Here is a 144,179-nt window from a genome sequence, read left to right on the forward strand (position 1 = left end):
TTCTGGTGAAGCCATTGGTCTGAGCTGCACAGCTCTGTAGAACAGTCTGTCACTACACGTCAGATCTGATGGAAACTTCAGTTAGGCAGGGAGAAGTACACTCTGATGCCAGGCAAGGGTCCAGGTCTTGAGGTGCACCACTTGGGGATCAAGAGTCACTCCAGGCAGATGCCAGCAGTAGGGCTCAAGCAGGTCCAGACAGCTCGAGTTGGTGATGATCAGCTGGGCAGTTAAAGGACAGGCCTCTGAAACCTTTTTTTCCCCTTTAGCAAGCCAGCCAATTGATCCTTTGAATCACTCTGGGTAGCCTAGGATCAAGGCATGGAGGTCCAATCTTCCTTCTTTCTACAGGAAAGCAATCCTTCAAGCTGCAGGACAGTCCTGCTGGCTGCAGGGCAGTTCTCCCTCTGAATCTTCTAGAAGTCCACGAGTTTTCTTATGAGTGGTTCTTAAGGTCCTATTTTTATATCTGCTGCCATCCTTTATGTGGGAGAATTCACTGACCAACCTTCAAAAGAGGTTCTGTTCAGTTCTTCCTGTTTCCCTGACCCTGGCTCCAAAAGTCTGAGGTGACAAGAGTTGCCCTGGTGTCAGGTTCCTTCTTGTGTGCTGCAGATAGGGACCCTTGAAATGTAATGAGTGCTGGACACAGCTTCTCCCAGCCATCCTGTCAGAAAAGCCATTTCACCTCACACCAAGACTTCCTTTGTCTAACTGTCTGGAAGTCAAGACCTGGCTCTTGGACTGTACCGCAGCACCCAGATAGATAGGCAGCCCCCCTACACCTCTCAGCACCTTGAGACCCCCACGGGTGAGTAGTCATGCTATACAATAGATTGAAGCAAATACACATCCCACAACTGCAGGGCAATTCACAGTCATGTGACCCAGGACACTGGCAGAAAAGCTTAGGCAAGAAAATACACGCTTTTTAAAATTAACCTTTTCAAAACTGTAACTTAAATGTTGACATCACCATTAAAGATGATCCTAAATTACAATTCATTTGAGTTTAAATAGCATATCTCTATCTGCCCCCAATCTGGAGTTAGAATTTCATAAATAATTCTTTATTTCAGTTTAATAAACCATAAAAGAAGCAACCATACAAATCGTGAGTGTGTCATTTAGGGTTGAGAGGGCATTTCAGAAAGCAAATGTACAAATGGGAATAAAAACTTTCAAGTAGACACAATCAAGTGACATTGGCATCAAATGAGTCAAACAATTCCACACAACTCATGACTTTGGTCTCTCTAACATGATTATGGAAATAAAGTGCAAGTAAAGTGCAAGTGCATCATCGAGATTTGTGCAAATTAGTTTCCAGTTAATAGCCTGCATATTAAGCAAAAAAGAAGGGGATAATTGCCCCTAGTTTAAGAACAAAGCTCTGGCACTAGTCACAAAACATAATATAATACATAAAATACAGCCATAAAAACAATTATTAAGAGTTATAAAAGTAGCAGCATTAACTAGTCTGTGTGAGCTAGATTGATCAGCACAATCCATTCTAGCTGTTCATACCGATCAGCCCTTGTAGTTGTGCCCTCTTTCTAATTGCCCAAAAAATGCTCAGGAATTTTGCAGTGGCAGTGGCACAAGCCTAGGTCTAGCATCTGATTTTAGTATGTGTAGGGCATCTTTAGAGCTTTGAGTCCCTAATTGCCTGCACACAGGAGCTAGCCATTTGCTTCTTGGCTTAGAGTATGCTTTACTGGCAAAAGTACATGCCAGATACATTCATGTGGACATGGGCAAGAAGGACAGCCCATGGGTTGAAGTTTTTTGTTCTGCCAGGAATTGGTAAAGGCATTAATGGGTAGGCTGCCATGTCTAAACTGTGTATACAGCTTCCTATTGGCTAGCATCTTGCTAAGTAGCTTTCTAGATGAAAATTCGATTTCAGATCGGTGAAAGCATCTGCTAGGCTGCCAAGTTGACTTTTCAGAAGGTTGCTCTCTTCGACCCAAACCCAATACAGATGCTTTACTTGACTTCTTGTATATGAAGGTGGATGGCCGATAGGCTGGGTTTGCAAGCCAATACTAGACCGAAGGGCATTTACTTGTTTAATCCAGCCGATTGTATTAGCGGTGTCCAAGTAGGAGATCTCGCACAAAGTAGCTACATAGTGTGCCAGGTGAGGAGTGGAGGCCAATCTGTGCCAAAACAACAGTGGGTGGAGACTGTCTAGATCGTTGAAGAACTTAACACCCAAAACAAGCTTAAGAGGGAGGAGGGGTGTGCTTGGAGGGGAGGATATCAGGCTCCTGAGAAATTTGTTTTCCACAGCTAAGAGCTCATTGGAGGGTGCTATGCCCCACAGCTCCGCTCCATAAAGGGCAATAGTCATGGCCTTTCCGTTGTACAGTTTAAGGGCAGGGGATACGGGCTTGGTGTATGACAAACAATGCTCCCTCTTCAAAGCCCCAGTAAGCAGGGTACATTTCAAGGAGACCTTCTCTAAGTGTCTCTTCCAAGCCATTCCCTCCGATAATTTAATACCCAAGTAATCAAAGGTGCTAACTCTTTCAAGCAGGACGTTGTCCAAAAGTATGTTTCCCTTGAAAGATTTGTGCTGGTTGAACATCATTAGCTGGTTTTAGTGGTGTTTATGACCAAGCCCCTCTCATCGCAATATGCCTTAAAATGGTTTAACCCCTCCCATGCTTGTGACGGAACCGTTCCGTCACGCCCCTCAGGTGGGCTGTGCTGGTGACAGAACGGTTCCGTCATGGCCCGCTCGCCGCGCCTGCGTGGCGCTGATTTCGCATCTGCGCGGCGCGTTCTATTGAGCGTGCGGGCCGCGACGGAGCCGTTCTGTCACAAGCACAGCTCACCCGAGGGGCGTGACGGAGCGGTGCCGTCACCAGCGTGGGAGCGCCGAGCGCCACCTCCCCCCCCACCCCCTAGCACTGCAGCCGCCGCAGTGAAAGGGTTAAAAGCCGTTGGAGACCCATGGGAGCTTTGGAAATTAATAGGGTATCGTCAGCAAATAGCAGTGTAGCAATTGTTTGGTTTGCTAAAGATGGTGCGTAGGCAGGTTGGGAGCACAAAAAGTCTGCTATCTAGTTGACGTACAGGGAAAAAAGGGTTGGGGCCAATAACACATCCCTGGCAGACACCCCGTTGGATGGTGACTGGCTCAGTAAGTTGTCCCTGGTTTCCCCACCTCACCCGGGCATAGTTGCCATCATGCAGCCTAACTAATATTTCCAGGATCTCCAAAGGCATTCCCATATCCCTAAGTACCCGCCACAGTCAGTCCCTGGGCACAAAGTCGAATGCGTTTTTTAAATCAATTAAGGTGAGGTATAGGCTTCCCTTGCCCAGGACAACAACCTTCCAATATAGCATGACTAAACGAAATACTTGATCCATTGTCCCCGTCTTCTGCCGGGAATCCTGCTTGGAGTGGAGAGAGGATGTCGTTCTCATCCATCCAGTCCTTGATTTTGGCCAGGACGGAGTGTTAGAAGACCTTTTGGGCAATGGGCACAATCAAACAAGCTGATCGGGTGAAAGTTGGAGGGCATCGACCTGTCCACTTTCTTAAAGATGGGTGCTACGTCTGCCCCTTTCCACGAATCGGGGATCCTCCTCCCACCAGCTATATCATTGGTCAACATTGTAAAATAAGTAGTCCAATTATCCCTATCTCTGTGAAAAAGGTCACCTGGGATACCATCCGGGCCGGGGGCCTTCGCAGGTACAACTGCATCCAGTGAGGACAAGATTTCATCTCTAGAAAATGAAAGGGTATGCACTGGGTAGCCTATCTCCTGGAACAACTGGTTTTTATTGTAAATTCTAATGAGGGAATAGAGGTCACTAAAATGTTTGTGCCATTCTACAGTTGGCCAAGGGAAGCGATCTTTCGAAGTTTCCCTTGGTCAAGAGGGCCCTAAACTTCCCACTATCTGGGTGACGGGTGGCCTCCCCAAGATCTTCCCACCTCCTTTCTTCCCAGTCTCTCTTAGCTTTGAAATGTGCTTATTTGTATTCCTTCCTCGCTTCGCGAATATTTAATACGTACCTCGTCCCTATTTCTAATAACTAGGGACAATCTCCCTCTTGCCTCTCTACATTCCTATTAAACCATAAATTAGTGCCTAATGGTCTACGCTGCTTTGGTCCGATCTTATGGCCATGGGCAAGAAAGAAACTGGTCAGGTGGTCAAAAAAGTCTTTATGTGAGCTGCTGGAAGGGTCGTCGGACTCAGCACCCAAGATCTCTAAGTGCTTTTCTAGGTCGTTTGTAATCGATATAACCTTGGTTTCATCTGACATAACAGCAGGCCATTTGAGCTGACATTTGTTATTGGAAGGGATTACCACCTTAATACTTAACGGAATCAATCCGGCCTTCACCCTCTCGCCCCATGGATGTTTGACAGTCAATCTAAGGGATTTATGGTCACTGTCACAGGAGGGGATGAGAACCATGTCCTGTACCAAAGACCATAATGCAAGTTCTACTAGGAGATAATCTATCCTACTCGCCCCCTTTGGTACGCTAAAAGTCATCCCTCCTCCTTTGTTGGAACTCATTCTCCCATTTGCTGCTCTTAGCCTATGTTCTAAAGCAATGGCATTTAGCTGTAGTGCTGCTTTTGACCATTTATAGGGGTAAGCTCCAAAGGTGGCCCCCATCCATGCTTTATCCTACTCACTCACATCATGGGACTCTACCCAGTTTAATGGTTCAAAATCGCCACCGTCTATTAGGGAGTGACCATCCTGTCTAACTTCCAATAATTGGTCCAGGACATGCAAGGTTGGGGAGCTACCTCCTCTGGTACTTCTGACATATACGCTGAGGACGTCAATGGACTTGCCCTTGTCATTGTTTAGCCTTACCCCTAAGATGTCAGGGCTATTAGTGCCCAATTCCTTAGCACCGCAATCAAGTGAATTGTTGATTAAAATAAGCAACCCAACTGACTACTGGCCATGTTTGGATAGAATGACCTGTCCATGAAAAGTCATAAACCCAGGTGTTTCCTGAAGTAAGCAAATCTCATGGCGATTATTAAGTTTAATCCAGTGCGGTGGTCGATTTTCCCCCTTATGCCCGCCACATTCCATGACATTATCTTCAACATCCTACCAGAAGGTATTGGAAAGTAAATCTGGGAAGACAGTGAGGTATGCCCGATATTTATGTTTGTTGAAGAGTAGCCAGGTATATCTGGAATATTAGCCTGCGCACAGTCACTTAATGCAGAGACTGGAGCAATATCTAAGACTGGTTGTGCATTGCAGAGCATGCTCTCTAGCTCTGAAATGAATCCTCTCTGTGCATATAGTCTGTAAAAGGAATGTACTTATGAATTATACTAGGAGTATAATTAGGATCCTTTACCACAGGTTCAAGAAGTCAATCATTCTGGGAGAGTGATGAAATGGGTGAACCCCCAAGAAGCTGGGGTAAAGTATTGCATTGTTCCAGTGCATAAGTGATGTTTAATTTTAGCCTGATCTTTGTAGGGGTTGGGCAGTGCAATCTCAATTTCATGTCAACTAGATTCTGGACCAGTAGGTCATTCACTAAAATAAGTTCTAGGACATCAGTTGGACTATTTTTAGGGTACATCTTTTTGCCTGTACAATATCATCCCTTATTATGGATCTACATCACCTTATATACCTCAACCAGTGTATGACCTTGTTTATAATGGTTTCAGAGTTCTCGTGTTTGGAACTATTGTTATCCACTTTGTGAATGTTGGTCATGTATATTGGTTTCAACTGGGGTATGGAGTGTGTAGGATGAGCTAGTTGAGGAGGTTGAAAAGATGGAAATGGCCTGCTAAGTCCTCTACATGATCTCTGCGACATCTGCTTGGGCCATGGCCCATGCCCTGCTGGATCCGAAGGTACGCCCCTGTATTTCTCACCCAGGTCCTTCTGAGCCCTATCGTGGATAATCGATGGAGTAACTGGCGCCTTCCCACTAGAAGCAAGTTGGCCGAGCTCAAGTGTAGAACTCATAGTTGGAGCATTCTTGTCAGTTTGCTTCAAGGGGGGTAAAGCAAGTCCTGTTCTCAAGTTAGCATAATTGTGTGAGGTGGGCACAGGCGAGGAGGGCTGAGGTCTAATACATCCTTCCAGTTTGCAATAGATTTTAGACACTAGTGATGTTAAAGATTCTATGGAGCTTTTTAAGACAGCTATTTCCCTCTGCAGATCTAGATTTGAGGGTACACAATCGTTAACACCCCCTATTTCTCCCCGTTGGGGGTGTGATGTCGGTCCAGGAGCAGAAATACTAGTATACTCCAGAACATTACATGTATCTTTTGTAGCTATTGTGACATGAAGTTCAGCTAGTGGGGCGAAGCGGTTGCTCAGGGGAAGATTGACTAATATAGGGGCTCAGGGGGGCATGCATTGACTGAAGGGCATAGGGGGTCACACGAGCAAACTATGGGGGCTTCTGGGGTTTCTGGGACTGATGTTGATATTGATACTGGCTTGGTTTTATGAGGCACTTTCCCAAAGAAGGTTGGAATTTTCCCATACCCCGTGTTTTTTTACCCTATCGAGGTGGAAGCCTGGGAAGACTTCTGTGTTAATTCAAGGGTAGGGGCATCAATGAGGGCAATAGGTGACAAAAGCAACCCCTCACAATCAGCGACAATAGTCTCATTGCGGTCTAACACGTTCACCCCGAAAGTCCCTTCTCTCTCAATTTTGTGTCCTGCACTGTGAGCTCATTTCTTCGATCTCTTTATGGGCGCACCGCCCACCCCAGCCTCAATCCCCTTTCGTTTCCCCATTCCAATCGTGCAAAACAACAATCAATAAGACCGTGAATCAAGTCTGCATAGATTAAAGCACGGACGCGGACGAAAGAGAAAAAGTCAATGTTCCACAGTAACTCTGGGGTTAACAGTCCAGGACCTCAGGCTGAGGATGACAGGGGGGTGGCCAGGCACAGCCTATTCCCATGGACGGCTCTAGGCTCATGGCAGCCCTGGGCAAGGAGAATAGGTAGGGGGCCCCGGAGGAACTCAGATGCGGAGGCCAGTGAAAGGGGGGGGTCAGGGTGTTTGGAAGTGGAACAGAGCCAGAGACCGCCAAATCCCTGCCAGGGGCCACCACGCAAATATGTATCCATCTTCAGAGGATTATTATATTAAGGATATATATTGGTGTGGCGGCCCCTGGGGTTTGGCTGCCCTGTGCAGGTGCACAGCTTGCACATGCCTAAGGCCGCCCCTGCTATTCTGAGCAATGACGGGCAAGGACAGGCCCTCCCATGTGCGACCCGTGCTGCGGGCCCCCTCAGTGCTTTTTGCGCCTTCTTGCACTCCCGAAAACCCGTTGGCGGTGCAACCGGCAAGCCAGGCTGGGGAGCTAGTCCTGTTCCCTACTTGCTCCCTCGAGGAGCTTGGTGGTAGGCAGTGGCAGTGAACACGTGCTCCCCTCAAACGTGAAGGGGGCCCACAGGTCCAGGGGTGACTGGGGGCAATGACCAGCCGGTGTGGAGCCTGCAGGGCCGCGCCCGCTGTCGGTCCGCAGCAGGCTGCATGAACGCCAAGGCGTTTTTCAGGGTCTGTAGGCCTTGCTGTGTGAGCAGGGTGCACAGTTTGATTAAAAGCTGCCCAGCTATGTATAGGGCAGTCCGGTAGGCCTGTTGGTATGGGGAGGATGCCCTGAGGTTAGGATCCTGCCCCCCGAGTGCTGTTGCCGGTGAGAGGCTTGAGGATCAAGATTGGCCGGGGGATCGTATAGCACGGATGGCCTACCTAGGTCTGTAGCTGGGTCAGTTCCTGTTGTAGCACAGAGGATCCTCCACGGGGTTAGGTAAAACAGTAAGGCACTTGGCTGGGCTGCGCCCCGCCGTGTTGTACTTTTGCCTCAGCTGCTGGTCTGCGGGTGCGATGCAACGCCGAGGAGTGTCTCCCACCGACCGCACGTATAGCTGAGGTTCGATGGGGAGGGGCCGTTATCCCAGGCCCAAGTATCTGCGTCTTTATCTCACTACCCTGCTGCCGTGGCTGCTTCCAGGTAGGTGGGCTTGAACGCGGGACACCCATGGTGCATCCCGTGATGAATCCAAGGGATATTATAAATTCATGGGTCAGAGTTCCGTTTTCCTCAGGAGAATTCCGACCCGAATGATGTTGTGGCAGCAGTCGTCAGGAATGCATGAGGATGGGTGCTGTCCTGAGGCAGCAAAGGTGTCAGGTTTTCTTCATTTCCTGCCTGAGTTAGAACTTATTACATGTAATAAGGCAATCCATTGCCAGTCTACGGGAGCAATAGCCTTACAACAGTGAAAAACAAAACATGATTTTTTCACTGTCAGGACATATCAAACTTAAATACTCATGTCCTACTTTTTAAATACAATGCACCCATGAGACTTTAGGGACTACTTTAGGGGTAACGTATAAGTATTAAAAAGGGCGGTTTAGGTCTGGCAAAAGGTTTATTTTGCCAGGTCAAAATGGAAGTTTAAAACTGCACTATGGGCTGCAGTGGCAGGCATTAGACATGCTACTTGAGTGGGTGGCACAATGACTGCTGCAACACACTAATAGCATTATTTTTACAGGCCCTAGGTTCATGTAGCAGCATTTATTAGGGTCTTACAAGTAAGTTAAATGTGCCAATTAGGTATAGTCCAATTCTACCATGTTTTACGGAGAGAGCACTAGAACTTTAGCACCAGTTAGCATGGGTCAACTGCACAGAGTCCTAATGGCAACTCAAACTTTGTTCAGCAAAGTATGAGAGCAAAGGAAAAACGTTCGGGGAATACCACACCAAGGATGTCAGGTTCAATACTTGTCTTCTAGTAATCAACAGTTCTGTTTTATAAGTGACAGTGACTCACTTCTGTAAACTAGGAGAACATTTGCTATTGTTATTGTTATTATTACAGCGGAAGCATGGCTTAAAACACGATTATCTTTCTCATTAGAGAGGCTTCCATGTTTGCAAAACTCTCTACTATGAAAACATTTATATGGTGGCTGAGATATACATTCTTAATATATTCCCATACATTTTGATTTTCTTTATTGTAGTTCTAAAGCTATTCACCAAAATGCTCAGAAATTGTAGACAAAGAAATTATTAGATTCAAGGAGATTCATAACTTGGTTTATAGCTATTAGGCATAGGTTGCATAGAAAAGAAGCATTTGACTATTGGAGAGTAACTGAAGAATAGATTTCAAAGGGTAGTATTTGGGTATTAAGACTGTAGGAGGAGACGTGAAAACAAGTCAATGAAGGGGAAAGAGAGGAAAGGAGAACGTGGAAGGAAGAGCATGAAAAATGAACAATGTGTAGCTTCAGATACATTAAAGCCATGATAAATTCAATTAGGATCAGAAGATAGGGTGTGATTTCTTGTCTAGGTAGGATAAGGCTATAGGACTTTGGGTGTGTACGTTTTTAATTAGGATTGTGCCGATAAAGAACTCACTGAAGATCCCTGATTTACCACAAATTGCATGATACATAGGTAAAATTATTCCAGCAACCGTCTAACTACCCACTGATGTTCTTATCAGTGTACTTGGTAAGAGTGCAGCTTGCTTCCACTCAGAGGGATGTCTTGGGTAGAACCTCTTTGAGAAGTAATTAATGTACTTAGCTGTACAGAGCAGAATCACATAATTTACAGGTTAAGATAGGGAATGTAAAAACCTTACAAAATAGACTAGGATGTAGAGGAAAGGTTATCTCCACTTCACAAAAAACAAATTGTAATTCTTTCATGTGAATGCATTTTTGGAATGTGGTAATTGTACACTGGGTTAAGATTAGCAAGTGGAAATCCCTTGCACGAAGGAGTCAGCAAATTTATCTAGCTATGCCTGAACGGCGCTGCAACTGCAGCGACCCGAAGCCATTGTGGTGGATGGAGGCCCAAGTCTGTAAGGCAGTAAAGGGGGGTGGGAGATCAGCCCGAACCGCCTACTCACCACCACCTGCCGTGGGTGTGAACTCACACCGGTCTGTCGGATTCCGTCAGCTAGGTGCTCCCCCACTTGAGAAAGTCAGGGTGTAGGCCTATCCACTGCAGATCACAGTCACTAGCACAAGGGAGGGGGGGACGAGGGCGACCCACCTTGAAATGGCAATGCACTGACTGGGCGCCAAAGGAGCATTTGGTGAGCACCCCCCTCGAGGAGTCCAAGGAAAAATGGACATGAGCTTCCTGCGATCAGCAACACGAGGCCACCTCCAGTCCCAACCGCAGGCACAAAGCAAGGAGCATGATTGTTATGGGGCCCAGGCAAAAAGCAGATGATATGACTCACCACCAGTTGTGCGGTGACTCTACGTCCCCCAGAGACACCATGATGCGGAGACGGCCGGCACACCAGGCCCCAGGCTTTTCCTCCCGGCCGGCCGCGTCCGCTGGAACAAAAGAGATTTATGGCCCAATAATTGAATGTTTGCGAGATGTGTGTTCTGCTGAGGATCAGGGACTTGAGCGGTGACAATCTCAGTGCGATCACGTGGCAGAGTGAGGCCCACCCATCAGGCAGCAACCCCAAGGCCTCGGCACAACGCCCCAACCACGGCATTGAGTTCTGCGCGCACCCAGGACTCAGACATGAGTCCCTTTCTCACTGCACCATCAGGATTCAAGCAAGCCGGGCCGAAGACGGCTGAAATGCCAGAAACCGGTCCCCGGTAGCTTGTCTCCTTTCTGGTGAAGAATTGGCTTGGTAGTTTAGTCTGCCCTGTTCCCATGATGCCCTGGGCCAGGGACAGACTGATTTGCATATAGCCAGGTTCTGAGCTAGGATGGTGCAGTGAGATAAATAACGGTGATGGATCAAGCCCTGATCTTTGGACTGGGTAAGAGTGGTCTGCTTAATTCAGACACTCTGTTCATCACCACCCCCTTTTCTGTATCGTTTTTGGCCACTATAGGTGTGGCAGGGTATACTCAGACATGAGTCCCTTTCTCACTGCACCATCAGGATTCAAGCAAGCCGGGCCGAAGATGGCTGAAATGCCAGAAACCGGTCCCCGGTAGCTTGTCTCCTTTCTGGTGAAGAATTGGCTTGGCAGTTTAGTCTGCCCTGTTCCCATGATGCCCTGGGCCAGGGACAGACTGATTTGCATATAGCCAGGTTCTGAGCTGGGATGGTGCAGTGAGATAAATAACGGTGATGGATCAAGCCCTGATCTTTGGACTGGGTAAGAGTGCTCTGCTTAATTCAGACACTCTGTTCATCACCACCCCCTTTTCTGTATCGTTTTTGGCCACTATAGGTGTGGCAGGGTATACTCAGACATGAGTCCCTTTCTCACTGCACCATCAGGATTCAAGCAAGCCGGGCCGAAGACGGCTGAAATGCCAGAAACCGGTCCCCGGTAGCTTGTCTCCTTCCTGGTGAAGAATTGGCTTGGTAGTTTAGTCTGCCCTCTTCCCATGATGCACTGGGCCAGGGACAGACTGATTTGCATATAGCCAGGTTCTGAGCTGGGATGGTGCAGTGAGATAAATAACGGTGATGGATCAAGCCCTGATCTTTGGACTGGGTAAGAGTGGTCTGCTTAATTCAGACACTCTGCTCATCACCACCCCCTTTTCTGTATCGTTTTTGGTCACTATAGGTGTGGCAGGGTATACTCAGACATGAGTCCCTTTCTCACTGCACCATCAGGATTCAAGCAAGCCGGGCCAAAGACGGCTGAAATGCGAGAAACCGGTCCCCGGTAGCTTGTCTCCTTTCTGGTGAAGAATTGGCTTGGCAGTTTAGTCTGCCCTGTTCCCATGATGCCCTGGGCCAGGGACAGACTGATTTGCATATAGCCAGGTTCTGAGCTGGGATGGTGCAGTGAGATAAATAACGGTGATGGATCAAGCCCTGATCTTTGGACTGGGTAAGAGTGGTCTGCTTAATTCAGACACTCTGTTCATCACCACCCCCTTTTCTGTATCGTTTTTGGCCACTATAGGTGTGGCAGGGTATACTCAGACATGAGTCCCTTTCTCACTGCACCATCAGGATTCAAGCAAGCCGGGCCGAAGACGGCTGAAATGCCAGAAACCGGTCCCCGGTAGCTTGTCTCCTTCCTGGTGAAGAATTGGCTTGGTAGTTTAGTCTGCCCTCTTCCCATGATGCACTGGGCCAGGGACAGACTGATTTGCATATAGCCAGGTTCTGAGCTGGGATGGTGCAGTGAGATAAATAACGGTGATGGATCAAGCCCTGATCTTTGGACTGGGTAAGAGTGGTCTGCTTAATTCAGACACTCTGCTCATCACCACCCCCTTTTCTGTATCGTTTTTGGTCACTATAGGTGTGGCAGGGTATACTCAGACATGAGTCCCTTTCTCACTGCACCATCAGGATTCAAGCAAGCCGGGCCGAAGACGTCTGAAATGCCAGAAACCGGTCCCCGGTAGCTTGTCTCCTTTCTGGTGAAGAATTGGCTTGGTATTTTAGTCTGCCCTGTTCCCATGATGCACTGGGCCAGGGACAGACTGATTTGCATATAGCCAGGTTCTGAGCTGGGATGGTGCAGTGAGATAAATAACGGTGATGGATCAAGCCCTGATCTTTGGACTGGGTAAGAGTGGTCTGCTTAATTCAGACACTCTGTTCATCACCACCCCCTTTTCTGTATCGTTTTTGGCCACTATAGGTGTGGCAGGGTATACTCAGACATGAGTCCCTTTCTCACTGCACCATCAGGATTCAAGCAAGCCGGGCCGAAGACGGCTGAAATGCCAGAAACCGGTCCCCGGTAGCTTGTCTCCTTTCTGGTGAAGAATTGGCTTGGTAGTTTAGTCTGCCCTGTTCCCATGATGCACTGGGCCAGGGACAGACTGATTTGCATATAGCCAGGTTCTGAGCTGGGATGGTGCAGTGAGATAAATAACGGTGATGGATCAAGCCCTGATCTTTGGACTGGGTAAGAGTGGTCTGCTTAATTCAGACACTCTGTTCATCACCACCCCCTTTTCTGTATCAGGATGGAGAGGAGCGCATGCTGTACAGCAGGAGCCCCTGTGGTGGATCGGCACCTGTCCCGCCCTGCTGGAGCCTCGGACAGCAGCGAAACTGGACACGGACATCGGGCCGAGGACCCAAGGCCGCTAGAAACCAAAGCCGGTGATGGTGGCCAGGGCACACTGGTATTGAACAGATTTTACGGGAGTGGTGCAATTGAGCTCGGCTACCCTGCGGCCATCTCCCTTGGCAATAGGCCACACCCCTTCGAGTAGCCCTTTGTTGATTTTTATTAAGGGATATGTTATTTTATATTTATATACAGGTATCCCTTTTTTCAACATTTTTATTAGAGTATCATTTGCTGAGGTCAAAAACAAAAATTATGATGTATTTAGAGTTGCTATGAGCTCCTACATCAAATATACTGAGGCTACATGTTTGAGCCATATATGTTTTGTCACTTAGGTTAAATAGCTTTCTTCATGACTGAAAAGTTGTGCAAAGATCCATAATTTGTTTGTATGTGAAAATATTAATTGCGCAATCGTGACAAGGGTACATTTGCATTAATTTGTTCTATTGTGTGCATGCCTTACAATATTCTAACCTGTAGCAAAGATGTTCCTAATAGGTAAATCTGCAAAGATCAAAAGAGAGACAATGTCTGTACACCACCTATCAGCCCTGAAGAAGGCGGTCTAGACAAACATAAAAACAAGGAGATCTCCAAAGGTTCCCAAACTATTTCTAAGGGTCAGGCCTTCCTAGCCCCACTTGAACAGAACAAGAAGTTGTTCTCTGGTAAGAAGGTCTCAGTGAAAGCACCCCCTAGGTGCAATGAATGGCAACACGATGGGCAAAACAAGGGGGATGCCAAGTGTCCCAAGAGGACACAGTCCTCTACTGGTGAGCAGACACTAGGGCTGGCTAGCTTAGAGCCTGGGGAGAAGATTGTTCCAGATGGTATGGGGGTAGTGTAGAGGTTACCCTAGTGTCCCTGGTGACAGAGAGATGTGTCAAGGACTCACACGACCGCAACACCACCACCCTGCTGGACAACCTCGCAAACCTGGGACTCAAGCAGCTGGTCACCACCCCCACCCACTACACCGGACACACACTCGACCCCGTCTTCTAATCAGCAAGGACATCGCCTTCAGCCAAGCCACAGGACTCCACTGGACGGACCACAGCTGCGTCCACTTTAGCTTCAGAAGGACCACGATCCACCACCACCAGCAACAGGTTGCACGCAGAAGCTGGAACAAGATCACAGCCGACCAGCTCGTGACCTCCCTGAGCATGAACCCTCCCATCAGCGCAACGAACCCAAGCCAGGCGGCCACCAACCTCGCGAAGTGGATCAGCAACTGCGCAGACGACCTCGCCCCTCTGAAGACCCCGCCTAGCAGACCCGGTAGCAAGAAAGCCCCATGGTTCACCGACGAACTCAAGAGCTCCAAGAAGAACTGCAGAGCCCTCGAGAGAACCTGGCGCAGAGACCCAACACCGGACAACATGACTGCCCTCAAGCTCGCCACCGAAAACACCACCAACTCATCCACGCCACCAAGAAAACCGCATTCAAGGAACGACTGGACAACAACGCACACAACAGCAAGGAACTCTTCAACATCGTTAAAGAGCTCTCCAACCCCAACGCCGGAAACAACGACATCACCCCTTCGCAAGACCTCTGCAACTCCCTCGCCTCCTACTTCCACAACAAGATCGCGGACATACACAACAGCTTCAGCACTCAACCGACGCACGCCACGACCGAACCACCGCCCCCCACCACCACCCTCCGCACCTGGACCCCAATCAGCACCGAAGACACCGTCCGCACGATGAACTCCATCCACTCAGATCTCCTACCGACCCCTGCCCTCACCACGTCTTCAACAAGGCCGACGCTGTCATCGCACCCCACCTGCGGGACATCATCAACACCTCCTTCGACACCGCTACCTTCCCGGAGAGCTGGAAGCACGCCGAACTGAGCGCTCTACTAAAGAAGCCATCAGCCGGCCCCACCGACCTCAAGAACTACCGCCCCATCTCGCTGCTCCCGTTTCCTGCAAAAGTCATCGAGAAGACCGTCAACAAGCAGCTGGCCGCCTTCCTTGAGACAAACGGATCCCTCGACCTCTCGCAGTCTGGCTTCCGGGCCAACCACAGCACCGAGACCGCCCTGATCGCAGCCATCGATGACATCCGAGCACTGCTTGACAACGGAGAAACCGCAGCCCTCATCCTCCTAGACCTCTCCGCTGCCTTTGACACTGTCTGCCACCGTACACTAGTGCAGCGACTCAGCAACATCGGAATCCAGGAGAAGGCACTGGAGTCGATCATCTCCTTCCTCGCCGGAAGGACACAGAGAGTCCGCCTCCCCCGTTCAGATCTGAAGCCACTGAAGTCATCTGCGGTGTTCTTCAAGGCTCCTCGCTCAGTCCAACCCTCTTCAACGTCTACATGAGCCCCCTCGCAGACATCGCACGCCAGCACAACCTCAACATCATCTCCTACGCCGACGACACCCAGCTGATTCTCTCCCTCACCAACGACCCCGCCACCGCCAGAGCCAACCTTCACGAAGGGATGAAAGAGGTAGCCGAATGGATGAAGAACAGCCGCCTGAAACTGAACTCGGACAAGACGGAAGTCCTCATCCTGGGATCCTCACCCTCCGCCTGGGACGACTCCTGGTGGCCCCCCGCCCTAGGCAGCGCACCCAAACCAACAGACCACGCACGCCACCTGGGCTTCATCCTGGACTCCTCCTTCTCCATGACCAGACAAGTCAACGCCGTCTCCTCGTCGTGCTTCAACATCCCGCGCATGCTACGTAAGATCTTCCGGTGGATCCCCACCGAGACCAGGAAGACGGTCACCCAGGCCCTAATCACCAGCCGTCTGGACTACGGCAACTCCCTCTACGCCGGAACCACCACCAAACTCCAGAAGAGACTCCAGCAGATCCAGAACGCCTCAGCACGACTCATCCTGGACATCCCCCGTCGCAGCCACATCTCCGGACACCTGAGAGACCTGCACTGGCTCCCGGTCAACAAGAGAATCACCTTTCGACTCCTCACCCACGCACACAAAGCCCTACACAACCAAGGCCCAGGATACCTCAACAGCCGCCTCAACTTCTACGCTCCCAAACGCCAGCTTCGATCGACCGGCCACGCCCTCGCCGCCGTCCCCCGCATCCGAAGAGCCACCACAGGGAGACGGTCCTTCTCCTACCTCGCCTGCAAGACATGGGACTCCCTCCCGACCCACCTCTGCCTGACCCAGGACCACCTCGCCTTCAGGAAGCAACTCAAGACCTGGCTGTTCGAGCAGTAGTGGACCCCCCTCCCCTAGCGCCTTGAGACCCTCTGGGTGAGTAGTGCGCTATATAAATGCTTTGATTGATTGATTGACATGCTTAGTAATACCAAGAAATACAGGGAGTTGATCACCATCAATGGGCAGAGGGTGAAGGCTCTGAGAGACACTGAAACCAGTATGACAACTGTCAGATGCCATCTGTGACCTCAGAGCAGATAGTCTATAATGTAGTCCATCAGGACATTGTAGCTGACAGCCATATGACTCAATACCCAGTGGCTCTGGTAACCCTTTGAATGAAGGGTCTCAGTTTCCTTGAGGGTAGTTGTGAGTACATCCATGCCTGTGGAGTGTCTGACAATGACCTAGAACACATCATCTGAAAAGAGTTAGAGCACAGGACACACCTTGATATGTTAGGGTTGCCTGAATGGATGTACCTGACCACACAGGTCCATGGTTGCCCAAGTCAGGAGGATCTGTACACAGTAAAAATTGCCCAGGTGCCTGCCAAAAAGAGGAAGAACAAGGGGCCCAGGAAATCCACTCCTGAAACTCACGTAGTATGGGAGGAGGCTGAGTCTGAGGGTGATGCCCTGGAACCTAGAAGGGAGGACATTGCCAACCTGGGGAACCTACCTGAACTGATCAACTGGCAGAAGGGAGGGGGCCCCAACAAGGAGGAGTTCTGCAAGGTACAGATTGAGTGCCAAATTCTAGATGCCTTTGAAGCAGGCCTAGGCCTAGGCAGGTGGCAGCTGATCTAGTGGGAGAATTGTCTATTGTATAGCGGGCCTAAGATTTCCGAGCCTGGTGCCTGGTGCAATCTATGTGTTAATGGTCCCTCACTACGAAAGGGCTTTCCTACTCGAGCGGGATCATGATATGCCCCTGCAGGACATCTAGGGCAGGACATGACCTTTGAAAAGCTTTACACCCACTTTTGGTGGGTCCGAATGAGGATGACCTCAGATACATTCTGCCGGTCATTCCCAACCTGCCACACCAGTGGGTTGTCAGGATAGAAGCACAATATTCCCCTGCAGCCATGACCTGTCATAGGCACTCCCTTTCAATGGGTGGCCATCAACATTGTTGGACCTCAGGACTTCTAGACAGCCCTGGCCAACAGGTCCATCCGGGTCTTGGTGGACCATGCCACCCCGTACCCACAGGCAGCTGCGGTCCATGCAGGTAACAGCGATGGGCGATGGGGCCATGTGAGGGGGATTTCGAGGGACGATGCAAAGGGAAAATTAATTATTTATTTAATTTTTCATCATCCCTCGAAATCCGGCCCCACCTCTGATACCTGAATGGAAAGCGGCTGCCCACAGGCTATACTTCTGAGGACAATGGCTACACCTGTGGTGGCCAGGGCACTGATGGGATCTGTACCCATGTGGGGTACCTCTGAACGTGGTACAAACTTCATTTCTGCATACGTGAAGTCCAAGTGGAAGGAATGTGGGGTAGGCCATATGTTCTCCACACCAAACACCCCCAAACTAATGGACATGTTGAGAGGTTCAACAAGACCGCAAATGGCATGATCATGGGCCTGTTAGAGTCCTTGAGGCAGAAGTGAGAAGTCCTCCTGACATGCCTGTTGTTTGTATACATGGATGCACTGCAGAAGGGGACTTGATTAAGTCCCTTTGAACTTCTGTATGGGCACAATGTGAGAGGGCCTCTTTGACTGGTGAAGGAGGGCTGCGAGCCTGATGGCCCCTGACCAGAACCCATTGTGGATGAGAGCCATTAATTTTTTTGTTTTTGTGAATGCGCGGTGTCCACCAGGAGCAGATTGTCACTGTTCCCACAGTGGATGGCTGAAGTTGGGCGTGATACTTACAGTCCCCAAGGGGTGCGGTCCCTGAAGCCATAGTACAGCCTGGTAGGAGTGATGCACACCCTACCTAAAAAAATCACACAATGCTCAGCCATGGGGTAGCCTAGGCAATAATATGGCTCAGGGAAGGTGGCTAAACACCCTCTCTTCAAAGAATTAGCCACCCCTACACCTGGTGGGGGGGCTACATACGTTTTTTTTTCTAAATGTTATAGCGAAGGCATGGTGGATCCACATATCTATTATCAAATTTTTTAAAAGCGCATTTAAAAAACAACCCGACGGGGTGGACTAGGGCCCAGGGTGGCGTAATCTATGTTATTGTGAGGGAGGCATGTGGCCCCTTCCTGAGCCTTTTTGAGGCACCAGGCCCCCCATCCCCCAGGGAAATTTGTAATTTAGAGTAGAGAGGCATGCACCTCCCTTCCCTGAGGCTACCCGAAGCCCTGAGAACCCCAGCCCCTGCAGCCTACATGTTATTAAGGAGAGGGCCACATGGTCTCCCTCGCAGAGCCTTCAGCAGGCCCCAGGGACCCCATCTCCCAGGGCCAGCAGGCACATTGAGGGGAGGATGGCAGGCTGCCACTCTATGGCACTGGAGGGAGATGGCAAGGTCACAGGGCCCTTGGTGTGCCTCCTGCAGTATCCAACATTGTTTGCTGTTGGTGCCATAGGTCGGCACAGGGCACCCACATTAGGCCCCAGGAAATGGGGGCCCAGGGCCTTGGGGTTTGAGCGCACTACAAACTCTCCTTTCATATCCAGCGACGAAGCAATTACTAATAAACCAATAGAAAGTACTCCAGTTGGGTTGACATTTTATGTAAAACTGTGAACTCTTGGATAAATTCACAGGGAACGATCCATTCAGGAACAGAGGCTCAATTAACCGAAATTAAACCTCATCTGGAAACACTCACAAATATGAAGCTCCTAAATTCTTGTGCTTGGCCAAGGCAAAGACACAGCCGAATGTGTTCTCACTACAATTCCTCATTGGGAAAACAATCTAAAATCCTTGATTGAGTTGAATGCATAGTTGATTTATGTAGGAACTGTCCAAGGCAAAGACTGAAGGGTTATTTTTGTCCTGATATGAGAGAATAGCCCAGGGTTCTTCCTTTTAATTATTGCAGAGCATACAAGGGTGTCCAATCACCTACAAACTCACCTCATTTTGCCCCACCCCTTTGATGTTATGAGTATCCAACTATCTTCCTGCTGCTTTTAAGGCTGATGCACAGCTCCATTTAACAAAGGAGTCGAGTGTGTTTTCCCATCAATTTTTGTGACACGTTCTTTATGTAGAGGGATAGAAGGAAATCTAAATCAAACGAAAAAGCACTTACTTTGTTTTGAATATGAACTAGACATTCACCCAATGATGTATCACTTACTAATCAACCAAAATAGGAATTACCCCAGTATCGGATACATTTTCAAATCTGGGAACTCTTCTTCGATAAATTCACAGGCAAGGTTCCATTCTTGCACAGATGCTCAATTCACAGAAATTCTACCTGAATAAGAAGCACTTCTAAATATGAGGTTCCTACTCTGTAAAATTCAAAACCATCAAAAATTCTTCTGCTTGGCCAAGACAATGCTGAGTGTTTTCTCGCTACAATCTTTTGTTGGAAAATAATCTGAAATCCTTTATTGAGATGAAGGCATTGTTGATTTACGGGAGAGCAATCTCTATTGTAGGAGCTGCCCAAGGCAAAGACAGTGGATTTTTTCTTGTCTTCGCCTGACTTAATAGTAGAGCCCACGGTTTTCCGTTTTATTTACTACAAAGTATGCAAGGGCGCTAAGTCACCTAAAAGCTCTGCAAATTTTGTCCAGCCCTTTTGACATGAGTAGGTTGCCACTATCCTCCAGCCATTTATCAGCCTGATAAACATGTCAACTTATCAAAGTACCCGAGTGCACTTTCCTTCCAATTTTGGTGGTGTGTTCTTAATGTAGAGGAATAGAAGGAAATCTCCCCCCAACAAAGAAACATTTCATTCATCTAATTAAGCAACTTTGTTTAGTGAAGATTTAACTCTATCTCTTTTGTCTCAACTTCTTCATACAAGGATTAATGTTGTCACTGATCCCCATTTAAAGACGCTTTAGGACCAAACACACTTCCAAAATTATATGTACACAAGGTCTCTGAACACATTACCTCATGGCCCTTCACACAGCTGTAGCATGGAATATGCACTAGAAATTCACTCTACGAGGTAGCACTTACTAACCAACCAATAGAATTTACTCCATTTGCATAAACATTGTATTCAAAACTGTGGACTCTTCTTTAATATATACACAGACAAGGTTCTGTTCCATTATGACACAGATGCTCAATTAACTTATTGTGTATTTAGATCTATGTCTTAGCACTGAATTCGTACTTGTGTCCATTTTGGGTGTGAGGTGACATTTGGTGTTAAGCAATATCAATAAATGCACAATTGCTCTTCTAACGTAAATCTGCAAAATCTGACATAATTCTTAGAAAAGTCTTCATGATTACGCTACACAGAATTACATGAGTTATGACCACCCCCATTTTACAAGAAGTTGGGCCCGGAAGATGGGGTCCCCGAGGCCAGTGTTAGCTCAGGATGGGGCTGTATGCTTCCTTACCCTTTAAATGAAGTTTAGACCTGGGGCCCCCTTCCACAGGTACTGCAGCTTACCTCACTTTGCGGCGTAGGGTTGGATTTAGGTATGATAATACACTATTACTTTATGATTAAAAAAAATACCCCTAGAAATTAACTGACAAAACAAAGATTAGGGTAAGATTGTAGTTGGAATTGTTCCATTTGGCTTCAAAATTTTAAAAACGTAGACATGTACTGGAAAAAACAAAGGTTAACGTAAAGTTATAATTAGGGGAAATTTCAGAGACAAAATAATGGTTTAAATTAAAAATACACTGGAAATCACCAGTTTTAGTTATCTCCGTAACTCTTAACCTAAAGTAACTATAACTTGTGCCCCCACCATTCAGAGTTTTGTCATTTATGATGTCATTTCAAATGTTGCAGTGATGTTTTCAATAATGTTCTACAACATGTCATGAGTGATGTAATACGTCGGCAAATTAGCTGTGAAAGGGGAGGGTGCTAATTATAGTTGCTTTAGGACATGCGTTATAGTTACTGGAGAAAACTATAACTGGTAAGTTTCAGTGTAGTGTTGAAATTAAAACATGAGGTCGCTTTTTAAATGTTCCCCTAACAAAAACGTTATTTTAACCCATCTGTCTGTCTGTCTTTATACCTGTAAAAGGATCTGGAATATTTTAATTATGTTAAAAAATATAGGTATCACAGCATTTGGAAAAGTGCTCAGATGAGTGGGAACATTGACGTAGCCACAGATGACAGAAAAACAGCACAACTAATATCTTGTTAGCTTAAAATTTCAGAATGGCAATATTATTCTGTGCTTAATGCAGCTAAAACTGTTAGATCAGCTTTGGAGCTTTTAGAAAACGAAATTTATGAACAATGAGTTGCAAGCAATTTTTTTCAATTCTCATTTTAATGTTGACAGTGCTGAAAAAACCTGTTCCTTACAACGTAATTGCACATTTTGATTTTAAATATGCCATATTATGAACTAAGAAAGCGAGACCCCCATTCGGCATCAAAATGTTGTTTTTACAATATATGAGAAGTTTCAATATGCATTTCGTGAACTCGGTCAACTTTTGTATCTCTTATATCTGAAAACATTTTCTGTTTGCTCAACAAACCTTCCTTTAATTGTTTTATAATAATTTAACAGCTTTACTTGTTGTTTTGATTGCTTTGATTTCTTTGCGGATTTTCTGATTACAGCACTGAAGCTCAATTCAAAGTATAACATCCATGTAACATTCACCATATTTTACTTGAAATGTGTAGTGAGAGTAAAAAAAAATCTTGAAAGGCAGTTTCAGCCTTCTCAGGAAAAGTCCTTGACCAAAATATCAGAGGATATTAAATCGAGGAATGATCTACTGATGCAAATCATTAAATCTATTTGCATTTGCTTACTGAACCCTGTCTCAGAAATTAAACTGCATACAGTGGAAAAAGAGCTGGCTGTGCGTGGTTAAAAGCAGACATCTTACAGGATACACGCTCTATGTCATTAATTTTCCAATTCCGCTCATTAACAAGTAAAATGTTTTCACTGCTTGAAAAGTTTTAATAAATAGAAAAAAGAGCATAGCATTTCACACGTTTTAATGTAATATACCGTAGGTTTAATATGTTTTCATAAATTAAAAAAGAACAAAAACTTGTATTTACTATCGCTGTGGTATTGAATTTCCAGCTGGCCTTGCACAATGACTACGCACAGGATCTTCGGTGGCTATGCATAGGGCATTAACGTGTTTTTGGAAAGCCAAGTCCACTACAAGGTGTTCAACCTAAGGGCTGGCGCTCAAGTGAAATTTTTTTCTTCAGTATTCAGCAAAGCACAAAACCATCTTAAACGTCATTTTAGGATCTCTGAATGATTTGTGGAGGTCGTGGCTTGCAGGACACGGAAGATGGCGACGTCCGAGTGATTCTCCTCGGAGTGGCGCTTGTGCTGATAGCAGTACGGTGTCTTCTTCTACAGCTGACAGAGGAAATTTGCTTAGCAGGCATCAGAGATGTCAGAGGTAACTTGGGTTTAAGTTCACCTCTCATCATTGCGACCAGGAGTCAGAGTTTCTTTGCTGCGCGGCTCTTCTCATTCTATTTTCTATTTTGGGAGTTTTATATAGAGCAAACTTGACCATGAGGACCAGTTGCGCTACACAAGGACGCATTTTAAAAAAATGTTAGGCACAGGGAGATTATGTGATTTTGCCCAGAATCACAGGATGTTGAGTGTCATTGCCGGGTTCCTTGAAACCGGTTCCCCAGATTTGAGGTCGACTGCCCTAGCCATTAGGCCAGATTCTCTCCCATTTGTGATGCCGAAATTCTTTTCACACACCAGGCGGCATCTTTCATGAACCACGTTGGAGCATATTATCAAGAACGGCGTTAAAATTATCGCCGCTTTAGGGGCAGGAAACTGACGTTAAAGCGGCAATAATGGGCTTGATAATATGCCCTTGAGAATTCCAATAGAAGCCCATGTTCACACCAGAACATGGGCTTCTATGGGAATTCACAGGGGCATATTATCAAGCCCATTATTGCCCATTTAGCGGCAGTTTTCTGCCTCTAAAGAGGCGATTAATTTTAACACTGTTTCTTGATAATAGGCCCCTTAGTTCCCCTGTTTCCTTAGTTTGAAGGCCTGCTTGCTACAAACCTCAATCTAATACTCTCGCTTTTTCTTTTGCTACATTTTCTTCAATCTTTGTTCTTTTCTGCTCTTTGCCTCCTATTTACTACTTTGCAATGTCATTATGTATATACTAGTTGTCTTTTGGCCTATTTTGTGTATTTTGTATACGTTGTCTGGTTTATTTCGTTGTATTTTTCTTTTTTTTCCCACAAAAAATACCATAAAGGGGTCTGCAGAGCTGTTTAAGGCTCCCAGCTTGCTGAAATCAATTATCTTCTTGCTTCTCCCTCACACGTCATCATCCATCACACTTCTAACTGCTGCATTCTATAACACACTAACCACACCTTCAAAACAAAAACAATACACTTCAAATAACACACCCTACACACTAGAGCATGCTAACTATGTACGCAAGTGGTTTACTTCCTCACATAGGGTAGTATGCGCTGTATAAATGTAAAATGTAGTGTATTTATATAGCGCACTTCTACCCGGAGGCCTCATAGCGCTGTATTCATCCCGCTGTGGAACCCATCCTGGCTTTCCTGTGAAATGTCCACTCCTGGGCACCCCCAAGGTGAAGCCAGGCATCCACAGCGCTGCTGGGGCCGTTGTGGAGATTAAGCAAGCTATTGCCCAGAGTCACAGAGTGGGACCCATGATTAGACTAGGCACCGAGGCGAGAATTATCAGGTCCGGGGAAATTGAGTCCAAGAGCCGCCGAGGCGGAAATTGAACCCTTGTCCCGGGCCAGACCTCTGCATCAGGGTCTGCCGCTCTAACCATTGAGCCACGCTTCTCCACTATACAACACAACACAATACAGAGCACAGTGTGTGCCTGTTGCAATGTGTCAGCATGCTTAAATTGTTGCCTAGTATCCTAAACCCGTTGCCTGCAAGCTGATTCCACACTCTTTTTTTTTCTTTTCTTTTTTCTTTGTTGGCTGGTAGTGTGTTCCAGAGCTTGAAGGCTTGTCCTGAGCAAGCAATGCCCCCTATGAATTTCTTTTTTTTTATTTTTTATTAAGCTTTTTCCTTCTTTTTATTGAAAGAGACCTGGTATAGACAGCAATAAATAAATACATGTTATCCAATCATACAAATTATTTAAAAACTATTCAATTTGATATAAAAGATGCATGCAACATTTCTTTACACAAAAGTACAAGTACCATAATACAAATGAGAATTTCCAAGAGAGAGAGAGCAATAAAAACATAGAGCAGCAGATACTTCATAAATAGTAGATCACATTTTCCTAGTTTCAGTTCTTATTATCCTATATACAGTTAGACGTTATACTTGACCCTATATATGCGATGTTAACCAGCTAGTAACAGGACCCCAAATGGCCTGCCCCCAACCCCTCATTTTCTTACCCCTTCGGGAGTAAAGAGCAGATTCTTTGTTATAGATCCCTAAAAGTCTAGTCAGCCACATCTGGTAAGACGGTGGAACTGAATCTTGCCGGCCAGTTGCTATCAAGAGCCATAACACTGCTACACTAATGCATATAAAGGCTTCATTCTCCTTATTAAGATTCAGAGTGCTAGCCATTCCTAATAGCATCAAGGTAGGGGATAGGTAGATCTTACAACCTAGCAGCCCCTCCCAGAAATCCTCAATCTGACCCCTAATTAAAATTAATTTGTCACAATGGAAGAACATATGTAATAGACTGGCTGGACCTTCTTGGCATCTAGGTCATTTATCATCCTCTCTTTCCCCCAATTAAATAATTTGACAGGACTAAAATACAGATTAAAAATCGTTTTATAGTGTTGAGCTTTCAAGTTTGATGACCGGAATGCTCCATCGGCCAGCTGCAAAGATTTGTATATGTCAACATCAGGGTCAGACAATTTAGACACCCATGCCATCTCAAATTATTCCAGGTCATCCTGTACACTTGCCAATAATGAGCTATAGATCATTCTAAATTTTGTACCACCTTTTAGCAAATATTCTATTATGTTAATCCGGCCTCCTGGAGCAAAGCGAGGCCTAATTCCTTTAAAAAAGGCCGACATTTGTATAAACTTAAAGCTCTGACTCAAAGGGATTTCAAATTTCGGCTGTAATTCATTAAAACCGAGAAGATTATCATTTTCATATATACCACCCACTGTTTTAATCCCTTGTTGCTCCCATATTATACCCATATTATCATAGCTGAGTTGCGGAAAGATGCTGGAGTGCCTTAGAGGTGTATGATAATTAATGAGAGGAATCCCCAGCACCTTTCGTACCTGTTTCCAGACTTCCCAGAGACTGTCGATGACCTTATAGGGCATCTTCTTATAATAACGCCTAGGATTTTTCCGTAACAGGACTCCGAGCGCCTCTCTACCTAGCAGTAGCTCATAAATAGTGGGAATTTCCCGGTTAGCATAGCGGGTATCTGATATTTTTGTAGCTGGATCAAATGTTATCGCCATCTGGCTCAGGAGACAGGCCAGTTAAAACGTAATGTTAGGCATTGCCAGCCCTCCCTTTGTTGTGGAAGTAACATATATTTCAATGACCGCCTAATTTTACCATAGCCCCAAATGAAATTGATAAAAGTAGACTCGATTGATTTTGGTATTGCTTCGTCAATCAGATAGGGAATTGAACGGGAGAGCTATAATATTTTAGGGCGCATAGTCATCTTAAGTACATTTGATCTTCCTATTATAGATGGGTGTAGCACGTCTATTCTTCTAAGATCTGTATCCATTGTTTTTATCAGTGGAATAAAATGATCTTTTACAACCTCGCTCATCACAGAATTTTTCTTGACTCCCAAATAAACCGCTGAATCTTGATACCTCATATATGCTTTAAAAATATTACTTGTACAGATTATATGAGTTTTACTCTGATTTAGGAGATATCCCGAGTTGCGCCCAAACTTGTTTGCCATGTCCGCAATCTCTACCATAGCTTCCTCTGGTTTGGGGGTAATGATAGCCAAATCATCTTCATAAGCTAGTAATTTTGTTTCAGAGGCATTACTGACCACTGGTTCAACTTCTGTACATTCCAGTAAATGTCGCACTAATGGATCTATATACATGGTGAAAAGAATGGGCCAACAGGGGCATCCCTGGTGTGTCCCCCTTGAGATGGGAAATGACTCTGACAACCCGCCCATTAATTGAATCCTTGCCTTTGGACCAGTATACATTGCCTTGATTGCTCTGATGAACTTCGGGCCAAAACCTCTTCGGTTCAATATCCCTCACAGATATTCCCACGCGACGCGATCAAAGGCTTTTTCGGCATCCAGGAGGATCATGGCCATCCGGCCCCCCGTGGCAGCATGAACATGAAACAGGGAAATGGCTCACCTGATATGATGTGTAGTGCCACGGCCTGGCACAAATCCATGCTGCCACGGAGAAACCAGACCACCAATGACCCCCCAGACTCCTAGACAGAACCTCAGCATAGATCTTTGCATCTGCGTTGATGAGGGATATTGGACGGTATGAGCCCGGTTTCTCCTTAGGTTTACCTTTTTTTGGAATACGACAATATTTGTTTCCTTCCACGAATGTGGAACCTCCCCTGTGTAGATAATACCATTAAATAAATGCAGGAGTATAGGTGCAGTCTCAGTTTGCAGAGTTTTATAAACCTTTAGGGGAATGCAGTCCGGCCTAGATGCCTTACCGGATGCAAGTTCCTGCATAGCTATCAGAATCTCTTCCATATCCATCTCCCTATCCAACCTTGTACTCTCTATAGCAGCCAGCTGGGGGCCCTCATCCTTTAAAGCCCTATCAGGACTCACGCCCTGTATCTCTTCCATGTACAATTTCTGATAGAAATGTTTAAATACGTTTACGATATCTTCCGGCTTTGTAAACTCTTGAGTGCCCTCTTCGATCTTTAATATCATATTTCTGCTCGACTCCTGCCTGGTTCTTAAAGCTAAAAGTTTCCCTGCCTGCTCCCCTGTTTCATATAGACTAGCTTTATGAGTCTGATAGTCATCTGCAGCTTTCTCATCTATCAGTTTAGACAATTCCGTTTTTATAGCTAGAATCCTCTGCTGCGTCTCAGTAGCATCGTTACCCTGGACTATGTCCCGTATATGATGTTCCTCTGCACTTGCCAGTTGAATAATTTATTTCTCGTTATCCTCCCGCTCTTTTTTTCTGGTTCTAGCTGAGAAACGTATAGTTTCTCCCCTCAGGGTCGCTTTAAAAGCCTCCCATACACTGTTTCTATTGGTACTATATTGATTCATGTCGAAGTATTCTGTTGCCCATTTCCTTAGGTGTTCTACAAAAGATGGATTAGCTAGTAGCCTCTTCTCGAACGTCCACCTGGACCGACTAGTAGTAGAGATACCAGTATCAAGCTGTAGAATTATCGGGTTATGATCTCAGATGAGTTTGGGCAGCTTTTTAATCCCAACCTTATTCAATTCAGTGGAGGAAACCAGAAAGTAGTCCAATTTAGTATATTTTTTGTGGGGGCATTTCGTTGTATTTTCCATACAATTGTTTTATGTCCCTGAAATTGTCTCCAGGAATGTCAGAGGCTTAAATTCCCCTATTAAGAAGTAACATGTTTTATCATATTTATCTAAGCGTGGTGTCAGCATAGCTTTAATTCAGGAATCCCACCTTATGGAAACTGAATCTTTAAAATTAAAGAAAAGTTGGGTATGTGATGGTTTTTTTCACCATGTGACGGTAAAAGAAATGGGGTTATAAAGTTGTGTCATAAATTGGTCCACACTAGGTTTATCTCTCAAGAATCTGATGATGACGGCAGATGGTTGTCTACTAAATTGTAGATTGGGAAGCTTCCAGTTTCTTAGTTTAATTAACCCCTTCCCTGCTGCGGAAATTCCCCTGCTGTGCTGGGGGTGGGGGGGGGCGCACAGCGTCCCCATGCTCACAGTACAGTGCTCCTGTGCTCATGACGAGCTGAGCTCATCATGGCCACACCCGTTTCTTTAGAACGCTCAGCACAGCAGGGGAATTAGCCCAGCGTGAGAGCGTTCTAAAGGCCATGACGAGCTCAGCTCATCGTGAGCACAGGAGCACTGTAGCTCATGAGGAGCTGAGCTCGTCATGAGCATGCAAGGGCTTAATACACTTCTACCAATGGTGATGATCATTTTTGGTCCTGTTTAACTTAATGATTTGTAAACTATCCTGAGTATCTCTGAATTCTTTGATCAAAATACATTTTGGCTGCAATGGGTCAAATTTGGGATAATGGGAGACCCAATATCTAAAACTGCAAGACACTATTAGGAAAGATAGACCGAAGTTGAATCAATCAGCAGAATAAAACAAAGTTGATGCTAAAAGTACTGTCAATTTGGTTAGTATAATAGACTCCTCTTAAATATAATCGTAACTATAGATGGAAATAATATTTACAATATCCTAGACCTCTTCACAGGTAATAAGAATGATGTGTTGTACAAACTAAACAAGATTAAATCATGTGAAGGGGAAGGGGAAGGGGAAAAATGTTCCATCAGTCCTGGGGGGAGTTTGCGGATGTGTGTTGGACTGCATTGGAGGATTGGGTGGTGAGTAGTGCAGTGAATGATTGGAAAGGGCTGTTCCATGTAGTTATCAAGGAACACATGCTGAGGAATTGCTTCCCAAAGTTGCGTCACCACCTGTTACAGTGTGGGTTCTCCGATCCCAGGGAACTTGCACAGGAGGCAGACCTTTGGGTGAGTTCCAGAGAGTCTGAGAGGGCATTGGGGAGTGATTCTGAAGGGAATGGTGCAGGGATCTTCTGACCCAGCGAGGCGGGAGAGGTGCAGAATAGCCCATCTAGGTCCCGGGTTAGTGAGAGGGTTGTAGGGCCTCACGTCCTATCTACAGGAAGGAGTGAGATGGGGAGGTGTCCCGAGGTACCCCATTACAGTCTCAGAGCCTGGAGAGTTCCATGAGGGAACCCCAAGTTGGGAGCCTAGGATGTCTTGATAGGCCATCCATTGAAGGGGAGCCCCTAGTGTCAGGAGAACCTGGGGCGTCTGTAATCAGAACTACAGAGGTTCGGGGGTCTGCTCAGTTGCAGGGTTTAGATCCTGGGCTGGGATGCCAGGTTCAGGGACTGCCTGACCTGGAGGGTGGGACACCTGTAGTCAGGGTCCCCACCAAGCTGACTTCCAGGGGTACTTCTCCAGGTGGGAGGGTATGGAACTCTGGAAGGGGGTGCAGAGGGAGAAAAGGCTCAGCTCTGGCACCAACTCAGCCACAGGGCTTAGACCCTGGGTTGGAAGGCCAAGGACAGGTACGGCTGACCTGGCGGGAGGGACATCTGTAAGCAGTGTCCCCCCCGAATTGTCTTCCAGGGGTACTACTCCAGTTAGGAGGGTGCAGACCTCTAGGAGGGGGTGGAGGGGGAGGGAGGAGTCGCCCCTGGCACCAGTGCAGCTTAAGGGTTTAGACCCTGGGCTGGTGGAGCAGTTGGAGGGCCACAGCCCTGGACGAGTGAGAGAGTGATGGTCTGAGGGTGCTTCGCATAGGAGGAGAGGGCAGAACCCCAGAAGGAGAGGTAGCAGGAGGAGAGCCTCGCCCCGGACAGCTGGTCAGCCTGAGGGTGTGGACCCCAGGTAGGAGAACCGGTGGCAGTTTGGAACTGCACAGAGGAGAAGGAGAGTGGTCAACGGGTACTACGGGCCTGGGGTTACTGCCCCCCACTCTGTGAGAGAGCAAGGGCCAGAGATATCTGGATGGCCTAGGGCCTGGTCCTGGCCACAACCAGCTAGAACGCACCAGTCGGGTGGCTTAGTTGGTCTAGGGAGGGAACCATCGGGTTTCAGAGTGGCAGAGAACCTGTGGGTGCCCCTGCAGTTGTGGGCCTGCATTCACGTTTTCTAGCCCCAAGCAGGGAAGCCCATCAAGGCATTGATCAGTCTACACTGGCTTTTGGCTGGGAGGGGGTTGTGTTGTACTTGGCCCTTTTTCCCCTGAATTTGTTTGCTTTTGTGGGAATCAATATGTCATGTTGATGAATCTGAAATGCCAATGTTAAATGTGATGCAATGGTATACGCACCTGTAATTCCCCCATTGTAAGAATGCACCTTGGTAAAATTTTACTTTTAAAATGGATGCCATGGCTGTGTGTCGTGCCGCCTGACTGAGGTGGATTACCAGTCTAGTTGTTCGGTTCTCAGCCATCCCAGCTTGTGGAGGGAAACCTCGCACCCAGGGTGCTCTACCCCTCCCCCCTGAGCCAGTCAGGACCGGTTTCCCCAGATGCTTCTAGAAGCTTCTGGCACTGTCTGGTAGGTGGAGTGAGGGGTGTATAAATAGAGGGGCTGTGACACCATGGGCTCAGTCAGAGCGTGGACCTGAATGTGAGGGGACCTACTGCCAGGAGGTACCGCCACATGGGCCTGTGTGCTGGCCCCTGTGCCCAACTGTAACCCCTCTGCTGTCTACAGGGCTAGTGAGAGCCCTGCTGCTGGAGTAAAGGCTGCTGTATCAGGCGGAGTGCCACGTTACAGAGGAGGATGGTTTCTAGGACCTGCAGCCCTGTTCTGATGAGTGCCCACTGACTGCTGATCTTGCACAGTAGTGTCTGCTGCTCTGCTACCTAGCACCTGGAAAAGAAGAGTGCTATATATGTGCTACCCAAGAGAAGAAAGGAGTGCTAAACTGGACTGGTCTGTGCTTCCCTGTCTGCTATATAGCTCTTGGTGAGGGTGGCGCTCTCTATGGATTGCCCAGGAGGTGAGGAGCTGACCCCTGCAGCGCTGCTAGAACGCTATATTCCCCTAGCTTGAAGTGCCTGTACTCCCTTCTTGTACCCCTGCCCAAAGATAGAGCTTTTTGGCGAAATGCAGCATTTATTTGCCTCCATCTTTTTAGTTCTTATTTACTTTTCGCAGCTGAAAAGTAAATAAGAACTAAAAAGATGGAGGCAAATAAATGCCGCATTTCGCCAAAAAGCTCTACACCATACGGTGCAGCGTCCACAGCACTCATGGAACTACAGTTCCCAGAAGCACGAACACGGCGGAAGTTGAATTCAAATTTCTGATTTCCCGGGCGCAAGAACACACAGATTGTTTCTTGCAGACCCCAACACAGAGGACTGTCCGCGGATTCATTCGAAGGTATGTTCAAACTCCGGGATTGCTACGTGAAGCACACAAGTCCAATCCCTGCAGCACGCACTGTGATCTACACGCGCTTAACGCGCACCTCCATTCTTTCGTTCACAGGCCTGTGACTTAATTCATTTAACAACCGTTTCACACGAACACTTCACTTCAAGATACTCCACGAGTACGCCTTACAAGTAAGCAACACGGCACTCGCCAGTAAATAAACAATTGTGCACCCATCCAAGAAATGTCTTTCATGCTCATTAAGTTTACCCTTTGTCTCAACAGATAATTTGTGTGCCCCCCGCCGTTGTGCATGTACGTACAACCTTGGCTTCAAACTCAAGACTGGCAGAGTAGTATGTTATTAGATGACGGTAGGTTGATCTTCTGTTTCAATCAATTTGTCTTTTTAGTGGGCCAACGTCCGGGAGTCCATTTATATATGAGTTCTCAAACAAGGTAGGAAGCGAAGGCGCGCTTAGGCGACTAGCTCACCATTTCGCAGACATGTTCCCCTTTTTTCTGATTCAGCCCTCATTTTCTTCTCCTTCAGCTATAAGGTCCTGATGAGAACCCCATAAATGTTTAAGGGTTTGAAATGCGTAGACCATTTTACCTCACCATAAGACCATCAAATTCTAATTATTCTTTTGTTGTAAATTATGAAAATAGGCTGATTCGTGTCTTTCAGAACCTTTGTCTATGGTGCTTTTCTCTTTGTTCTTTTCCCCATTTATTTGCATCCAAAGAACTAATTTGTGACAATACAAATGTACATATAGTTGTGAGTGTGTGTTGTGTATTAGAGAATGAGTGATGAGTGGAAATGTTGATCAACTTGGTATGTTAGGATGTTTTTTTACTTAAGTGTCTTTAATTATTGTGTTATCAATGTTTGTTTTAATAAAATGTCATTTTTATGAATAGTGGTCCTTGTATTGTTTGTGTTCGTAATTTTGATGAATTTTTGGTAAACTTTGAACCAACTAATTCTCTTAAAAAAAATGTATTTCAGAAATAAAAAAGATTTAATCCATGAACTGTGTCACTGCCCCGCACTTAGTTTAACTCTTTGCGCGTAGGAAACTTCTTTCAAATAGAAATTGCAGTACTGGCTTTCTGGTTGTTTAGTTGTATTGATGAGACTTGGCCTTACTGTGGGAAGCCCACACCCAGTGTTGTTTTTTCGTCTGGAAATTACAGCGGGAGCCTACCCCACTTTAGTGATGCCACTGTGTGTGTGTGCTGTATGTTATAATTAAAAACCCAGCGGAGCCCACCCCGCGGGTTTATTGTCACACCAGCAGGAGCCTTTCCCACACTTTAATCTGGCAGGTAATCACCGCCTCCGGCCCGGGAGAATCTTGCCAGAGAGCACTGAGGGTCACCGCGGGCAGCCTTGCCTGGAGGTGGGTGTGACTTAGACGTCACCAGGAGCAGACCGGGAAGGGAATCCAGGCAGGAGCCCACCCCGCAGTAGACGATGGCCGACGGAAGTCTGCACTCCAGCGGGGCTCCCATGCCTTGAGCAGAGCCCTACACATCTGCCCATTGAAACTCCAAGCCCAAGAAGGGGCCCGGGTGAAGTCAAGAAAGGCGTTGCTGTAGCAGGCCTCCTAGGAGCCAAGGGTAGCCCTGTGTGCTGTGCAGAGACTCGGAGCAGCAGAAGAAGAGCCTGCTTGTTCCATGGGAGAGCAGAGGTGGAAGGACTTACTGAGACTTTTGTCTACCTTCAGTGCTTCCAGCAGCTTTCCCTTAGGTGACATCTCGGTCTCCCTGTTGAACCAAGTAGGCTGGATTATAGGAGTCCCTCATTAGGTTGCTACACCAAGAGGGGTACTTGTAATTCACAGCCCCTTCACACATTAGTAGCAGGTCCATTTTTCTGACACTAGGTGCCGACAAGTGGACCTCTAGGTAATAACCTCCCCTTTGGTCTTAAAGAATGCTGCTTACTCTTCGGAGACACTTTAGCAGAAACATGTTGACCCTTTGTAACACGGTGAAGGGAGATTATTGTCCCATATCCCCGACCACTTCTTTTAACCACCATACCTTTGATCCCTGAATAAACTTAGAATATGGACTAGGGTAATGGTTTTTAATACACTTTTCACTCCCCCCATGGCCATCACTTAGATTTAGAAGTGCATCCCTGCCTCCAGGTGTATGCTCGCCCTCTATCAAACCACGTTTTTAGAGGGCGAGGACAGCCGATGATGAAGCATGGCACTGGGCGGTGTGTGAGGCCAGTCCGTAACTTTTTATGAGATGTCCCCATTGGCAAAGCATCTCCCCCTAACTCTGTAGATACCAATAGGAACACAGTCTAGGTGCAGTCTTCTTTTGTGGATTCACAGTGCAAGAGTGCCTACATAGCGTGCAGGAATGTTTTTTGTGCAGGATACCTTCCTGCACAAGAACAATCCTTAGAGGAGCATTCCCTGTGTACATATGCAACAGAATGAAACACACATGGAAAGAGGAAATAACAAAGAAAAATTCAGATATTTCTCCTTGTTACGCCAAGGTTGGTTAGGTGCCCTATTTTGGTGAAAACCCAGATTTATAGACTTTACTGAATCTGGCCATGCGTCAAAATCCATGTGTGGATGCACAGGAACAGGTTTTGTGGTCCTGGACACATTGTAGTCTCCTGATGGGTTTGACCAAAATACTTGTTTAGATGGTTTTTTATTAATACAGCATGGACATGGGACAGTGCAAGGGAAGTTGCAGTCAAGCCAGGAATGCCTCTAAAGAGGGAGGAGATGTGTTTGAAAATATTCTTGATGACCCCATCAGACTGGGAAAGTTGGCCAGGATAAAATGTAGACACTAGATTAGGCACTTGTAAATTGACTCATGTTGTTTCCCATGCATGATTTTGAAATATTGTATGCAAGAAAAAGTGGTTAATGCAACTGAAGAATAAATGCAGTACTGTGGGTGTAGCAGTGTTTTGTGAGCTATCCAATATGGATTAAAAGTAGCAAAAAGGAAATTTGAATTCTGAATAATTCAGATTGCAATGATAATTGCACAGTGCATGGTCTCATGTTATCATTATTCCAATATATATTAAGAGTAATATCAATACCTATATTTTATTTTCACAAGAATATTAGAACTGTCCCCATTGCACGAAAGACAGATCCATGCTCTAGAAATCAAATGCATTGAGCTAGAGAGAGGCAGATGTCACTCTGAGGCACCGTGAATGTCAATCAAATGTCCCATTGTTAAAATACTAGTTTGATGTTCAACAATAATTGGCAGTTTTTATACAGCTATTTCCTAAGAATCTTCAAGTGCATAATTTTAAAATGTGTCATGTCTAACTGTCTAAAGCATACAAACCTGTGCAAAATGTAATTCAAAATTAAAATATTTTCGAAGTGAAGCGTTTGCTATTTGCTTCAAAGAGCAACAGCATAAGCTATCTATATATGTATATATTTATAAATAGATAGATAGATAGATAGATAGATAGATAGATAGATAGATAGATAGATAGATAGATAGATAGATGCAAGACATGGATACACACACACACGCGCAAATACACACACACACACAAAACACACAAACACATACACACACACACATATCAATATATCTTCACAGATACGGCAAAGAATAAACTCAAGTTATAGTTAGGTGAAAATGACAGATATAACCTCATGTCTTCCCTGGTGAAGACCTCTCATCTCACATCACTCATGACATGTTCTATATCATCATTGATGACAAAAGTGCTGACATGCAAACTTGTATCTTATTGATTGCCCACAAGAGGTCGGCTAGCTGTAAAAGTACAACCTACAAGGCAAACGTTTTATGTAGTGGGCATTTACTCTAAGAGTCCTTTATTGTCTGGAGGGAGTGGTCTCTGCATGAAAAGTTGTGCATTGAAATGAAGACTGTACTCTCCAGCTCGCTGCCCAAACATGTGTGCTTTATTGCGCGGAATAAGTCCACTGTCGACTCAAAAGAGCACGTGGTAGGATGCTCCAAACTCAGGGTTCATTTAATGAAACAAGCAAAGGAAATGAGAGCAGATCCCGGATTTCTGGAAGGTACTCTTCGGTTGTTGCCTTCTGTCTGCTCCTGGCGTATACCGTCTCCGGGCAGCTCAAAACAAAGAAAACAAGCACTATTGTTAGTGCAATACACGGGGTCCACAATAAATTGGGGAAAGGTGTAAGGAACAATGCACTGCCATTGGTAAACAATGGGGCAATCCGGCACCAGGGGGAAAGGGAGGGAAGGTCGCGGAGTATATGCCCAGCTGGTCTAGAGAACTCACGGACGCGGCGTCAGGCGATGTATCCCAGCTACCACTGATGTCGCGACCTCCTCCCAACACCCGGGTCTCCACAAGCGGCTACGCACCTGCTGAAGCCACGACCCTCCTGGGCCGTGGCAGGGCGCTACGTCCCCCTCCTTACAAATGTTGGCCTTCTTCGGAAGACGTGCGTCCTCCATTCTGCTCCTCCGATCAGCCACTGGTCCTCCAGCATCTTCACAGGCTTGACTGGAAGCGTCTTCACCCTTCCGGTATTGGACACTCCCTCCTGCGTCTTCCAGGCAGATATCGCTCTTGTCCTCCTGCTCGTCCTGCCTCCAAGGTGTGTGTCTCGAAACTTCTGGCATTTCATTAAAGGGCCAGCTGAAGTTTTGCACCGTCTCCTTACTGTTCACAGAACCCAGTGGCTTGGGGGAAAAAAGAAAGCGCTCAGTGGAATTGCCTCGAGTCTCGGGCTTGGGAGCTTAGCACCTGACACATCCCCCCCCCAGAGTCTTCCCGTTCGGGGATGAGGGGACATCTAGACAGAAAGTCAGCATTGGCGTTTAGGGACCCCTTTCGGTGGAGGATGTCAAAAGCAAAAGGCTGGAGGGAAAGGAACCATCTTATGACACGGGGATTATTACCCTTGATCCTACACATCCACACAAGGGGGGCATGGTCTGTGTAGAGGGTGAAACGTCGACCCTCCAGATAGTACCTTAATTTCTCAATGGCCCATTTGATGGCGAGACACTCTTTTTGGATGATTGGGTAGTGTTCTTCTCGAGAGAAGAGTCTCCGGCTGATGAAAAGAATGGGACGTTTGAGGCTGTCATCCGCGAGGTGGGACAAGACAGCTCAGATACCAACGTCCGAGGCATCGGTCTGGAGAATAAAAGGATGACTGTGATCAGGGGAAACAAGTACAGGTCCTTGGGTAATAGCCTCTTCCAATTGACGAAACACCATCAAAACAGCCTCCGTGGGGTGAGAAAGCAAGTGGCTGGGGGTTCCCTTTTAGAGCAAATTGGTTAGGGGTTGGCTATTTCTGCATAGTGGGGAACTAACCTCCTATAGTAGCCTAGGAGACCCAAGAAGGCCCTAACTTCTTTTTTTGTGGTGGGAAAAGGGATCTGAGTGATGGCTTTGACTTTTTCTTGTTGGGGTTCGATACAGCCATTGCCTAACAAATAACCCAGATACCTGCCTTTTGAGGACCCCATCCTGGACTTGCGGGACTTGATATGTAGTCCTGCTTGCTCTAACGCCAAGCAAACCTGTTGACAATGGAATAAATGCTCCTCCCAGGAAGAGCTAAAGATGACAATATCATCTAATTAGGCTGAAGAAAAGGCTCTGAGGGGTTGTAGGACTTTGTTCATTAAACGTTGGAAGGTGGGCTGGGCACCATGAAGCCCAAAAGGTAAGACAGTAAATTCAAAGAGACCTTCTGGGGTAGTTAAGGCTGTCTTCTCCTGGTCACATTGGCGTAAGGGCACCTGCCAATAACCTTTTGTTAGGTCGAGGGTAGATATGTACTGGGCATCTCCCAACCGTTCTATAAGTTCATCTACCCGTGGTAGGGGGTAAGCATCTAGCTTGGTGATGGAGTTGACTTGTCGGAAGTCATTACAAAATCTATTACTACCATCGGGTTTTAGTACAAGTACTATAGGGGAGGACCAGTTACTGTGGGAATGTCAAATTACTCCCATTTCCAACATGTTCTTTATTTCTGTGGAGACAGCTTCTCTTTGCCCTGCGAGTATGCAATAAGGTCTTAACCGTATTTTGCGACCAGGGAGGGTCTCTATGCAGTGTTCGACTCAAGAGGTATGCCCCAGGAGATCTGAAAAGAGTGGCGCAAATGGTTCCAAAACAGTTAACAGGGAATCCTGTTGTTCTGTTGTCAGAGCCTCATTTACCACCAGATGCTCCAGGGTGGACGGCTTCGAGTCTTGGGGTAGAGCCAGATGGGAAGAGGAGGGGGGAGGACCTATCTACTTCTTTAGAAGATTTATATGATAGGTTTGGGTACGACTTGGGGTAACCTGCAGCCAATAGGATGTGTTTCCTATGGTCTCTACTACCCTGTAGGGCCCCTTCCACTTGTTCTTGGCCTTACTGATAGCTGTTGGTAACAACACTAGGGCCCAGTCACCTATCTTGAGGGTTCTCCATTTTTTTCCTTTGTAATATTGTTGTTTTTGCTGGTGTTGGGCCCTTTCTAGGTTTTAACAAGAAGAGTGGATAGGACTCGCACTGCCGGGTAGATCAGAATGTAGTCTGAAATGTTATGAATCTCTGTCTGATCCGCACAGCGTGGAGAATAACAAGAACTATTACTAGGCTACCCCAGCATGGGGGAAGGCTCCTCTGCGCACTGCTTTAATAGACTGAGCAGTCTTGTTCACTAATGCTGTACAATAAAGATTGTTGAATTCAAAAAAAAATTTGATTCCAGTGTCTTTTATGTTCAACTCATTATCTTCATGGTTGTTTTCAAAAGTTCATTTCAGAGTTAACATCACAATGTCGTTATCGCCAATGAATAATCCTCCCTGTAACTCATTCCCAATGCATTTCGGGCTCTATGGGAGCCCTTCGTCAGGGGAACACTCTACAAGTAAAGAAACATATGTCTGTAAGTAAATACGTCCACGTGACTCTAAAGATGTTGTGAGCGTTAATCATGCGGTGAATACATGCTGCAATGTCATGCGCTGTGTGTAAATTGTTAAAAAATAAATAGGTGTGTTAGATTAGATCAATCCGCTAGTGCGCGTGCTGAAGAAACATATACCTCTGAAATTAATCGGCAAAATCATGTGTATGCTCTTTCGTCGGTCAAGTGAATAATAACGTTAATGTGTTGAAGCACTAAGGCTCCCATGCGTGTCTGGACCGGTGATCAAATTAAACTCAGCAGGTGTTCGTATCATTATGAAGCCGAGTTATATAACTCTCAAAACAACGTAATATAGTGCAGGTTCACTCACTTTACTTGCGGTCTATTCAATGGTAAACCTGGAATGATACCATAGAAGGAGGGTACCGTTACTGATGTTAAGATGTTTAAATAACAGTGCAAAAGTCACAGGTCCTGAGTGCAGGTACTTACTCGTATGTGCGATAACGTCGTTAAGTGTAAGCTCTTCCGCGTAAACCGTGGCTGAAACTGACGAGTGTGGGGCGTGCTGGTTAAACCGGCTAGTTAATGATGCTAAACATAAAAAATGGTGTGAATTCTCGGCCGTCTGCATGTAGTCGCCATCTTGGAGTGGTTAATGTGCTATAGAATGTGATTAATATATAACGCTCAGAGTGCTTAGGTGAATGTGTGCATTTGATGAAAATAGAAATCAGATGTGAAACATACTCTTAATCCAAAGTGAATCTGTAAATGAAAATTGTGCAGATTATGCAACATGATTACTGACAAATATTACAAATTACAACATTAAAAAACATTTCTTATTATAGGTAACATAGGAATTCCATCCTATCATTCAACCCGTTAGGTTGCATCGTGGCCATGTATCGGATCCAAAAGTTCTCTCTTTTCAAAAGTGTGTTTTTATTGTTCCTGGTGGGTTTGATCTGTTCCAGAATGAGAAATTTCAACTGAGCCACGGTGTGATTTTTTTCCAAGAAGTGCGTTGCAACAGTGGATTTGTATTTTTAGTCCGAATGTTACTCTTGTGCTCCAGAATGCGCACACAAATCTTCCTTTCTGTGTGACTTATGTAGCATGAACCACAGGGACATTTCATCATGTATATAACATTGGATGAATTGCATGTGGTGTTGACCTTCAGTTTGATTTTGTATCCTTTCATAGGATGATAAGTGGAATTCCCGGGGATGATATTATGACGGTTACTGCAATTGTAACATGGCATGAGGCCCTTGTATGTCACAGATGCTTGTGGATCACTGGGTCTGGTGAGGATCTCTTTCAAGTTACGTCCCCTGGTATAGGCAAAGATCGTCTGTTGGGCGAATGCGCCTTGGAAATCAGGTTCAGTGCTCAAAAGTGGCCAGTGCTTAGAAATGATTTTCCTGAATTTATTGCTCATGACGGTGTATTTAGACACAACCACCATGCGTGTATATTCTGCTTTGGGTTTAACTTGGAGTAAATCTTTGCGATTAATCTGCTTACATCTGGCTGCCGCTTTGTCTAGTGTCTCTTGTGGGTATCCACGATCTTTAAACCTGTCAAGCATGTATTTCAACTCTTGTTCACTCTCTGTGTTGGTGGAAACTATGCGCTTGACCCTCAATAGTTGCGAAAAGGGTAAATTTTGTTTGAGTCCTTGTCGATGAAAACTGTTGTAATGCAAAATCGAGTTGCGATCTGTAGGTTTTCGGAAAATGGTAGTGGATATTTTGCCGTCTTGTCTGTGGATTTCTACATCCAGGAAGTGTATGCTGTTGTTGTCATAGCTCCTGGTAAATTGAATTCGGTCATTGATTTTGTTCCAGCTGTTGAGGAATTGAAGAAGAGCCGAGCTGGTGCCCGACCATAGTATAAAAATGTCAGGTTTATCGATGACATTTTTATACTGTCATTCATTCATGCCATTCATTCCTATGGGCCTCCAGGCCCATAGGAATGAATGGCAATTACCGAATCGGTAAATACTGATTCGGTAATTACCGAAACTTACCGATTCTGTAATTTTTTAGGAAAAATTACCTACTTCCCATTTGCCTGTTTTTAATTACCGAATCGGCATGATTTGGTATTTGAGAATCGGTAATCTGGGATTACCTACATCTGGCCCTAGATCTCCCAGTGCCCTGTGTGTCCTCATGTAACCTAGCTGGTGCTATGTAAAGCGCTCTGATACCCGATTCGGTTCGAGTCAAGTTCGAGCTATATAAAACTCTGCAAAAAAAAAACGTTGGGTGGGATAGGGTAAGGCTTCTATAAATTGTTCTAAATATATAGTGTGCATAACCTGTTCCTTAGTGTTTACTTCAGGTTTCAACCATTTGTCTGCCTCTATTTTCAGTTTGAAGTACAGGGTTTTTGCAGTATCCCCGGGAGCTCCCTTCTCTTTACGAAATCTAATCCTGTAGGTTTCAGCATCTAACTCAAGATGGTCAAGGATGGTTGCTTTAACTTCTTCATAAGGGGTAACACCGGCTGGATTAGCAAACTGGTAGGCGGCCCGGGCGTCGCCTGTTAATAAGGGCGCAAGGAAGAGCGTCCATTTTGCCACAGGCCAACCCGAAGCCCTTGCCGCCCTCTCAAAATTCAATAAGAATGCATCCGGGTCTTATCCTGCTACATATTTCTGTAGTGCAACAGTAGGAACAGAGGCCATTGAGCTACTCGTTTTCTGTCCAGTAGTAGAATGGGCTGCTTCCTCTCCAATGCGTAATATTGCGTCCATCTGTCCCTTCATGAGGTCTTTAAACCTTTCCCTATCCGCCTAGGCCGAGGTGAGTTGTCTTTCCACCACCCACTCCAGTTTCCTTTGGCCCTCGACCATGTGTTGTATCAGATTTTCCATTTTCGGCTCCCAATGGAATCCTGGAACCAGGCAGAAACACCACTTGTCTGCGTTTGCCAATAAGACCCAAAAGAGCACGTGGTAGGATGCTTCAAACTCAGGGTTTATTTAATGAAACAAGCAAAGGAAATAAGGGTAGATCCCGGATTTCTGAAAGGTACTCTTCGGTTGTTGCCTTCCCTCTGTCTGCTCCTGGCGTATACCGTCTCCGGACAGCTCGAAACAAAGAAAACAAGCACTATTGTTAGTGCAATACTCGGGGTCCACAATAAATTGGGGAAAGGTGTGAGGAACAATGCACCGCCATTGGTAAACAGTGTGGAATAGGGCAATCCATCACCAGGGGTAGGGCAGGGAAAGCAGCGGAGTATACGCCCAGCGGGTCTAGAGAACTCACAGACGTGGCGTCGGGTGATGTATCCCAGCTACCGCTGATGTCGGCGCACCCACCTCACACCCAGGTCCCCACAAGCGGTCACGCCCCCCTGTGCCATGGCAGAGTGCTACGTCCTCCTCACAAACGTTGGCCTTTTTCGGTAGGCGAGTGTCTTCCGTTCCGCTCCTCCGATCAGCCACGGGTCCTCCGGCGTCTTCATGGACTTGACTGGAAGCGTCTTCTCCCTTCCAGTATTGGACACTCCCTCCTGCATCCTCCAGGCAGATATCGCTCTCGCCCTCCAGTTTGTCCTGCCTCCAGAGCCTGGAACCCGGTGGCTGTGGGGGAAAAAAGAGAGCGCTCGGTGGAATTGCCTCAAGTCTCGGGCTTGGAGGCTTGGCACCCAACATCGATTTTTGGCAAATTTGTTGGCACTGGGTGAAGGCTGTGTGTAGTGGGCCTTCACCGGCTAATGGGCCTTGGGTGTGTAGTTGACACTCCATTGAGTGGGGCTGCACAGGGTAACAACTGCAGGTGTAAACTGCAATAGGTACCTTCCCACCGGTGTGTGGTTGATTGCAAATGAGACGTCAGCTTCCCACAAAAGATTCAGTACAGGACAAAGGCTGGGTGCAGTGGGAGCTCAGCCACCTGATGGGGTTTGTGTGTCTGGATGGAGTGGGTTCTCCATGAAAATTTGTTGACAGGGCTAAGATCACAGGCTTGCCCACTCATGTGTGGTTGATTGCACACATGAGCTCAGCCAGCCAAAAATGGTTCAGTACAGGGCAAAGGCTCTGCTTTGAAGGATCTTGGGTCACCTAACTCTTTCAGTGCTCGGCCGTCCCCCCATGCTTAGGTTTTTTTTGGGCTATTTGGAGTAGTTTGTGCTTAGGCCCCATAAAGTTTTGTCCATATAAGGTATCCCACCAAATGTGCGTCCTTTTTTCCAACATCCTTAGGGTTCTAATGGTAACTTGGATTTGTGGATTCTCCTGGAGGGGACTGAGAATTAGCCAAAATTCAAAAGACCCCCTTGCAAAACCAGGTTGTTTTGTGATTGATCATTTTGATGCCGGCACAATACATTTTGGCCCCTTCCCTGTCATGGGCAATTGCCCACCCACACAAGTAAGGTACCATTTGTATCAGAAGACCTTGGGGAAATGCTAGGTGGTAGTAAATTTGTGCAACCCCCAGTGATCCCATATCTTTTCCACACAGAAATGTGAGGAAATTGTGATTTTATGACAAATATTTGAGGTTTTCATGGATTGTGGATAAAAAAACATTGAGGGATCCGCACAAGCCACACCTCCCTGGACTTCACTGGCTGTCTAGTTTGAACTGTCTGGTTTTGGTAGGTTTCCCAACATGGTCTCGGAGCCCGGGACAAAAAAACGTAGATGACCCCTTTGCAAAACCAGGCTGTTATGTGATTGATAATTTTGATAATAATAATAATAATACAGTATTTTGTAAAGTGCGTGCAGCTACCTCAACCGGAGGCGTCCCGGCGCTATGCGAGCAGCAGAGTATAGCGGTAAATGGTGCTGATTCGTCAAACATTATGGGTGAAGAGCCAGGTCTTCGGTAGCTTCCTGAAACCCGTTTCTGATGTTGCCGACTGTATACCAGGCGGCAGAGTATTCCACAGCTTTGCTGTGCTGGCCAAGAAGGTTCTGCCTCCCAAACGCACCCTTCTAACTCGCGGAACGCGTAGCTGAAGCAAGGAGTTGGAGCATAGGAAACTTGCCTGAGAGTACATAGAGAGTCGAACTTTTAAATAATTGGGGCAGGTCCCATGTAGGGCTCTGAAGACCAAGGTTAGAGCCTTGTATTTTATTCTGCTTGCCATCGAGAACCTGTGCATCGCGCGCAAATGCGGAGAGACATGCTGTTTATATGGGATATGTTTTATCAGCCTCGCAGCCGCATTTTGCCCAGTTTGCAACCGTTGGATCAGGTATTTAGGAATGCCCAGGTAGAGGCCATTTGCATAATCCAGCCTTAAGGTGACCGTAGCATGGATTACTATTTTTCGGCATTCCTCTGGTAGAAGCAGATGAAACTTTCGCAGATTCCTCAATTTGCTTAAACACCCTCCTACAACCTCATGGAGGTGGGGAAAGAAAGACAGACTGTCATCCCATTTCACCCCCAAATTTTTGCCTTTGTGCTGGGGAGAGGCGCGGGACCCATCTCAGATGGCCACCATAGCTCAGAGGAGTGATAGGTACCTTTCCCAAAAAATGATCACCTCCGCTTTGCCCGCGTTCAATTTTAATTTATTCGTGTTCATCCAGCTGGCTACATCACAAAGGCACCCCTTGAATTTAGTGGACGCTGCCTCCGACACCTCTGAGTACGGGAAGATAAGCTGGGTGTCGTCGGCATACGAAATTGCTGTGACTCCCCAGTTTGCAATCAGAGTAAAAAGTGGGGCTAGATAGATATTAAAGAGCAGCGGGCTGAGTGCCGATCCTTGTGGAACCCCACAGCGCAGTCGCTTAGGTTTGGAGGAAAAATAACCCAGTGCCACCCTCTGTGATCTATTAGACAGATAAGAGTGTAGCCACCCAAGAGCTTTATCCTGAAGGCCAATCGCCTCCAGCCTGCCGTGGTCGACCGTATCAAAAGCGGCCTATAGATACAGGAGCACATACATAGAAGATGCCCCTGAATCTAGCGACCACCTAACTGACTCTGCCACCTCGATCAGAGCAGTCTCGGCACTAAAGCCGGACCTAAAACCCGATTGGGTTTCGTGAAGGATCTTATTATCCTCTGTGAACCTTTTTAGTTGACGCTGAATCAGTTTTTCCATCATTTTGCCTGGTGCAGCCAATAAAGAGATTGGGCGTAGACTGCTGAGATCCTCAGGATCCCTGTTGGATTTTTTTTCAGAGGAAGGAGTGTAGCGTGTTTCCAACTATCAGGGAACACCCCCGCGGAAATGGACATATTCCAAATATGCCAAAGAGTGTGCCCGATTGAATCCGCCATTTGATGCCTCCACAATACATTTGGAGCCCTTTCCTGTTGCAGTCACTTGGCCTACTTACGTAATTGAGGTAGCATTTTTATTGGGAGACCTAGGGGAATTCCGGGTGAAGGTCATGCAGCCAACCCAATGAATTGCATGGCCAAAGGCCATCTGCAGTGGGGGCTTGGCCATCCACTAGAGGTCATTGCAGGTCATCTGTATATACTACGGATACCCTGTCTTATGGTACTTTTGGGGGGAAGGCCTAGAGAGACGAAAAACAAAAATACAATTTGTTGAATAGTTTCCATGGTAATTCCGTAGTACAAAGAGCTACCCTCCCGTGATGTACTGCTGGACTGCCGCAGGGGCTGCTGACCAAATGGCACCCACATGGTGCCACAGACTGGGCACACTTTGATAAGTGAATCTTGCATGGTTCCATTGTACCATGTAAGTGGGGCTTGAGCAGCAGTACAAGGGGAGTACTTTGGTACTGGAAAACAAAATAAGAAAATAAATACATGGGGATAAAATGTTTTAGGGTATGTGGTGGTTTGGCAGCCCATGGGGGTTTAGGTATAGAGCCTAGCCTGGGGTCAAGTTGCGTGGCCAACCTACCGCTGCACACAGTCAAATGCTGTGCTCAGCATGGAAGTTGGGTGAATATGATCCCAGAAATTCACTGAAAAAAAGTAAAAGTGACTTTATATCTATGTATGGTAATACAATTTTGCTTTATGTTAAAAGAACCCTCCACATTAACTAAAAAAAACAAAGGTTAAGGTGATTTTATAGTTAAGTATGGTGATAAGATCTTAACTTGCATTAAAAACACCCACAAAAATTCTATGAAAAAAAGCTTAAAGTGGCAATATGGTTAGGTAAGGTAATAAAATGTAATCTTACATTAAAAAAACCTAGATATTTCCAGAAAAAAAACAAAGGTGAAAGCAAATTTATAGTGAGATGTTGAAATAATACAAAAACTAAAATGTAGAAAACAAACAAAAACTGAAATTCACCAATTATAGTTTGCTGAGCTATTATAACCTGTGCCCTGGCCATGCACTACTTATGAACTCACATATTACATTATTCATGACTTGTTAAATATCCTCTTAATCCCAATTTTCCATAGCCTTTGTAGTACTGACAGGCATACATTTGTCTAAGAAGAAGAACATTCAGAACAATCAGAAGGTGAAGCACAACTGTGAAATCACCCACATTAAGGGCCCGATGTAGGTAAATCTACATTTACCACTTCATAAATACCGAATCATACCGAATCGGTATTTATGAAGTGGTAAATTAGAGGGGGGGGAGATGTAGGTATTTCAGATTCGGTAAATACCGAATCTGTAAGATTCGGTATTTACCGATTCTGTAAATACCGATTCGGTATCCCCCATTGCTTCCTATGGGCCTTGAAGCCCATAGGAATCAATGGGCATTACCGAATCGGTAATTACCGATTCGGTTATTACCGATTTGTGCAAGGGTGCAGGGGGTGTCACTTTGACACCCTCTAGCACCCCCAATACTGGCTTGTGTGCCATGTGGCACACAGACATGCCCTAAGGGCATGTCTGTCTGTCACATGGCATAGGTGTGCATGCACACATGTGCATGCACACCTTGATTCGGTATTTTAACACCCAATTGGATTGGGTGTTAAAATACCGAATCTGAAGGGCCTGTGGGACTGAAAGTAGTCCCACCTACATCCCGATTTTTGAAAATCGGTAAACTTACCGATTCGGTATTTTTTCGATTCGGTAATTTTACCGAATTAGTAAAATACAGATTCGGAGAAAAAAAGGTCCCCTACATCTCAAAAGGCAAAATACCGGTCGGAAACGGCCAAATTCGTCCGTTTCCGACCGGTATTGGCCACCTACATCGGGCCCTAAGTCAATATTATGCACTTTATTTTACTGGTGAAGTGCATAAGAAATGTATTGGTTCTGTAGACATTGATAACTCCTTCAATTTATTAAACCTTGAATAGGGTTCAAAAACATATTGAGATGTGCCTGTTAAATACCTGAGCTGATATAGTATTTTAAGTGAACGACTTCACATCTATACATTAGACAATGATACGTCACACAAACCCAAGCCCTATGGACAACCCTCCTTAGGATTTAAAGGTTCCCAACACATATTCCTAAACCAACTCATGAACCAACTTACAGACTGACTCAGACTGACTCAGACACTCATGCACTCACTCACAGACTGATTCACACACTTATGCAGGCAGTTGTACACTCACTCAGATACTCTGACACCCATTCACACGCCCACTAAGACACTCAGGTACCCACACAGATACCCACTCATGTACCCACTGAGATACTTATGCACCTACTCACACACCACTTAAAGACTCAGGCACCCACTCACAGACCCACTGAGATACCCACTCAAACACTCACATACATACTCACAGACCCACTCAGACACTCACACACCTACTCATATATACAGTGAGACACTTATACAGCTACTACAATGTCAAGTCAGACACTCAAATACCCAGTCACACATTAATTAAGACACTCACACACTCATGTGCTCACTCCCACACTCACCTTCAAAGGTTACAACCAGGTTAGTTAGTAAATAGAATAAAAACACCTTAGAAATTCACCAAAGGTTGCAGGCATGTTATAGATAGGAAATATATTTTTTTTAAACTTAGAAATGTACTAAAATAACATAAATAAATTAAAGGGACATTACAGTTAGGCTCAGATTTCACTCGTACAAAACCATACAAATTCAGCAGTTATAGTTATCTCAAGTAACTATAACTTGTGCCCTATTGAAACTATATCTCGCACCCCTGCCTAGCACAGTTTTCTCATCAATATTCCCAATGCAAATATTGCAGTGATACTATCAATTATGTCATAAAAGATTGCCATTATGTAGTTAAAGTTAAGACATAGTTTCAATTTTTGTTTTTCTATTCACTTTGGAGCAGTTTGACAAATCTACATGAAATTTTCAAAATTAGTTTTCCATTCACTTCAGCTGGTGTCTGGAAAGTGTTTAGGTGATTCGTCAAGCGGGGGCCGAGGAAAAGAGGGAAGGCCCAAAATGTATTTTCCCCATTTAATTTCCCATAGGAATGTTCGACTCAACTACAGCCCAAAACGCAGAACGGAATACATCAAATTTGGCAGAAAGGTAGATCTTGGTCTAGAAAGATCTCTTTTTGTTATTGGATGTACATCTGTTCAGTAGTTTTGGAGTTATTAAAGAAAAAACTATTTATGTATATCTAGTGATGAAGAGGGTCCTTGGATCTGACAGATCTCATGGTGAGATCTGATTAGCTGCCACCAATCCAACCAAGAATTGGTGTCAGCTATCTTGGGCCGAGTCACTGGAAAAAACATTGAAAGAAAAACAAGCAGGGCAGGGTAAGAATACGCTTACCCCCTAGGACCAGTGGTGGGGTTCCACAGGGAGCCTGCCAAGGCCCCAAAACATTTGAATAAAAAAATCCAACAAATTCATGGATGTGAGGATACGCTGGAATTTGTTTTTCTTTTTAAACAGGTTCTTGGTTTTACTAGCCCATCAGGGGGAAATTCGTTTTTTATGTAATGGGGATGGGGCAACTGTAGCCCCCCTCCCAGATAGATATAATTCTTGGGGACACCCTTGCCCTGGGACCTGCTGATCTACAAAACCAAGAGTGGGGCCGTTGAGCCCCCTTCCCGGGTAGAATTTGGCCTTAGCACCCAATCCCCTGGTACTCACCGCTTTAAAAAATGGGGGGCTCATCCACTTAGGCCCAGCCTTAGAAAAATAGGGGGAGGAGCCACATTCTGCCCCAGGGACCCCATCCCCTGGAGTCCAACCATGCTTTCAATAGTGAGGGGGGTGCGTGCTCCCCCTCCTGGAGGCATTAATGACCCTGGTGACACCATCCCCTAGGGTCAGCTCCTACTATGTCCTGAAGTGTCCACCGCCGGGATATAGCCATTTCTCTGCCTGCACTGATGCAGACAGGTAAAACGGTGTTTATGCTTGCATGGCAGGAGCAATTTCAAAACTCCCACCAAGCTCAAGCAAACACTAAGTCTGCTCCCAACGGTCAGGGCATGAAAAATTGTGTATGCCATGTTTTTATGGGAGAGGACCAATGACATTCACACTGTTTAGCAGTGGTAAAGTGCACAGAGGTCTAGGGCTAAGATAAATAAGTTCCACAAAATTGAGGCGGTGAGGCAAAACATTTGGCTGTGACTCTGCACAGAGAGGGCCTGGTCCAACAAAATCACCATATTGTATCCTCACTTTTGTGCAGCATACCAACCAATGAATTATAGTTTCAAAACAGTGATTACTACAGCATTACAACAATATCTGACCCTACATAAAATTGCAGCAATGTATTATTTGACACCTAAACAAGAGTTCCTTCGTACTACAAGCCATGTTCAGGATATTATTATGTCATTCACAAGTAGTTTGGTAAACTTCATAAATAAGGTTAGGATTGAGGCTGAGAACACATTTGATACATGCATAACAACTATTGTTGTCTCTGTGAATAATGGACATTTTATAGTAGCCTTCAATCAATTTATCTTTGAGTATGATAACAGGAATTTCAATACACAATCCATGTTTGTTTAACACCTGGAAATATACAGAATTTGGTTTATTGTTATGTTTTGACAAAATTTTGACTTTTCAGCAATTTGCCTAATTTTTGGGAGTATTCCTGGGAAGCCTTTATTAACTGTAATAGATTTGCAGAGGCATCCACAAGCTTATCCATTTGCGCACATATAATTTTCTGCTTGTATATTTCAAGATGAGGAAGTAGAATGAGAAGGTGCATCTGTGCTGCATTCTATTATAAATGGGGAAATAGTACAATTGCAGGTTTTCAGTAAACAATCCCTGTCTGGAGACACATTTACTACAGTCCTTCACCATAATATGCCTAAGGAATATTTCAGCATGGGAAGCAATCTGCAAAAAGTGTTAGAATTTCAGTTCAGTTGTCTAAATACAGGCAAAAGAGATTAAGGATATCTTACTGGATCATTTGCCCTGTTTGGGCCTAGTGGGGTCAGGTATAGACTAGAGCCAGAAACCCTGCTCTATTCACATCTACTTTCATTCTTCTATGAGCCTTTCTCCCTGACATTTTTCACAGCTTCCTAATTCTAACCACCAGCATTCCACAGGATCAGTGATCAGTGATTAGTATTAACCTCTTCTGCTGGAATGGACCTGTTTGTCAGGTATACTGCGATGTATTCAGTTTTCCTTGGTTGTCAATCATTAGGGCTCTAAGGTTGACTCCAAGATACATGTACTGTATTCCTATATACCTGTTTGCTTAATACTCACACCCATAGTGTGTTAGGGGTTGTACTCTGCTACTGCTGGAAGTAATTGAAATATTTAGCACCCCGGTTGCTCAAGAGTACCTCTAGTGACTTTAATTGGGTGATACTTTCTCAATTCTCAATCAACTCCATGTAGCATACACCTGCATTGCTAAATAGGATCTCCAGAAATGTTGGACCTCTCTCATTCCTGCATGGACTTCTTAGAGCAGATTCTGGAGTGCAATCGACTCATTCACACTTAATTTTGGGGATATGTCTTGTTTTATGATACAGACCTCTCATAAAACTGATGTTTTGTACTCATATATATAACTTTCTTTATTTAACATTCTGTCTGTAACACCTCATGCTTACTTTCAGTGACATTCACTGTGACAGAGCGGGGGCTCACCTGCTCATTTTACCATACTCACCTGGGCCCATAAAACTATATACACAATGAACAGGTAAACCTACACTCAATCAACTTTTGTTTAACCATTCGGGACCTATATCATTTAACTTACCAATCCTAGTCACCGGTACCTAGAATCCTAAGGGATCAAGGGTGTTAGCATAATAGGCAATAAATAACATTTGCACTCATTGAATAACCACAGACTCTAGAAAAGTTGTATCTCTTTATCGATGTTCAAAACTTCATTATTAGGGAAACATGATCAATCAACAAGAATTATGATTAGGCAGAAAAGAGAACTTTTGTTTAATCATTTGAAACATAGGTTGGGTAGGAAAGGGAAAACAGTACAAAGACGTACCCACATATACTTTTATATTTACCTAGAATGGTTTAAAGACCAACCCTGGCCACGAGCTAGGATAAAAGGACAGAACCCCAAAGTGCAGGTGCCAGCAGGTAAGAACAGGTGCAGACCAGAATCAGGATAGGTACGGACCAAATTGAATCAGGACAGAACCACCCCAGGTTAAGACCGGCACCCACAGATTGGGTTATAGAATCTTCTGACACAGTGCTTCACCAGCACCTCTGCTCCCGATCACCTATTGAGTGCGTTGGGTCAGTGACAGGTCAGCTATTCGGACAAGTCGGACAAACTAGCTAAGCCTATCCTAGTTATACCATTTTCCAGGGCAGTATACCATACCCCAGATGTTGCAAATGTGTGAATCCCACAATTTGATTGGTCAAAAGACGAGGAGAGGTTATCACACCATATTGATATGAGGTAACTTGCATTCTATATTTAAATTATGTTCCCTCCCATAACTTTTTCCCAATGCATTTTTATTTCACCCAGCAGTGAATGTATCAATAACATACACGTTTTTAGCAAATTGTACAATTCAGATTCCTCTGGCAGGGTTAGGAGGTCATGTTCTCATAGTTTTCACAGTTCATGTCTGATGCTGGCATTGGTTCAATGCCATGGCTTCAATAGCTTGAGTTTCTTTGCGCGGGCGCAGTTCCTCCAAAGATGGAGTTCAGAAGTACATTTCAGGCCCAAATGTGATACATGCGAAAATAGAAAAAAAACAGTTTTAGAACACAGAAATAAATGAATGCACTGTATACTACTTATCTCTATACTATTCACAATATTTTATTTTAACTATAGCATTAGGGATTAGGCAGAACAAGCAGCTTAGCAAAAGCAGTGATGCAAGCTTCTTGCACATTAAGACACAGACCATCTTACTTCTAGTGCACAGAAGCAAATGTTTCCCACCAAGCGGAGTAATACGTCATGTCACATGAGTGTGACAGGTGCATGTGCAGTAGAAAAATTCTGCGTAGCAGAAGCCATTTTAATGCAAGCGGATTATAGTTAGTAAAAAAGGAAAGCTTCCCCTAGATACTAGAAATGTCATGAAATGCAATATTAATATCACGAAACATGTAAGTTAGTACATTAATATTATTTTCGAGAGGGCTAAATACAAGCAAGTCACTTTAGGTGCGTAACCTTGCTCCATCAATCCCCTCTTTGATGATATTTTATATTATCACATATTAATTCAACAGATGCCAACTTTTCACATTTCTCCCAACTCAATTTCTTCAAACTTTCTGTTATGCTTCTTTGCTTTATTCATGTGAAAGTTTTTCACTTTCTTGTACAAATGTCCATTCAACTCTTCTAATTCAAGCTCATTAATGTTTCTCTTCTTTCCTTTCGTATTTACTGTATATGTCTTTTTATGCTTGCGAGATTTGCAACAAATTATTATCCCTAAGTTCAGTAGGGCTACTCCCATCATTGGCATCAGTATTCTACCTACAAAACTTTTTCCTACATTAGAGAACCAACTACCTATAGAGGAGAGACCTTCTGTAAGTCTCTTCCATGCACTATAAACCTCCAGTGGTTTGAGTTCCTTTTCCAAATGTGTAATATTCCTTACATACCCCTTAATTTCACCGCTTTTGTCAGGTATGTAAGTGCAACAATGTTGCGCTTTCAACATTCTGCAGACTCCGCCCTCTTTTGCCAACAATGTATCAAGAGCAAGTCAATTTTGTAAAACCCTTGATCTTATCGCAACCAATTCGGTATTGATCAATAAGAATCCTCCAGCAGTGTCAGTCGATAAGCGATCCACCACTGTTGACAATTTGCAAATTCTTTGAGTATTCAGAACCACTCCCGCTGTAGGTATCAATGCACTAAATATTAGGGGTGGGCGTAGTGCGCGTAGTCGCGCTATGGGAAGCTACGCGAAGATGTTCTCGCACTACGCGAGCTTCGCAAGTGTGCGTAGTAGCTTGTCGGACCCATTTGCGAGGCATTTTTCTTGCTCGGGAGCACGTTGTACATGTTCAGGGCACTGCCTGTGTGCTCAGGGGATCGTAGCTTGCCAACTTACCCATGCGGTGGGCTATGGGCACGACTATCTTGTTTTTTCAATTGTCCCGCCCGCTCGTGTTGCCGTATTTCCTGTTTCGGGTCGCGTATAACGTGTTTGCGTTGTGCAAGTCATGTTCGGGAACTTTATCTACTTGTTCGCGACGACTCGTGCGTGTTAGCGAGAAATATCACCCAAACTTACCCACGTGTTTGTGACTGGCACGGCCATCTTGTTTTTCACTCTATGCTATGGTTCTGGGCCTAGTTTTCTATCCAGCTTTAATCTTTGCAATCTTTACTTATTTTCACAATTTTTCTCACTTTTTTTACTTATCATCTCTGTCTCTCTCTCCCTAAGTTTATATTTTGTGATTTATTTCTACTTTCACTATGTTTTTGTTACTTTTCTACTGTTTTATTTTACTGCTTTATTCACACTCCTACTTCTTCCCCCTAACTTTATTTTTTCCTTCTTTTCTTTTCTGCCTCCACCCCAGTACCATGGCCAAGGGCAGCAGTACTGGCTCCAAGGGCAAGGCGCCTGTGGCAGAATGCACCCTGCAGGGGTGCAGGCCAGACAACTTTTCGGAGAGGCAGAGGTGGCCGCCCTGGTTTTCTTCATCCAGCGCCACCTCCCCTTGACCTTGGCAGCAGGCAGCAGGACAGGTACCTTACCCAGGAGCATCACCACCGGTGGGTGAAGGTGCATCAGGCAGTCTTTCGCTGCTCAGGGATATGGCGCACCCACCGGCAGCTGGCCCACCGGTGGTCCGACATCCTGGACCGGGAGCAGAACCTGTTGGACGAGCTAGGTGTCGAGGTCGTGGGGCTTGGTGAGTAGCTAATAATATATAGCAGTATAAGTATTGTGTATAATTCTTGGACGAATAACACGATTACTGGTGCGCTTAGTTACATTGCAGATCAATTCCGTTTCAAAATCTTCTGTGATCGTATGACACAGGTGCTTCTCGGCACTTCTCTTACTCTTTTGTAACTTTGCGCTATCTTGGGCTGATTATTGATGTTAGAGTTTACTTTAGAGAACTGAAGTTAGTTAATGCTATTGGTAGATAGAGTCTAGTCCTTTCATTGTCCTTTAGTGAAATAGTGGTGGATGGATAATAGGTTTACTTAGTATTATTTCATTTTTTTACGGTCTGCGTGACGCCTCCTCTGTCACTGAATGCTTCTTACCCCAGTCCTCCATAGAACCTTTTCGTAGTTTGTTTAGTGAGTGGTAGGCTTAGCCATAGCATTGTCAGTCAGAAGCAGAACAACATATAATGCAACCAACCAACAGTTTGGTGTACGCACAAATTTATGCATGTGTCCTCCATCCATCTATGCATTTTTGCTGGCAAAAATAAAATGTAAATGCAGAAATACTGAACAATTGGCCCATCTGGAATAGGTGGTGTAGGTCAGGTGGTACTGGCTTCGTTAGTATTCTGCAATCAGAATGATTATGGAAGATTTGATTAGTCTTCATATAAGTATACGGTCCGTGAATCCTGCAAGCCAGTGGTCGTTTGGACAGGTTAATTTTATTGCAATTGTTGTTTCCTGAAATGTTTGAGCGTTTTTTTAATGATTTGATTCACAGCACTCAATGTTTCTCTCTTTCTTTATTATTTCTTACATGATCAACACCCACGGGCAAGAAGAAGGGGTCCAAGTCGGCGGGACAACCACCAGAGGAGATCTCCTCTACCGAGGATCCTCCTGCTGGCCCCAGTAAGTCCTACAGTGCTTATATTATTAACATTTATATTTCCCTAACTTTTAACGGACCTTATTTTTTCCAAACTATTAATTACGTTTCCTCCTAATTCAATTTTTAACAAAAGCTTCTTTGATCTTCATTATCTGTTTTCCAAATTTTGGATATCCCTGCCTTTTAGTTCCTTCAAACTGCCTCTGCTATGACTCTCTGTACTACTATTAGACTGTCTGTAGCTAAGCTTGCCTTGTTGGCCACTCTTTAGTTAAGGTTTTCTTTTGAATGAAGCTGTGATAGAACAATAGCTGTAGCCACTGGGTCCACTCCTGTCCTTTGCGTAGTCCTCTTTAATCTCTAGGCTTTGACAATTCCCAACAACAAAATACGCAACCAGATGTTTGTCTAGTATTTTTTGTTAGGGTAGTAGTACATACTACTACTACTGTTGTGGGTAGTCTGCACAGCCACATACAGAACTATGCACAAGAAAATAGGATGTTAGTGATGGGATGTTCGACCTTACTTACACCTCAGTCAGAGAACTCGGAACCCACAATGCACTGACCGACTAGCTATAGTGTCTCAGTCATTCGTCATCATTATGTCCCGACCCAGACATGAAGATACCCAAACCACCCACATGGACAGGCCCCAACACCACCCCAAAAAATCGAAAAACACACAAAAAACACCATAGTCCAATGCCATCCATGCCCTCAATCATGTTGAAATTCAAGACACCCCACAGAAAGACTCGGCCCATGCACCACTGAGTACCCCTGGGCATAATGGATGAAAGCATGGCAGACTGGGTGCAGGCCTATGACACAACAAAGCACACTGCCTGGCTTCAAAATGGCCCCTAGACCCCCACCCACATGGCCAGGCCCTGCCTGGACCAGGCCTCAACATGGCCCCCACCCACCTGGCCATGCCCCATGAACACCCCAAGAAATAGAAAAACACATCCAAATCACCACAATCCAATGCCATCCATGCCCTCAATGATATTTACATTCAAGACACCCCACAGAAAGACTAGGCCCATGCACCACTGAGTAACCCTGGGCATATTGGATGAAAGCAAGGCACATTGGATGCAGGCCTATGGCACAACGCACACTGCCTGGCTTCGAAATGGCCCCTTGACCCCCACCACATGGCCAGGCCCTGTCTGAACCAGTCCTCAAAATGGCCCCCACCCACATGGCCATGCCCCATCAACACCCCAAAAAAATCAAAAAACACATAAAAATCACCACAATCCAATGCCATCCATGCCCTCAATGATGTTTACATTCAAGACACCCCACAGAAAGACTAGGCCCATGCACCACTGAGTAACCATGGGCATAATGGATGAAAGCAAGGCACATTGGATGCAGGCCTATGGCACAAAGCACACTGCCTGGCTTCAAAATGGCCCCTTGACCCCCACCACATGGCCAGGCCCTGCCTGTACCAGTTTAACAAGAAAGAAAGGCTTAATGGGGTCTCTGCAAAGGACTGATCTCTAAAAGTAGAAAAGAAGAATGCATGAGAGTTAGAAAAGAGTATGCAGAACAATGGAAATGAATCCCATCAGCCCACCCATATGGCGGAGCCTCATCATCTGGGATTAGTTGTTGGGTCCTGGTACAAATGAGGAGACACACCTGATAGATTGTGTGTTTTTTCTCCAATCATCCAGGACCACCCAGGCGGATCCGACCTCCAGTGTACAGTGGGTAAGATGGTGTGAGAACTCAAAAGAAGAGTGATTTGCAGTGTAACAAAAAATATATGAGAAAAATAGTGAGATAAAATTGACTACCATGTTCTAGGGAAACTTTATTAGGAAATGAACCATGGGGTCAAGATTAAAACTGAAGTGTAAGACAGTGCAATATAATAACTGCCCTAAGAAGATGATAAAGTGCCTGTACCAGTCCTCAAAATGGCCCCCACCCACATGGCCATGCCCCATCAACACCCCAAAAAATCGAAAAACACACAAAAATCACCACAATCCAATGCCATCCATGCCCTCCATGATGTTTATATTAAAGAAACCCCACAGAAAGACTCAGTCCATGCACCACTGAGTACCCCTGGGCAAAAGGCCCCAACAACAGCCCAAAAATTGAAAAACACACAAACATCCCCACAATCCAATGCCATCCATGCCCTCCATGATGTTTACATTCATGAGACCCCACAGAAAGACTCTGTCCATGCACCACTGAGTACGCCTGGGCAAAAGGCCCCAACAACAGCCAAAAAAAAAAAAAAACACACAAAAATCACCACAATCCAATGCCATCCATGCCCTTAATCATGTTGAAATTCAAGACACTCCACAGAAAGACTCGGTTCGTGCACCACTGAGTACCCCTAGGCATAATGGATGAAAGCATGGCAGACTGGGTGCCGGCCTATGGCACAACAAAGCACACTGCCTGGCTTCAAAATGGCCCCTAGACCCACATGGCCAGGCCCTGCTTGGACCAGGCCTCAAAATGGCCCCCACCCACATGGACAGGCCACAACACCACCCCCAAAAATCTAAAAACACAAAAAAATTACCACAATCCAATGCCATCCATTCCCTCAATAATGTTTACATTCAAGACACCCCTCAGAAAGACTCAGTCAATGCACCACTGAGTACCCTTGGGCAAAAGGCCCCAACAACAGCCAAAAAATCGAAAAATACACAAAAATCACCACAATCCAATGCCATCCATGCCCTCAATGATGTTTACATTAAAGAGACCACACAGAAAGACTGAGTCCATGCACCACTGAGTACCCCTGGGCAAAAGGCCTCAACAACAGCCAAAAAATGGAAAAACACACAAAAATCACCACAATCCAATGCCATCCATGCCCTCCATGATGTTTACATTCATGAGACCCCACAGAAAGACTCAGTCCATGCACCACTGAGTACCCCTGGGCAAAAGGCCTTACCAACAGCCAAAAAATCGAAAAACACACAAATATCACCACAATCCAATGCCATCCATGCCCTTAATCATGTTGAAATTCAAGACACCCCACAGAAAGACTCGGTTCGTGCACCACTGAGTACCCCTGGGCATAATGGATGAAAGCATGGCAGACTGGGTACCGGCCTATGGCACAACAAAGCACACTGCCTGGCTTCAAAATGCCCCTAGACCCCCACCCACATGGCCAGGCCCTGCCTGGACCAGGCCTCAAAATGGCCCCCACCCACATGGACAGGCCCCAACACCACCCCCAAAAATCTAAAAACACATAAAAATCACCACAATCCAATGCCATCCATTCCCTCAATAATGTTTACATTCAAGACACCCCACAGAAAGACTCAGTCCATGCACCACTGAGTACCCCTGGGCAAAAGGCCCCAACAACAGCCAAAAAAATCGAAAAACACACAAAAATCACCACAATCCAATGCCATCCATGCCCTAAATGATGTTGAAATTCAACAAAACAGTTGTATCATGCACCCATAACTAACCCTGGTCCGACTGGATACTGTGGCTACCCACAATATACTTTATTTAATGTTCTGAAAAAGTTCCAAATTTGTAGTTGCAGCAACTGTAATGCCCCAAACAAACAACATCAACTTACTTGTGAAATTTCTAATCCAAAAGTGATCCAAAGAAAGTCAAAAAGGCCTCAAATCCAAATATCCAGCAGCATCCACAAAAAGTAATCCTTCCAGGTCAAGATACAAATCAAAGTGACCAGGACATGAACAAAGCACTGCGAGGAGCCTGCTGGACAGGAACAGGAAGTTGGAGACTGTGGGGCACTACCTTCCTCCAACCGCCCCCCAAAATGGACTCCTAGCAAAATAAAGTGCAGAAAAATGTCAAACTGAGGAGTTATTCTGATAAAAATCATCATTTTCAGAAGGTTTATGCTGCCTGCTGGTGGATTTCTTGTGCAGAATTGCAAATTTTGCAATTTCGCGAGTGCGAGATTGTTGCTGCCCGCTGCATCTACGTGTTCGCAATTGTTTACTCCCGCGATACGTGATCACGAGCCTTTATGACGTACTCGCAATGACAATCTCTCGCTGTGCAAGGTGGCGGCCGCAATGACGTAATCGCGTCGACAAACACCCGCGGGATCACGCAGCAGGATCCAAAATGGCGCAGCACACGCAAACATGGAGAAAAACAACTCTTCAAACGCTGAATGACGGTAAGTGAATGCCGCGCGCCGCAATATTGTATTTGTCAAATACGCTGCGCGCGAATTTGCAAATTTTCGGCAAATTCGCGAGAAATCGCGGATTGCGAATTTGCCGAAAATCCGCAAATTACGCGAGCGGAACGGATTTTACACTCATACTTACCTGTTACTCCCTCTGGCTTACCCTTTCTAGGTGATATAAGGCCAAAGTTTCACCAGCGTACCCCTTTGCTGTCAATCAAGCTCAGAATAACCTGTTACTCCTTCAGTGTGACCCTTTCTAGGTGATATCGCAATAAAGTTTCACTAGCAAACTCTTTGCTATCAATTATTTACACATTTATACAGAAAATCCCTAAAAAAGTGCTTCCCGTTTTACATAACCATGCACTTACTTCCACAGGCAAGCGACTTCCATTTACCACCCGCTATTCTGCCCCGGGGGGGATTCCAAAACAAACATATAACAGGTACGAACAAGTTTGGTTAATGCATAAAAATCAATATAATTTAAATGAAATTCAAAAAACCAGCTAACTACAACTAACTACCTATCTTTAACTAAATCATAACCATACTGCTGCTACCAAATTAACTGATGGAGCGGGGGCTTACCTGCATGTTTTACCATACTCACCTGGGCCCATAAAACCATATACACAATGAACAGGTAAACCTACACTCAATCAATTTTTGTTTAACCATTCGGGACCTATATTATTTGACTTACCAATCCTAGTCACCGGTACCTAGAATCCTAAGGGATCAAGGGTGTTAGCAAAATAGGCAATAAATAACATTTGCACTCATTGAATAACCACAGACTCTGGAAAAGTTTTATCTCTTTATCTATTTAAATTTTAAATGTCAATGTTCAAGCCTTCATTAATCGGGAAAAATGATCAATCAACAAGAATTATGATTAGGCAGAAAGGAGAAATGTTGTTTAAGCATTTGAAACATAGGTGGGGTAGAAAAGGGAAAACAGTACAAAGACGTACCCACATATACTTTTATAATTACCTAGAATGGTGTGAAGACGAACCCTGGCCATGGGCAGGGATAAAAGGACAGAACCCAAAAGTGCAGGTGCCAGCAGGTAAGAACAGGTGCAGACCAGAATCAGGATAGGTACGGACCAAATTGAATCAGGACAGGACCACCACAGGTTAATACCGGCACCCACAGCTAAAGTTCAAAACCCCAGTGTTGTAAACCCTCTCTGCAGCTAACGGCCAGAACCCCGATTGGATTATCAAACTCCTTCCAAAACCCTGATTGGGTTATCGAATCTTCTGACACAGTACTTCGCCAGCACCGCTGCTCCCAATCACCTATTGAGTGCGTTACGTCAGCTATTCAGACAAGTGGGACAATCTAACTTGCTAAGCTTACCCTAGTTATACCATTTTCCAGGGCAGTGTACCACCCCCAAATATTGCAAATGTGTGAATCCCACAATTTGATTGATCAACAGATGAGGAGAGGCCATCACACCATATTGATATGAGGTAACTTGCATTCCATATTTAAATTACGTTCCCTCCCATAACTTTATTTTCCCATGCACTTTTATTCCACCGGCCATGAATGTATCAATAATATATAATGTGTTAACAAATTGTACAGTTCAGGTTCCTCTGGCAGGGTTAGGAGGTCATGTTCTCACAGTCTTCACAGTTCATATCTGATGCTGGTATTGGTTCAATGCCATTGCTTCAATAGCTTGAGTTTCGTTGCGAAGGCGCAGTTCTTCCAAAGATGGAGTTCAGAAGTACATTTCAGGCCCAAATGCGATACATGCGAAAATATTATTCCCATTATTTTATTTTAACTATTGCATTAGGGATTAGGCAGAATGAGCAGCTTAGCAAAAGCAGCGATGCAAGCTTCTTGCACGTTAAGACACAGAGCAGCCATCTTAGTTCTAGTGCACAGAAGCAAAAGTTTCTCACCAAGCGGAGTAATACGTCATGTCACGTGAGTGTGACAGACGCATGCGCAATAGAAAAATCCAGCATAGCAGCAGTCATTTTAATGCAAACAGATTATAGTTAGTAAAAGCACATTGTAAACTAGATAATAGAAATGTCACGAAATTGCAATAATTATATAACAAAACATGTTAGTTAGTACATTAATATTATTTTCGAGAGGGCTGAATACAAGCAAGTCTCTTTACGTGCTTAACTGTCAAAGACTAAAGTGAATTCTTACCGCTGGATCTTGTGGAGGAGCAGAAGTCGATAGTTCCCAACTCCCTCTCAAGGTTCCCCCAGAGTTCGTTATGAAACTTAACTCTCTGAGACCCCCAAGGGGGAAGGGGAGTGGATAAAATAATAAACAAATACTGAAGAGACTGCTCTGGAACTCTTCTTCTGCTTCTCTTGTGTAGTCCGTCCTGCAGACTTCATATTCAGAGAAACCTAAATTATAGTAACAAGAAATTAATCATATTTCCTATTCTACTCTAACCTTCTATCCAATTCTACTCTTTACTTTCTTTACCTAGTTGCCCAGAGATATCGCTTCTCTTCTCTTCACGTCTTAGCAATTTTCTTATCTTCTGGTAATGAGGGAACCCTGTTAAATAAGATTATGATTTTAGTTATATTGCCCTTCCTAAACTCTAATAATTTTTTTTATTAGTATTGGTCTTACCATCTCTCATTAGTTGTTGACTGTAAATCTTCCAAGGTGCTTCCTTGTAAATAATACTATTGTCCTAATAGCCTAAGTACTAATTTTATATGTGCCTATGTGTAACCTACCCTAAGCCTGATTATATTCTAGTATATCTTAACTGAAATGCTATTCCTACTCTATGTGTGTGATTTTAGTCTAGTTTTTACTAATATATATATACATATATATGCTCCTGATATTTTTCTTTTCTCTCTCTCTCTCAGGATTCTTTGACTGGTTGGTTTGCGATCAGGTAAGTACAGTTCTTTTTACAGTTGAACTCTTGCTCAATTCATAACTGTCTTTTTAAATACATTTAAGTTTTCTGTCTTAGCAGTTCTTGGACTTATCTCTTTTCTTCTGTGCTCTCTCTCTCTTGTGTTGTTCTCGTAGATACTGCCGCTGGCGGAGGCCTCAGAGATATATTCGGGACGACTTGACTTGACAGGTAAGTAAACCTCCTTACGGGTAGCTGCGTGTGTTTGCTGATGTGCTCCGACAAACTCATACTTGTTTGAAACTCAAGTGCGCTAAGCAGCGCGACAAACTATGGCTCATTAAATATTTTTTCTTCGGGCTCTAGTATACTTAACCGGCTTCGGGGAATCTTCAGGTGAAGTGCGCAATTGCTTGGGCTTGCGCGCTTCACCTCAAATCCAAGACCTGCAGAAAGACTAGACCGCTAACCTGCATTCAGTGATGGCGGCCATTTTGGAGTTCTGAATATGACTTCGCAATCTCCAATCATTTCGAACAGGGAAAACTCGGTGGTGGTACCATTGTGATATCCATTTAAGAGCTGAAACAACATGACCGTTCTGCTTTGGGGTTCTGACAGTAACCTTACTCCATCAACTGCAGCATACTTAGAGCATGTCTCTGAATCCCTGACACAAATAGCCTCCTGTAAACACCCAGTTGTCATTGGCTATACATCTCATTTCATAGTCAGTGATCTACTTCCTTCCCAGCGCAGCTCTGCCTGGCAGCTACTGCCCCTGCAGGTCCACCGACCCTTGCTGGTTGGTGTTCGAGGCCCTCCTCCACCCGCAGGCTCCTGCCTGCACCTCATCCCTGGTGGGCTACTGGGGAGCCGCTTTGCTCTTCTTCTAGTCTGCCTTATGCCCTTTGCTTTCATCCTCTGCCGATTTCTGCCTCTTTTCCTCCTGTGCCTCAGCACTCTTTTTTCTTATTTTTCTAGTGTTCCCCCTTTTTTTATTATTTGCTCCACTCTCTCACCTCTTTCTTTACGCAGTGCCCTTGCTGCTGCTCGACACCCACAAGCCCTGCGTTTTCCTGCCTCCCAGTCACTACTTCATGGCGGTGGCTGAACAGCCGCACCGCTGGTGCACACAAGGCAAGCCCATCTGTGCCCATCCGTGCCTGTACTGCGCTCAGTGCCAGGGACCCTGGTTCTCAGACCTTCCATTGATACAACAACAGCATCCTCCTTGCCCGCAGCACAGGACGTAACACCACCAGCCACATCATGTCACAGAAGGACACACAACGACCTTTCTCCCGCTGAAACTGCAGCAGCACCCTTGCCCACCTCTGCACTCCAGCTCCTCCCATCGTCCGACTGCCCCACAGTGCACCCAACCAGCTCAGCTGCATTCCTTTCAACATGCACTCCCTCCACAAACATGCCACGGAAACCTGGGATCTCCTCGACTCCGTTTCCCCAACATTATCTTCCTCGTGGAAACCTGGACAAACCCCAGCTCTAGCCCAGACATCTCAAGCACCAACCCCAATTGTTACAAGATCACATGGAAGGACAGCACCGACCGACTAGGAGGAGGCATTACCATCATCCACAAGAACTCCCTCCACCTGGCCACCCACTCGGACAAACCAAAGATGACCATGGATCACCTCCACTTCCAGGTCCAGATCAACCCCACCACCACCCTCCATGGCACCCTTATCTATAGACTGCCTGGCCCAACCCACTGTTCACCAACACTATTGGCAACTTCATCACACCCCAGGCTCTCGCATCAATCGACTACATCCTACTAGGTGACCTCAGCTTCCACCTGGACAACCCCAATGAACAGAACACTGCATGCCTTCTGAAGAACCTCACCCACACGGGAATAAAGCAGATAGTCACCTTCCTGATCCACGTAGCAGGACGGACGCTCGACCTGGTCTTCTCCGCCAGCCAAAACATCACCTACAGTCACACCTTCAAACTCCTCTGGAACGACCATCACTGCGTTCATTTTGCCTTCACCAAACCCACCGTACACCACTGCACCCATTGCCCCCACTGCCATAACTGGAACAAGGTCAGAGAAGAACAGCACAGTGCCATCCTCAGCACAACCACACTGCCTGCATCTGCCTGTGCCAATTACTGCAGCACACAACCTCCATTGATGGCAACTGCTCTGACGTGCTGGTGCCTGGCAAGCACCACTCCAAGAAAGTCAAGTAGTTCACTGCCGCCCTGCATGGTTCCAGAGGCACCTGTAGATGGCTCAAAAAGAGATGAATAAGCAACAAAACCCCGGAAGCCCAATCAGACTTTAAAGCCACCAACTGAGCGCACCACCTCCTCCTCAACACCACAAAGAAAACAGCCCTTTAAAATAGAATCAACGCTAACACACACAACAGCAAAGAACTCTTTGCCATTGTCAAGGATTTCGCCATTTAATAAACACTGATTGATTGTTTGATTAATTTCCAAATAAACCCTCCAATGTTCCAAGTTAGATTCCAGGAGTAGCCGCCATAAACAAAGGGTAGTGGGGCGTGTGGGGTCACGTGACAGGTGTCGCACAGGGGAATGACAAATAAATAAAACATACCTTTTGCTGCCAACTGCTCAAGTGTCTTTTCTCCTTGTGCTTCCTCTCCTCTTCCTGCCTGCTGGTCCCAGCAGGCAGGAAGACAGACAGCCCCTGGGACAGACTCCCAGCCAATCCATGTGCTGCAGAGTAGCGCTGGGATTGGTCTTGGTCTAAGCATGCAGAAACAAGCATTTACAATGCAGTGGTCTCAGCATTATTAAAGGTAGAGCTATTGGCATTGCTCATTTTTTACTATAGTGGCATCTTGCGGAATGTTTGTGTATAGTGCCTCTATGTCCAAGGTCACTAGCCACTCATTATTTGCATCGAAGGATATATTTTTTATTTTGCTGATCCTATCTGTGGTGCCTTTAATATAAGCCTGTTGACTTGTCACCAAAGGTTGAATAAACTTATCAACGTATTGGCTTAATGGTTCCGTTAGGGAATTTAAGCTCCACACAATGGGTCTCATGGGAGGATCTATTACATTTGTATGAATTTTGGGCAGTCCGTATATGGCTGGTATAATAGGGGTTGCATTATTTAAGTACTTAAATTCTTCTTGATTTATTACTTTGTCTTCTAAGGCGAAATTTAACCTCGCTGTTATATGTTTACCTAAGTTTAGCCATTCTTGTCTGTTGGATACTTCATAGTGGCTCAGGTTGTTCAGAAGATCTTGAATTCTTCTCTCATAATCTTTTGTGTCCATGACAACAATGCTGCCCCCCCTTATCACCTGGTTTGATCATAATTTCTTTGCACTGTTCTAAAGCCCATAATGCCATTTTTTCCTTTTGTGTTAGGTTGTTTTTTGTCCATGTTTTTTGTGTCAGTATATCTTCCAATCCTTTTTCTACCACCTTTTCAAAAATGCCTATTTCTTTCCCTACCAACGGGCCAGTGGGCGTCCACGTGGATTTTGGTCTAAGGCCTGATTTGTTCTCTATTGTGGTTCTATCCTTATCTTCAAAATATTTGTTTAGCCTTATTTTCCTAAAAAATTGAATTTGTCTACGGGTCCTGCTATTGCAAAACCCAGTCCCTTTTCTAATAGTTTTAACTCATCTGTGTTCAGGTTCCTACTGGACAGATTATTGACTAGTGCCTTGGGCATTAGTCCCAGTTCTTTTGGCTCTGAGTCTTCATATATTTGTATTTGTATTTGTATGGGGTATTTATAAAGCGCAAACTGACACTCCGGAAGGAGCATCCTGGCGCTGAAATAGTGTACAATACGGTGGTAAAATCTAGATGGCAGCAATTACAAAACCGTCAGACAAATTGTAGATCCATGTTTTGAATTGCTTCCTGAAGACGTTCTCCTGTGCCAAGAGTCTGAGGTCTTTGGGCATGGCATTCCATGCCTTGGAAGCCAGTACGGTGAGGGTCTTACCCCCTTAGTTTTATAGTGGAATCTAGGGATGTTAATCAAGTTACCGTCTGACGACCTCAGGCATCTTGAAGGGTTATAGCGAGTGAAGTGTCTCGAAAGATATTTCGGACCTGTCTTATTAAGGGCTCTAAAAGAGGTCAGCAAGATCTTAAACAGTATCCTCTTATGTAGAGGTAGCCAATGTAGGGTCTGAAGTGCAGCTGAAGCAGAGGATCTTCTTGGTAATTTAAGTAACAATCTCGCTGCTGTGTGTTGCACACTCTGAAGTTTTTTTAGCGTGGCTTTTTTCACCCTGGCCATCAAGCCGTTACAATAATCTAAACGCGAAAATATCAGGACTACTGCCACCGTCTTTCTGGAATCAGTAGACAGGAAATCAAAGAACTTCTTAAGAGATTTAATAATGCTAAAGCAGCTTCATGCCGTATTCCTTATGTACTGATCAAAGGAGAGGGCAGAGTTAAATAAAACCCCTAAATTTCTCGCAGTTTCCACTGAGTGGGGAGGTGCAGGCGAATCCTCCGCCCACCAATCCTTAGGGCAAAAAAGGACCTCTTTACCCAGAGGTAAGATTTCTGTCTTGTTAACATTGCATTTTAGGTGGTTGTTGTCCATCCATCGGAAAAACTCAGTCAAGCAGCTCTTAAAGTTTTGCTCCGCGTTAGTGGAGTTTTTATCCATAGAAACCACTAACTGCGTATCATCGGCGTACGATGTAACAAGTATCCCGTATGACTCTATCAATGCAATGAGGGGGATCATGTAAATGTTGAACAATAAAGGGCTCAAAATAGAGCCCTGTGGGACCCCAGATGAAACCTTTTTTTCGTTGGATAAAAAAGCGCCCAAGGAGACGGTTTGGGATCTGTCAGACAGAAAAGACACTGTCCAGGCTAAGGCAACATCTGTTATGCCTATACATCTCAGCCTTTCAATCACGATTTCTTGAGAGATAGTGTTGAACGCTGCCGTGAGATCCAACAAAATCAAGACAGCGTTTCTACCCTCATCTTGCAAAATTTTTATGGAGTCAGTGCGTTTGATGAGGGCAGTTTAGGTCGAATGTCTGGATCGAAAACCTGACTGCTGAGGGTGTAAAATATTATGAGTATCGCCAACGTTTTTTTAATTCTTGGTATACCATCTGTTCGGTTATTTTGCCCAGGACAGGGAGGAGAGATATTGGTCGGAGATTGGGCAGGTCAATTGTAGATTTGTTAGGTTTTTTCATTAAAGGCTTAACAATTGCTTTTTTCCACTCAAGAGGTACCATTCCTGAGCTCAGCGAAGCATTAACTATTGCATTGATAGTGGGTTTAACTACATCAGTTATCTGATGAAGTATTGGGGGGGCACGAATCAGAGGGTGCTCCTGATTTGCAGACCAGAATGATTTTGCGAGTTTGAAGGAGAGAGGCCGGTTGGAAGGCACTCAGGGTATGAACCTTATTCTCCAGCGACCCTAGATGGCTTGAAGAGGAAGGGCGGAAAGGGGCTGGAAAATCCCTCTGTAAAAGCTCAATTTTCTTTTCGAAATAGTCAGCAATTTGATTGCAAAAAGCTGCAGATGGTGGAATTTTTGGCTGGAGAGCTTTGGGATGAGTGAAGGACTTCACGATGGAGAAGACCGTTTTTTGCTTTTGCTGTGCCTCTTTAATGGCATTGATGTAATATTCCTTTTTGGTCAATTTGATACTAGCCAGATAGGATTTCCTTTGCTGTACATAAAGAGTATTGGCTGATTGGTTATTGGTTTTTCTCCATTTCCGTTCACTCTTTCTACATAATAGATGATTTTCAGCCAGCTCCTGTGAGTACCAGGGGGCATTCGGTTTTCCCCTTATACCCTTTGTAGGGTGTCCTATAAAGGGACGTTGTTGGCCCTGGTTCTGGGGATAGAAGCTTCTCCCACTTCCTCGCCCTCTTATATTTGTATTGGGATTCGTCTTGCGTCTTTATAAAAAAGAGAAGCTCTCCCTGTTAGAGTTTGTGGTAGCCTCCTTTTTTCTACCTCCTTGATTCTCTGGCACTGACTCATTTTCAGAGTCAGTACTCGTATATGAAGTATCAGAGAAGGTGACTCCTTTTCTAGGGCCACTACATTTGTTTGTCTGCCAATTTCTTTTGTATGTGAAGTCTTCTTTTGGTTTGTCATAATAGTCTTTTTACAAATAAGGATGTGCTAATTCCGGTTTATATCTCTCCGGATCTTTTCTAAACTTGTTACTCTTTTTATTCACTAGATAGTCTTTATATCCATACAGATCTCATAGGATCTCATCTAATTTCTTTTTAGCATCTTCTAGAGATGTGTCGCCCCTCAACATTTGTTCCATTTCATCTATTTCACATTTTCCTAATATTAATGTTGCCTGGGCTGTTTCTATTATTAATAAAAGCCAATTAGCTATAAAGGTCCATGTTTCTATAAATGTATTGTTTTTAACAAAAAGGCTGGGTTCTTTTTTAACTTGCAAACCTTTGGGAATAATTCCTTTTTTGCAGTATTCTACTAGAAAATCTGCGTGCAATTCTGTTCTTATCACCTTCGTTTTCAGGTTCCATAATTCTTTACACCTTTCTTCAGCACTATCTGATAATATTACTGTATTGGTGGTTTTTGCAGGACCATTAATTACTTTGTTGGTATGGTCTTCAGAGAAACTAAATGTTTTAAATGCGTCCATATTCAAATTGGACTTGTGCACATATGAAGGCACCTCACTTGCTATCGTGAGATCGAGCCAGCACTCCCCAGTTAACAAACTGCTTATCCAAATAGAAAATTTCATGTAGGGAGGAACCCTTTTTATAGGAAAAGGGGATGGGTTTACAAAAGATAAATACAAGAGTCCCTTTTCCTTAATACGTAAGGAGAAAATCTCTACAGGTCTTGAATGAATAGTATATTAAAGTCCGGTAGGGTATAACGTGAAGTCTCACAGTAGATCAACAAATTTACAGCTATCTGATATCTAAACCTATATACATTCTCAACATTATGCAGTAAATCGCAATAAGGGCAGGAGAGCAAGGAAAATAGATTTATATTTCTCATTTTATTTATCCCACTTTTCTTTGTGTATTATTAAATCACATTTATAAAAACATCATCATATTTATTAAAAAAAATAATACATAATAAAACTATTCATGTTCTAGGGAGAAGATTTTGTTGACAGGGCCTTTCGGTGAGTGAAATCGTCACCTTCTTCAGGACACTATTTTCATTTTAAAAACAATCTAAATCAAAGAAGAATATAAAACATATATTATAGCCACAGCTGACTTGGCTCTTCAAAACAATATTTTTAATAATTATTGTGCTACTCCCAGCCTGCTGCCCTTAATTCCTTTACATCTTGTTGAATTTTCATCATCTTTATTTTGTTTGAACTATCCTGAGCATTTCTATTGACCATGTACTTTCTTACAATTAACACAACAGTATTCCTGCTTGGGGTCCCTTTCGTCATCATACATAAGCTTTGGTTACATTCACATAGAGTATATTATTCTATTGTTCTATCTATACATTCATTAACACTCTAGAGAAAAAATTCTTGTATACATTATAATGATGCTAATTCAAAAATATCTATCTAAACATGATTCATGCCTAACCTCTACTCATTATACATTTTTTCATTGTTATCTACCCAACTATTTTGGTATTTGTTGATCCATGGATTCTCTCATTACGTTACCCTAGAGTCGGGGGTGCCAACAAAATGACATACCCACAAGTGTATATCAACCTACCTGAAATGGTTTATTGATTTGGCTGTATTCAATCAGCTTGAAAAGTTGTTGCAGAATGATCAACTTAGTTTATTAAGAAGTAGTTCTGAAACATGAAGAGGATTTAAATTAGTTTGTTCACTTCCAGATATTTACCCCCTTCCTTTCCCTTATCAATTCAGTATTTGTTAAACTGTGGTAATATGCTCTCAGTTTGGTGTTAACACCTCAACTGTGGTCCTCTTACTACCGTATTTATTCATGATATTTGCCCGAAATGTTGGGCGAAACTAAACAGAGGACACTGCAAATCCATAACAGGGGGCTGGTTCTTTTCCAATTTTAATTTGTTAGCCAACTGTATATGTATCTGTCCTTTACATAACTGTACCTTAAATTAAAACTTCATCGGTATCTAGTCATTTAGACTGGTGTTTTCCAGATTTGTTTTCTCTTTCTATGATAAGGGGTATCGCTACCTATCAAAGGATGAATTTAAACACAATGAAATCTCTTTAGACTATGGGTCTAGTTTAAATCGCCCATAGTTGAATTTACTTTTAGTTTATTAGTTCTTACCTCTAAGTACCTTGTTTTTTAAATTTCCAGTATATCTTGTCATAAGGTAAGTACTGTCACTTTACTCCCTCTTCCTTTGGTAGAAAAACCTCCAACTACCAAAAGAAATTTTATGTTTAGTTTTTTTTAATTTTATGGATATAATGAATTTTATTTTTACTATAGATTTTATTTCTATCCCTCCATCCTGTCTTCTGATTTAATTAGTGGATTCTTACCTCTATATAAATGTCTAGATGTTACCAGGAGGGCCAGGTCACCCTTAGTCTCACTGCAGGGATTAAATAGATGGTATTAGTTTATCTAGGTCTAATTTCATTCTTGTTTGCTGTTTATATATTACTGCATCATCTCTCTGCTCTTACCTTTGGGGTGGAGTATCTGGACTTAAAATACAATTGTTCTTCACATTTGTTTATGATGCTTGAGTTCCTTTCATCAACCTACAATTAAACCAGGTCATCTATTACTGGAGGGTTCCCTTAGTTTAAAAACAGGTTCCTACTGGCCCTTCCCCAGTTCTCAACTTACTTGTCAAGCAATCCTGCTTGGGAGCTCTTCACTCGCTCTTCAATCGCTCGCAAATGTGTGACCTATTGCATTTACATCCACAGAGCCGCACACACAAAGCCACCCACACACACATACAGAGCCACCCACACAGAGCCACCCACACAGAGCCACCCACACAGAGCCAGCACTAGGTTGAAGGCTGTATGATGTATCAGGGTGATGGGCGAGAAGGGGGACACTCCTTGGCTAGGCATCTAAAGTAATAAAATATTATTGTCGCTCTTTGTAGGGCATTTGAGAGCAGGGTTTGGCAGTGTAATACTAGGGAGAGGGGGAAGCAGTTATCAGTCACTTAAGTAAATGTGTACTGGTGCGAACATTCACATATGAAGCCAAACGCTTGCTTTTTGTCTCTCTGGAGTCAGGCATCCTTTGTGTACACCTGGCTATCCTGAAGTCCAATCACAAGCAGTCTCCTGAAAGTCTGGAACTCGCTAGTGCAACAAAACTAAAGACAAATCTATCACCTCACACACCCCCATAGTTCTGTAGCTCTGGCTGCATTCAGCCTGTGAGGCTTACAGGAGGTGGAGAACTGTAGAATCCCAAGCCACCTTTTCGATTACGAGCTGCAAGAGAACCTAGAACATACCCAGAGAAGGAGATAGATTTAGATATTACCAATTTAGGTAATGGGCAATACAATTCACTAGCAGGTATATGGCAAGTAGATAATGGATCCCATTTAAAATACAGGTAAAACCTTTCAAGCACCAGGGGCCACATATCCACGTTATACAAACCGTTGATCCAACCCTTAGTCACACACAAAAATGAAAGTACTTATCCAGATTTTGGAGGAGGCCATAGGCAGGAGGAGACATGGTGCAGGAAATACATTGATGCTACACAGAGAACACTCCATAAAAATGACTGACCGGTATCAAACCTCAGAAAAAGTAAACCAGATCACAGAAACAGAAGTTTGCCTCTGGATACCGTTCAGCCAAAAAAAGTTCGATGTTGAAACGTAAACAAGGTTTGAAAGATGCACTGGGCTGCGCAGTTATCCAGGTGAAATGATGGCGTTGCAGGCATGCATCTATCTGGGTGTGCGTCTGTAAAACGCTGTACGGCGCTACAACAACACGAGCGCTTTGTGCAGCGCTACATAATAAATATAAGAAAATAAATGAATAATACAGTAGGTGTTTTCTTTAGATCAACAGCTCTGGCTCGAGGTATGCACCTAAGCTTACGAATAGGGTACGTTTGATTTTTTTGCATTTTTTTAGTCAGTAATGCTCGAGTTCCACTGTTTCACCCTAAAACGGAGTAGGCTTCTGTTGGGGTGAAGAGCTTTTTTTTTCTTTGTTCGGTTGTTCACCCACACTATGAACCACAAATGCGCACATCCGATTAGCAACTAGGGTGCAATTACAATGGTCCATTAGTGTGGCGATATATACAGAGTCCGTAAAAGGGCGACGCATTCAGCAGTGAACGATCATATACAACACAATAATAAGCAGTTTAAAGTTTTTTTCAGATGGCAGGCCATGCCAAATACGTGTCAAAAGTAAGATCCAAGAATGTCCCGGTATATTTAAAGGGAACATTACAGCTCAGTTATGCCGCTAGGGTAGAGTATTGCCCCGGTTTAAGCCATACATTTTAATTTACGAGGCACCCTACATGCACTTTTTCTAAGCGCCAGGAACGATCTTACACGGGACGTGTATGAATTACACAAAAACCCATTATCGAACGAGCCAGGTGCTTGGGCTCCCCTGCAAGATGGGCAGGAAATGCCGTGCACATTGGTCCGGCGGTCGATCTCGTACCCTGGACCTTCGGGACACGACCCGGGGCTTCCCTGCATTGATGCTCCTGAAGCGCCCCTGAGACAACCGGGTGTTATCGTCTTCGCCCCTGAGTCGGCCGGGCCGGGAAGGGGTCTGTGAGGGACCTTGCGCCTCCTGTACTGTAGGATGGGGTCTTGCCTCCAACGCGAGTGGTCGCTCCCCTCGCTTCCTCTCTCACCCTTCACCTGTGGTATCGTAGCGCTGACCTCAGCATCTGCCTTTCCGCTAGCGCGCACGTTTGTTTGTTTAAATTTTATCATAGCGCTGTGGCTGACTGTAGCGCTGACCTCTGCATCTGCCTTTCCGCTAGCGCGCACGTTTGTTTAAATAGTATCATAGCGCTTTGGCTGACTGTAGCGCTGACCTCTGCATCTGCCTTTCCGCTAGCGCGCACGTTTGTTTAAATATAATCATAGCGCTTTGGCTGACTGTGCATTGTTTTATATTTGCTGGGCATTACCTGTGATAATACTGGCTGCTCATTATCTGTGATTGCATTGGCTGTGTTTTACTCGAGACTGCATCACTATTTGCTCTGTCTCCGCGCTCGAACCCGCTCCCACCACAACAGTATCTGTAACATATTTTGGACCTCATAGCGCCCCATTGCTCCTTGTTGTTGTTGTTGCGGCCATTTTCCTGGTTGACCCGAGCCCTCCCTCGACCTCGCTCCCGCCTCCCAGCTGCCCCTCCCACCCACGAGAGCTACAGGCCGTCCTCACCCACACAGAGAGCTGTGACCATCTTGCCTCCAACGCGAGTGGTCGCTCCCCTCGCTTCCTCCCTCACCCTTCACCTGTGGTATCGTAGCGCTGACCTCAGCATCTGCCTTTCCGCTAGCGCGCATGTTTGTTTGTTTAAATTTAATCATAGCGCTTTGGCTGACTGTAGCGCTGACCTCTGCATCTGCCTTTCCGCTAGCGCGCACGTTTGTTTAAATATAATCATAGCGCTTTGGCTGACTGTGCATTGTTTTATATTTGCTGGGCATTACCTGTGATAATACTGGCTGCTCATTATCTGTGATTGCATTGGCTGTGTTTTACTCGAGACTGCATCACTATTTGCTCTGTCTCCGCGCTCAAACCCGCTCCCACCACAACAGTATCTGTAACATATTTTGGACCTCATAGCGCCCCATTGCTCCTTGTTGTTGTTGTTGCGGCCATTTTCCTGGTTGACCCGAGCCCTCCCTTGACCTCGCTCCCGCCTCCCAGCTGCCCCTCCCACGCTCCACCCCCTCCACTATCCATTTATGACCGATGTCCCAACGCGCAGCGTCCACGCGCTGCGGCCGCACCGAAGGTGCGCCAAAGGTAAGCCCGTCGACGCCCGTCCGCGCCTGGACCGCGCCCAGCGCCAAACCCCCTGGTTCCCGCAATGCCCAGCCCACTTGCATCACTTACAATGCCACCACCCTCCTAGACCTAAACCCCGGCCGTTCCCCCAACTGCGTCCAAGCCGCTCCTGGACACACCCATGGACCCTTCTCTTGCAACTCCTGCAAGTTCGACCGCACCAAAACCAACTCCTCATCAACTAACACCAAACAGAGATCTGACCCCAACCACCTAAAATGCATCCTGCTCAACACCCGCTCGGTCCACAGACACGCCATCGACCTCTGGAATCTACTAGACACCATTTCTCCGGACGTCGCCTTCCTAACAGAAACATGGATGAATGCCTCTTCAGCCCCAGACATCACCATTGCCATCCCGGAAGGATACAAGATCATCCGTAAGGACTGCATCAAGCAAACAGTAGGAGGCATCGCTATCGTCCATAAGAACTCCATCCGCATCTCAACCAACTCTGACGTCAACCTTGCCAGCGCCGAACACCTCCACTTCCAGATCCACACCGACCCCAAAACCACACTCAGAGGCACCCTCCTCTACCGACCCCCAGGACCCCGTGCACAATTCAGTGACGACATCATTGAATTTATCACCCCACACGCCCTCCCCTCCGAGGACTACATTCTATTGGGAGACCTCAATTTTCACCTGGAAAAGAGCAATGACAGCAGTGCCACCACCCTTTTGGACAATCTCGCCGACCTCGGACTCAAACAACTTGTCTCTACGCCCACCCACATCGCAGGTCACACACTCGACCCTATCTTCACCTCCAGCAAACATGTCTCATTCAGTCACACCACAGCTCTTCATTGGACGGACCACAGCTGTGTTCACTTTATCTACAATAAGACCACAATTTACAACCATCCTCAACCCACCCTGCGAAGAAATTGGAACAAAATCACCATCGACCAGATCTCCTCATCGCTTCTTCTAAACCCCCCGCCCACTCCTCAAACCCCGACCAAGCAGCCATTAACCTCACCCAATGGCTATCCAACAGCGCCGACATCCTAGCACCGTTGAAAAAACGTCAAATCAAACTAGGCAGCAAAAACGCATCCTGGTTCAACGATGATCTTAAGAAATCGAAGAAACTCTGTCGCTCCCTCGAGAAGACCTGGAAAAAAGACCCAAACACCAGCACCAGGGACGCCTTCAAAAACGCCACCCGCATACACCACCAACAAATCCGGTCTGCCAAGAAAGCTGCATTCAAAGACCGACTAGACAACAACGCCCACAACAGCAAGGAATTATTCAACATCGTCAAAGAATTTACAAACCCATCAGCCAACTCGAACGACATCACCCCCTCCCAAGCCCTCTGCGACTCCCTAGCGTCCTTCTTCCACAACAAAATCGCAGACATCCACAACAGCTTCGACAACCGACCCGGAGACCAACCCACCCAACCTTCTGCAGGACCTTCACCCCCCTTGAACATCCTTAACGACTGGAACCCAATCTCCACTGAGGACACCATCCGCCTGATGAACTCCATCCACTCAGGATCCCCAACTGACCCATGCCCTCACCACTGACCCATGCCCTCACCACATCTTCAACAAAGCAGACTCCATCATAGCACCTCATCTCCGAGACGTCATCAACTGCTCCCTCAACTCCGCCACCTTCCCGGAAAGCTGGAAACACGCAGAACTCAGCGCCCTTCTGAAAAAACCCACAGCTGACCCCACCGAACTCAAAAACTACCGCCCCATCTCGCTTCTTCCATTCCCGGCCAAAGTCATCGAGAAAGCTGTCAACAACCAGCTCGCCGCCTTCCTCGAAACCAACAAATCCCTCGACTCCTCACAGTCCAGATTCCAAGCCAAACACAGCACTGAGACCGCACTCATTGCTGCAACAGACGACATTCGAACTCTACTGGACAACGGAGACACAGTCGCCCTCATCCTCCTCGACCTCTCCGCTGCCTTCGACACAGTCTGTCATAGCACCCTTCTACAGCGCCTCAGACACGTCGGAATCCAAGGATAAGCACTGGAATGGATCACCTCGTTCCTCACCGGAAGAACCCAGAGAGTCCGCCTCCCACCATTCAAGTCAGAGGCCACTGAAGTCATTTGTGGCGTGCCACTCAGCCCCACCCTCTTCAACGTATACATGAGCCCCCTTGCGGCCATCGCTCGCCAACACAACCTCAACATCATCTCCTACGCTGACGACACTCAACTGATCCTCTCACTCACCAAAGACCCTAACACCGCCAAAACCAACTTACACGAAGGAATGAAAGAAGTAGCCGAGTGGATGAAGCACAGCCGTCTGAAACTGAACTCAGACAAAACAGAAGTCCTCATCTTAGGCACCTCCCCCTCCGCCTGGGATGACTCTTGGTGGCCAGAGGCCCTTGGAAAAGCACCCATCCCGACAGACCACGCACGGAACCTGGGCGTCATCCTGGACTCCTCACTCTTGATGACCAGACAAGTCAACGCCGTTTCATCATCTTGCTTCAACATTCTTCGCATGCTCAAAAAAACATTTCACTGGATCCCCACCGAAACTAGAAAAACGGTCACCCATGCGCTGGTCACGAGCCGCCTGGACTACGGAAACACCCTATAAGCCGGTACCACCGCAAAACTCCAGAAAAAACTCCAACGCATCCAGAACGCTTCAGCTAGGCTCATACTAGACATCCCGCGTAAAGATCACATCTCTGGTCACCTGAAAAACCTCCACTGGCTTCCCGTAAATAAGAGGATTACTTTCCGCCTCCTAACCCACGCACACAAAGCACTTTACAAACTTGGACCCGAATGCCTCAACACACGACTGTCCTTCTACACCCCCTCCCGTCAGCTACGATCCTCCAACCAAGCCCTTGCCACTGTACCTCGCATCAACAAAACCACCATTGGAGGTAGATCCTTCTCCTACCTGGCAGCTAAAACTTGGAACTCTCTTCCCACTCACCTTCGCCTTACTCAGAACCACCTAGCATTCAGAAAGCAACTTAAAACTTGGATATTCGACAAGTAATTCCCCACCCTTCCTCAAGCGCCTTGAGACCCTATGGGTATGTAGTGCGCTATATAAATCTCTTGACTTGACTTGACTTGACTATAGCTCCTCAAAGGTGGTGCAGCGAGCCATGCCATGTGCATGTGGGGCATCCATGGTCCGAAGAGGAGAATTGAAGGCGAGCTCTGGGGGAGGAGGGGGTCGGGTGTGATGGAGGGCGGGGGGACGCAGGGTAGAGGGGCCGCATCACTGGCCTCCAGCGCGCACACATGTGCTGTTCATGGCTCCTTCTTTGCTGTGCTTGGCGCCGGCAGCATGAGAGTGCGGGCCCCGTGGTCACTCACTCACCAGGCTCTGCCCCCTCTCCGGGGCTCTGGCGCCTTCTGTGCCCCCCTCAGTTCGTGCCCTCTCCGGGTGTCCTCTCTCTGTCCCTCACTAGGCGCTGGGTTGGTGGCAGCCTCAAGGCGCTAGAGTGAAGAGGCCTGGGCGTGCTGCAGATGTGGAGGGGTGGAGGGTGGAGGGAGGGGTACTCACTCACCAGTGCCAGACGGTCAGTGTCCCCTCTCCGGGGTTGTCCTCTCTGTGCTCCTCACTAGGCGCTGGGTCGGCTGCAGTCTCAAGGCGCTAGAGTGCAGAGTGCAGAGGTCCGGACACCAGGGCGGACCCCAGGGCGGTGGAGGCAGAGGTCCTGCAATCCACCATCCCTCTTCCGTACTCATCTCCCGGTGTCCAACCAGGGAGCACTGATAACCGCCGTAGCTCATAGCTGCTAGCATGCTTTAAGCCTTCTCTGATCAGGCACCACTGCGGGGCCTTGAGGCAGAATCGAGGCCTCAGCTCTCGCATAAAGCTCCGCCCCTCCCTCCAGAGGTCATCTCAAGCCATACATTTTAATTTACGAGGCACCCCACATGCACTTTTTCTAAGCGCCAAGAACGATCTTACACGGGACGTGTATGAATTACACGAAAATCTATTATCCAGCTAGCCAGGTGTTTGGGCTCCCCTGCAAGATGGGCAGGAAATGCTGTGCACATTGGTCCGGCGGTCGATCTCGTACCCTGGACCTTCGGGACACGCCCCCGGGCTTCCCTGCATTGATGCTCCTGAAGCGCCCCTGAGACGACTGGGTGTTATCGTCATCGCCCCTGAGCCAGCCGGGCCGGGAAGGGGTCAGGGAAGGAGCCTCCTGCACTGCTGGGTGGGGTGACTATAGCTCCTCGAAGGGGGTGCAGCGAGCCGTGCCGTGTGCATGGGGGCATCCAGGGTCCGAAGAGGAAAATTGAAGACGGGCTCTGGGGGAGGAGGGGGGTCGGGGTGATGGAGGGCGGGGGGGTCGCAGGGTAGAGGGGCCGCATCACTGGCCTCCAGCGCGCACACATGTGCTGTTCATGGCTAATTCTTTGCTGTGCAGGATGAGAGTGCGGGCCCCTCGGTCATTCGCTCACCAGGCTCTGCCCCTTCTCCGGGCTCGGGGCGCCCTCTGTGCCCCCTCAGTTTGTGCCCTCTCCAGGTGTCCTCTCTCTGCCCCTCACTAGGTGCTGGGTTAGTGGCAACCTCAAGGCGCTAGAGTACAGAGGCCTGGATGTGCTGCAGATGTGGAGGGGTGTAGGGTGGAGGGGGGTGCTCACTCACCAGTGCTGGACGGTCAGTGTCCCCTCTCCGGGGGTGTCCTTTCTTTGCTCCTCACTAGGTGCTGGGTCAGCTGCAGCCTCAAGGCGCTAGAGTGCAGAGGTCCGGACCCAAGGCGGTGGAGGCAGAGGTCCTGCAACCCACCATCCCTCTTCCGTACTCATCTCCCGATGTCCGACCAGGGAGCACAGATGACCGCCGCAGCTGCTAGCATGCTTTAAGCCTTCTCTGATCAGGCACAACTGCGGGGCCTTGAGGCAGAATCGAGGCCTCAGCTCTCTCATAACAGCTCCACCCCTCCCTCCAGAGATCATCTCAAGCCGCCGGCAGTCCACGTCATGCGGTGACCATTGTATGTGAATTGGACATGCCAGGGGGCTCAGGACTCGCATCCCTGACCTGCAAGAGTAGAGCCACTGCACCACAGAGGTGGAACCGGCGATGGCCCGACCCCGCAAACGGTTAGCCTAATAGAGGCTCACATGCAGCCCTGCACTGAAGCCCACGGCGGTCACGAGCCTGCAAGATACTGGATTAGGGCCCACATCCAACTCCTGGGGATCCCACCTCAAAATCATTGTCTGGGCAGCACAGCTTGTCCGGGGCCAGGAGGGAGAGGGTCAGGCCTTTCGGCGGGCCGGCCGGGCAACAATGGCGGCCGCAAACATCCGAAAATTTTGGATTCGGGCGTGTTTTTGGCGTTCTGAGTGACGGATGACATCACAGCTGGAAAGAACGCCAAAAACACGCCCCTGAATCCGAAAGAGACGGGCTTAATTGGAGTTATGCCCCTCTCCTCCAATGGCTGGCCTCCGTTTAGGAAGCCAGCCAATGGAGGAGAGGTGGAGGAGAGTGGCGGGTTCAAGCCCTGTCTCAAAAACATTAAATCTCCGACCAAAGACTGTGCAAGCGCAGCCTTTAGGTCCTCGACCTAAAAACGGCTTGCTCTGACCAGGGAGACTGCGGGGTTTCTCCAGCCCGGCTGCTCAATGCAGCTGAGCTGGAGAAAACCTAAGTACACATATGTGTTTTGGTCGGCCTGAGACGGCCGGCCAAAACACATATGTGCACTTAGGGAGTGGAGTATACGGCGCACTCCCCCACTCCGATACCTCAGTCCACCCCTCCCAACAGCGCTAGTTAAGAGCTGACTGGACAAATGTAAAGAACATCCTTTATTTTACAATTTCTGGCTCTAAGCAAGGCAGTGGGCGACGCTTCCCTGCCATTGCAGAGGAGCCGAAACTGTTTACATTCAGGCACGAGTTAAACACAGTAGTTGGGACTTGCCAAAGGCAGCAGAATGTACGTATTTCAAAATGTAAATTACTGGCCTCATCTTAACGGTAGTTTTTCGTGGCATCCTTGTGGATATACACGGCATGATGAACTCGGTCTATACCTCCTGTCTCCGTGTCTCCCCAATATTTGTCATCTATCGAGGGCGGGACTGGCCGTAGCGGGCACCGGGCAATCCCCCGGTGCGCCAAATGGGTGGGGGGCTGATTTTGGGCCCCTAGAGGCCGTTTTTGTTACAGGACCGTTTTTGCAGCAGTAGTCCCTGTAAAAAAATCGCCCGACAATCGGCCCCGGCAAAGAGCTCGGCGGCACCCACAACCCGGGGGGGGGGGGGGGGGGGCCAGCACTTTGCCAGGGCCGGTTTTGGTTCCCAGTCCGGACCTGCATCTATCTCCTTTCTTCCCTGTTCCCCTCACATCAATATACACCATAGCAAAGAGACACCCAACACTGACACGTCAGTCAGGAGTGAATGTTCACTGCTGGTGCGCATTCTGTATCTTTAGCGCACTCGTTTGCGTGTGAGCATGCACACTTGTACTATATTATTTCTGCGTGGTTGAGAAGTACTCACATTGCTGCTCTGCATGTTGTACCTGTTCTATTTGTGTGCTAGCAAGCAAGCGTATTTGAAAAGAAATATGCATCAAAGCAACCTGAGTTTTACTTGCTGCGTGTGTGCAGGAAAACCTTGAGTTGCTTCTGCCATCAACTGTTATATTGGTTAGGAAAGCTTCCACTTCGCCTGTATAGCGTTAGTGGTGCTTGGTCAAAACCTTTACAAGCTCAAACGATTGGCATAATCAACGGTCGTCCTACGTTAACTTTAAATTATTAAGTGAGAAAGAGACACACCGCATCATAGAGGACTTTTATATCAGTGCTGCTTTATGCAAAAAAAGGGAAATGCGTTTTCATTCTATCCAATCATCGGTGCCCTCCAAGTAATTTGGGTTCAACCACTGGCCACCCTGTTGACCAATAGAAGTGAACAGAATAGTTGGTTCCTGTCCATGCTTGATGGGCCATGGCCATAATTCAGGTGGCAGAGTGCCTCGTATTCTACAAAAGACATCATAATAGCAGAACCTATAGAAACATTCTCCTATCTCTAATTAGTATACAAGAACCATATTTTGAAATGAATGTTGTTTGGCACAGCTACAGTCAATAAAATGGTAATTCCATAATAATAAGAAACAAGCGTACCTACCTTCTGTTCATGATATGTACTGACCTCTCTTATTATAAAACTTAGCTAGATTGCAAGTTAAGTGCTTTAAGTGTGAATTATGCATGCATATTACTATTTTCCGCGTATCTTAATGGAAATGTACACATATTTCAGGAAATTATTTTTTATAAACTTCAATATAATTCTGTCATGAGCACAGTATGCATGCGTTCACAATCTGTGCAGTTTTTTTGTGTGTCTTGCATGTATTCTAAAATATAATTAATCCGTGAAACGGTAGTGTATAATTTAAGTCTGCATAATGATCTTGCTGCTAACAAAGTGTATGCAGTGGCAGAGGAGAAGCGTGGAGTTGAGAGAGAGAATGCAACGCGTCTGTAGGTGTAGGAGGCATATATTCATACATCATTAGACTGTTAAATATTATGGGTGCAGTGGAACACCATTGTTAGCCAACACAATTAAGTCCTTCTTGTCATTAATAACAAATGAGTAACGAAAGAATTTCATTGTGCAAGATTTATTGGTGGGACTATTGGGATGATTTATGGCCTAATGGGGGATAGAGCGGGCCTCACTTTAAGCTCGTGTGACTTTGAAAAAAATGTACCTCACCGCATTGGCGTTGTACGGGTCTGAAGGGCTAGGTTTATTTTAAGTCCTTACAAACAAGTCCCACAGCGAGATAATTATGAAAATACTGAAATATATTAAAAGTGATTACCCAAAAAAGCAACACCCTCCATGGTCAGATGCTAATCTAAAGTGATTGTTAAGTGCAAAATAAGCATGTCATACTTTACAAAAAAAAAACAGGAATTTACTTACCCGACCGACCACAGGGAGCAAGGATTTTCATTTTTAAAATATATTTTGATCAGTTTTTTTTATTGGAATGTGTGAAACTGACGAGATACAATGGGAGTAAATGCTGAGTGTAACATTATTAAAATCTCACAACATAACCGTATTTTTGAATGATATTGTAAATTATAAATATTTGGCCAATCCACCTATCAAATGCCAGCCTACATGAAAGAACATCGGATTTCAAAAGCACCAGAACAATGTCTGAACAACGGTTTTTCACAAAAATAAAGTAAATACATTTTGATGTGTAACAGAGAACATAAACAAAACGCCCCCATAGTTTTGAGTAACACACACAGTGTCCATGCTCGAAATATGGACTCTGCGTGGGCTCACAATTTGTTCTGAGCACTTCAAATAAAACATCAAACTGCTTGCAACACCTTCATTGGCCCACCTAAATGCGTCTTTAAGTATTACATTTGTGAAATGCTATGCGTACCAAGCCCACAATTTACACGTTTTCATTTTCCATGGAAGGTATTTATAAGTTTGGTTTTTTAAACTAACATCTAGGTCAGCTTGGAATGATATGTAAGCAATTCATTACACACATTTTGTTCTCATTCCATATTGAATGATTACAGCTAAGTCAAGCCATGAACAATGCTCCCATTACACGGGAAACCAAAGCACCCACAAATATTGGTGGCGATTTACTTACATTATTTGCAACTGTTGGTGGAACTCAATGTAACAATACAGTTGATCGACTTTAGTGTGCAAAAGCAGTGACGTTAGGCGAAGTGATGGGGCCCCCTCAGAATGTGATGAGCTGTCTCCAAGTCCTGCATACCTCACAGATATTCATTGACCTTGGGCTGAGTCGGCGCCCCCCTGGAGGATTGGAGGTCCACCTGTACAGCAGGGGTTGGCGGGACTTGTGTTATGCCCCTGTGCAAAAGGCCTGAAAGTCTCCACGAACAAAGCGCAAAAATGGCATTGGATTACCTTCCAAGTAACATGTGATATTGGCTGCAAAGGCTGTATTACATGACTAGAGGTGTGCATCTGCTTGTAGTAGTCAATCATTATCAAACTCATACCTACTAAAGTCACTCAAAGTATTGCAACCTAGCATTGTGTTGAATACAGGGGCCATATCAAAACAAAGGCAAAGGAGAGGCACATGGGTTCACCAATGTCACCGGCTTTGTCAATGCATAATATGTGAACCAACAGCAAAATGTCAAATATTAGGCAGTCTAGTCTTGGGTAGTCGATGGATTAGGCGGACACAAATGCATAAAGAGATTGTAGTTCCACATAAAATAGATCACATCCTCTGGAAATGCAAGGCTTTAATATATAATCATTACATACATGACACTAAGAATTGCAGGCTCTATGAAATAACTAATCCTCAATATGCAACTGTTAGGGATTGGATTGTTGGTTGACTGGAGTATGTGCCCAGATCAAGTAGCAGCCACAATCCTAGTCAGGGTAAGGCACAAGGAACCCCAGATTAACCTATGCTTAACCCCCTGGAAGTTTGGCACAGAGCAGTCAGGCTTTATTTAGAGCATTGTGTCAAGTATTTGTGCAACACTTCAAATATCAAAACTGTGAAATCGCTGCACAAAAATAGAGCTTAATCTAACAGATAAAACAAGACCACAATCACAAAATACAATTAGTAGAACCTGAGATATTGAAATATATTGCTTTTAGAGTAAATAGCTCCAAAAAGCCTTAAAGTGCCAACTGTGGATATCTGGTCACACTGGACCAGGACAAACTCACAAGTTCAGGCTGACCACAATGGAGCATGTGACCGCTACAAGGACCCAGTTAGGCCCGCTGAACATAGCACCTTAAATCCTGGTTTGCGAAGCGTTGTATGGATTCATGTACGGGATGCACCACACAGCCAAGATGCAGCCAGGAGCAGTTTGCAGTTCTGGTGCACCGACGTCGATGATCCCATCGACGGGGCTTTTGATGTGAAGTCCAGCATTCGGATGCGGTACACATTCAAGGCAATGCGTCAGTTCTGAAGTGCTGCAAGGCTGCAATACGGAGTCATTCATCGTCGTCAAAGGGCTGCCATCAATGACAGATAGGAGGACATGCTCACAGGATGTATTGCACTGTAGTAGTTCCAAAGGTGGGGCAGGCTGCTGCAGAGATGCAGGTCTTTGTGTGGTGTCTAATCCACATAGCAGCGAAGATGCATCGGTCCTGCACACGGTTGCGCAGCTCAGCAGAGGTGTTGTTCAGTTCCACTGGTACTACAGAGGCTGGTAGAGCACCATAATCCCACTTCCAAGAGTCCAGGATTGGGGTGGCACCACTTGGCAGTGTAGACTCACGGATGGCAGAGTCCATCTTTAATGCAAGGTTTTGTTGTTATGTTCCTAAAGCTTCAAATGAGCTGGACAGCTACCTGGCCCTTGGAGACACTCTGCGTTCTGGATTCAAGCGATACAGGTCTAGTCCTTCTCACCCAGGCAAGAAGGCCACAGGTCAGAACAGAGGCAGCCATTTCTTCAGAGCTTCAGTCTAGCAGAGTGGAGTCCTTGTAGCAGATAGCAGTCCTTCTTCCTGGCAGTATTTCCACAGGAAAAGAAGTGTACTGAAGTGGTGATGTCTTAGGTCCTTCTTTTATTCACAGTTGTGCCTTTGAAGTGGGGAGAAGCTTCTAGAAGTATGCATTTGAAGTGTACAGATGCCCTGCCTTCCCTGTCCTGGCTCCAGACTAACTACAGGGGGGTATGCAGCCCTTTATGTGAAGACAGGTCACAACCTATTCAGGTGTAAGTGAGGATGGGTACAGCTTCTCCCTCCCATTCTGCCAGTGATGGCAAATTTGGTCACACCCCAGCTCCTATTGTGTGTGGATGTCTAGGAGGAATATACAAAGCTCAACTGCCACCTACACCCAGTCATGTGACCAGAGACAGGATGCAGGCCAGGCACCAAATGGGTAAGGCAAGAAAGTGCAAACTTTATAAATATGGCATTTTCAGAATTATAATTTAAAATCCAACTTCACCATGTTAGTTTTTTTTTAATTTGGATTCCACAGACACCAAACATGAACCAGTATGAACCAGTTATCTCTTTCCATTTGGAAATTACACTTATAAAATGTAAAAAGACAGCTCCAATCTTATCCTATGGGAGAAATAGGCCTTGCAGTAGGGACAGACTATTTCACTACCAGGACATGTAAAACTTGAACTTACATGTTCAGCTTTTAAAAATACACTGCTCCATGTCCTCAAGGCCGTACAGGACCTACCTTAAGGTTGACTTATATGTCTTAAAAGGAAAGTTTGGGCCTGGTAAGAGGTCGAAATGGCAGTTTAAACTACACACACAGGCTCTGCAAGGGCAAGCCTGAGGCATTTTTAAAGGGCTACTTAAATGGGTGGAACAATCAGTGCTGTGGGCTCACTAGTGAAGAAAGGAAACACAAGGAGTTGATGGACGAAGGAATGCTCTAGTACCTGAAGTATGTCTATAACCCTCTAAAGCTTGTAGTACAGCTTGAGCCTTCTGTCATAGCTGGAACACAGGACTAGCAGTGTAACTCCAAGGGCTTGTTGGCCTCCTCATCAGAGCTTCAAGGACAGAAAAGGCTCCAACCTTCTTGAACACACCACACCTGGACCCAGCCTGAGTGAGTCATAACTGCAAGTGGTGCGTCTCCGGTCATGGGCACTTGAAGGTGATGTTAAAGGTGCCCAGATAGCCAAAATACAAAATGTAGAAACATTTTTGGCTAAACACGGTTTCAAGAACCAACAGGAGACTCGAATCAAGCTACTCGTCTATTCGTCCAAGGTAAAATGCCATTCAGCCTGACTTTGTGGCAGCTCCCATTACTTTCTTCTCCGCAGCAGCAATTGCTGTTCAGAGGTCTTTCACAGAAGGGGTGTCTAGCCTCATGGAGAGCACATTGGCTACAGCCTCTGAACTTTTAGGTGCTAGTTTTTACCTTAAACTTAAAAAATCTTAACTCTGCTTCTATTGATCAGATTTCTGTAATTTTAGTGTCAAAACATATATGAGAATTTACTTTACTTTTCTAGATTGTGTAAGATGTTCATGTATTGTGTTTTTATTTTGTTACTATATGTGTGCTCCATAAATACTTTACACATTGACTCTAAGTTAAGCCTACTGCTTTGTGCCATGCTACCATAGGGTTAAGTACAGGTTCATTTAGTGACTTTAGTGGTTAACCCTAACAGGGATTGTGACTGCTGCTGGAGCAGGCCTTAACACCTCACCCAATCAACAACTATGGGTGGCTGAAATGTTCCATTATACCCCCAGATTTGGCTGAATTTTGGCGAATCCATGTTACTTTTTAATGTGGAATTCGGGCCAAATTCCACCAATCGCTGCATGGTGGAATATTTCTCCCATGAGGCTATGGAAAGAGTGAGCTGGCAAGCGCAAGCAAGATTTGGCAACCCCTAACGCAATTTTAACAATTGTTGCTGGCAATTGCAATCAGTCGCAGTAAGAGTTCCACCATTTGATTCGATTTGCTGCAGCTCAAGTAGATTGTCTACTCGTACAGCAGCAAGATCAACTCAAATGGCCTACGTTCTTGTGCTGCGCAGGGTGCCCTTCACAATCAATTTCATTGCTGCTCAGACTACCACAACTAAATTGCAACATGAACTGCAAATTTTCCGTTTGTTGGAAGAATTCCACTAATCTCGTGGAGTTTTTCTGTGACTCTGTGGAATACTGTGGAGTGAAACATCGCAAGTTCCATCCACCCCTACAAATGACTCAATTTCTCACTCATCGCACTTCTGATGTCAAGGACAAGCAGTTGTGAAAAGACCAAGCTGGGTTCCACTAGGTCAGAGGGTGTGTTGATCCAATCTTTACTCTATGGAACACCATAGAGCAGTGCACAGAGTGGCAGAGATTTCCATACATCAACTTAATTGATTTTGACTGTATTTATAGTGACTGACACTGAAGTATATTGAGACTAATTTTCTGAAGCCTTTGCATTGTCCTTGCATCATGCAAGGCAATGCAAACAAAATGCTTAAGGAATATTTATAAAGCCATGCAAGACCTGATTTGCATGGCCTTGCATGACTTTGTAAAGAAATGTAATGCAAGGCAGCTGCCTGTGCTTGGTTATGTTACATTTCAACTTAGGAGGTAATCCATGGGTAAAGCACCAGCATTTCAATTCATCCACCAATGAGTCTTGGTGCATTCCCAGATTTACAAAGTCTCGCCAACTGTGTAAAAGTGAGGCATAATGAGGAGAAATATCTTTATTTCTCCTTGTTATTTCCTCTTTGCCATGTCACCACAGTTTGGACCACGCCATATGCAAATCAATCCTGACCCTGCTCCCACTGAGAACAATAGAGTTAACCCAGATCTCTTGACAGGGGGTGAGTTTTGAAAAGTTTCAGCAGTCCGTCCATCATCTTGTTTTGTTTGCTATCTTTGCCCTAAGTAGCCAAAGGTATGCCCAAATGTGGGTGCCTTGCTCGCTGTGCCACTGAATTCAAGCTAGCCTGACAGAAAATAATTTACTTGTGTTAATGTATGCCAAATAAGCCTAATTTACAGCATCCGAATTACAAATATGACATCCACTTATAGACGTTTTTAGCATTGGTTTGATGTGTGCTATTGATCTTTCCTATAAATGCCTTATGGGCCTTCCTGAAATACTGATAATGTGCAACTGAAATTCCAGATTACTTGACTTGTAGAATCTGCAAAGCCATTAATTCAGTAGAATCCTGGACCACCTGCAAGTCATTTCATTCCATCTTGCAAGTCAGAATGTAATTTCATATACTTAAGTTTAGATTAATTAACATGTTTACAGTCTATATTTTTTATCTCTAAAGAATATTCACAGAATATGACGTTTGGTAAACATTTAGAATTCAAATCTAGTGCTTAGGTAAATTATCATACATAAGATAGTGCCTGCGTTTGATGACAATAATGCTCTGCAGCAGTATTGGTGAAGCATGCAGCATGATGGAAGAACATGGGTAGGGAATCTTTTCAAAATTAATGTGAAGCAGGGTTTCCTAGTGTATATTTTAATTGAACACTGAAGGAAGTGGCCATTAAGTGTCACTCAGGTTACTTACAACCACTTGCTATGCCTTCCTATGAATGATGCCGGTCAGACAGTCGAGAATAGAAACAGACTTTTATTAGCAATACTCTGCAGAGGAGTCCAATCTGACCTGAACCCTAAGATGTCTGCCGAGGGACTGATCCCCCCAACAGTCTGCAACACATAATGATTCTTCCCCAAGAGCTTCCAACCGCGCCCACAATGGAAAGTTACCGGCATGGGATGAGCATGAACAAAGAAGGCACAGAGGGATGAACTACCACCTGCCAGATGTGTACATGCTATCTGTAACTCAAAGTTACCATGCTGAGCCTGAGCGCCTCCTAACGGGGAGCAGACCTACACACTCGGATAGGTATGCAAGGGCAGAATGGCCTATTTATTAGTAAGTCAGGAAGGAGCCTTGAACAGAAGAGAAAATAATAACGAAGTATAGTGTTCTGCTGAGGAAAGCAATACTAAATTATGAGGCCTAATTCGGGCACAGCCTAAGCAGCCTAATAGGGATTACGAAATACAAAATGGAGTCACACTCACTAACTGAAGCCTGCACATTACTGGGATAACTCAGTGGGTTGCATAACATGAATACAAATGGCATCTATGTAGCCACACACTGTTACCTAGTATAGCATGAAACAAGTGTATTGCAGGAATGGGATTTTCAAACCTAACAACACCTGTATAGAGAACTACCATTCCTCTTGACTACTGGACCACAAATTTCAAAATGTCACTTCTAAAACAGTATTGGCTCACAGAATATTGATGCAGCTCTCTCTTTTTCCTAAGAAAGTACAAACGTATCAGTGGTTTATTTTATTATGTGGTGAGTGGAGCTGTAGCATATTAAGGGCCTGATGTAGGTAGGCAAATACCAGTCGGTAACGGCCAAAAATCGGTAATTTCTGCCCTTACTGACCGGTATAAGAGATTCAAGATGTATGTGACCAAAACTGTACCGAATTGTTAAAAACCAGTCGGTAAAATTCCGAATCGGTATTTCACGATTCGGAAAATACCAAAATCATATTTTCCAAATCGGTAAATAAGAAATGGTAATTTACCAATTTGGAACTTACCGATTCCCTATTTACCGATTCGGAAAATGAGAAATGGTAAAAATGGCATATCGAGATGTAGAAAACACAAAAAATACCGAATTCCATGAAAATCGGTATTTAAGAGTCGGTAAATACCATGGATTGAAAGCAGGTGGAAACCAGGTAGAGGTTATAAAAGAAGGACCCAAAATGCAACACTGCAACCACAATGGCGGCTTTCTATGTCATTACAAGGCGGCAACGGATACAGGCAGCAGGAGAGAGGGTCTGGCAAAGGGAGGAGCAGGTGTATAGGCAGAGGATCACCCTCTTCCAACTGACTGAAGCTGAAATCCTGCAAAGGTACAGTCTCCACCCCAGAACCATCCTGGACTTGATCAGGGACCTCCACCCATATCTGGAACACCCAACCCCAAGAGCACACGCCATCCCACCCCACGTGCAGCTGTTGTGCTACCTACATCTTCTTGCTTCTGGGAGCTACCAGCATGTGATTGCTGCGATAGGTGGGGTGTCCCAGAGCTGCCTGTCACGTTTTTTCAGAAAATTCATTGACGCCATGATGCAGAGGATGGAACACTACATAGAGTTCCCTGACACACCTGCTGAACTAGCAAAGAAAAAAACCGATTTCTATCACCTTGCACAGTTCCCGCACATCATAGGCTGTATCAATGGGACGCACATCCCACTATGCCCACCTGCAGCAACTGAACACATATACAGAAATCTGAAGTCTACACATTCAATCAATGTGCAGGTGATCTGCAATGCTGGCAACATGATTACGGACATTGTAGCGAAATTTCCAGGGAGTACCCACGACTCCTACATATTTAAGAATAGTGGGATATACAGACGCCTTGTGGCTGGTGAATTTTGGGATGGATATCTGCTAGGTGAGTAAGTGTGTGACACCCTGATAGTCAATGCAGAAGGAACAACCATGAGTATGTGACTAAACAAAATTTAATTTTCCACCCAGGTGACAGTGCATATGCCCTGCGTTCATTTGTGCTCACACCCTACCTGAATCCAACTACAAGGAGCGAAAGGCATTGCAACGTGGCACACAGAACAACACGTTGCGTTTTGGACTACTGAAAAGCAGATTTAGGTGCCTCCATAAGAGTGGAGGTGCACAGCAGTACACGCCACTAATGTGTTGTAAAATCATTGCGACCTGCGCCATGCTGCATAATCTTGCCACCAAGGAGGGCACAGAGGTAGAACTCACATATCATGAGGACATGGATGATGGGACCGAACAAGCCAATGACAATGCAGCAGGTGCAGCGCCAGCAACAGATGAGAGACTGAGACGCGCAAAAATCACAAACAGATATTTCTAATATATTGATGATACACAGGCAGGTTTACTACTTGAAGCACTCTGTTTAATTTGCACTACCTGACTCCACATAATCAAGACCACGTGAACAAATAAAATCCACTTTTCACACTGGGTGGCCAAAGTTCACTTCACTGTGACCTGTCCTGTGTTATGGATGAAATGTCAATGTTTGCATTTAAGAATAATTCTTACGGGGTAACCCAGTATCCCTGAGAACCTGGGCAATACAGTAGTAGTTTCAACAATGGTTCTTTCGGGTATACAAACAATTGCTTAAAATCATATGCATGTCTTCAACAGTAATCAAAACATAGCTTCATTAATTAATATGCTACATTGATTATCTTTAGAGTGCAAAACCAAACACAGGAAAAGGGTCAGAGTGATTTTAATTAAACAGTTATTTTTTCTTTTCTTTTTTGTTTCCAACTGACACCTTACGTATGAGCATAAAAAGGATTTTTTACTTTCTTTCACAAAATACAAAGTACGGCGCAACAATTCAAATCAGTGTAAAAAGTGACATAACGTGAAATATTGTGACATTGTGACATATGAGTGATGGTCTATATACAAGTGAATGAATGGTTATGAAGAAGAGGGGAAAGGTTATAAAAGGCCAATTCCTATTTTTTAATACTCGTGACCAACACGCTATTTCAATTAGCTGTGGTGTGTTGGACACAGTAAGTTGGTCCTTTGGTGGTTCTGTCGACGTTTCGACCCTGTGGACACCTTATTTATGGGTCGCTAGCGGGTCTTCTTCAGGACGGGGACTGGGAAAGGATTATTGCGCCAGGTCTTCGCGGAGCGGACATCCTAATATTCTACTTTGTACGGCTGTCCTCAGCAATCTTGAATCTATTATGGATATCCTGTAGCATTAATCAGGGATATTTCTATTTGTGGGATGGCTTTTCTCTCTAATTACCACGATCGTTGTACATTACTTTCAACAATCATTAACACGTGCGTGTTTCAATATCAACGTTCGAGAGAGGCAAGGTTGCTGTCTGCCATAATTATGCCGTCTCGCACTCAATGTGGGATTTCATCAAGGTGCCATTTCCTTCGTCAATCTGGGATTCCGAAGTGGTCCGCTCGGCTGAGCAGTGTCGATTTGCATTTACACATGATGTTGTAGGAGCCACGGGGCAGGGGGCCAACTTGTGCAGTGGTGCCAGGGTCATCAGCATGTAGCCTGGTGCTCCGGCGAACATCCTGTACAGGCGTGCTGGATCCACTCCTGCTTGTGGACTCCTCCGTGTCCACGACACACGTGTCACCAGCAGTGGCTGTCTGCTGTGTCAGCAGTACCTCCATAGCAGAGGTCACACTCCCCATCCCCATGGGCAAGTCACTGCAGCAGTGCACAATATAAGTCTGCATGTTCACAGACCGGCGGCATAGCAGGGTGGTTGCAGTTGCCAGGCGGTTGATGGATTTATTCAGCTGCTTTAGTTCGTGCCTGTTCCTGCGCCTTTTTGTCTGGTCACTCTCCAGCCTGTCACAGAGGGAACCCATGCGCACACCCATGGACTCCATTCCTTTGGCCATGGACTCCATTCCTAGGGCCATGGAGCTTATCCCCCTATCAATGTTCAACATCCTGCTGTTGAGGATGCACACCTGTCTGTGCACTGCCATGATCCCTTTGGCCTGTATGCGCTGTATCCTCACCATTGTGCTTTCCAACCCGGCAAAGACCCCCTGCATGTCATGTCCCTCCTCTTGCTCACGTGACCTACGACCACGGGCACCTGCACGCCTAGATCCTGATGACCCCTGTTGGTCTGCATTCCCAGGCACTGCTGGAGTGCTAGGTGCCTGTTCCTCCACCTCTTCATCATCAGAGCTCTCCAGGATCCTGAGTGGTGGAACGTCCTGCCTCCTTGGCCTCAATTGCACAGAGGACCCTGAGCTTTGTGTTGTGGCACCTTCAGGTACTGCCGGAGTCTGTGTCTCAAACAGCAGGGGTGACAGTGGCTGTGCTGTGGTGTCTTCCTCAATTGCTGTGGGTGCCTGCTTTGTGGTAGTGTCCTCATGGACAGTGCTGGGTCCTGCTTTGTCTGTGGGCTTCTCCCTTGCAGCCGTTGCTGTTGCACTTGCCTCCCCTCCCTGCGCTGCTCTGCGCGATGACTCTCCTGTGGGAAGACATGGACAATGATCACCTGTGTGTTTCCATTGTACAAATTCACATCACACTGTTTCCTGAGCTGGAACTGCTTGTGTATGGGGAGTGTGGCATGGCTTGCAGTGTTATGTGTTGGCTGCTTTGGTGCATGTTCCTGTGACTATGACTACCATAATGCATTGCTGGTGAGTACTGACATGTGTCCTGGATTGTGCATGTGTAACACACATTGGGGAAGGACCCAAGGAATGGGTGGGGATTCATGTCCATGCATCTTACCTTTCTTTCTTGCAGCTCTGGCTTAGCTGTCAGCATTCCCAATCCCGTGTATGCTTTCAGGCTGCATTGTGGATTCCACCATCTACTCAAGTTCAGTGAAGTTTGGTGCACAGCTCTTGCCTCCACCTGTGGCTAAAGATTCTTTCCTCTGGCTGCTATCTTCTTTTTCCTGGTGATCCTCAGATCATACCACCGTTTTTTTCTGTCTTCTATTTCACGGTGTGTGATCCCAAGGGCATTAACTTTGCTCTGGATGGCCAGCCAGGTGGTTCTTTTGACTGACTCTGCCACTTGCAGGGACTGTCTCCCAAAAAGCTGGCTGTAATGCTGCACTACCTCCTCCACCAGCACCTGGAGCTCAGTTGGGCTGAATTTGATCTTCCTTTTTCTGTCCACACCATCCTTCTGGGCTTCCTGGGATTCCATGGTGATGCTCTGCTGGGCTCAGTGCAGTCTGCTCCTCTGTCTCCCCTCCAGCTCTCCAAACAGTTCTGTGGCTCTGCACCTGCATGGGCGTGGCCATCTCCAGGTACTGGGTGTGGTACTTGCCTCTGATTGGTTGATTTTACATTAGCTTTGTTGTGGGGTGTGGTGGGTGTCCCTGATTGGTTGACTGGCTCACATGTCTTCTATTCGAATTTTCGAGATCGGCTTTTACCGATTCGGTAAATACTGATTCGGTAATATCTCCCATTCATTCCTATGGGCCTGGAGGCCCATTGGGTTGAATGGGTGATACCGAATCGTTAATTACTGATTTGGATATTACCGAATTGGTATTTACAGAGTCACGATTCCGACTGTTACCAATTCGGTATTTTTTTTACCATTTTTTACCTACATATTGTTTTCCGATTTACAAATACCGATTCGGTATCAATCGGTATTTATGAACCGGTAAAATGAAATTACCTACATCGGGCCCTAAATGATTTGTTTTTAACTGTAATGGTCCAAGTAATGTGGATGATGTGGTGCAATATGCCCTTCAGAGGCAGAAGATTATCTCTTTGGCACTTGCTTTGTATAGCAAGCTTCTCTGACAGTAATGGGTGTTTCATGTATCTTCCCTAAGACAAACTTGGCCCACATTCCTGTTTTGCTAATTCTCTTTGTTAGTGCTTCGTTTGCCTTCTGTTTGACTGCTTTGTCCTCCATAGTTCTCAATGCCTCACTACTGTTCAGATTTCTGTTTAAAGACCTTCAAAGATTATTAAATGACAACAAATCATATTTGGATCATGTTGCCTAACTTACCACTGCAGCGTCAAATCAGTAGACCATCACTAATGAGGTAGACTATGCAAAGGATATGATGATGCACATTTTTATTTGTAAACAAAAATGCTTTTTTTAATAATGTGCAAAGTCCATGTTTAATTAAGTGACAATACTAAATGCAAACTTTTGTGTAGATAATCATACTCTAGTATTATAGGCCTAAACATGAAATAAAAGTTAGCCGAACTGAAAACTGTTAACTGAAAAAATGCATTAAGACTGAAAATCTTGTTTTACACATTGAATTGTTGTTTTCATGAGATGTCTTTCTCTCTTTTGTGGAGCTGTAATTTTCCAAATATTTTCTGTTAGCTACTGAACTTGTTTTGTATTAGACAAATGATAGTAAGGAAAGGTGGCAACAGGAAGAATGAGTCATGAGAAAAGCAGTCAGGTCCACAGAATATCAGTGATGTACCTTTTTAAGGTCTAGGGTCTAAAGACTATTGGCCAGTTTGGGGAAATGGGGAGTTTTCCTATTGCCAGAAGTTTAATCAAATTCTATTGGAGGACGCAGAATACAAAAAGAAAAAAATGACGCAACATAGAATACAATGTAATTACATTAATGCCTGTTTCTAGAATAGGATTCTTTGAATGGAGACTTGCCTTTGCATTTCTGATACCTTTTGTCATGAGAGGCTGCCTTACTTAGACTTTATTGATTGCCTGCTGATTTTTGAGCTGAGAATAGTTTCCAGTTTATTATGCAATGGCTTTATGCTTGTACATTGTCTGTCTCATCAGAAGCCTTTACTGGGTATGTAAATTGATACATTTTCTCTTGTTTTTCCAATTTAATTTAGATTAGGGATCTTTCCTTTATGGAACATGGTAGTTGCATTATTACAATATTACCTGTTATTTCAACAAACATTGAATTCTATTTTATAATCCAATATCAATTAATGGATTATATTACCTTTTAATGCTGGAATTTAAAAAAGAATACTTATGGGCTGATTACTTGTGCGGTGGTTTACGACCACTGCGCTCACCGTGGCGCAGCTGTGGTGGTCCACCATACACCAGATTACATCTTTAAAAATCATACCGGTGGTGGATCACCGGCTGCACCAGGGAAAAGTTGTTCGGTGGTGGTGGCGGAGCTGCGTCACAATGTAAATTGCCCAGCCGGACTTTGCCAGTCCAGCTGAGCATATTACGAGTTCCTGCACCACCATGAAAAGGCTGGCGGTGCAGGACCGAAGGGCCCTGTTGCTCTCCAGTCATGAGGATACATTCAGGGGGCACAACATGCCCCCTCCTGTCTGTATTCCCCCAAAGTTCCAGCGTGGCATGGACGTCACCGTCCATGCTGTGCTGGAACATTTCTTTGCTGTTCCCATTGCCATAAGAAAGGCAAAGGAATGTCTGCCTTAAACAAGTTCAACTTTTAATAAGGTGGGCGGTCCTTGTGCGGCTCTGGCACAGCTGTGCCAGCGGAGAGCTGACGCAACTGTGCTGAAGTCGTAATTGGGCCCTAAATTACTATACAATGAAAAGCCTAAAAGAATTGAAAATGAAACACTTTAACTTACACTAATTGTCTTCATTGACTGTACTAAAGGTCTTTAATAATTGTTGCTCTGCATTTATGTATATGATTGCTCCTTTTTTCTTCTTATCGACGAATAAAGGTCCATAGTGCAGGGGTTATTTATTCATTTCAGCCAAAGAATAAGGTACAGGAATCCCTGCTCCCTCATATGTATATGGCAGTGCTTCTTCATTTAAGAACACCTGTGTTTCCCCAGCAGCAGAAGTCCAGTAGGATGGGTCTTATGACATCTCAGCAGTTTGAAATGCAAACATCACAGATAAATGACAAGATATTTAAATTTAAACCAAACATCAACAGTCCCTACAAATTTACTTCAGAAGGTAAGGGGAACCACAACCACATCACAGAGTTGTGATCTACTATGGCCCAAAGTCGAGCTGGCCTTTGTTTGGATAGTGCCTTGGGCGAAAACAAAGTTGGTGCCCCCTCATACTGATTATGTTTAAGTGTCTTTATACTGAATAGTGGGGAAGAGTACAAGGAAAGGGAAGGGCCAATGTTAAGGAAAAAGAAAAACAAACAAAATGCTGAGAAGGGCCCCGCAGCCTTCAGGAAAAGCTTCTAAACACACTTTTATGTTAACTTAAGTTGTAGTGAGACCCCTACTGGGAGCTCCAGTGCCCCTCTGGAGGCCGGCAGCCTGGGCGTGGGCCCATCTCGCACATGCTAGTGGCCAACCCTGGCCCAAAGTTAAACAAGTTCTCCCAATGCTGATTTTCATGTGCCTAATATGACTATCATACTTCACCGATATTCTGGTCATCACTAGGAGCATGGGTGTTCGTAACATGTGAGTGAAAGTCATGCACAGGGATACAAGCATTGGTCGTCACTGTGCCAGTTATTGATGCTGCTGCCCTGAACCCCAACATTAGTTTGGGATATGCATAAAGAATATTCCCACCTCTAAATGAGCAACAGCGCATGAACCTGCTTTGGCACAAGTGCATTGTTTATCATGCCAGCAGAACTGGTTGACTTGCAAGCTGTGGTCACCTTGGCAAGTTTGACCGTTTTTGTCACGAAAGTCAACAGGTGTCACTTCGGACCTGCAGTGACCAATATTAAAGCCATTCAGTGAGGGGGACTTGCATGTCTTGCACAGCAAGGTCAGTGAGCAGGGGTTTGCTTACGAAGACAAAAAGCCAGCTGGCTGTCCTCACGGAATTCACTGATGAGTGAATGAAGTGTGCCAATGTGAGTGAATCCCACTTGATACAAGTTTTGGTTTCATTGACAAGCCCTGCAGTATTGAAGACTGCACCAAGTACAAAGTGGCAGCCAACTGCCATACTGGATGGATAGGTATTGAGCCTGTGAGCTGAAAAACCTCTTCTGCAGAACATTGGCGCCAAAGTGGCTGTTCTTGTGTTGATGGTCTCTGTGGTGGTTGTAAAAACCCTGTGCAGTCTGGTGACATCACTATGCGATACTATGCAGTGGGATGATGTCTGTGAATTCTTCTGGGGTTGCCAAGTCACACTGATTTTTAATGGATAGATGCCAATCAAGGAGGCAATATTGCTTTCATGACGCATGTCTTACTCTGCTACTTCAGATTAGGAACTCAAGATTGCCCATTTGAAAGTATCCTCCCCGTCTATTATTACGGCTTCACTCATTTCTGTGTATAATGTGCAATAAAACGTTAGCCTACCATCTTCACTAACACCCTGTGCACAAGGAACTAGGAACAGTTGCCGTTAAGGAGCACACAACTGCTATGCTATTAAGGTTGGCCATTCATTTTCATGATAACGCAAGGATACATTTGAGGACTTTCGCGAGGAGTGGAATGAGTGGGTAGGAATAAATGACTATGCATAAAGTGCACTGCAATTTTCTCATTGCTGTAATATAGTATGAAACATACTAATGAAAGGTACCTTCTTTCCAATCGGATTAATTGTTGTCAGTGTCCATGATGTTTTCTGCTGCTTTTATGTATTTTTCAAGTCAAAATCTCTACCGGATCCTTGGCGTGGAGCAATAATCCACCCAATCTACAAATCAGGTCTCCATTCATCACCAAACAACTACAGACTGATAGCTCTCTTGGATATTGAGGCCAAACATTATGCGAGCATTCTTCTGAACGAGCTGAGAGTGTGGGCGGAGGAGAAGAATCTGATACCCATGAACAAAACAGTCTTCACTGCCACATCCGGGACCATGACAAACTTATTGACATTAGCCATCATTTTTGATAAAGTTTGCTTAACATCTACGGCTGTTTTTTGCAGCTTTGTTGATTTTAAAGCCGCTTTTGACAGGGTCCCCAGGGCAGCCCTATGGGAGCTAAGGAGATGGGGATTGGGGAATCCCTCGAAAACTTCTGGAGGCAATAATTCAGTTACATTCAGGTACATGGGTTCAGGTGAAGTTGGGGTCCGGCACACATCTCTCTCGGAAAATCATGACAACTAGGGGTGTCAAACAGGGCTGTGTGCTGGCCCCACTTCTTTTTAATTTGTTTATTGCTGACTTGATGACAACTTTAGATTAAACTAATAATCACCCTCCAAAGATGGGTGGTGTTCCCATAAGTAACCTGCTTTACGATGATGACTTAGTGCTTCTCAGTGTAACACGCTTTGGTTTACAAAGGCTCCTGGTAAAACTATACAATTACACCGGTGCAAACCAGTTAGAGGTTAACCTAAAGAAAACTCAAGTGGTTACCTTTGGAAAAAAAAGAAAAGACGGGGGAGGATAGTCATATAACAACATGACCATTGCAGTAGGAAGTGTATACAAATACCTAGGGGGTCAATCTCGACTCAAGAGGCAATTTTATGAAACAGCGTAAGGAGATATCTGCCAAAGCTGTGACCCTACTGGTGACCCTCTCCAAGCTCTCAAAAATACTGTCTGGCCCAAGTCTAACTCCTCTACTAGAGGTCATGAGAGCAAAAATTGGTCCGACACTGTCATATGGTAATGAGATTTTCAGGGGTAAACTGAACACGAATTTAAACCAAAATGTGACTAAAATGGATTTAAAAAAGTCCTTTGTTTGCCCAAAAATGCCTCTGCTGCCCAGATTAGGCTAGAATTTGGTCTATTAAATTATGAAGTCTCCAGCAGCGGCACATTTCTAAATCTGTGCCACAAATTCAGACAAGCAGTCACAGGCTCAATGGAGTCACTAGTTTGGCAAGACATCTTTGTGAAAAACCCAGGGGGCACGTATTTTTAAGGTGTCCATTTAACTCTCTGCAGGTGCCCTATGGGATCTCAACCCCAGTACGACAGCATTTGAAACCATCCTTAAGAAAAGCGTCCGAATAAGTTCCCTCATCATGGAAAAAAATCACCTTGCCATACGTAGACACGCCTGGGCCATTATGAACTCGTACGGGCGTTTATCTCCTGCAACCTATCTGTCCTGCACCTACTCCTTGCACCTAAAACTCAGTTTTATGGCCATCAGACTTGGTGACTGGCAATTTTTAAAAGATCTGCCAGGCTGGCGTCGCACGTCAGATGAAATACGGGCAGGACGGCTGAAACTCTGGAGCACGCTGTTTGTCTTTGCCCAGCACTCATGGCACAACGCAGACGTAAACCGAAAGTGGAGTGGAATAGGTTGGGAATTCGGTCCTGCAGACAGGCAATCAATGCAGCATTATGCCCAGAAAACACAGCTTTAAATATCGGCCTTACATTGTTTATACGCCTTGCATACCGCAACTTTTTGCATTCTACCCTCATGTTGGGAGCAGCCTAAACCAAACTGTATCATCTGTAACTTGAAAAAAAAAGTTGTTTTATTTACTTTTGCACTTTCATGACTTGCTGCTATTGATCTGCTGTTGCTATTTTATCTGATCTCTTTTTTAACATTTGTAATTATTTATTAACGGTGGATTGGCCTATAAGTTTAATACGGTAAATCACTGTATAACAACCTCCGTATTTTTTTTTCTTCATTTTTAAAAGTTATTTTTAAATGTTACCCGGATTGTTCGATAGGGAAATGCACAATGCAATGTGGGAACTTTGTATCCACTTAAAGTTGATCATTGGTGTTAGTTTTGCCCTTACAATGTGTATTGCTGTTGGCGCTTCTTTTAAGGATGTTATTTTATATCCAAATAAAGATTATTATTAACAAGTCAAAATCGGTCAGCCATCACAATTACGATTTATTGTTTCTAGCATATTTCTCCGTTTCTTATGTGGCTTTTTTCATCTACATCAACAGCAATTCTTTGAGACTAATGGATGAAACACAATTGTCATTAAATACATTGCACAACTGGAAGAAGTCTGCCATGTATAATGGGGCTTTGAGTAGTATGTTGTATTATTTTGTACTTTACACACAAACTTCTCACTATGGTGTTATGTGCATAGAAGTATGCATGCCATTAGCATCATGAAAACTTCCCCTTATAATTTAGGTAAATATATGAATTATATTTGGGCAGTTTTATTGCACCAAAAGCAGTGTAAAATCAGTGCAAATGGAACCGTGTGCATAACATGAGGGTTCAGCTTCTTTCTGCTGCTCATATAGAGGTTCTACTTGAGCGGCATCCTCCTCGATGTGAGTCACAGGTTTCTCAACATGAGAGGTAGGGACCTGCCGCGACTACCCAGGTTAAGAAATCTTACCGGGAGGTGGTCTAGTGTACAATTTTCCTCGCTTGTGCTTGCCAGCTTGATGTTACACTGAGTTACATCTCTATAGAGTGCAGAGTGGGAAGAACTTTGCGAGCAGAGTGGAATTTTACATCCTGGTCTAATGAGGACTGCTACTCACAAAATGGTAACACAACTATGCAGAAGAAAAAAAAAGAAAAGTATCAACCAAAGTTAATTTTTCTTCCTGGGCTTTCCAAAGATATTGGAACAGACGCCTCACTCACTTATCATGACATGTATCATCATAGGCACCTATCACTTCCTGGTAGGTTAATACCACCAAGGCGGGATCAACCAGAGGAAGGTCTCTGGGAGTTCTTGGATAAATGTGATACTGGATACTGTACGGATCGAGAAAAAAGTGAGTGAGTTAAAAAATACCTCACTCTATATCCCAAAGAAAAACATTTTTATTAATAGGATATTGGGGGTACGGTTAAAAATATAAGGGTAACAAGGTTATAGTTGAGTTGTATCCCCTACAAAATGACTACACATTCATTCTCTGTGTGTGTAAGAGGCCCATAGCTCTCAATTGGATTTACGATCAATCTGGGGATCCTACCCTAATTATGGGTTGTTTAGGCATTATGCGTGTCTGGCACCTGGTGCCATCTTGTAGTCAAGCTTGTGTCAAGGTACTGACACAGTCCATAGACCTAAAGGTTCCTGCTGCTCAGATCGCAGCCGAACCTAATAAAGACTGTTCCTATTCCCATATTGCATTCTATACAAGCACTCACATACACAGTATATCAGAGTAAAAAGTTGCACTTTGCTTAAAATGTATAAATATAGGAAGTGAGACTGTGCATCTAAAACGTATTTAAAGTGACATACAAATGTTTTAGGAAGATCACATTTGCATAATCCAGACCGGTAGAAGGAAGAGGAAGTATCTTTACACTTATAGCACACATGCAAACACATTTGTGGAAGATGATCACTAAACAGCACAGGTTACCACCTACTATTGGTAAACATGACATTGTTATACCTCATTCTTTCATTGACAATAGCATTGGAATGTATTCTCTAAAAGAGAACTAATAGAGACATACCCTATGCACACACTTCAAAGGTACACAAATTATTTGGCACTAAATGTTCAAATACAATGTTCAATACAGTGCAGAGAAACCACAATAATATGTTAGTTCATGTAAATGAATAAACGAGTATTTGTATAGATTTCTTGATCTCCTTGTTTTAATCAATCACGAATTGTGAACAACCAGCCGACACGTGTTTCATCGCATCTCGCGAATCTTCAGGGCTGGAAATAATACAAAAAACAAGGGGCTATACTTGGGAATATTCCCAAGTATAGCCCCTTGTTTTTTGAAACACGTGTCGGCTGGTTGTTCACAATTCGTGATTGATTAAAACAAGGAGATCAAGAAATCTATACAAATACTCGTTTATTCATTTACATGAACTAACATATTATTGTGGTTTCTCTGCACTGTATTGAACATTGTATTTGAACATTTAGTGCCAAATAATTTGTGTACCTTTGAAGTGTGTGCATAGGGTATGTCTCTATTTGTTACGTTGGAATAGTATAGCTTGCTAACTATCCTTTGAGTGGTTATATGGTTGTCCACTCACCCAGTTGCACCACACCCCACATAGTTCTAGAAGTGCTTCCATACTGGCAGTGCGCCCTCTTCTCTGACATCTAAAAACCATTCTCTAAAAGAGAACTACTTGGAAAAACCCAGCTAGGGTGGTGTAATAAACTAGCATAATGACCTTGACCCACCAGGTAAGTCGCTCCCTCTCCACACACATCTGTCTGTGTGTCCCTGCCCCAGCTGCCGCTACTTAGGAAGTTCGAGGCCGTCCTCCACCCACAGGCTACCACCTGCGCCTCATCCCTGGTGGCCAGTGGTAGGCGGTAAGTTTGTTCATCTTCCGGCTAACTGTTTTACTGTATTGCCTGTATTTTCATTGTTGTGTCTGTGACTGCTGTTGTTTGTCTTCCCCGCTGCCTGTACGTGGTCCATGCCCATTTTCTTTCCTTGTGTACCCCTTGCTGCCCCGTGTTTCTGCCTGGTTTTCCTTCTGTACCCCTCGCTGCCCCGTGTCCCTTTGCCCGGTTTTCCCTTCTGTTCCCCTCGCTGCACCGTGCCTCTCTTCCCATTTTGCCTTCTGATTCTTTGCTGCCCTATATTTCTGTGCCCTTTTTTCCTTCTCTGCCACTCGTTTTTCATTGATTTTGCACCCTTTGCCTTCTGTGCCACTCGTTTCCCCCTCGTTTTTGTGCCCTTTTTGCCTTCTGTGCTGCTCGTTTTCCACTTATTTTTGTGCCCTTTTGCCCTTTTTCTGTGCCCTTTTTGCATTCCGTTCCACTTGCTTTCCCCTCGTTTTTGTGCCCTTTTTTCCTTCTGTTCCCTCTGTCATCCCTCACCGCCCCCGCCGCTGTGTCCCCTGCTGCCCTGCCCCCCTGACTGTCGACTGCCCATTTGCTCCCCTGCCTCCCGCCTCCCAGCTGCTCCTCCCTACCACCTCCCCATATACGCCGGCCGCTGCGCCGTGAGTAGAGCGACCCTGGACCCACCAGGTAGGTCGATCCCCCTCTGCACAGCTCTGCCTGTGTGTCCCTGCCCCAGCTGCCACTGCTGAGGAAGTTCGAGGTCCTCCTCCACTCACAGGGTACCACCTGCGCCTCATCCCTGGTGGCCTGTAGTAGGCCATAAGTTTGTTCAACTTCCTCCTTACTGTTTTACTGTATTGCTTGTATTTTCATTGTTGTGCCTGGGACTGCTATTGTCTGTCTTCCCCCGCTGCCTGTACGTGGTCCCTGCCCGTTTTCTTTCCTTCTGTACACCTCGCTGCCCCCGTGTCTCTGCCCGGTTTTCCTTCTGTACCCTTCGCTGCCCGTGTCCCTTTGCCCGGTTTTCCCTTCTGTTCCCCTCGCTGCCCGTGTCTTTCTGCCCGTTTTGCCTTCTGATTCTTAGCTGCCTCTGTATTTCTGTGCCCTTTTTGCCTTCTGTGCCACTCGTTTCCCCCTTGTTTTTAGTGCCCTTTTTGCCTTCTGTGCCACTCGTTTTCCACTGATCTTTGTGCCATTTTGTCCTATTTCTGTGCCCTTTTTGCATTCTGTTCCACTCATTATTCCCTCGTTTTTGTGCCCTTTTTTAATTCTGTTCCCTCCATCGTCCCTCACCCCCCCCACGCTGTGTCCCCTGTGGCCCCGCCACCCTGACTGCCCACTGTCCATTCGCTGCCCCCTCCTCCCACCTCCCAGCTGCTCCTACCTCCCACCTCCCCATATATGCCGGCCGGCCGCTGTGCTGCCGCGCTGTTAGCGTGCCGAAGGTGCTCCTAAGGCATGCCCGTCTGCACCGGTCCACGCCTGGACCGCACCCAGCGCCAGAACCCCTGGCCCCCGCTTCTGCCATGATGACTGCTGCCGCTACGATGCCAGCACACTCCACGCCCTCAACCCCAGACGGGCCCACACCTGCTTCAAGGCCGCCCCGAAACACACACACGGTCCCTTCACCGGCCGGAACTGCAGATACACCAGCCTCAGAACCTACGAACCACCTACCAAAAAAAACTGCACCAACCTGCGATGCATGCTACTGAACAGCTGCACCGCGCGCAGAAACGCCGTCGAGCTCTGGGACTTGCTCGACACAACATCCCCGGACGTTGCCTACCTGACAGAGACCTGATTGAACGACTCCTCCACACCGACATCACCATATCCATTCCAGATTGCTACAAGATCCCCCGCAGAGACCGCACCAATGGAGTCGGAGGAGGAATCGCCATCGTCCACAAGAACAGCATCAGGGTCTCGACTAGCACCGATGACGCGCTCCGCACCACCGAACAAATGCACTTCCAGATCCACACAGACCCCAACTCTGCACTCTGAGGCACACTCGTATACCGGACCAGCGGACCCCACCCCCAGTTCAGCGACTCCATCGCGACTTCATCAGCACGCACGCCTTGACCTCTACCAACTACATCCTCCTCGGAGACCTGAACTTTCACCTTGAGAACAACAACGACAACAACTCCACAACCCTGATCGATAACCTCGCCAACCTAGGCCTAAAGCAACTCGTCACAACACCCACCCACTCCACCAGCCACACGCTCGACCCCGTCTTCTCCTCATGCCCGCACGTCTCCGTCAGTCACACCACCGAACTCCTCTGGAGCAACCATCGCTGCATCCACTTCACCTTCCAGAAACCCACCACACACCATCGCCCCCCAAAAAAACCCAGGCGCTGCTGGAGCAAAATCATCGAAGACCAACCACATGCAAACCTCGCTTTCAGCGCACCCACCGAACCCTCCAACACCGACGACGCTGCCCACAACCTCAGACTCTGGATCAAAGACTGCGCCAACATCCTCGCCCTGCTGAAGAAACCCCCCCACAGAGACACCAGCAAGAGAGCCAGCTGGTTCACCCCAGAACTCCTAGCCTCCAAGCAAGCCTGCCGGAAACGAGAGAAGAAATGGCACAGTGAACAAACTCCTGACAACCGCGCAGCACACAAGAACGCCATCCGCAACCACCACCATCTCATCAGGGCCGCCAAGGGAACCTCGTTTAAAGACCGCCTTGACAACAACGCACACAATAGCAAGGAGCTCTTCAACATCCTGCAGGAACTCTCCAACCCCAGCTCCAACACCAACGACATCCCGCCGCCAGAAGCCATGTGCGACTCTCTCACCACCTTCTTCCACCGCAAGATAGCAGACATCAACGACAGCTTCTACACCCAGACAGACCCAACACACAGCAACACAACAGACCCTCCACTCACCATCGACCACGACCCCCTGCTAGCCTGGGCCAGCATGAGCATCGATGACACCATCAAGGCCATGAGCACAATCCACTCCGGCTCTCCTTCAGATCCCTTCTGGCACCACGTCTACAACAAAGCAAGCAGCTCAATCGCACCCCACCTGCGCAACTTCATCAATCTTTCCCCTGAAACCGGGACCTTCCCTGAGAGCTGGAAACACGCCAAGGTCAACGCCCTACTGAAAAAACCCAAGGCTGACCCAAGAGACCTCAAGAAATTCCAGCCCATCTCTCTGCTCCCCTTCCCAGCCAACATCATCGAGAAAATCATCAACAGACAGTCAACCCGATACCTTGAAGAAAACAGAATCCTGGACCCTTGCCAGTCAGGGTTCCACAGCAACCACAGCACTGAGACCACCCTCATTGCCGCCTCCGATGACATCTGGACCCTGCTGGACAATCGCGAGACCGCAGCACTCATCCTCCTAGACCTCTCTGCCGCCTTCGACACCGTCTGCCACAGCACACTACGCACATGCCTCCACGCTGCAGGGATCCGAGAAAAGGCTTTGGAATGGACCACCTTTTTCCTCTCCGGGAGAACCCAGAGCGTCTGCCTCCCCTCATTCCGGTCCGAAGCCTCCGAGATCATCTGCAACGTACCCCAGGGATCCTCCCTCAGCCCGACACTGTTCAACATTTACATGGCCCTGCTCACACACGTCACCTGACAGCATGACCTCAACTTAATCTCCTACGCCGACGGCACTCAACTGATCCTCTCCCTCACCAAGGACCCCATCACAGCCAAAGCCAACCTCCACGAAGGAATGAAGGCCGTCGCCGACTGGATGAAGACCAACCGTCTGCAGCTGAACTTGGACCAGACGGAGGGCCTCATCCTCGGCTCCAACCCTTCAGCCTGGGACGACTCCTGGTGGAAGACTACCCTGGGAACAGCCCCAACCACCCACTGACCATGCATGCAACCTGGGAATCATCCTGACTCAATGCTCTCAATGACCAAGCAGGTCAACGCAGTCTCCTCCTCCTGCTTCAACACCCACTGCATGCGCCGCAAGATCTACAGATGGATCCCGACAGATACAAGAAAGACAGTCACCCAGGCCCTCGTCAGCAGCAGACTCAACTACGGAAACACCCTCTACGTGGGAGCCCCGACCAAGCTCTTCAAATGACTGCAACGCATCCAAAACGCCTCAGCACAACTGATCCTCGACGTACCACGCCATGGCCGCATCACCCCCAAACTGAGGGACCTGCACTGGCTCCCCTTCAGCAAGAGGATATCCTTCAAGCTCCTCGTCCACGCACACAAGGCACTCCACAAGACCGGCCCAGCCTACCTCAACAGACGTCTCTCCTTCTACATCCTCAACCACCAGTTACGCTCCACCGACCTCTCACTCATCAATGTCTCGTGCATCCGAAAACAACCACCAGTGGGAGATCCTTCTCCTACCTCGCCATCAAGACATGGAACACCCTCCCACTGAGCCCAAGACCTGGATGTTCGATCAGTAGCGCCCCCCGCGCCTTGAGACCCTCGCGGGCATGTAGTGTGCTTTTGAAATGACTGATTGATTGATTGATTGATAAATAGCATTAAAATATCCAGCTATTCTCATCCATGCAGCATAACCATCTTCCTAAAAAAGATGAACATTTACAATACCTAAAGCTTGATGTTACAATTGTGTCCTATTGATTTCACCAATACTGAGGACTGAGCACAGTATAGGAATTTGGATTGTGTGTGCTACAGGAAAAGGATTGTTGCTTTTCTGTAGCATCCATTTTTCAGATGATTTTGTTAACACTCACTCCCCAGTGCTTCTCGCTGACTGAATATAAACATTGCAGTCATCTTGGAATGGCAAAACAATAACGCCTTAACCGCGGCAGCAATTCCGCCGCATTCTAAAGGGTGGGCGGGGCTGTGACGGTCAACGGTCGCTCGCAGCACCAGGGAGGGAGCACGGAATGGGTTACTAGAGTATGTAGAATACCATTCCAAGTAGGCAGCATTTTTATAATCATGAAATGAAATGAAAAGCGGTATTTGTAAAGTGCTATCTGCCACCCAGAAAGGAGCATCCTGGCACTGGTACAGAGGTAGGAGGAAGCTCTGAGGATCTTAAATGAGAGAGAGGTAAAGTTAATCTGAAAATCCAAAGATCCAAGTCTTTAGTGCCTCCGTGTATTGTGTTTCAGATTTTAACATTTAACATCATTGACACTTGGAAGTAAGTGCTGACAAACACATTAAAACAAAAAATGCAAGCGAAAATGAAGCAATACTTTTCTTTCAGTAATATCCTTTTTCCAAACACTGTTGTCAGGGCTCACTTCCCAGTGATACTAGGAATTCAGATTGTAAAATGTCCTTTATACATCCCAGTAAAGATGGAAGGATACAACAAAACAGCCTTTGGAAACATGGTGACAGCAAATTACTCCTGTGGAATGACTCAAGATCTTATGATGAGGTCAATGGCTGACGGTTTCAAAACAAAAAATGCAATGCCTAGAGGAGACTGACTCAAAGTCCTATAAAGTTTGTATGGAATAACATATGTTCGCCATGAATGGCATAATAACCATACATTTTTAAAAGAAAAAACAGTGTTTTTATGGAAATATGGAAAAAAGTGACCCCATACAAACAGCACAGATTTTAAATGCATCACACTCGGTCGAAGGGACATTCAAGTTAACTAATGTATCAGACTGTATAGTTACACTTTTTGTTTTCGACATTGGCATCACTTCTGTGACACATGGTGTAAGTACCCTTACCCTTTATTCAATGGGCACAAGGGAAGTCTATGAAAATGTACAGATGAAGTAACATTGCATACATTATTTGTATCACTTTTCTCGAAACCAGTGGCCTAACAAAAAATGTGGATGACAATAGGGAATATGCCAGGGCCTGGTGGAGGCATTACATTCACCCCCAGTGGGTGCCAGTGGGTTTACCACTAGCAGAATTATAACTGTTAAAATGACTACTAATATGTTGCAATATGGTAATGGAAATTTTACTGATCTTAATCCTGTCAGCAATGTTACTGCTCATGAGGGATTTACTGCTTTCTACCAGAAGTCATGGTTATCATTGTTCCAAAAACTTCAAATCAGGACATAATGCTGATTCTTTTTAATTTGGAATTATTGTGTGTGCTTGCATATTGTGTGCACTTACTTGTGTGTGTGTCCACATGTGTGCATGGGGCATTTTTCTGAGAGGCTTTAGTCACCTTTGCACCATGCAAAGTGGTGCATGCATTATGCAGCCTCTAAGCCATGCAAAGCCACTTTGCTTGGTTTAAATATTTGGAGTAAGGCAACGCAGCGCAAATTGCAGTATTGCCTTACTCTGTGAAAGGGGACCATTCCATGGGCATTGCAGTGGGTTTTTTCCATGCAACTCTAATGGTTATTGTTGCAGTTACAGATTTACAAGGCCTTGTAAACCTGGGAGCACCAAAATTCTACACCTCCCCCGGTGAAGAATACCGAGGGGTAATATCTTTTTCTCTCCTTGTTGTTTCCTCTTTCTACATGTCCTGTTAGGAAGAAGAAACTCCCTCTCAGGATTGTTTTTCCACAGGAAGGTGCTCCTTCCAGCACAAAAACAATCCTACATGCAATGGAGGCACCCTTGTAGCATGGTGGAAGGCTGCCAAAATGGAGCAAGAGGAAATGATAGGAATTCATCATATTGGATAAATACAGTGAATTCCTGCCTTTTCCATCTGGCGCATGGTGCAGTGAGATGGCTTGCTGTGCAGCACTGCGTCAGATTCTTGTAAATATGCCCCTAAGTGGTTGCAGTCCAAAACTTTAACTAAAAACATCATTTTTGCAATCTTCTTCTTGCCATTTGTCCAGGACAAGGTATTACAATCTGTTTGATGCACCATTATCAGGAGGTTTTACTATGACAGCTTTACATACTGAGGGGCATAGTTATGAGATGCTTGCATCATGTTTCCACCAAGCAAAGTGGTATATGTGTGATGCATGCCTCTAAGTCAGATTTATGAAGCCACACAAAGCCACTCTGAGAGGCATTGAATGGCTTTAAAAATCTGGAGTGAGGCAATGCAGCGTAATTCGCTATGTTGCTTTCATCTGTGCAAGGGAGGTGCTCCATTGGGATTGCAATGGGTGTTCCCACGAAACTCCCATGTTTTTTTACGCAGTCAGAGATTTACAAGGACTTGTAAACCTGGGAATGTGCCAAAATCTTATGCCTCCCCAGGTGAGGGGTAACGCAGAGAAAAAGCTTTATTTCTCCTCATTTTTTCCTCTTTCTACATGTGCTGCATTCTGCTGCACACAAAGAAAGAGGATAGAGCCTCTGAGGATTGTTTTTGTGCAGTGCCTCAAAAACAATCCAGCATGTAATGGAGGCACCCTTGGACCATGGTGCTGGGGTTCCTGTATTGGTGCTAGGCTGCCAAAACGATGCCAGAGCAAGGGGAAAGGACAGGAATGAGCCATTTTGAATAAATATGCTGCATTCATGCCCTTTCCCTCTGGTGCAACGTAGCTCAGCAAGGTGATATGCTGGACAGTGTTGCGTCAGAGTCTCATAAATATGTGTCAACTAGGAAAGAGAGATCCAGACAACCTTTTAAAATTTCATAACTTTATCTAGCGTCAGACATTTTATAGCCATGGCCTCCCTCCTCCTCGTTCATCTCGCCACCCCATATTTTCTCTTATCTACTTGTTTAAAATTTAAAAAATTACCTCCTGCACCCCCCGAATTCCGCGCTGCACGGACAGCACCTCAGCCTCCCCCCAGAGCAACCGGCCAGTTCAGGGCGGTCTTGCCGGCACACGGAAGGAAAACGGCGGCGGCCATTTTGGGTAGGGCTAGAGAGTATAAAAATAGACGGCTATGACTCCGCGCAGTGGGCACGCCGCATTCACGCCGGAGTCAAGCCAGAGTCCAGCCCGTCTGCGCCCGTCCGCGCACAGGCCGGGCGCAGGGCCAGGGACCCTGTGAAAAATGTCATACCCAGGCGCTATGATAGACAAGATCTGCTAGCCTTACAAACAAAGCCCTGCTGTGACTCAAATAAATTCGATCTCTCATACTGGGCAGGCCCAGTGAGCTGCCAGGCCTGTCGCCACACTTTTCTGTGGTCCCAAGTTTCGGCCTTCCCAACGCCCCAGGATAGCTTTAAAGCAGCCCTAATAAATGCCAGATCTGTACCGAAGCATGCCCAGCATATACAGGACTTATTGATAGATGACAATTTAGATTGTCTCTTCATTACGGAGACATAGCTTAAACCCTGGTGCACCCCAGATGTGGTTCACACCCTGCCCCCTGGATATGGTATACAAAGAGTAGATAGAGAGAATGAACAACGTGGTGGAGGAGTGGCCATTATAAATATGGACTCCCTCAGCTGCTCGACGATACCACTGCAAGAGCTAACAGATGCAGAAGGGATGGGTTTTATAATTAAAATTAATGACAACTTCTCCTTCTCGGGGGCTTTGATCTATCGCCCACCAGGACCCTGTGCGGGCTTCCTGAGTAACATAGGAGAGGTGCTCAGCCCATTGATACTTAGGTATTCTAATTTCACTCTGATGGGTGACATAAACATCTACCTAGAGTCCACAACCGATGCACCTGCTGCCTCCTATCGGGAAACCATGGAGGTCTTGGGCCTCACTATCCGAGACACCCTAGCCACCCATGAGGCAGGGCATACAATAGACTGCATCGCCACTAACCTAGACGCTTTGACAACTAACCCCCTTAGACCCCAAATTTGGACTGACCATATGCTGATTCCTTTTATGTTTCCTCTTATGTCCTACCGAGAAAACGATCATAAAAAGGAACACAGCTAGGTCACAAGGGATGAATGGAAAACGATACTGTCCCACCCAGAACTTATAACTATAGCCAGGAACTGTAGACCCCAGCTGGTAGTACCTGCAAATCCCATCAGTTTCAGAACATGGATGAATGATCTGAAAGGTACAGTTGGGCAGGGAAAAAACAGAACGAGGCGGGGTAGAAAGAAAACATCTGCACCCTGGTTCGATCGAGATCTCAAAGATAAACAAGGGGAGCTTAGAAGAGCTGAACGAAGCTGGCGGAAAAACTACTCTAGCCTAGAACGTAGCAAATACAAAAGGATAAAAAATGCCTATCATGCGCTAATTAAACAAGCTAAAAAAAGGTACTTCTCGTTGGCAATAGAAACAGCCAGCAGCAAACAAAAGGAAATATTTAAAATTGTAAACGGCTTTAATAAGCCTAAATGTTTAGCGCAGGATATCCCGCCCTCGCAGGCACTCTGTGACAAGATCGCAGATTTCTTTGAGGGAAAAGTACAGGGGCTGACGAAGGACTTCGAGGTCCCTATATTAGAGCCTAGAACAGAGGATGATATAGTGAAGCAAGGGGCCACGCAGTTGACAACTTTCCTTCCAGTTAGCCTGGAGGATACCAAAAGAGGAATTCTGGCAACTAAATCCGGATCCCCCTTTGACCCATGCCCAGTTAGACTCTTACACCTCATTGTGGACATCGCCAACCCAATAATAAATGCCATTGTCAACACCTCACTGTCCACAGCCAAAGTCCCCCCAGAGTGGAAACTGGCAGCGGTGAAACCACTGCAAAAAAAACAACTCCCTGACCCCACCACATTGTCGAACCTACGACCCATCTCACTACTCCCGGCCCTGTGCAAAGTCACAGAGTCAATTGTAAATAAACAACTTACTCGCTTCCTGGAAGATAGTGATGTATGGCACCCCAACCAGGCAGGTTTCAGGGTCCAACATTCCACCGAATCGGCCCTCCTGTTCACTACAGAAACTATCCGCTCAGCCCTAGACCAAGGCAAGAAGGCCGTCCTGATTTTATTAGACCTATCGGCGGCCTTCGACACGGTCTCACATGCCATCCTATTAGACCGGCTAATAACATCTGGTGTCACAGGGACAGTGCTTGAGTGGATAAGAAACTTTTTAAGTGACAGGAGGCAGGTGGTGACCCTGGGGGAATTCTGCTCCAGTGAAAAAGCGCTGTTGACGGGAGTTCCGCAGGGTTCGAGCCTGAGCCCGACCCTGTTTAATGTTTATACTGCACCCCTGATAAAACTGATATCGTCATTTGGCATAGACGCTATAGCCTATGCCGATGACACACAACTTATCCTGGTAATGGATAAGGATAACCAAGCCTGGGAGGATAAGCTCAAAGGTTGCCTAACGGCCACCTTTGAATGGATGCGTCTAAATCATCTGAAATGCAACACAGGCAAAACAGAGATCATGCCTATAGGCCCAAAAAATGAGTTCATCCCACGATTATGGTGGCCAGGAAAAGCTGAAATACCACCTCATACAACCAACTCGGCCCGTAATCTGGGGGTGCATTTTGACTCTGACCTGTCTTTTAGACAACAAGCGGCTAGAGTGGCAGGCATGTGCTTTGGGGTAATAAAGGGACTGAGAAAGTTCTTTGATCTTTTGCCCCTTGAAGCAAGGAAAACAGTTACGGTTGCACTTGTAACATCACGCATCGATTACTGCAACAGCCTCTACGCTGGTACAAATAAAGCTGTCACACTCAAACTTCAGATGGTGCAACATGCAGCTGCGAGGTTGGTTCTAAAATGGCCGAAAAGATCATCTGCAACCAAAGCCCTTAAGGCATTACATTGGCTGCCCATCACAAAAAGGGTTTTGTTCAAAGTACTCTTAATTACTTTTAGAGCTGTTCACAACCTAGGCCCATCCTATCTGAGGAAGAAATTCAGCAGATACTGTCCAACTAGAGCACTGCGTTCTTCAACGGCCAACCTGCTTACCGTCCCAAGTTTCAGACTTAAAACTCGAGGGGGCAAATCCCTGGCGGTACTGGGAGCAAAAGCATGGAATACTCTTCCCCCCCAGTTGAGATTACTGGATAAAGAAATAGACTTCCGTAAACATCTAAAAACCTGGATCTTTAATCTGCAAGATATAACTGCCAGAAGCCTAGTGTAATTCGGGTCTCGGTCAAGTAAGCATAGGAACTACCTAACACCTGGTGGTCCTTTCTGGGTGCCTAGATGCTCCTTGGAGCGATTGCCGCGCGATACAAATTGGCACTTACATTACATTACATTTGTATTACCTCACCTCTCCATCTGACCCGCACAACCCTCTCTGATTTCTAATCTGCCCCCTCTACTCCTCACAAGTCATTCACCTCTCCCTCCGACCTCCTTTCCCTCACACCTCTCCTCCTTTCTCTTTCCCCACAATTTAACACACAACTACTCTTCAACCCATCCTACCACACTATGATTCCAACTCCCTCTTCTCCACCAGTTTATAGAATCCCCCTTCCCTTCAAATGCTGTTTTCCATTTTTTATCTTGCCCCAATATTAACACACTTCTCCCCTCCTTCGCATCCCGCCACCATATCCATCCATCTATCTGCTCTCCTCAATTTGAAAATCCCTGCCCTTTCTTTCCAAATTTTATTTTTCAGTTCCTCGAAATTCATTCAATGTAACCTAAGAGATTCAGATCTCTTTGTTATTGTTCTCTGTAAATTAACCTGACACTTTCGAGTAAAGTAGAGTCAAAGAAATATCTAAAATAAACAAATAAATAAGTAAATTAATTAATAGATAAATAAATAGGCATTGTTTTTTTTTACTTCATATGACCTCCTCGGCTAAAGTAACCTCTCGGTCTGATCCACCCCTGTTGCTCGTAACTTGGGTGTCCAGTCTCAGCAGATGAACTTATGAGAGCCACCCACACCGCACATAATGAGCTGACTAAGAGGTATAATCATGGGAAATTATAAGGTAGTCTAATCAGGATCTAAATGATGTAACAGATTCCAAAATAACCCAAGATCTATTCTTACTCCGAATGTGTTAACCTTCTGATCTAAATCCCTATAATATCTCACTGAATTCCACCAAGCTCTTCATGTTGGGTGTGCCGCCTAACGTCATAACTTACAGATCTCACTCCTTGCCAAAAGGACCAAATAAAACACCAATTTATTCTGTATCCCCGTGAGGCTCAACGTCCCTTCGGGCATCAATACAGTGCCAGACAAAATAGGAGAAGGGCTTACCTCAAACTCATTGCCCAAGACGTCGGATATAGTCTTACCCATGATACCCCAGAACTCTTGAATCACGGGGCATGGAGCAAACACATGAATATCATCTGCCTTCTGGGCACCAAATCTCATACATCTTACTTCTTCGTTGCCCTTTATTTTGGAAAGTTTGAGTGGGGACCAGTATATCCTGTGGAGCGTATAAAACTGGTTTCGTCTTAGTGCAGCAGATTTAATGAATGGATAAAGTGTGTCTATAGATACTTGCCAAAGATGTTTCAGTTGTCACTCGGCAAGTAGTTCTCCCGGACCAAGTATGGATGTTCCAGCTTCCTATCTGCTGCAGCAAGGAGATGTTTATACCTCTGTGCTCCTTCCTTTATCCTTTAACTCATCTTCCTTGGAATTGTCCTCCAGAGAGAGCCGGTGTTACCTCTTACACCATGATGAAATTTGGTAAAACTTAAATATGGAGCGAGCTCCACTAGTAAGATTCCTCCAGAAATCCCAGAAAAAAGATTTGTTGCCGTCCACAATGTCCTTCCAGTGTGTGACACCCGCGTCTTTTATTGGATGGACTAGAGCCATTAAGAGACACTCTGGTGTTCCTGGGGAGATCCACACTGGTGCCCATTCACTGTAATAGGACAAACCCACACAGACCTGACAGTCTGACCACAGCTTGGCCGCCACATACAGAATCTTCAGCCGGACTTTAAAAAAAAAATTGGGAGCGCCAAATTTATACATAAAACCTACCTCATCTGAATCCAGCAGCATACCTTTAAACATGCTGCCGTTCAGAGAACTATCTGGCCTAAGAAGTAGCATCCTACAATTCTTTCATTGATATGCCCAGCAGTACATCTGAGGATCTGGCAAGCTCATACCACAGTGTGAGAGTTAACGCCTTAGTTTCTTCCAGGATAACCTGATCCCTTTACCTGCCCAGATGAATGAGGAATTCTTACCCTGTATTTTAAGTAGTTCACCCGTGTCAAATTCCAGGGGGATGTTAATAAAAAGGTAAGCATACTTAGGAAGAACACACATTTTAATCAGATTGACACGTCCATAGTGAGATAGCGGAATGTTCTGCCACCTTTTCAGAAGAATATCCACCTCCATAGAAACTCTCTCCAAGTTTATTTTGGGGATATCTTTGAGATCCTGAGTTAATATTACTCCAATATATCTTAGCTCCTTGGAGAGCCTCGCCCCTTGAGCTGCAATGTTGCAGGTCATGGTTTCTGTTTTGTCATTGTTAACCTCATAGCCAGGCAGTTTCCCAAAAACCTGAACATCCATAAATAGCAAGGATAAAGTAAAATTGACATTTGATGATAATAAAATCAAGTCCTCAGCAGACAATGCTAACTTCCTCGTGAACCCATTTGCTATGAAGGGGATGATCTTTTCATTCTGTCTCAAACTCTGGGCCAGAAGCTCAATATACAAATCAAAAAGAATGTGAAATAACAAGCACCCCTGCCTTGTACCCCGCTCTATTGTGACCACCACAGTAAGGCTGCCATTGATCAAAATCTGAGCCTGGAGGGCTATATATATTTTCTTCAGGACTTCCCTAAAGATGTCGTAAAAGCCAAACGGCTTCAAGGCCCTATTCAGGTAGTGCCAGTTGACTAGGTCGAAGGCTTTTGCTGCGTCGTCGTTAATGACGCCCTGTGCAGTTGCCAGATCAATTGAGCCAATTAGGGTATAAACCAAATCCAACATCTGCCTGCCCGGGAGGAAGCCTTTTAGATCTTCATGGAATATTGGCCCCACGATCCCACAAGGTTAGGCATTCAGTACCTCTGCAAAGACCTTATAATGACAACTTAGCAATGATATAGGCCGGTAAGACTGGCTCTGGGTTGGATCCTTCCAGGGCTTCAAAATCAGCATGATTATACCCACACTCCATAAGTCAAGAAAGGGGGAAGTGCCTCTGAGCATTTCATTAACCCCTTTACCGCGGCCCCGATTTTCTCGCAGTGCGGCACTTCCGCAAAACGGGCGGGGCCGCGTCGCCCATTGGCCGACGGCAGCACTGGGGAGGTAGTGATGCTGTCGGCCAATGGCCGACGGCAGCAAGGAAGGGGTTAAATTAAACAGTTTCAGCCAGAGAGGGAAAATTTCATTGATCATTAAAACAAAGACTTCCATTGGGATCGCTCACATCGGGTCTTGCAGCTTTCCCTTTCTTAGCTTTGTTTAGGACTGCAAGTATTTCACTCCCTGCTATATCTTGGGTGAGTTTTTTTGACTGTCCAGATTCAGCTTTGGAAGCTGTTTCCCGGCAAGCCACTGATCTATGACATCTTCCCCAACCGATAGATCCTCACGATATAAGCCTTGAAAGAATTCTATAAAAGCCTGCTCAATATACCCTTTATCCTCCATAACTAAGCTACCCACCTTAATCTTGCTAATATATTTACACAATCTATATACCCTGCTCTTCATGGCGAGACGTTTGCCACAATTCTCACCCTGGATGAAGTCCATCATTTTGCTTACCTCCCACTTCTGAAGTATGATCTCTTCAGTTTTAAGTCTGAACTTCAGCTGGAGGTCTTCAACCTTCCCCAGTAAACTTTCCTTCTCCGCACCAGAAGCATGTCTGACCTTTAAAGCTGCCTCTGCCACAGCTAGCTGCTTCTCCAAATCAGCCACTTCCCTTTTTTCAGATCTTGCCCAGCCTGCAGCAGCACCCCTTAAAGTCCTTCTCAGCGACGCCTTAAAGGCATTCCACACTATATATAAGGGAGTCGAATCCATATTATGCTGAAAAAAAATGGCTGATTCCCTCTTTATCATATCTGGGATGAAAGGCTGTAGGAGAAGTCTCCTATTCAGGGTCCATCTCGTCAAAATGAGCGCTGAGTGGAGTTCTAAGTTTAAGGCTATAGACCCATGATCAGAGAGATGGATAGGTAGATATTCTATAAACCTTACTTTTCCTAATTCCGGAAGTTCTGTAAAGATATAATCAATTCTGGAGTAAAGGCCGTTTTTCTTGCTGTAAAAATAATGTTCCCTGGCATAACCATTTTTTCCGCCAAACATCACAAAGATTAAGATTTTTTGATATTGTAGAGAGATGGGCTTTAACCTGTGGTGCCACAATCTGAGTTCTAGGAGAGGATCTATCTTGCTTATTGTTTAAAAGAACATTGAAGTCTCCACCTAATATCAAGGGGGCTTCAAAATCTCACACAATAACAGTATAGTTTTGTTATTTATTTAAAAGATTTTATCGCTTTCTGTATATTGTGTTATTTAAAAACAAATTATTATACACCTTTTTGAAAAAACAGTTTACAATTTCATGAACATCATTGTATACACATACTAATAAAAACACATTAAATCCTATTGCACCACAGTTAATTCACATCAATTTAAAAAAGAGAAAACAAATCACATTTAGGGGAGAGACAAACAGACAATTCTTATTGGTCTTTCTATTTTGCACATCTGAAACCTAATGTTCTCAAAAATCTAGACCTGGACCCTTTTATGCCTTGTCTACAGGATATATTTGGTTTCAACTGATTGTGCGATAGTGGCGTCGTCGCGTTTCGATGGCCTTTACTGGTACTCTGCCATCTTTTTCAAAACTAAATGGTTAGTCTCTCCTGCTTCTAGGCACTGGTTGGTTGCCGCTTTGAGAATTTTTTTCTGTAGATTAACATATTTGTTATGAGTATCTTGTATAGGTGTCATTTTACTTTTATCTACATGTTCTGAACACCGTTGCTATCAGAATCAGTTCATTTGTTTTGTCACAAGTAGCTGTATCTTGCAACAATTTTATTTATAATACTATCTGATAACATCATGATCATTTTTCTACAATTTGAATACAAAGCCGCTCTCCACACCATCGTATACACATATTTCTGGAGACTGCCTGTTTGACGATATTGTACAACTTATACAACTTATTTTAAACCTGTTATGGTGTCATTGTGTCGTGAATTGTTTCAGCCATCTTTTTGATAACATTACGCACATCCTTTCTGCCTGGGGTAAAGCTGTGTCTTTTCCCTCGCCTTTATATCCTGTTTTTGTGCCTGGCACTAGTTTTCCATTCCTATATATTGTCATAAAACATGAAAACTAACTATGTTGTTTTTATACTGATAAAGTATTTTTATTACTCATATTTTTACCTGGTTACATCACCCTTAGTCGTATCTGTACGGTTTCTCTCGCATCAACTTATTGATTCCTAATATGTTCCTTCTATGACAGAGAAAAATACCTTCAATTTTCTATTATATCTGTCTCATGTTGTTTTAAGACATATTTTATTGGCCTTATCTAAAATATGTCTTAAAAAAACATGAGACAGATATAATAGAAAATTGAAGGTACAGGTACGACTAAGGGTGATGTAACCAGGTAAAAATATGATGAGTAATAAAAATCCTTTATCAGTATAAAAACAACATAGTTAGTTTTCATGTTTTATGACAATATATAGGAATGGAAAACTAGTGCCAGGCACAAAAACAGGATATAAAGGCGAGGGAAAAGACACAGCTTTACCCCCAGGCAGTAAGGATGTGCGTAATGTTATCAAAAAGATGGCTGAAACAATTCACGACACAATGACACCAGGACAGGTTGAAAGTAAGTTGTATAAGTTGTAGAATATCGTCAAACAGGCAGTCTCCAGAACAATGTGTATACGATGGTGTGGAGAGCGGCTTTGTATTCAAATTGTAGAAAAATGATCAGGATGTTATCAGATAGTATTATAAATAAAATTGTTGCAAGATACAGCTACTTGGGACAAAACAAATGCACTGATTCTGATAGCAACGGTGTTCAGAACATGTAGATAAAAGTAAAATGACACCTATACAAGATATTCATAACAAATATGTTTATCTACAGAAAAAATTTCTCAAAGCGGCAACCAACCAGTGCCTAGAAGCAGGAGAGACTAACCATTTAGTTTCGAAAAAGATGGCAGAGTACCAGTAAAGGCCATCGAAACGCGTCGACGCCACTATCGCACAATCAGTTGAAACCAGATCTATCCTATAGACAAGGCATAAACGGGTCCAGGTCTAGATTTTTGAGAACATTAGGTTTCAGATGTGCAAAATAGAAAGACCAATAAGAAGTGTCTGTTTGTCTCTCCCCTAAATGTGATTTGTTTTCCCTTTTTTAAATTGATGTGAATTAACTGTGGTTCAATAGGATTTAATGTGTTTTTATTAGTATGTGTATAAAATGATGTTCATGAAGTTGTAAACTGTTTTTTTAAAAAGGTGTATATTAATTTGTTTTTAAATAACACAATATACAGAAAGCGATAACATCTTTTAAATGAATAACAAAATGATACTGTTATTGTGTGAGTGTATTATAGTATATAGAACCTATTTTTGTGTTTAGTTGACCAAAATAATTGTTATTTGCATGTAAATTCAATTGTCCACCAAGGGAAGAAACCCTTTTTCTTCACTGTTCAAAGTACCCTATTCCCCTGGTGTGCTAAGGGGTCACTCTCAAAGCATAAAACGGCTTCAAAATCTGCCAGAGCAATACAAAGATTATTTAGAGGTGTGATATCATCCTCGTTTGGGCCATAGTAATTGGCTAATGTATATTTAGCACCCTGACACCTCACCGCTGCTATTGCCCTACGTCCTCTATCATCGACCTGCGCCTTGATAATCTCCACTCCTGAATTTATTTGAAAGATTATAGCCACCCCTTTGGAGCAACATTGTTGATCAGAAACTACCATCTTATCAACCTATCTTTGCTTGTCAAACAGCGCCTTACATTCTGAATGTAAGAGGTGGGTCTCTCTCCAAGCATGAGAATCTTGGCTGAACTGTTCATAAGATATTGCAAGACCAGGCGTTGTGTTCTCTTGACTCTCAGGCCAGTCACGTTCCAACATAAAATTTCAAGGCACCCCCCCATGGCCAGATCTACCCACATTATGGTCATATTTCCACCCACAGCTGGATCTACAGGCAGTCAAGTCACATGAGGTACCTGTCACAGGTTTTTTTTCCACAAAGCTCCCCACCCACACACATGCAGTGCCAAACTCCCCACCGTCCCCAAGGGAACCCTCCCTGACCACTCATTGACAATTAAAAATTACCACTTTGAGCCGAAACCCACTAACCTCTAAAAGAAAAAAAAGAAAAGTTATCATCATCGCAAGAACTGACCTCCCTCAAAAACGTTTAAATAACACCTCAACTAGCAGAGGGTTTATTGTGTGCCAGAAAGCTATCCACTTCCTCAGGGGGATCTAAAATTGTGCATCTTGTTGGCCCACACCACTTTCAAGAAGGCAGGGAACCTTAACTGTACTTGGGCGCCAAGCTCTCTTAGGGTATCCACCCGCTTACCCAGTTATCACCTTCTATCCTCTGTAATACGGGAAATGTCTGACCATATTCTAAAAGGTTGTATCTTGTACCTGAATACTCTTAAGCTTAAGAGCAGCCCCAAGAAGTTGTTCCTTAAGAAGGTATTACTTGATATATACTAGGACTTTTCCAGGCTTTTTCTGCCCGGGGTGTAATTTAAATGGATCCCTATGAACCCGTTGAATCTCTGTTTCCCAAACAGACGCAGAGACAATATGTGGAAAAGCTTTAGTCCGTATCTCTATGACAAAGGTTTTAATATTGTCCCCTTCCAGTCCTTCTTTCAAGTCCAGAATCCTGATACTGTTCCGTCTAGAATTATTTTTGAGTCTCTCCAGTCTTTCCAAAAGGTCCCTTTCCTTTTCCTTCAACCTAGCCACTTCCTGACTTCTAACTTCAACTCCCCCACTTTGTTCTCTAGCTCCTCCATGCGGTGCGCTAGCACCAACAGATTTAACTCTAAGCTGGTACATGTATCTTGGATCTTCTTTTAGTTTATTTCTAAGGTGGAGAAACGCACCTTGATCTCTAAAGACAACTGGCTCAGCATTCCTTGTATTGGGTCCAAGCCCTGGGCAACCAAGGGGGCTACCAAGGGGGTCCCCTCTGGAGATAGATCTCTTGTCGGGTCTCCTTCCTTCTGACTGCCTCCCCCAGTTACAGAGGCTGAGTCACTCAAGGTAGAGAATCTATTTGACAAAGGGATGGCAGGATTAAGTAGCAGAGAGGCCCCTGGCATAGATACACCCTGCATAGTGGTTTCCATACCACCCTGCGGGTTCAGTTTGAAATAGGATCTTAGTGAAGGGGTCACCTTTACAGGTGCTAAGGTAGTTTTTTCTTTCTCTCCCTTGCAGGGGTGGCTTTCTCTAACTTAACTGGCAGCTTCCTGTGATTATGTGTATTCAGTGGGACCCCTAGAGGTTGACTGGAATGAGTATCTTTTTGGGTAGAAGGTTCTCTCCTGAGGAATGTACTAGATCTTAACTTGTACCTTTTACCTAGTAATGTCTCACTGCCCAGGGTCAGGTTAGTAGGGAGGAGAGGCAGCATTTTGTGTTGTATTTTTCCCCCACTATGAAGAGAGGCTAACTCCATATACCTAGAGGCCGTATCATGCCTTGACTTATCCCCCTTTAGCGCAACTCACCTGATCCCCCAGGGGCAGACTACACACCCCAGTTTGAGACCAGCCAGCACCCTGGGCTCTCACTAGGAAACAGCGTGTGCTAGATCTGCCAGAACTGACCCTTGACAAGAGGTCAGCTCAAAGACACAAGACCGTGCTCGGCGGGACTCACCAAGTGCTCCGGCAGCCCTGAGAAGCGCAAAGACTTGTCCGACGCACATCCAGAAATAAGAAACCAGGATAACCCAAAGAAAGCCCAGGCTGGCCAACGACTGAATGCAAAACTTTTCCCCTGCACTACGATGGCAGCTATCCCCCTTGCCGCGGCTCCTCTCTCTACCAGTTTTTCATGGCTCTCAGGCAGGATGGCCGACCCCCCAAGGTCGTCAGCCCACTTTTGCCACTTCGCCGCGAAAGGATTGAGTCTGTGCAACCGAGGAGCGCAGCCATGGAACTCAGAGGGGAATCGGCACCGGAGTCGCCAAACCACCTACCCGCCAAAATTCACAAAATACACTGGGCAAGGGCAAAGTAGTCTGTGGGACACAGACCGCAGCCGTTGGGGGGAGTTGAAAAGCAATGTCAACTTAAGAATATTTGGTTCCCAGTCAAAAATATGTTTTGAGCCCTCATGTAGAGCAACAATGAAGTTTATTATTATTTTTCTGCTAATTCATACATGCATGATGGCAAACAATATTGACTTAAAGCTTACATTTTCAGAAAAGGTGACATACAAACCCAACCAAAAGAATGCTTCTCACGGGCCTTCCAAAACGTATTAGGATGAGAGAAAGTCAGAGGTATAGGAAAGCAGACGGGGGAAGAAAGGGAATGATAGAGAAATGTACAGAGGTAAGATAAACAGATCAGTTTCCGGGGGAGGGAGTCTTGATAAGTTGCAGCACTGGGGAACAGCCCCATGCCTTAAAACGACTCCGACCCAAAGAGGGGCGCCGTTTTGTCTTCTGAGCCTGTCCTGTGATGGTGGTTGATATCTGGGGCCTCTGCCAGTCAGGGGCACTCAATGTCCAGGCGGAAGTCTGTGCCATTGTCTTCCGATGTGTTGCCTCCTTAAGGCCAGGCACCACGTGGGCTCCGTTCATCTTGTTCACGAGGGGAGATGATGGGTATTGGTGTTTCTCTAGTCCGGGGTGCAAGTAGGTGGTTAGGAAAGCTTACATTTCTTCCCTCTCCTGCAAACCTTCTGCGTAGTGGCTGTCCCTTAATTGCCCACTGTCCGCAAATCTCCCTGTCGCTGCTTTGCCGCAGGACTGTCTCACATTGCACTAAATTCGAGACATACACAGTAGCGGATAGGCTCTTTGGGGGAGGACTCTGGGGGTAGAGATGGGGAGAGGGTGGGGTGCATGCTCACGAGGTATGACAGCATGAGGGACTTCTCGTAACAATGACCTTAGACATGGGCAGGCGCGCTGGCACGCACTGCACTGTCCTGCGTATTCATATGATGTAAACAAATACTCTCTATTGAGTTATGATTAAATCTTGAATGAATAATGTGCAACAATAGATCGAGTCAAACGAAAAGCCATCTGTCCTGGAGCAGACTGAACCGTAAAATTAATCTTACATTGTGAACAGAGACTTCCACTGTACACCTCTCTCATTGTTAACAAGCATTGGCCGCGCGCGTGCCTCGCGCTCAAAGTTAAACCAGCACAAGTGAGTGCCTCGCGAGGCAGCAACGGGAGGGGTCCTGCGCGATTCCCTTGCGGGAGCGTGGGAGCATATGGCACCACCATATGCCGCTGCACGCTCTCGCAAGGAAATGGCCACATGTACACGCGTTGCATTGCAAGCAATGCAATGCGTGCACGTTTTTGCCCCCAAAGCTGTGGCGATGGCTACAGGTCTCTATCCTAACCAGCGCATGCGCGCTGCGTAGTCGAGACCTAAAAAGGGTGTTGTTAGCTTTTTTAGAGCTAGTAATGCAATTCAGAATTCTCTTTACTTGGCAGAATTCATTATGCAGTTTACATTAATTATTTTTAGTGTTCTGCTCACTTTCACAGTTTGACACAGAAAAGAACCGTAAGCTCCTAGGCACTCATGTGCCTTAAAAAGTCGAGTTTTTAAAATGTGTGCATTTCATGTACTTGTGTTTCAAATCAAGAATAAAAGCTGTATTAGTTAAAATATTTAATTTGACCATACTGAAAGCCAAGTTCAGCAAGGGATTTACGTCTCGTAAAGATAAGAGTGTGAAATCTTCAAAGTGTGGCGTGCTCAGTGCAGAGATTAAGCCAGAGGTGCGGAGAAGAATCTACCACAAGTGGGGCGATTCCGCCACGAGTTTACCGCACCAGTAACTTTACGAGTCCAAAGTCTCTCTGTAAATCGGGCACAAAGAATTAATTATAATAGTTCATGCAATCAATAATTCGAGCTTGGCATCGAATGGTGTTGATGCAAATCCCTTCTTTTGAGAACCCAGGGGCATATTATCAAGGGGGTTTATCTCCGCTTTTTTGGCTTTAAAAGCCAAGAAAGCGGAGATAAAATTATCTCCCTATTACCTAGCTGCCGCTAACACCAGTGTCATGTTCCAGGCCGCCGAACGCGCATACGTCGCCAAAAGATGAATAAACTACAACTCCCGGCATGCCGCGCTGACGTCGCGTTCCAACGCGAGCTGCGCGCACATGCCAGGAAATAAAGAGTGTGTTCAAATGGCGGTGGAGCGCCGATAATTCCGTTTGCGGTGGCGTTTCATGTGTCTGTGGGTGTGGAGGCGGTAAGAGGCGTCGGGCGACTCATTTTTTCCTCCATAATCGTGAGTACTCTGTTCTAGGTGAGGTGTGTGGCGTTGGTAGCTTCGATCCCACCAACACACCCACTATCTGTGGGATTTGGTCTGAGGGGCACTCAGTGCCGTGCTACGTGGAGGCTCAGTGTTTGTTGGTACTGTTACATACTGTGGTGGCTACACGTTGGTTCAGAGGGAAACGGACCCGATTATTGAGCAATGTTGAACTGAGCCTTCACTATTGTATATACTTTGGAACAACACGGATCTGAGTCTTCACTGGTGTATATAGTTGTATATAGTGTGAATACTGGAAAACTTGCACAGTGGCGATAGGACTCACCTGGAGCTGTTTTTGAGCCTCGCCATCTTAAGCCCACTCGGAAGGCTATCGGGCAGATCTTCCTAGGGCGCAAGTTTTGTCAAACCCATCATAGAGTGATATTTAACTCTGTTGTTCAAGTGGGAAGTATTCACGTGCTGTGTCGTCCGGAAGCAATTCGGAGGAGTGCAGCGTTCATTATAATTTGCTTATCTCGTTCTAACAGGAGACAGGAGGGGTATTGAAATGGTCAAACAAGGGAACTGTGTGGCTGCCCATTGAAAGAAACTTACGTGTTACATTGGGGTATGTGTAGTGCTCTATGTTTTGAGACCATAACCAGAAATCTAGTACTTGGAGAATAGGGAGTGAATCGTGTTTGTTTTTCATCCACAGTTGGGCCCAGTTCTTCACCCCACAACCGTCTCCTGTTTCCATTTGGATTAGAGCTTTGTGTATTTTTCCTTTACAGGTATTGAATGGTGATCAGTGGGGGGAGGAGGCGCTGGGTAGAGATTATATAGCACCTTGGTGTAGTATAGGGAGTTAGGGTGCTTTAATATCTTGTTCTTTGTCGTTACAGATCTCCCTCCCCGCTGTCCCCTTCCTTTCCCGCGGCCTGCTGCACTCTCTTAGTAGTTCTGTGTTTATATCATTGAACGCTGAGGTCGTTCGGTAGGGCCGGGATTGGACTCTCATCACAGCCCCGAGGAAGGGTGGAGCCAAGCCTGATAGAATTATCGGCCCAAGGATTTTGCCTCCTCTTGGCTGTGTTGAGAGTACGTCATGACCACTTTAGAGGATGTCATGGCTGCTTTGGCCTTAGTACAGGTGGAGTTAACAGCTGCCAATAGGGAGGTAGCGGCTTCCAGGGCAGAGAATGCCCAGTTGCGTGCCAAAATAGATAGAATGCCCACACCTACCACCACAACAGGGGCATCTAGTAGCACTTCTCCGACCACTTCTGTGGTGGTGGAAATGCCGGCACAAATCCCACTAGCACCACCTGAAAGATACTATGGGGACATAAAAAAGATTCAAGTATTCATGACACAAGTTCAGATGCACTTCATGTGTAAGCCCAAGATGTTTTCTACACACCAAGCGAGAGTAGCTTTCCTGATATCATACTTAGGGGGGGAAGCTGCGCAGTGGGCAGTGCCAATAGTAAAAAGGGATGACCCACTCCTATATCACTGGGATAATTTCAAAGAGGAGTTTGAAAGAACTTTTGACAGGAGGGCAGAGACCCTCACGGCAGACAGAGAATTGTTACAATTGAAACAGGGAGACCATGACCTTGTCACTTATCTCAACAATTTCAGGAGGCTCGTGGCCGAAACGGAGTGGCCTGAAGCAAAAAGAACAGCCCTATTCTATCAAGGACTCCATGAAGACATGAAAGACGTCTTAGCGCAGATAGATCCTCAGCCCCGTACATGCTCCGCTTTAATAGACCTTACATTACGATTAGATCATCGCATGAAGGAAAGAAAAGGAGAGCATAAGAAGAAGGACAAAGCTGTGATGCCTTATGAACACCCTGGGACCAGTGAGAAATCGGCTCCTTCTCCCGAGGCCATGGAGATAGGGGCGGTGAGAGCATCCTTGACCACCAGCGAAAGAGAATACAGACGAAAACAAGGTCTCTGTCTCTATTGTGGGAAGAAAGGACATTTCGTAAGGGAGTGCCCAGTAAAGCCAAAAAATAACCGGGGACGGGGAGGCCCGAGTGTGGCAGGAGTCTCTGCAAAGGAGTCGGGAAACTACACAGCTTGAAGGCGAAGGAAGGGAAACCCTCAAGCATACACATCATCCCTTCACTCACCCCAGATTCTGTGGATATGAGAAACCATCTATTTGTGAACATGGCTATCACCATCAAAGAAAAACAACATGAGGTGCATGTGATGATCGATTCAGGGGCTACAGGGTGTTTTATGGATTGTTCAATGGCTCGTCGGTTGGGAGTGACTCTAATCCCCAAAGAAAGACCCGAAACAGTCTACGCAGTGGATGGACATGAACTCCAAGCAGGTCCGATTGCTTATCATATGAGAAAGTATGAAATGGTGTGTTCCAATGCCCATCGTGAACTTCTGAGCTTCAACATCATTGAAGCCCCGCAATATGGGATCATCCTAGGTCTCCCGTGGCTGCAGACACATGATCCGGATGTACGGTGGGCCACCAAATCAGTTCGGTTTCTTTCCCCATATTGTCGAGAACACTCTTTTCCCAAGAATGAGACGCATGCACAAAATTTAGAATCTATGTATTCAATAGCAACAGCAGCGGAAAAAGACGTAACCCTGCCTGCATGTTATGCTGAGTTTGGATCTGTGTTCAGCGACAAGGAGGCCGAGGTGCTTCCACCGCACCGCACATATGATTGCCGCATTGACCTCATCCCTGGCTCTGAAATACCCAATGGAAGGATTTACGCTCTTACTCTACCGGAAACCGAGACGCTGCGAGAATACCTCGATAAATACTTGGCTTTGGGATATATCCGACCTTCTCGATCACCTGCAGCATCCCCCTTGTTCTTCATACCAAAGGCTAATGGTGAAAAAAGATGCTGCATAGATTATAGAGCATTAAACGCCATCACCGTGAAGAATCAATATCCGCTCCCTTTGATCCCGGTGCTGCTGGAACAGGTTAGGGCAGCACACATCTACATAAACCTGGATTTACGTGGGGCCTATCACCTGGTTCGCATAAGACGGGGTGATGAGTGGAAAACGGCCTTTAAGACGCGGTACGGATTATATGAGTATTTAGTGATGCCCTTTGGGCTCTGCAATGCCCCGGCCGCATTCCAATTTTTTCTGAACGAGGTCCTTCGTGAATTCCTGGATCGCTATGTGGTCGTTTATATAGACGACATACTCATTTATTCCAACTCAACAGACGAACACATCACCCATGTAAAATCAGTGCTGCAAGCACTCCAGAAACATCACCTCTTCTGCAAAATCACCAAGTGTGAGTTCCACGTCACAACGGTGGAGTTTCTGGGGGTAATGCTTACTCCGTCAGGGCAAGTGATGGCGGAAAGAAAAGTCCAAGCAATAGTGGTTTGGCCATGTACCAAGAATGTTAAAGACATCCAGAGCCTGTTGGGGTTTGCCAACTTCTACAGGCGATTCATTGCTGGTTTCTCAGGAATGGTGTCACCCCTCACACAGCTTACGAAGAAAAACATCCCGTTTGTATGGACTAACAAAGCTCAACAAGCGTTTGAGGATCTCAAGGTAGCCTTCTCCTCAGCACCGGTGTTAACGCACGCCAATCCGGATTTACCATTTATTGTCGAGGCAGATGCCTCAGAAATAGCCCTGGGGGCTGTGTTATCTCAAAAGGAAGAATCTACAAGCACCCTGCACCCGATTGCCTACATGTCCAGAAAGCTCAGTCCCTCGGAAGTAAACTACACCATCGCTGAAAAGGAGCTGCTCGCTATACGGGATGCCTTTATGGAATGGCGACACTGGTTAATGGGGGCTCGTCACCAAATCACGGTCTATACAGATCATCGAAATCTTCAGTTTTTAAGGGCTGCGAGACACCTTTCCCCCAGGCAATTAAGGTGGATGATGTTCTTTGAGGAATTCCGATTTGTGGTTACCTTTAGGCCTGGTACCTACAACAGGAAGGCGGATGCGCTTACCAGAAGAGAGAATCTCCTAATACCAGAGGAGAAACCCGTTCAGTCAATCATTGAACCTGCAAATGTCATAGGGGTCACTCATACCGACGACTTTTTGTTTCGAGTCAGGAGGGGAGTACAAACCTGTGTGTGGCGCACATGGCTCAGACATCATCCGGAATGGAAACCAAGACATGGCGTTCCAATGAGAGGAAAACAGGTACTGGTGCCCTCAGAAGCCTTACGTCGACTTGTGTTCTCTTGGTGCCACGAAGTTCCGTGTGCTGGTCACATGGGGTTTGTCAAAACTTTGGAAAAGATCCAGAGGCAGTTTTGGTGGCCTTCCATCAGACCTGATGTGCTTCGTTGGGTGGCGGAGTGTGTTACATGCAGTCAAATGAAAACGAACAGACAAAGACCTCAAGGAATGTTAATCCCTTTGCCCACTCCGGAGAATCCGTGGGAGAGGTTCTCAGTTGACTTCATTGTGGGGCTTCCAAAAGACCAAGGCAAAACAGCCATAATTGTGGTAGTGGATTTTTTGACCAAAATGGGCCACTTCATTCCTTGTGCTCAAGTGCCCACAGCAGGATAATTAGCGCAACTCCTCCTGGTGAACATTGTAAGACTGCATGGCCTTCCCCAAGACATAGTGTCAGAACGAGGGGCGCAATTCACTGCGAGATTTTGGAAAACATGGTGTAAGGCGTTACACATTACTTCATCTGTGTCCACCAGCTTCCATCCGCAGATGAATGGACAAACGGAGAGACTAAACCAATCCCTATAGCAGTATCTACGATGCTACGTACAAGAAAGCAGCGAGTCCTGGGTTGATTGGTTGTGGGTGGCAGAAATAGCCTACAATAGCACTCAACATGCATCCACTCAATATACGCCTTTCTTTTGCTCCTATGGTCACCATCCCAGGTTCACGCCCATGCTATTGCCGTCTGATAATGTGAAGTTGCCAGAGGTAAAGAACAGGTTGTTGAGAGTGCGCAAAATTCTTTTGAGCACACGCAAAAACCTTGAGAAGGCCAAAGCTAGGTATAAATTCCATGCAGACAAGCACCGAAGACCCAATCCAGTGTATAGAAAGGGTGATTTAGTATGGTTGTCCACCAAACATATTAAATTCAAGAAACACAGCGTGTTTAATCCTAGGTATATAGGTCCTTACCGGGTGGTGGGTCATGTGAACCCAGTGGCTGTGCGCCTGCGTTTGCCGGCGCAGCTTCGCATACATCCTGTGTTCCACGTTTCCCTTTTAAAACCCTCTAGAAGTCCGATTCGGAAATCCCCGGTGCCTATCTGGGTGTTGCAGGATCAGGAATATGAGGTGAGGTGCATCCAAGACTCTAGATGGGTGAAAGGTCGACTGCAATACCTAATCTCCTGGAAGAGGTTTGGTCCCGAGGAGGATTCTTGGGAACCAGTTAACGCTGTTCGGGCTCCCAGGCTGGTGGCCCGATTCCACCGATTGTTTCCTGGTAAGCCTGGGGGCGGTGGAGCCCCTTTGTAAAGGGGGGTGTACTGTCATGTTCCAGGCCGTCGAACGCGCATAAGTCGCCAAAAGATGAATAAACTACAACTCCCGGCATGCCGCGCTGACGTCGCGTTCCAACGCGAGCTGCGCGCGCATGCCAGGAAATAAAGAGTGTGTTCAAACGGCGGTGGAGCGCCGATAATTCCGTTTGCGGCGGCGTTTCATGTGTCTGTGGGTGTGGAGGCGGTAAGAGGCGTCGGGCGACTCCTTTTTTCCTCCATGTGGGACTTGGCCCTTATGGCAGGTTCACCCCTAATCTTTTTGCTTTTAATCTGTGATATGCGTGGATGATTTTCTGGTCTGTGCGCACTTTTTCTCTGTGTCCCAGAGTAAAGTGCGTGCATGTAGTGAGGCTGGCCTGCTCTCCCATAGGGATGCATGGGGAATGTCTGTGTCCCTAGTAATTCCTGATGTGTGGGGAGTGCATGCTCGAATTTGGTATGTGCGTGTTCGTGGGAATGAATGCTTCGCAATGATGTATGTTGCGTGAGTGTGGCATGTGTAGAAATGCCATTTCTGGGACTTGACATATTAATGGAAAATATGCCTGCAGTGTGATTGGCTGGAGCTGGCTGGTGAGCCTGGCTCCAGGAAGGCTGGATGGGTCTGCCCGGTGGTGAGTGTGAGATCAGCATGCTTGATGGCTTGGGAAGAGTGCACTTGGTCCCTGATGGGCCTGGACTTTCCCCAGACAATGCTGGCTCCACCCCCTGTAGTGCGACTGATGGCCCTAGCCCTGCCAGTGAATAGAGAGGGTGGTTGAGGTAAACAGAGTACTTCAGAACCAGCTGCGACTGGTTTTCCCCCCACCCTGCACCCTGAGACAAAGGGGTTTGTCTGTATAAGAAGGGGCTGTGTCCCCATGCACTTGGTCCTGTTATTGGTTCTGCCTAGGATCTTGCCAGAGGGGGCTGCTGCTGCTGCAGGGGCCAAGAGGACCGCCACTTGGCTGTCTCCCTGCTTGGAGACCCAGTGTGCTGGCTCTGGCCCTGCCTTGCCCCTCTGCCTGCCTCCAGACCCTGCTGGAGCTTTGCTGCGCCTGGAGGCGCCCTGACATTGATTTATAGCGCTAGGAGCGCTTTCCTTGTGCCCCAGCGCTTTGCCGATATTTCTAGCGCTAGGCGCGCTTTCTGGAGTCCCTAAGCGCTTGGGAGCGCTGTATTTTGCATTGCCGGTGCCCACCCGGCATTGGGACCCATTTCGCCGATTTTTGGTGAATAGCGAGTGCCACCTCGCTTTATCTTTTAAATTGAAGGCCGGTGCCACCCGGCATTGCCCCGTGGTCTGTATTCATTTTTGAGCCGGTGCCCACCCGGCATTGCCCAGGAAATCACCGCCGCAGCCCGGGAGCACTGGACGCTGTTGCCGGGCCGCCGCTCTGCCTGCAGCGACCCGGAAGTCCCGCCTCCTGACCCCCAGGGCCGCGCTGCCATTGGCGGCCCCGGAGGAAGTCAGGCGGCGTGCAGCAAGACGAGGCCAGGCGGGAGGCGAAGGAAGCAGCCTACCGCGTCTCGCCGAGGCTCCCGAGTGGAGGGGAGCCCGCCCGCGGTCCCAGCCGAGCCGCCGAGGAGCCGTCCTGCCGCTGCAGAGAGCCGGTGAGTGCAGAGGAGGGAGAGGGGCCGCGGGACACATTGTCGGTGTCCGCCCCTCCCCCGTAGCGCGATCTCGCGCGCATTGCTTTATGAAGCCTGAGGGCTTCAGGGGGCATTTTTCGTGGATGTAGAGTCCCCCGTGAGGGACTCTAACGCCCCCCCCATTTGCGCTGTGAGAGCCACGAGGCTCTGAGGGGCCATTCTGTTCTTGAGTCCCCCGTGAGGGACTCCAACGCCCCATTGGTCCGTTTCGAGCCCCGAGAGGCTCCAGAAGCCGCAGTTGTTGCCCACATCGTTTAGAGCCCTGAGAGAGGCTCTGGGGGCATTTGATTATTTTTAGAGCGCTGGGCTCTATTTGCATATTTGTTCAGTGAGCCCCTGAGAGGCTCCTTGCCCACTTCGTTCTTGAGCCCTCCTGGCTCCAACGTTGTGCAGTCTTATTTAACAACTGTCCAGCACTTAGTGGACAGTTGCCACGTTTAGGCTTTGTGTCGGTGCTGCCTGCGCAGACCCCCCCTGACACTGAGACTCAGGGCATTCCGCCCCTTTCGAGGCCAGTTGGCCTGAGGGACCCTTTTTGAGTGTTGTGCTATGTGCACCCTGCGCATTGTAATGTACTTGATGATGTGATTCTTGCGCATGTGTTCTAACCTGTGCCTTTTCTAAAAGTGACCTGATTAGGTAGTCTTGTGGTTATCCCCTTTTTGCTAAATGTGACCTGCATAGAGGATTGTTTATGTTTATCCATTATGCTAAATGTGACCTGCATAGTGAATTGTTGATTCTGCTTACCTTTTCTAAAAGTGACCTGATTAGGTATTTTTATGGTTATCCCCTTTTGCTAAATGTGACCTGCACAGAGGATTGCTTATGGTGTATTTTATGTTAGGTTTCCTTCCCTTTGCTAAGAGTGAACTGCTTAGGTGTTGGTATTCCTTCCTTAGGTCCTAGTTACCTGCGTGATTTACCTACAGTGAGTTAGGGTTGCGTAGGAGGTCCTTACTGTTCCAGTGATTACTGGATGTGTGTTGCATTTATGATTTTGGTGCTACTCATTCTATGTTTACGACATAAGTGTATATCTACCAGTATTATTTTCTAACAAGTGCCTACCCCTGACAGTGGTCCATGTGGCCCTGTCCTGTACATAATTCCCCTTGTAAATTCTGCCCGTGCCTCTGGCACAGTGTACAGTTTGCGTGTGTTATCTAATGTATTTTTTTTATTATAATACAAAGGCTATTTTTTATATAACCTTGTGTGGAGTCTTTTCTTTGTGGTGGGCCTTGGGTGTTGTTGCTGGGGTGCGTGCGCAAATACTTAACTCATACCGCCTCCAAGTTTAGCCTAGACTGCTCGCGCCACGCTACCTAGAGGGCGAGTGGGGGTTGCCTTGGTATGTGACTCCCCTGCCCTGACTTTAGAAATGGTGATCCCTGACTGACCTCGACGCGAGTCTTGGCCGGCCAGGGTCCCGTTTCTAACACTCCATAATCGTGAGTACTCTGTTCTAGGTGAGGTGTGTGGCGTTGGTAGCTTCGATCCCAACAACTCACCCACTATCTGTGGGATTTGGTCTGAGGGGCACTCAGTGCCGTGCTACGTGGAGGCTCAGTGTTTGTTGGTACTGTTACATACTGTGGTGGCTACACGTTGGTTCAGAGGGAAACGGACCCGATTATTGAGCAATGTTGAACTGAGCCTTCACTATTGTATATACTTTGGAACAACACGGATCTGAGTCTTCACTGGTGTATATAGTTGTATATAGTGTGAATACTGAAAAACTTGCACAGTGGCGATAGGACTCACCTGGAGCTGTTTTTGAGCCTCGCCATCTTAAGCCCACTCGGAAGGCTATCGGGCAGATCTTCCTAGGGCGCAAGTTTTGTCAAACCCATCATAGAGTGATATTTAACTCTGTTGTTCAAGTGGGAAGTATTCACGTGCTGTGTCGTCCGGAAGCAATTCGGAGGAGTGCAGCGTTCATTATAATTTGCTTATCTCGTTCTAACAGGAGACAGGAGGGGTATTGAAATGGTCAAACAAGGGAAGTGTGTGGCTGCCCATTGAAAGAAACTTACGTGTTACATTGGAGTATGTGTAGTGCTCTATGTTTTGAGACCATAACCAGCAATCTAGTACTTGGAGAATAGGGAGTGAATCGTGTTTGTTTTTCATCCACAGTTGGGCCCAGTTCTTCACCCCACAACCGTCTCCTGTTTCCATTTGGATTAGAGCTTTGTGTATTTTCCTTTACAGGTATTGAATGGTGATCAGTGGGGGGAGGAGGCGCTGGGTAGAGATTATATAGCACCTTGGTGTAGTATAGGGAGTTAGGGTTCTTTAATATCTTGTTCTTTGTCGTTACAGATCTCCCTCCCCGCTGTCCCCTTTCTTTCCCGCGGCCTGCTGCACTCTCTTAGTAGTTCTGTGTTTATATCATTAAACGCTGAGGTCGTTCAGTAGGGCCGGGATTGGACTCTCATCACAGCCCCGAGGAAGGGTGGAGCCAAGCCTGATAACCAGTTAGCGACAGCTAGTAGGAGATAGCGACCATCTTGGGCCCCACTTTGCATATCAGTGATATTTATCACTAATGAGATGCAAAGTGGGCGTGCCAAGATGTTAGAGACTGAAAACAGTCGCTAACATCGCTATCTCCTATTACCAACTTTTGGAGATATTCGCACTAAGCGGGAATATCTCCAAAAGCTAACACCTGCCCTGAGCAGTTCTTAGCCATGTTATCCAATGGGAGGTGGATAACATGGCTAAGAGCATTAGCTCCGTAATGCATGAATATCGCTGACTTTTCAGCGATATTCATGCTTTGCGGAGATTTTTACCGCATTTGCGTTAAACCTTGGTAATACCAAGGTTTATTTGCGGTAAAAATCGCCACAGCGCTGCTGTAAAATTTTGTCTCTAACCAAGCAATAGCGATAATTATCGCTATTGCTTGGTAATATGCCCCCCAATTTCTCCACTGAAGGGTGAAATCCTTAAATTTATATTGTGAACACGCATACATCGCAAAATAAAAAAACAAAGGGGCACATGCATCATTGCAAATTGCATTCGCAAATGGGGCGATTTGCAAAAATCGGCCGTTTGCGAATGCAATTAGAATTTTTGGGATGCATGAAGGGTGAAGGCCCTCGCAATTTGAGAATTCGCAAATATTTGCAAATTCTCAAATTGCGATTGCATTTAAGAAATGCATGAAATTGTAAAAAATTGAGAATTCGCAAATAGGTGGAGCAAATTACCATGAGGTTGAACCTCATGGTAATTTGCAAAAACTTTGAAAAATGCACTTTTGTGCATTTTTCAAAGTTTCATGTTGTGCACACACATGCCCTTAGGGCATGTGTGTGCACAACATATGTGCACAGATTGATTTCATGGGTGCAACAGGGTGCCCTTTGAACACCCCTGCACCCTTGAAATCGCATTCTCAATTTGCGATTCGCTAATTGCTAATCGCAAATTGAGAATGTCTTCCCATTCATTCCATTGGGCCTCTAGGCCCATAGGAATGAATGGGAAGGTATTCCTTAATTGCGATTCGCAATTTGCGAGTCGCAATTAAGGAATAAGAAGAAATCGCAATTTATTTAGCAATTTCTTCATGCATAGCCATTTGCGATTCCTTATTAGCGATTCCTTATTTTCCGCTAATACGGAATCGCAAATGGCAATATTGATGCATGTGGGCCCTAGAATTTCTCAATTGTGCCATGCTTGTTTAAATAAAACCGCTTGAAACATGTATAATACAATGATTTGCGTTAATGATAAATACATTCAGAAGGGTGACATTTATACACCTTTATTTAAAGGTAATTAGCATTCAGGAAATTGTAATAAGTCGCGCAATTCAACAGGCAATCAGTAAATCTTTAAACAGGAAATATTCATTTCTTTAAAAAAAACAGTGTTGTCTCTGTGTGCTTGTATGTACTTGCTACAGTTCGACTAACAGCGAAAACCACACAATATTGCATTTCTACCGCAAACAATGTCAACCGGAAGTGACAAATCCAGTAGCTGCCCGGAACCTTATTACTTCTTTATACATCCGATAATGCAGCAAATAATGTGCATTACCACTGTATGGCTATTTGCTATTATTGCTCTACAGTAAAGTCATTAGTCATATATATTTATCTGAGCCGTCCAGTGTCCACGCTATTTTCCGACTGTAGCCTAAAAGGCAATGCAGTTAATGGTTTTGCCCATATTGCTTGGGTTTATTTTTTTTATTTTTTTCTAGCTGCTACTCTTCAGGCCTACCTGCGCTCGTGTTATAAGGAATGATGGATGATGCAGTAAAGTTTCTTTTGAAAGACTTGTGATATTGTGCAATGCACAGGGGGGTCAGCTACACTTGACTGATGCATGATTTATCCAATGTCCCTGCCACTTTCTGAGATAAAGCTGCTATTTTATCAGAAATGCCAGGAACTGTGATTTAGAATTTATAAAACCCCTTTTCAAATAATTGTTCTGATTACTTTCTGGAGTGGCAATAAAAAGATGCAGGTAATTGCACACAAATGTGAGATACCACCAAAATACAATAAAATTAACCTGAATTAGCTCTCCTTGTCAATGAGAAGTATTTATGAAATGTAGTGCTGCAATAAGAGAGGCTAGTATAATAGCTGGGAGGTGAGTTATTGCCTTAATGTAATACTCTTCGAAATTTTAAAAGCAGACTGTTACAGCTGAGGGTGATTGTGCTTTTGAAATTAAGTTGAAGTGATTTTTATAATTGGAAGCAATAATACATATGGAATGTAATAACTTTTATTGTGTTATGCACAGCATTATTATCTTTTTTTCCTTGATATTGACTTTCAAGAAGAAATAAAAAATACATTTTTAATTTAACAGATCTTGATTTGTTTTGAGGTGGAGATATGTACCCCTAACCTTGAATGGGGAATGCAGTTTTTGGGTTGCATGCTTGTGAATAGGAATATATTTTAAGGAGAATCAGGCCCTCAATTTTTACAAAGAAATTACTATAATTTTGTATGATGATCCTGATCCCATTTGTAAAATTTAATCTGCAATAAGATTGCATTAGTCCAATGAGTGACATGAAGGGTCTGATGCTAAGGACCAGGCATATGACTGAACGCATGGAAACATTTAGCCTCACTGTGGTAAGACTGTTTTTTCCTATTCTTTGATTCGTGACATTGAGGAGGCCTGTGCTACCATGGTATCAGAGCCTGAAATCAAATGTAAAGACAGAGAGTGTTGTAGTTTCTATGTCAGTTTCATGTTATCAGATGTTGGTTTTCTGAGAACTCGAAGCAACAGATCATTCAATAATGATGAGGCGGGAAATGTTCCTAAATCACTGCAGTGTATGGTATGTGCTTCGATGGCTCCTTTTAGTCCTGCCACCTGTATGATTGGTGAAAGTTATGTTGAAAGGTGAGGTCATAAAGGAGGCAGTCATTTTGTATATTGGGTTCTTTGTGATTTGACCCTGATTTTACACTGTAATGAACATACACGTGTTGCAGTGTAAAATGGTCATTCAGTAGGGTTTGCAGAAACCTGTAGCATTAATAATAACGAGGTAGGATTCTTATGCAAATCACATCTAACAGGCTGGGAATTCAGGGAGGCCAGTGAGGTACAGCTGAGTGCATTCATATAAAGGAAAGTTTGTATTTAATGCAGTGCCTCTTTATTAAAGAATGTTGCCATCCTGCGAAGGCTATCGGGGAGCATGAAGGCCCCCTGTACCACTGTCTGCTCCCCAATGTCTCGAATTGAAAATCACAAGGTGAAGCTGTCTCTCAGGCTTGCAGCTGCAGTTGCCATTTATATATAATATTTTGATTCTAAAGCAAGATTATGAAGAGGGTTTGCACACTCTCTCCCCCTGACAGTGAGGTCGTTGATGGTTCTGAAGATCCGATTCCATGTTTGATTGCTGTGGTGGGAGATGTGGTCGGCTGTACCTATTGTTTGGTACCCATTCCCATGAAGGTGACTGCCCTTGAGCTTCCCTGAGTACCAAACTGGTCGGGGGTGGGGGGTGGGGGGGGGGGGGGTGCCGATGGCTCAGTTTTCCATGTTTAGAAGTAGGGTGGATAGGTTGCCTATTCTGTAGTGGTGAGTGATGTTGAGGCCCCATGTCTCAAATGTTTGTTGTTCAGCCAGTACTTTTTGGGCGATTAATCATGATCGCCTGGTGGCCTTGGTGACTTCCTGTATTGGGATTGCTTCTGCCCTAATGAACTCTATCATAAGTAGGTCGGGTGACCTTATGTCGGCTAAAGTTGGACTGTTTGACAGCAGCCGCAGGATGTTTTCCCTGGTCGGTACATCACAGTTTCCCCTCAACCTATACTCAAGTTAGAAAAGTATGAGGCAGGGGTCCTGCGGTGAATTGGAAAGGAGCTGTGCTGTCCAAACTCTCTCCCTGAGATCCTGGTTGGTAAATCTAGTCCCTGTTGGCGAGTTGTGCTCCCTTCTCTGAGAATGCTTAGGCCTGCTGGCAGAGTGGAGTATTTGACTTGTGGGGGCCCAGTGTCGGCTGTCACTTGGTGGGTCAGGCCTTCTGGCTGGGGTCCCTGGTCTGTATGCCCCATGTGCTCCCAGGTGGTGTTTGGGGGCGTGAGTCCAAGTCTGATATATCTGCTGTTGAGGTAGGGGGATAGTGTGTTTTACCTGTACTGCCATCAACTCTATGCTTGGTATATCCCCAGCACTGAGGGTTCCTCCAACTGCTGCCAAGTTCCCAGCTTGATTCCTCTCATGGGCAGGATTGTTCGGGGGGGGGTGGACGGTCATTAACATGCTGCAAGGCCTATGTAAACTAATGATGTTCCCTGAAGAGTGACTTGTAGAACTCCTGTTCATGTGTGGGTTGTGGTTTAGCAAAATAAAGCACAGAGTTCCCCAGAAAGACTGAGAAGGAAGAGTGTGAATGTGTATAGGGAAAACCAAGAGGGGGAGGAAAAGGGGGAAATCCCCTCTTGGGAACTAAAACCCTCACACACCCAGCAAGCTAGGTGTCATGCTTCATCATATGGGTCCTGCTCCTCGTCAGACTGGCGCTGCAATGTCTGACGGGCCCCCGCGAAGGGGCTCTTTAGCGGAGATCTTTTGTTCCAGCAATATGGTGCATGCGTGTGAGAGGGCAAAAGAAAAGTGTAGTCGTGAGAAGGTGGTGGTGATTAAAAAAGGTGGGTCAGTCCACAAGGATTTTTAATAGCGTGGCTGACTCCCTTGGTTAAAATGGTGGGAGGGGAAATAGAGCGCTACGGAAGTAATTGGCAGAACTATCTACAACCCTCTGGTTAGGTCGACATGTTTCATGCTAAACTAGCAATTCTTTAGGACCTTGGTGACTAGTACTACACAGTGAAAAAAGCTTGTATACAACCTTGACTTGGTTGGTCTGTGAAGAGCAGGCAAATTGGTCCTGCTTAAAGTAATGCGACCTAGAGAGAAGGAGAGCACATAAGGATCACTGTAAGCATAATTCTCTTCTAGAATCTAGGTGCATTTCCCTATAAATAAAACATACATACTGGATCATTTATAGGACTCAGCCGAGTTAAAAACAGTGAAAGATTAGACTAAAAAGTAATAGCAGATTGGACAAGAAAGCTTACCCTGGGAGTATCCCTAAGGTGCCCTGCAGTCTGCTCCTGTGGGACCTGCACAGAGGAGTCAGGGACCTAAGGAATGTTGTCGGAGGAGAAAGGGTATAATTAATTTCCTTTAATAGAAGCCGGTTGTCAGTAACCAGGGAGAGCATAATCACACCTGGGCTAAACTGATCAATTACACATGTGTGGGTTGTGCCTTTTGACCTCAGATAATAATGTGTCTAGTACTTCCTTCGTGTCAGCTCCCCTTAGATCTTGATGCAGGGAGAAGGGTTCTTCTGAGGCTGGGTGATTGTTATCACCTGGATTGTCCGGACATTGGGGGGCTGACCTGGGTGATATGTCCTCCATTGCGGTCAGAAGTGGGGATACACGGTTGATCGATTCTTGACTGTTTGTTTATTTTGGCCTTTTCTCCTCTCAATCTGCCTTTGTTTGGCGTTTTGTGGTGGAATAACCTCAGAGAGTGGCAGTCCTATTGCAAGCTCACCTGGGAAGGCATTCGGTGTTTGGTGTGTCATTGTTTGTGGGACCCAGTAGCTCCAGGGTTGGCTCCCTATGTTTTAATGCACTTAGTCAATGGGTGCTCTCACTGGCGGTGGGCTCTTTCTTAAGTTCATATAGGACATTATTGAGGATAGAAGGAAGCCACAATCAGGCCGCAACTACAGATCAGTTTTCCCTCCGATGGTGCGCATTTTATTAGTAAATAGAGGTCCCCCTGCTTCTCACCGATGCCTTCAACATAGAGGACCAAGGTGTTTAGTAGGGTCAGATGAATATCTTATCAGACTGGTACTAAGGGGCCTCCACTGACCATTGCATGCTGTTCAGCAGGAACATCCACACAATTTCCATCTGTGGTGTGACTGTGCTGCCTGAGATTGTCCTACTCTTGGTATCAGTTTCCAGCCCAGGCAGTGCCGGGGGGGAGACCATGTGGTGAGTCCAATGAGTAGGAGGCCAGCATTTCTGCCCACTCCTGGTTTCCCAGGTAGGAGAATACCCCCTGCTCATCCGCCTGGTGATCGTGGTCTGCGTGATCCATTGGGTGCTTTGGCTGTTCTTGATACTCAGCTAGTAGCGGTGGTAATGATGGAAAGTTTGGTATGCCTGCATTTGATGGTGGGCTTTGGGAGGATTTTAGTGCAACTGGACTGCTGTCTTGGTCAATAGGGACCACTAGGGTCCCACACGTTCTGTCATCCCGAGTTGGGACGAGGGGGCATTCAGGTTTGCATGCCTGGTATTCTGCCAAGGCTGCCCAGTGTGTCAATGCCGGGTCCGCCCCCTGATTGGGTACATGTTTAACTTCTTCGGGCTCTGGGCTTAACTGCGGATAAGTTGTCCTGGGGATGGTACCCCACCTGGTGGTTGTTTCTGAAGCTTTGTGGAGCATAGAACTCTTGAGAGCCTCTTCTGCCTGTACACCTGCCTCGTGAGGTCATGGAGGCTGTAAGGGCTGTAGTGGTGACGGCAGTCCTGGAATTCCATCGCTAGTAAACAAGATGTTGGAGCATGCTTCTATCAGAAAAATAATCTTTGAGTAGATTTTTGATTGGAAGGAATTTGGGAGGCTTCTCTTTGCATGGGCCACCATCTCTACTTCACTCGTGGTCCAAGTACCCTGTTGTTCTGAGATGAATGTGACTAGGGGGGTGATGGTTGCGCTTACCCCCCTACTATTGCTGAGTTTGTCTTCCTGCATTTTGCCCATCTCAGTCTGGTCAAAGGAGGCCCACTTGTCTTTCTCGACCTCATGGGGTTTGGATTGGCGGCCGTCTTGTGCTGAAAGTCCCCCTTCTGTATGTTTCACAGACCTGCCCTTTTTCCTCTCTCCTGCTTTGGTACTTTGATTCACTTTGTTTTTCTTGGCCAGCTGGCTGGTTACTTTCTACATGCTTTCCTTTGACCTTGCTTTATTTGCCTTTTAGCTTGATACCTTTGGGATTTTGTAGGTTTGTAGTTTGGGTTATTTTGCAAGCCGGAGGGACTGATGGAGTAGCGGGTTTGGGGTGAGCTAGGATAGGGTTGGTTGGTAGTGGTCAGGTGAAGGGGAGTGGGGGACGGAGGCAATTGGGGGAATGTGGATCAACAGGCTGCATCAAGACCTGGCTTGGCTTCCTCCGCTATCAACACAAACCCCCAGACAAGGGTTCTCCTACCAGGCGCCCAAGCCTTCAGTCCGCCTCCCCCTTCACATTCCATCTCACTCACAGTTTGCGCTCACTGGCTTCTCTTCAGCTCCCAGCTGCCTCTGTCTCTCGGCTGCTCTGCTGATGAAAAGACTCCACTATAGGCTCCGCTGTATGGCATCATTTGGCCCTTCAAGCCCTCAGTCCTCAAACCCTGTGGACTCCTGTGATAGGGAGTCCTGTAGAAGGAGAGGTGAGGGGACTGTAAAGGAGCCTGTCTCTTGAGGATAATGATGGCAAGAGGCAAGGGGGCTAGCCTTGGAGAGGACTGGATGTGGCTGTGCATGCAGAGTTGATATTGCTGCTCCAATGGTGCAGCGGTGCCACCTTCTGCTGTGAAGTATTGCAGGAGGGCACAAGTGCAACCGCCACCGCAGCCCCCACCCCTTGCTGAGACACCAAATTGGGGGACCTTGGTACAGCTCTCGTCACTGCCTGCTCACCTTCACCCTGCGGCCACAGTGATCAGCCCCTAGTTTCAGGCACCAGGAGGCTCCAAAGCATCTAACAAGGTCAAAGTAGCTCAGTCAGACGTCAGACGCCAAATGGGCACCATGGTCTGTGTGGAGCGGAAGAGTCGTACCGGAAGTTCGTCAGCTACCGTGGGAGTAGGTGGAAGCAAAATTCATGGTCCAAGTGTGCCTTTGTTGTAGGCAAAACTGATTTTCTGCAGAAAAAACTAACCCTAGAGGTATTTTCCTTCTTGAAGAATGCAGCACACTTAGAAAAAGTAGAAATGACAAAATAAAGGAAATGGGAATGTGCCCAAATCCAATGGGTGAATGCATGGTAACACCAAAGCTTCACCCATGGAATGCCTTCCCAGGGTACAGTAGCACGAGGAAATGACTTGCACTGCCGTGCGTTACTCCACTTTTATCGCGCAACACAGGCCACACAAGGTGTCCCTTAGTTGCTTGGTAAATCTGACTTAAGGATTGCGTAACCCTTGTGACACTTTGCATGACCGGAAGGCAACGTAATCGAATGATAACTCTCGCTCTTGTTCTGGATGTCAGGTGTGTTGGTTATTCGAAAATGAGGACAGTGTGCCATTGTAGCTAACATCTTTAAACCAAAATATAAAAGGGCATAACTGACCTCCCAACAAACTATTTTTAGAAAAAACTCAGACACTAGAACTCCTCAGTTTTATAATTTTTTTCAAATATTATAAAACAAAAAACATGTCTTCAGGGCATAACATCTGAGCAAAGGATAGTGGCTTTGGGCTCATTGAGTTCTACAAATAAATTTAAAAGTAACATTTGTTTCTTTAAATGCAATATAACCGATTATAATATGCGTCATAATATTGGGAACCTGAGAGGCCGCTTTTGAAGCCTGTCAATAGATGAAACTTTGACGGAAATAAGTTTTTTTTTTCTGTTTTGCTTACTAAGATCATTTTTCATTTAAATTCCGTGTCTCAGTCGTCGGTACTGTCTTCAATATTTTATATGTTTCAAAAACAAAATACGGGTCAGTAAATGGCTCTGTGCCTGAAAAAAGCTCAGAATCAATGTCCATTCGAGGTGGCGGCGGGGGCTCCGGGCCGGCTATTGCAATAGGGCACGTGTGGCAGTGACCCGCTAGTTATTGCTCTCTGGAAGATGGATATGCGATGAGGAAGCGCCATTGAAAGCTGTTACCAACCATGACAGTGCTACAGTGATTTATAATGCAGCATCAATCATCACAACTGGATTTTAAACTTTGACTGCCGGACACCGGGGAAAACCACCAAACCACATTACGTGAAGTCTTTTGTAATGCTCTGCATTTTGTGTGCAAATACATGCAAGGTTGTTTAGAGAGGATTTTATTGTTTGATGAAGTCTAGATGCTACACCATGAACACGGACATGTTTTGCCAGCGAAGGAGGCAAAGAGGCGCTGCTGCTGCAAACAGATAAGCCAGCAACAGCTCAAATTTCATAAAGAGTTGACAAGAAAAGCGCGGCCATGTTATCATTTCTCTTCGTGCTACAGTATGGGATATATATTGGGAGACTGTGATTAGAAAAAATGGGCTCTGTTTCTGAGCGTGTTATATCGGAAGGATGGGAAGTTTTCTTTTCTGCAAGCAAACAGTTTTTCAGGGTTCAGAAGGTCGTCCATCATCTGCAATGAGTCGGAATCAGCAGGCGAAATGTTAAAAAGCTCTCTCATCACCTAGCCTGTAACATTCTGATCTACTGGATAAGAATATAATTGAAAGGACATCCTCCTGACTGTAAAAATAGCCTTCTCCGTCTATGGCGTGTACTTGGCTTTAAGAGTATGCACCGCTAGATAGCAATCATTGTTTGCTTTTGTAATTGGAAGGTGACATATTTCCTGAAATACTGAATAATGCTGAAAGAACAGCCTTCAAATATGTAACATATATATTTTAAGGTCAAGGAATCGCTCCAGAAGTGTTTCTGTCATTTGCCACCATGATATTCGTGGCCACTGTGGCTCAGCATGCTCTTCCCTTTTATAATTTCCAAGTACACTCAACGCTATTTAAGAAAAATATGCTCTTCGATGCACATCACCACCTTGAAAAGGTGTCCACTAGCACAATCAACAAAAGGCTGATGTTTCAGAGGGATAAAAACATCTTTTACAATTAAAATATAAAATACACCTAACATGTATTACATTTGCGCAAAACAAACAATGGCCATTTAAATTAAAAATAAATTCACTTCAAATGTTTAATCCCAACTAAGTCTGTTATGACATAGAGTGATAATTTCTTAATTGCTGTTCTAAATTACATAACTTGGTAAACATAGAGCCAATATGATAACAGTAACAATGTACACAAG

The sequence above is a fragment of the Lissotriton vulgaris genome, chromosome 5 (assembly GCF_964263255.1).
Source record: "Lissotriton vulgaris chromosome 5, aLisVul1.2, whole genome shotgun sequence".
NCBI lineage: Eukaryota > Metazoa > Chordata > Amphibia > Caudata > Salamandridae > Lissotriton > Lissotriton vulgaris.